This window comes from Falco rusticolus, chromosome 4, assembly GCF_015220075.1.
Source record: "Falco rusticolus isolate bFalRus1 chromosome 4, bFalRus1.pri, whole genome shotgun sequence".
NCBI classification, from domain to species: domain Eukaryota; kingdom Metazoa; phylum Chordata; class Aves; order Falconiformes; family Falconidae; genus Falco; species Falco rusticolus.
The window spans coordinates 91,600,543-91,722,438 of record NC_051190.1 but is presented as its reverse complement, the minus strand read 5'-3'; the positions used below and the strand labels follow the sequence as shown (position 1 = coordinate 91,722,438).

The following is a 121,896-nucleotide window of genomic DNA, read 5'->3' as shown; positions in this document are numbered from 1 at the left end:
GTTGCCAGGGCAAAAAAATCAAGGACCATTTTTCCTTTGGTGCTCTCCGATGAGGTGTTTCGAGGGGTTGTCTCTTGTAGCACTGAAAAGGTGGTTTTCTCATGGTGTCTCACCATCACTCAGACAGGCACGGCTGAAGTCTGCCAGCGTCACTGCTCCTTCTGTCCTTGACTCCTTGCAGTCCGTGCTACCATATTGCTTGAGTGGCTGACAACACAGGCCTGCGATTATTACACTTTCTATGCAGGCATAGTATTTCAGGTCATGACTGATTGCCTATTACTTATTGATACCATTCATTTACTTACTAATAATCCCTGAATTCTAATACTCCCCAAAAATACAGTGCCTGCCTTTCACTCACAAGGTTTTCGCTGATACTTCTACATAATTTGAATGTTGCTATCATGGTGTCTTAGTGATACCTGCTTCTCAGCGAAACATGAAGCCTGGACTAGAGGACCTCTATAGATCCCTTCCAAACAGCATCTTTACAATATACATCTTGCTCTGAATTTTACGTTACCAAATTACAGGTTTTATGCTTTCTAAGATTATTTTTTTACTGTTTCCTACCTGAAATACATTAAAATCTGTCTTTTTGCTTTACCGTTTTTGTAGCCTCATCCTTGGAGTCTTCTGCATGAAGAAGATGTTTTGTTTAGAACATCCCTTAACTTATTTCACTACCAGAAACTTATCTCTGTACCAGCTTAGTTGCAACCCACTTCCATTCCATACCAGCTTAGGTGGAAACCACTTCCTTGTAATCTTAAATCCCTTTTCATCACGCTATTTTTCTCAAGTATATTTTGGGACTCTGCCTTTCTACTTTTCATGCTTCAGCTACTGGGAAAATTTCAGAAGTGTTACCATGAGGACTTTATTTATACTCCTAACTCCTTTTAGGTTACTTCTCGTACATGATCATGTACTGGCAAGGGTTACTATGAATATTCTTGAGAAAATACAGCCACCATCACAACAGACAAAAAGGGAAATAAGGAAGGATTCTTCTGTTTGTTTCTTGGGTTCCCCCCCCCCCACAAACCAAACCAACAACACAGTGTACAGAAATTTGCAGACCATAATCAAATGATAAGCATGACATCACACCAGAAATCAGTGACAAGTTTTAAATTTCATTTGCTAGGATTCATCCCAGCAAAGACAGTCACTGAATTAACAGTAAATTAATTCACTAACATGGTTTGTTTCAATTCAGCATCAAAGCTGGTTACAGCCACAAAAGAACAGGCTGGGGCAAGGCACAAGAGGAGAGAGAAAGCATTCAGTACCTGGAAAAATCTGTTCAAGAAATCCTCGTAATTTAATTTCTTTACCTAGTCTCATTGTGCAACACTAGATTTTCATTCTTCAGATCTGGCAGCACGAGCCTTTCCAGGGTAACACTGCAATGCAGCAGAGCAGAAGCATTTACAAATAACTACTACTATCAACACACTTGTATTTCACAGGGGCTTCACAAGGTGTAATCTCTTTAAATGCTCTTATAATTTTCTTTTAACACAGTTTTGGAAGTACACATTATTAATTAAAATAATTTTCACTGTTTCCTAGAATGATAAATGAGTCATAAGCCTCTTCAGTGGTGAATCCTATGGATGACCACCAAGCTCCACTATTAATTTTGTACTATATGCACGTAGGCAGTTGCAGACTACTACAGCCAATCCAGAATGAAAAGTTCCTTATCTAATTGGTTTTATAGTATTTATTCATAATGCAAACTACTATCTAAGGAGGGCCTGATGCTGTCCTCACTTCAGTCAACGCAAATTTGCCATCAGTTTCAGCAGGAACAAAACCTGTCTCACATTTCCAAAGCTCCAATACAGACTTCAGCAATGAAAGATCCTTGACATGGGTCTGCAGCCTGCGACCGCTGAGCTGCCTGTATCTATAGATATAAAGTGTGGCTGTTAGGCATGGAGGAGTCACACAACCAGGCTACCTGCTCTTCAGCCTGTTAAAGGTGAAGGAGTCCTATCATGAAAAGTAAACAGAGAGAACAGCAGTGAATGCAACACACCCTACAAAAGCAGAACTTTGATTAAGCCCTAAAGCAGCTGCAGAGGATTTTGTATATGCTGACGCCTGACTTGAGCCGATCACCTCTGATCTCTGCCATCTAGCAGAGGCATTACAGCCCACTTTATGCATAGTTTACCAAAATAGATGTGGGTTTTTTAAAATTAAATCAGTACCTAATCCTCTACGCTAATTCTGCTAAAGAAATAAAAACCTCTCCCACCCTACCCCCAAAAAGGGCCTGCCATTTTTTCCTCTTCCTACCACATACAATTTTTCACCTTTTCCTCCTTGGTATTTAGAGACAAGGAAGTGTCCAGCATCATCCCTGATTCACCAGTAACGAAAAGGTATTAGACTTGCTTGTTGTGCTGGCACAAGAGAAACGGCTTCATCAAAGCAGCCCGACGCAGCCCTCGGTGCCAGCAGCGGGGGAACAGAGCATTTCCACCGCCAGGCCCAGGCAGCGAGGGCAGGTGTTGGTTTCGTCACCAAGCAAGGCAAGACAAGCTGTTTGTTACCTGCAAGAGAAGACCTTACCACTGCCAAGGAAGCCAGTGCTTTCTGTGAACGATGACTGTAAAAACTGAGTAACGCTTCTGCCCAGCCAGGCCCTTAGGAACATCTGCCTGTTTGTTGGGGACTATGATCTAACCCCACTTAATATTTTATTTATACTGGCTACATCTCTGGACTGGACTGCAACATTACAGAATACCCATGCACAAAGCCTTCAGCGTGAAGATGATGTTCTTGATTATCTTTAAAAGGCCGTGTCAATCAGAAGAGCTTCCTCAAGACTATAAGAAGGTAAATCTCACTCTTCAAGGCTGCAGTCCTTATTTTAACTGATCCTCTGGGATACCACCATCTTAAAGAACTGCAAGAAGTAGGACCTGGGGAACCACAGGCTCATCAGCCTCATCTCAATCCCAGGAAAGTGATGGAGCAACCAGTGCTGGAGTAAGGGAACTAGACTTGATGGGATTTGATGATCTTGAGAGGTCCGTTCCTACCTCAAAAATTCTCTTGGCACCACTGAAAATTACCATTATTCTGGAAAGTTTGCCTCTGAAGAAAAACATTTTCCTCGGCTTGACACTGGGGAATGAACTCCCCCAAGAACTAAGGATGAACAAAGATCTGGCTACCTTCCACAGGACACACAAAGCATGTACTTTTGATCTTGCCCACCTTACCGCGTACATAGTACAGTCTCTGTGCTTCCAGATACTGACTGAAAGTCACCACAGAATTCAAACCAAGGCACTCGCTCCAAGGCACGTACCTCAGGGGGGTGAGGGGAGGAGGAGAGAAGGGTGAGAGCGCGGCAAAGAATGAATACGGCATTACGTAAACAGAACATAGTCCCCTTAGTGCATCACCAGAAAGGTTTTTGATACTGCAGAGAGAATGAAAATCTGCAGAGCATAGGAGTTATACCAGAAATACATTCTTTGATCAGCTTTACAGACTGCACACAGAAAATGCTTCCCAGCTTTAGTTCTCTTTGACTAAAGATCTCCATTACTTTGCAGAAATTCCAGACGAAGACTCTCAATAGCTGGTCTTGGACACACTAGAAAGCGCTTCAGTGATTCTTGTGCCAACACGGGCAAAAAAAGCTGCTACTGAATGGGTCCTTTAGAGTAAAACCACTGTTGTCACCTGCGCCTTCCAGTGCTGCTACTATATTGTGCGCTAGACATGGTAATATGTGACACAATTACTCAGTTTTAAAAACATTTCCCTTAATTTGTAAAAAAATCCTCAACTGTTTATTGTAGCTCTTGATCCTCACTACCACCAGACAGACAAATCTGCATCCTATGTGAATACTAGTTGGAACAGGTCATCCAGCTGATTTCATGATCTTGCTAAATGCGATTTTACAGCCATCAGACACAGAGATACCATTACCTTGTCAACCTAATTGGACTTTAATCCTACTAGGATCAGACCCACAGCAATGGGACAAACTTTCCAAACAACTCAACCACCCTCTGCGGCTCCTGCCACTTTCTAGCCCTTAATTATTCTACTACAGCTCCACCGCTGGCAGTGCCCCCCCAGGCTGGGGGTAACAACCTCCTGCTCCTGCACCACCACAGCTAGTCCTGAGCACAACCCAGGGGCAGAAGCCACTGGCAGCCTTGTCCATTCAGATTGCAGGCTCCTGGGGGCATGTCACAGCCTAGACACATCAGAGCCCTTAAGACCTGCTCTACTGCAAAAGCTTATTATGATCGCCATTTATTGAAACCTTTTAATTTAAAATTTAAAAGATTAAATTTAGGTTGTTCCCACTATGACTCACTGACTTTTCTGAGAACTTCTCACATCCTATTCTCCTGTGCATTTGATGCCTCAGACACTTCAGATGTCCTGTTTTCTGCATAATTTAATATCTGATTGTAGTTAAAGAAAGCGCACATTGTCTTGAAGAACAGAAAAAACATCAAGGGATTTCTCTAATGCCAAAAGAAAATTAATCTTTCATGGCACAGTGGAGTAAGAAGACAGTCCCGAAAGTGTGTAATTAAAGAGTCATTCTCTAAATGTGATACTTCGCTCCTTACAAGTCTTGTTTAAATTGTTTTCATAGTACAACTGATTTAGAGCTAGTATTTGGCAAAGATCCACTCAAGGGGGAAGCTGTTCTAGAGAGGAAGAGACCCGGACGTTGTGTCAAGCGTTTGTAAACACGGGTAAAAGTTATGCTGCAGGGATTTGAAGTCAGAAGTAAACAACAGAAGAGAAGAGAGGGAGAACAGGCTTCTCTGAAAGATTTTCCTCATTCAGGTAATGGTCCTTATTCAGCATTTTCAGGTAAGACTTTTCCTGCAAGTGTTTTTTCAAACTGCTAGCACATGACACAGGGACTGGTCCAACCAACCTGCAGAGATGACACTGTATTTCCCAAGGTGACGGAGACGTATACTACTTGAATGCTAAATCACAACATTTCACAAATGGGAAATCTAACGTGAGGTTTTCATTTAAGAGGTTATTTGCAATTCCAGTTCCCTTGAATTGCAGTCAGGGACTCTACTTGCCAAGCAGAAAACCCCTGTGATAGTGTACACAACAGCAAAGAGTACAATAGTGCCTGCTTTAAAGCCTCTAGCTGAACAACCATTACCTCCAAGGCAGGAAGCGATTACTTCCCAAGATGAAAACTTGGTAAGCCAGTCTGTGCAGTCTATGCGGAATACTGACAGCCTCTATCAAGCTATCAGCCAAAATTTAGAAAAAGATGTAGCATAGTCTCCTACATTTATATAGGATATAATATAAATAATATAGTATAAAATAAGTTACAAAACATAGCAGACAACTGGATATTTCTTATTCTTTGCTTTACAGTAGTCCTTTGCGAATCTGCAGTCAAGTCCTTGGCAGCAACTGTCCATGAAAACGCTGCTTTCAAATAGGAATATGATGTGGATCTAAAAATGGGAAAAGAGTTCATTTTGTCTTTGCTCAGGCTCTGTAACACAACGTCAGTGTCTGACACCGAACAACTTACTCCTGTTCCAACACATGATACCCGCTGTGTTCCAGGTTTCCCGCAGATGAGCAGCTGTCAGGTGCAGCTACCGGTAGAGGACATACCTTGTATATAGAATGGCTCCGCGAAGGATTAACTGACCCACTGACTCCTGCAATGCTGGGCAGCAGACTCTTGCCCAAGTACCAAACACAGCTGATTCAATACGTCACTGATCTGGTTGAGGAACTGCCTCAAGCCCACTGAGACAGCGCTAACAGCCAGTAAACACAAGACATTTAGCTGTAGCAGATGGTGGCAAAAGCCACTCACGCACCCTTCAACTTCAATCAGACTCAAAGTATCTGCAGATCCTGTCCCAGTCCCTTTCATACGTTGCCTATCAGCCATAAAAAGATCACCCAATAATTAATGTATTGTAAGAGCAACAGGCACCTCTTATTGCCCCAAAAATTGCTGGCTAGAGCTTTTCATCTGGCATGTCCCTCCCAGTCCCCACAGGTCTGCTAGGAACAAATTAACTGCTCCTTTTGGAGAGGCCAACCTTTATCCTGATGCTGTCACTTTTAAGTGAGCTCTCACCAGGACCAAGTAGCCAAGTTCACCAAGCTCACCAAGCTCCACTAGCAACTCACTCTTTCAGGCCCATGAAAATCTTCAGTGTAACCCAACATTGCCACCGAACCTATCACACAACACTGTGTGATCAATAAACAGATGAAAAAAAAGTATCCCAAACCCCACTATAACTAAAATACTTTTCTCTCTTTGATATGCCAGACCAATACGTTCTTACTTGATCCACTACATACCCTTTCAGTTAGCTTTACTGGTCACTGTGTTGAAGAAATCACACAGAACTGGATGAATCAGTGAAAAAAAAAAAAATAATACGATTTCCCTTGTTAAGTTTTCCTTCATTAGAAGCACAAGCACTTTGATAAATGGACTGACACCTTAAATAAGCTCAGGTTAAACTGGGTAAGTGCTGTTCTGTACATTTCTGAAGGGTTATGCAATTGTAAGGCTACTTCTTAGGCAGAACGGCTCTCCAGAAGAAAAGCTCTTGGGATGCTGAATATTTTAGACTCTAAACTCAGATGTTTTCTATGATGTGAAGGTTTCTTAGGAAGAAAAGGGAATCAAAGTCAGGACTGTACATTTCTTGCGCAATCTTAATGAGCAAGTTTGGAATTCATGAACATGAAAAGGGTAGTCCCAGAAGCCCAAATGAAAGAAGCTTTGGATTTGGAGAAGATTTTGATCAGATTTTCATACAATGACTTAAAATTACTTGCATAAATACAAAGAATATGCCAGGGTATAATGCAATATGATCACTTGTGAGGGCAGGCTAGCAAACTGAGTCACTGAATGCTTAAGTGTTTTAGGGAATTTAAGGCCAAGCCGAAGTAAACAATATATCTGCTTAAATTACAGTATAACTCTGAGCCACAGAACACTTCCTAGTGTAACTGTATAGGAGTAATTTGACGTTTTCCTCCTGCAAGCTGACAGCTTACAGCATTACACAGGGCATTCTTAGAGTATAACAAAGAAAGGCTGCTTAGAGCTGCTGAGGAAGAGGGTTTTTTAAAAAGTTTTGAAACTTGTCTACAGGCATGCAATACCTCAAATGTCACGGTGAAACAGGCCTTAAGCTCACTGGCACATTCTGTTTACTAGGAATCAAAGCAGTTTTCCTGACCAGTGTAGTAAAAAAAAATAAGAATAAAAGGATAAATGAACAATGTATCTGAGAATGTGTACTAGCCACTGAAAATGAACTGCTACAGAGCCAGGCAGTAATTCTTACAGGTGAAGCTTGACATATGCAGCCTATGCTCTGCACTACAAAGCTCCTATCCTTCTGTTGTTTTAGGTATGGCATGTCCATAAATAATCTGCACCATTTTTTTATTTTTTCCTCAGCTGTCTGTATTATCACAATAGAACAATTGCTATGTTTTTGAGCGATTTATCCTTTTAATGATAATTTCATCTCTGTGACTACGCAGAGTAAATCCTAGCATTTCTAATACACTTACAATTTTATTCCAGTATTATGTAGATCTACACAGTGGACAACAAAAATCACTCTTCAGATTGCTAGACCAGCTCAGCCAACCACCCAGAGAGTATCAAAAGAGTATAATGAGTTTACATAAACTAGGAATCCAGGTTTCTACAATATAAATTATTTTAAGGTGTACCTACATGGGAATAAGGTACAGAAGAACTTAGACATCTTACACTTTCCAGTTTTACAGACACACTGGAGGATCACTATACCATTGTTTCAGAACTTACTGTGTTAACTAGTTGTTTAAACCTCTCAATATGATGGTGAAACAGTGTATTTTTACTTTCAAACTCCAGTTATTAAAAAGAGGAAAAATATCTTGGGAGTTCTGAGAAGTGACTTTTCTTAGGGAAAAGATGCTTATATTTAATTTAATCAGAGAACATTATAAAGAGATTAAATTAAGGATATTCTGAAATATCACCTCCTTCGGATCAAAACAGAACACTGTTGAAATTTAAAATAAGTATGTTTTTTGTTAACACCCAAATACTTAAACTTAGCTATTAAACTGCTAAGTTCAAAAGAAACTCCTAAAGATCATACTTTTGAAAGGTCAGATGTTCCTCCCCACCTCCTCATTTTAATGGAATCATACCACTATAACCGCACTTATAAGAGTAAACACCTACTGCTAACATTTTTTAAAAAAAAAACTTCTGGATGATTTTAATATGACAAAAGCCCATCTTAAACTACTGCTTTGTGAAGACTGATTAAGAAAATCACCAGTTTGTAACAAACTAGGATTGTGTAACCATACAATCAAGGTAAATTAGCAGTGTGGGGAATTAAGAGTTAATGAGTTTCTTAATTTCATATATAAGTCAGCACACAGTCAGCTTCAAGTCCTGAAGCAGATCCGCTGAAAGCAGTCAGACTCCTATGGGTTTCAAGTTAAACAGTTCACTAATAAACTAGATCAGGACTAACGTCGTTTGGTGAGCTGAATTCACAGCAATTAATCTTTCTTTGCAGTATCTAACCATGAGCCTCATCTGGTTCCAAACTGTAAAGCACATCAACTGACAGCAAGCACAAATCTCTGAAGTAGGGTTTTGTTTTTTTCTTCTGATTTTACTTCTCTTTTCTGTTCCAGAGTTAAGTAGTGAGCTGAGCAAAGGAACGGTGACATATGAAGTGCATAACAAAGACTTGGTAGGGAAAGATTTTCGTATTTTCTTTTTCCCGAAAATGTACAATAAGCTGGATAACTTATAGAAACCAGTTTTACATCACAAACAGAATTATATACAGAAATGATGACTAACAGAAGCTACAGTAGCTCTGCATGGTCCTAACAGATCTGGTGTCACAGACTGGCATGGAGAACTAGGGTACTGCTATTTCTTCATCTCCAGGATTGCACTTCCTGGTCCTCGGTGTTTGGCACTGCATATGTTGCAGAACTGGACAGGAGATATCTAGAAATCAAAAAGAGAACAAGAATCTCTTAGAGAAACATAGCCACGTTAGAATGTGGGAAGATAAATGAAAAGTGTTGATGCCTTTCTCAACGTTACTGCTCAGCGTGAGGCTGTTCCCCGCCAGAACGCAGCACACCCCACCACTCACTCCAACTGCATTACCACCATGCTCCAGCAGAGAAAGGTCAAATTTCCTCCACCACAAAAATGAAAAACATGGAGTCAAAAGTATCACTGATTATCTTCATAGATAAAGATGCCAGTAAGTCACTTGGCTGGCTCCATTCACGGATGTCTTAGTCACAGCTCTGTCTCTGGACAGTGCTTCACAGGTTTCCAACAGCTGAGAGTATGGTCTGAATATTGTCCATTTGATACCAAGAATGTGCTTATTGTTACTCCTGTGTTTAGCTCTATGCGATGCCTTACGCATGTGTTACTTTCGTTTCAGTATGTCACCAGTAACCAGGTATCAGTAACATAACTGATTATCAAAGGCCAAGAAATGCTACAGCAGTGGAGAATGTGGCTCAGATATGTGCACATACCTGTGTATTCATATGTACTATAGAATGTATTGTATAATAATCCTATCACATTTAAACATCCCATGATAAGTTACCTGTCCCAGAAAACTGAGAACACTAGATAAATTATTTTAGGTTAGTTCTTCAAATAATATAATTTGTGGTAAATAGTGTTTGAATAAATATTTACTAGTTGTTGGGCTTTCTTGTGCAAATGATCTAATTCATTAAGATTTTCATAACATATTTAAGTATACATGCTGCACCATATGGTTACACAAGCATTTTTCTTGGTTACTTGCAGATTAAGTGATTCACCAAAGTTATTTTTTCACTAGATGTTCATTTTTAGAGAGTGATGCAGAATCAGAAAATCTGAAATTACATTTTCTTTGTGATTTTGTTACCATTCTGATGACTTCATTTCCAAGTTCAAAACTGGTTCGATTTAGAGGTTAGTTGTTGGGGTTTTTTTCATTGAAAAAAAATAAAATAAAAGGGAAAATAAAAGATTTCCCTGATGAAGAAAAACATGTTCTGAGCATAAAGATGTTTACCAAGGTATTTAAATATTCACTTGAAAATGAGATTATGTTTTTTTCTTCTTCCAGGTCACAATCATTTAATATAGTTCACTTGAGAAAATATCTTTATTTCTGTCTTTAATTAAACATAGTTAAAGTAAGTGCTGCAACGGCAAAGAGTTAATAGAAAATCAAACAGGTTGTATTTCCCTGTGCGTCTCAAAGCTGCACTGCATATTCAGATTGCAGAAAGTGATAAAATAGTTCTCAAACAGCAGCAATTTCTTTCTAAATTGGTTGAACTTTAGTTGCAGTGGCCCTGAACTCCCTTTCCTTAGTCACATACTGCTATGAGGTATCACCACAAGTAGTCACTGTAATCGTAGTACAATTCCTGATAGACCCATGCCCTTCTCCACAGTTACCAAAAGGAAATTATTTGTCCTTGTACCTTTGGCAAAGGTGTTAGAGAGATTAAGCTAGTTCTTACTGTGTTAGATACGGGGAGGCACTCTTTGTGGAACATGTGTCTGCAGTGGAACACTACCACGTTGAAGGACTTGGACGCATCTAGGAAAGAGAAAAGTAAATTAATTGCAACAGGGCAATGAGACATATGATTCAGTGGCTACAGCAGTATATGCCTGCACTCTAATGCACACAGAAACATCAAGTAACACCTCTCAAATTAATTTCCAAATTATTCTGGCTCATTTATAGAGAGTGATGGTTTCAGGAAATGCATCCCAGTGATGGAGTTACCAGACAATTTTATTCTGTGGCTTAAATGGTGTATACCTTCTCACCAGAAATTTTTCATGTCAGTATGTGCTATATGCTAAGTTTGGGGAGGGAGAAGAGTAAACTACCACCAAATAATTCAGCCATTTTGCAGAAAAGTTAGCAAAAAAGTTGTGCTAGTGCAGGGAGAACCACAACATTACGCAGTTCTAGCGCCTACGCTGCACACCAAGATCTTGAAATTTGGGAAGAAGCTGTCTAAGTGCGTGATGTGCCCTTCAATTCCCACATGAATATTTGGCCCAGTTAGAAGCCTACATACAACATCCACATATCCAAAAAACCAATCACCTCGCTCATCAGCATCATCCACCTTTGATTCCTTGGCTCCCATTCCCTCAACAAACACACCTCAAGGCACTAGCACATTCAGCTCTGCCAGGTTTTGTCACCACGTGACTGCTGTCATCTGTACATTAGTGCACATGATCATAGTATGTTGGTTTTGTTTCAGTGAAAATAGTAGAAACCAGATTAAAAACCTGATTCCACTGGGCTACGCACACTCAGCAAACAAAAAAAATTAGGTCCATACATATATTTTGTCTCATGTATTGTTTGGAGATGCCATGACAGATACTCTCCTAGTAAAACTACTTCTTAGGATGCCCAACAACTATATTGGTATTTCTGAACTACAGTTGCCTTCCAGAATATGCATCTTCAAAATAACATCCTGAATTTCTAGTTTCAAAAACTAACTTCAGAAGATATTTTAAAACTACTGTCTCTTATAATTTGTTTCAAATGTGACAGCAGTGACTGAAGCCAAGAGTTTTCCACCACTCAGACAAAAGGTATATATTCCATAAAACTTCATAATCTGCGAGTTCAGTCTAAATCAATCAGCAGTTTGACGAGATTTGGTGGCAACAGCTTAGTTTTGTGGTTCTAATAATCTTTGAAAATATGTATGTTGATGGACTTAAAAGTTGTCTTGCATTCCATGTATTCCAAAACAGAAAATAAAGTAGTCAAAGATGAATAAGAAAGAAAATCTGGGTTTACTGCAACAACAACAAAAAAAAAGTTAAAAATAGACTCCACTCTCACATCAGAATTCATAAGCAAGCTCTGCACGGGAGACTGAAATTTATACAGCAATTACCAAGCGAAACTACTACACATTTACACATCTCTACCAATAAAAGCAAACAGTGGTTCCTCAAAAAACAAAATGAAAAAATACGACTACTTTGCCTTCTAGAAAAGCATCCTACCTGAAGGAAGTATTGGAGACAGGCATGATTCACAAATATTCTCCTCTGGAAAAATGAGACAAAACAAATTTGTAAAGCTTTGTTAACAAACTGCATGATTACATTTTTATAAAGCAGGCATGAACATACTGCTATTACAGAAATGGAGCTTGGTCTTAGAAGTTTTTACTTAAGGTGCCTAAGAGAGTCTATTAACAATTGGCGCGGCATTTCTATTAACAGCATGAGAAATGTTTTGATCTTCTGATTCTGATGATGGCAGAGCTGCACAAGCTAGGCTGTTTAGGATCAGTGCTGTAAAGGCAGAAGGCAAACTGATAAAAAGGGGCATGGGATGGGTGCCTGATTCCTCTGCAGCATTTTGTATCAAAACCTCTGATCCTTTGTCCCTCCGTCAGTTTTCATCTCTTGGTATTAACACTCAGCTAGTGTGAACTACAGTGCTGCTCACGTGCATCATTAGTACCTTGCGAAATATTTTCACCTATTTCTGAAAACTATCTTGTAGCTTTTGCTTTGGTTGCAGATTATTATCATCTCACTATCTGTGCTGGCGCTGAACAGCATTTTTCACCTATTTATAGGCAAAGTGCAGGACACACTACAGCCATTACATTACTGGCTACGCAGAGACTGATCAGTAGAAAAACCTGCATGCTGGGTCTTGTAGTTTTTGAGATAAGAGTAGCTCCTTTGCCAAGGGGAAAGCAGCTAGTATCCTACTACACTGTACAAATAAGGTACAATAATCAGGCTTTTTGGCAGCTTCCAAAGTGGACAGTCACGTTGCTTGGGTCTATAAACCAAGCAAAAGAATTCAAAACCTTGGAAGTCACCATGCTTCCTCTGTACCCACCATCCACTAGAACACCCTTCATCTGAGTTCGATGCATTTTCTTCAGTAAAGAAAGAGAATCAGCAACAAGTATCTTTTTGCAGCCTTCCCGCAGCAAGATCTGTTGGGGCAAAGACGATAAAATACAGCAGTTGAGAATAGATGGGCATATTAACTATCTTGGCAGGTCTCCACTGGGTTTCTGCTGCCAAAGAGAGCACAAGGAATGTTTAAGACATTTTTTTAAGATCTAAGAAGTAAGAAATATACCATTGCTATAGACTACGATCTCTTCCTATGAGCTTGTCTTAAAATACAACGGACAGGGATTTTTACAGTGCCCCCCCCCCAACTGGTTTCTAAGCCATTTCAAAACAGCTTTACTCATGTATTTCCTATCTCCTTTAGGACAGGCATTTGATAATCACAAAACCTTCATAAACACAGCAATTCAAAACTGATTTTGTTCAAACATATTTCCTGCTGAGGTGTCATTATTAAGCAGTATTAGATATTCGTACAACTAACCAAAGGTAGAGAGTTCATTCCTCCTTAGCAAAAGTCTTAGCCCCCTTTCTACTTATTTAATATTTTTCATTAGATTGACATGTCATTGCCTGACAATGTTGTGAAACACAAAAAGGAATTAAGGGTGTCAAAATTATACACAGCCTTATTTCACAATACTTAATGAAGGAAGTATGAACATATGACAATGGAAAATATGAAAATAAGTCCTGTTGAATTTTTCTTTCTCCTCCCTAGCTGACACTTGGAAATTTGTTTTCTGAGACAATTCCTCTGAAAAGTGCTTTCTAAAGAGCCTCAGAGTCAATTTCAAGCTGAATGACCCTAGCAAAAAGGTGGTAAATCCGCTCTCCTGCTTCATTTGCATTACAGGAGACACTGAGCTATAACAGTCCAAGAGACAGCTAATGCAAATACCTAAAAAGCAGTAAAATAATAAATGCTACAGCCAGGTGAACACTGCCCAAACCCCTATCTGCGCACATACACATTGTGAAGTAATAAGGACACACTGCCAAGAATGATAGGCAATTAAGACTGCAAATCTGTCATACATTAACAAAATTAAAATGGAGTAACACTTTAAGCATTTCAAACCGGGCACATCAATGGGTAAATAACATTCACCACTATTAGACGCATTGAGCTATAAAGCATTTCAGAGCACCAGAAACTGAATGCAGCCCTACAAGGCAAACACTTGGAAAATGATTCATTTTTACCTGTGATAATCTCAGGAAGTGAGTATGTCTTTCCCCTTCCAACTTTATTCAAGGGCAAATGTTAAATTTTGTTTTAAATAACAGAAAAATGTCATTAGCTTTGAAAAAAATACTAGAAACTTTCTGCAAGGCGAATTGGATGAGACTATCTTTCAGAATGAGTGCTTGCCTGATTCTCAATCAGCAAGTTATATCTGAAAGTCAGTTAAATATCTTAGAGCAGATGAGGTCTTGGCTATATACTGCAGTCTTTGCAAGCTGCACTCAGCTTCAGCAGATGAAAAAGCCCACATTTAAGTAAAATGAGCAAAGCAACCATGTTAAGTGAGAGGCGGAACAGAGATGCAATGGGAAGAAAGGAGCATAATTTACTATTCTCTACTTAAAATAAAGTGTGCCAACAGGAAAACTTCATTTAAAAAAAAAAAGAAAAATTAAGAAAGAAACAACAGAGATCATTAGGTCACTGGAAAATCCTAGTACTGTTCGATGCCTTAAAAACCAGAAGTAAACAGAAATATCTTGTAAGACACATGCGCCACCTTTCCCCCATTATTTAAACTCCTCTAAGATTTTTCTGTACCACATCCAATTAATGTTAGACCTTATTTTGCTAGAAATGGAATACAGTAAGCAGCTATTGCTATATAAAAGGAAAAGTCACAATGAAGAATGTAAAATGTCAAATCTCAAGGTAATAAATCTCATCACTTCTTCAGAAACAGATCTGAAGAGCTCAAAGATGAGATGGATAATATGTTAGTCTGTAACTCTTAAAGGGAGAGACAGAGAAAGAAAGACTGTTTGAATTAACTTCTTTACATTAAAAGGAGGGAGAAGAATATCCCTGCCAGTGTTCAAGGCCAGGCTGGATGTGGCTTGGAGCAACCTGGTCTACTGGAAGGTGGCCCTGCCTATGGCAGGAGGTGGAACTAGATGGTCTTTAAGGTCCCTTCCAACCCAAACCATTCTGTGATTCTGTGTAACTGTGCACCCTAAGATGAGGCTAAACTAGTTAAAACTGACATCCAAGCATAAATCTGTAATGAAACCACTTTCTAAGGAGAAGAAAAAGGACTCAGAGAGGACAAAACTGAACATTTTATACCCTTTAGAAGCACGTCATTGTAAGCACAAGCAGGACAGCATGGTATACCTGCAGAAAGAAGTTTTAGGTAGATATAATGCTTTTCACCAAATTAACGGAAACTGCGGAAACCAAAACATCTTGCAAAAAAGAATTCCAGTTCATTTTCTGACTATATTAGGGAAGATCTACTGCACAATTAAAATCAGAATCCTATTTGATTCAAAAGTCATGATTCACAAATGCGTAACATGACCTTTAAAGGAAACCACTGCAGTATGCAGTTAATTTGAAAGGGTATACTCAAAGCTCTGCGAATAAAGTCAGGCCTGGATTCAGTTTAGCACTCAAACAAGCCCAAGTTTCTCATGGCAAATCAAACCAAATTCTTCAAAACTCCACCACGACCACAATTACAAGCACATTATTTTGTATTTACAACCCAAAGGCAGAGGTCCCTCTGTGCAAGCTGCCACCTAGTGTCTCCAAAACCCAACAGTTTTCCCATGTGCTGTTTCAAGCAGCATTCATCAGATTATTGTCGGATTTTATTAGCTCATAAACTCATTAACGAATGGCTAGATGGGAACTCTATGGAGGGATGAATCTCTGTTATCCATCAGAGTTACTACAGGGTCAATCAAAGTGCAAATTAGTAAGTTAACATTTCAGTAAAATGGCTAAATCCACAAAACCTAGAGGTACTGCATCTAAACAAATCGCTTTTATATTTTAAAACTACAGGAAAAAAAGTCTTACAATCTTTTGAAGTTTTCTTCTAACAACTGTCACAAAGGGTGAGAAATTAGGCATTTCTTTCTGAACCAATGGAGGTATTTCCATCTCTTCCAACACCAAAAATATTTTCTAAATTTCACTCAGGGATAGACTGAAGCTGAAAGGACAGCTATTTTATAAATTCGGAAGGTTTAACAGGCTTATAATTAACTCAGAAGTGCACAAATAAGGGGATTTTTCTATTGGCCTTCCCTGTGAGACGTGCAATACAATGCTTTAGAAACCTGGAGCACGACTACATGACATATTCTAAAGGAAGGCTCCTGCACTCCTCATTCATAAGCCAAGACCGCTCTGTAATCAGATACCACAGACTTAAACATGTGTGAACCATTTCATATTCCTTTTCAATTTAACTTCCAGGGAACTGAATATTTCCACAGAGCTGAATATAAAAGGCAAATGCAAAGTTTAATGGTACATTTGAGAAAGAAGGTCTTTGTTAAGATCAAACCATTGTACGACTAATGAGTTTCAGTTCAAAGTTGTATAAAAACATCAGTAGTACCAGTTTCACTGTAAAAAAATAATACTTTGAACTCATATTTTGCATAGTGATACTAGTAAATGCTGGATTTGCTACATTTTTCAAATAAGAGCTTTACTGGCCTAATTGTGTTGGCTAAGAGAATTTTAAAAATAACTGGACTGGTAAATTCCTAATGGGAACAGAGGTTCTGTGTGAGTCTCACAGAAGCGATGTCTCTGTGTGAAAACTGAAATAAAGTTACACTGACAACAATTTTTCAATTGTATGAAGATAAATTTGAGTTTTTGTTCTGTGTCTTTGAAAACACTTTTAAATGCAAGAAGATGAAAATTATTAAGCTTTTGTCAGGTATCAATGTGACTTGACTCAATTTAGTTAATTTGCCACAGATTTGAATGGTATTTAGTCATGTTGAAAATGCTGATTGAAGAATGGTGATTTCTCTGCCATTAAATAAAAAAATGTGCTAAGAATGTGTTATTTCTAATAAATAAGCAGGTTTCTCCTTAAGACAACACATCTTTAGGACTTTATAAATTCAAAGGAAGTATTCTGTGGTCTATGTTATCTATGAATTTATGGCACCAAAGAACTAGATATCAGGAGTTAGATATAAAATATAACAAAAGTTTTATACTACACTTTATTTGATAAATACTCCTGTTAAAATTCAGACAACTATAACTTTGTCTTTGTTGCCTATGTCTTCATAACTTGGTTGTCCATGAACGTTACTGTACGTAAACACTAAAATCAGTATTATTTCAGCAGTAAACAAACTTTCAGCACTACCATAAATCAGTGTCACTCGATTATGTATCATGGTTTTAATACATTAACTCAGATGACAACAAAGAGAAAACATTATAATAAGTGATCCTTAGGAGGGAAAACAAACAAACAAACAAACAAAAAGAATCGCTTGGACTTTTAATTCAGATTCAGAAAACCATTTAAATGAGTACTTAAATCTTTTCCTGCTTAGAAGAATACTTAAGAGTGTGCTCAGTTTTAAGTTCGTGGCAGTACTGCATTTCCTGGAGCTGGAAAACAAAAATGGGTATTCTCAAAGAATAATAATGCAGCTTAATAGAGTCCTACTTGTAAAGCCGAGCCATAACAACACAGCAAAAGCAAGTAAGTAGTACTTAATGGAAGCTGTAGCCTAAGAACAGTGTCTCATGTGATCTACATTTTATTTTTACCCAACAGAATACTTAATTCTATCTTGGTGCCATGCTTGGTTGGTTGTTTGGTAGTGAACAGATATTAAACTCCTTCTCAAAGGTGTAAGTTAACCACATTACAGTGGAGGAGAGCTTAGAGTAGCACATAGAACAGTTGCAGTGGTTCATCTAATGTGTGGTATCTTGTTGAAGTGAAGAACTCTGCCTGCAATAAGCTAACATAAATAAAAATTTAAAACTATTCAGGGAAGATCTCAGATGAAAAGAAGTTACAATAAATTTTGGTGCAAGGAAGTAGACATCCCTGTTGGATCCCCTAATGCACACTGTAGGCCACATATTACATGCTTTGGCAGGCACTCAATTTGAATCACTTGGTTTTGCTGGGATGTAAAGAACCGTTTTCAAGAAGATGAAGTCTGTCAATGGCACACTGCTTTTAGCTCCTACCTGTATTTCAAATCACATCTAATGTAGAGTTTACTGTTATGGAAATTTAGAAGCATAGAAAGAAATTTGCATTCACATACTTAGGTAAGCATAAAATAATCTTATCAGGGCTTGAAAAGGAGGCCACAATTAAATAATGTAACAGCACAGCTGTAGTACCTTTTGGGGAGCCAATATAATGAAAAAAACAGTATTGTTTTTGTATTAGGCGGTGACTTGCAAGCCAAGCAACAGGTTCTAACTTCACCTGTGTGCCGCCTCCTTGTGGCTTCTTGGCTCAAGATTTTCTTTTTTGCCTTTGAAAATGGGAACAATAAAACTTATGTGCATACAGACCTCAAAATCCAAAGTGATGAAATCACAGAAAGTCCTAGCCAATGTTGGATTTCTTCACGTGTTCAAAATGTCTGATACTTTAGGTGATACTGATCAGGAAGTTTTTATGAAAACACAAAGAGCTGTGCCGGGCCAGAATAGAGGACATGGATTTCCCACTTTGAACGTACAAACATGATGCAAAGGTGTGACGAGGCATCATACAAACACACCAAAGGCTAGCCTTAAAACAGCTAATGAGGCAACAGTTAATGATTAAGCTAGGGCAGAATTGCCTTCAGCAGCGAGAAGCTGCTTAGACATCTATTTGAAGCCCCAGCCATGTCCTGAGGCACACATTGAAAGCAGAAACAGTCCTGCTATACAATTTGAGCTTGGCAACCTAAAGGCTGCTTAGGTGTGCGTGCAAGAGCAGTGATCACATCTCTAAATTTCAGTGTAGACACACCATCTGTTCACAAGTGGTGCACTTAACATTGCTTGTAACGCTTCAGGACCCCTCTTATTTTAAGCTATAGCTTAACATATCTCCAATGAAAATTAGTCCCCTGTTTTTTTTTTATGGGGGGTATATTGTTTTGCTATTGTACAAGCAAGCCAAGCACAAATTACATTAAGCTTCTGTCATTTCTGTTAGACCTATGAGATCTAAATTTTAGCCCTAGAGCTATCCAAATCTACTTCAAAATGAACTAACTTGAAATCCATGAAGCACATCAATGCTAACAGCAAATAATTTAGATATCACTCTGAAGGTTAAATACATCCTTTTAATCCCAAAGTAATTCTGTTAAAAGGTATTTGAAGACAGAATGATTCTTCCCTCCCCAAAACATGACCAAACGATGTCATCGGCTTTGTCTGAAGCCACACAATCTACTTTTGTATTTTTATATTGTATGTATATTCGTATTTTTATGTATATATATTTTTATATATAAATAATATACATATATGTACTAAGTAATGTATATGTATGAAGCATACACGTAAAGCTGCAACTACGCACACATTACTTTCTCAGTCTGCCTGCAGACACACCAAAAATTACATTTTGGTTTCAAGAGAATGCAAGAAGAGGAGGAGCAGCACTGCAAGCAGCAGGGTACTGACAGAAGCAAGATTAACATGCAACTGTTTAAGTGCAGCATGCTATTTACCTAGTATCATTTTGGAAGGGTATTAGTATCTCATGAAGCCAGTTGAAAACTGGAAGTAATGTTACAGCATGTATTACCTACAAACACGTATCTGTTTATCTGAGGTAACTCCTTGCACATAAAGAGTATCAGCAGAACAAGACACGTGCACGTGAAGTGTTTCTTTGAAATAGTGAAAGTCCTCATCTAAAGCCTGTATGATAATAAAATAATTGAAAAGCCTTGGAAAGCCTTAAACCCTGCCTTTTACAAAGGCCTTCTGACATCACTGAAGGCTCTACCCCAGGGGTCCTCAAACTACAGCCTGTGGGCTGGATACGGCCCCCCAGGGTCCTCAATCCAGGCCCCGGTATTTACAGAAGCCCCCCGCCCCCCCCACCCCCCACCCCGCCAGGGGTTGGTGGGGAAACCAAGCAGCCGCAGATGGCTGCCTGCCACTTCATCTGCGTACCGGCCCCCTGGTTAAAAAGTTTGAGGACCCCTGCACAGATACAGGCTTTATTTGGCCTGGTAAAAGGCTAACTGTGACCTTACTGAAAACCATCAAGCTCATCTGTTAGAGATTCCAAAGACTAATAGCAGACGGGAAACAAATGTTTATGAGGGTAAGAATATTGGAGTTTACACTGCTTGCTGGGCTGTGTTTTCCTGGACTCCTCACAGTCACACCAGAGGCATTCAAACTGCTCTGTATCCTTACATCTCTCCGTAGAAAGGTGCAGAGCAGCATTATAGAGAACTCAAGTTTGGGCCTCCTTTTGCAGCAGGGAGATTTGAAGTCTGCGATGCAACTCCCTCTGTTGTTACTTTCAGGAACGCTGAAGGGTACACTTCTTGTAAGTTCTTACAAACACACCACAGAACCAGTCATATAACAGAACTATCTATATATGTACAATAATGTTGGGATATGAACTTCCATAATCTAATGAGCAGTCTTTTTAAATGAACAGACGTCAAAATATTCTGCACAACAGACAAATTTGATTTTAGAAGCTCATCGTCCTTTAGTTAGTATGAGACTTAAAATACAGCTCTAATACCCAGTGTATGTTTTAGTAAGTGCATGTTGTGTCCTACCCCCTCATATATGAAACAGAATGAAAAGCAACAGTCGTGAGTTTTTCCAATACTGGACAGTTGGGCAGTATAAAATACATCCAGTTCCACTTACCCACCAGGCTTATGACAGCATGGTTCAAATTTAGAAGTGCTAGAAGCCATCAAGAGAACAGACTGTTCATCTTGACAAATCCCTACCCTTTTTGTCATAGTTTTGCACCAACCCAGTGTCAATGACAGATGTTTGGACAAAATGAACAACGGTAGCCGCTTCTCACGCTGTTCAGTGGCAAAGCAGTTTTGCTGTCTCTCTGAAAATGAGCGTCACAGGAAGAACCTATTACCTGCAAGTTGTAGTCCTGAAGAATTTTCACCAGTGAGTCTCTCAAATTAGGAATCTCCATGCCTTCCTTAATGCGGTGGATCAAAAGAATGGGATCAACATGAGTTCCGATATTGTTCAACAAACCAGTAATAAAAGCTGTGAAAACCAAGAGGCAAAGAAATTAAGAACAGAACCCAGCAAAATACCTGACTAAAGGATGCTTCAGTGACAAGCTACAGGCTTTGGATGATTCTATGACAGTTCTCTATACTGAGATATAAAACTAAGCCTCTTTCACATCGCCTCCGTATGTTTCATGCAGCTGCATTTACTTGAATACAGGCCTTTGGGGAAGAGAGGAAGATACAGTCTGGCAATTCAGAGAGTTTCTAGGGTATTCAGAAAAGGGGTAACGGAGTATCCAGCACACACCCACAAGTAAATAATGAATTTCATTTCAATAAAAAGGGCACTTGAGCAAATCAAGCCAAAAAATTAACTACATTATGCGACTACTCCATTCCCAGTACCAGGGTTTAAAAACATATTTTCAAGCACTTGACCTAACTCCAACGTGTGTCTAAATACTGCTGAGAGCAACTCACAAAACACAAGTGACACTTCAAAAAAGAAGTTGTCTGCTTTTTGAAGTGCACCTGGCTAAATGAAACACTAGGATAAACCCCAAGGCTGTGTTTTTTCTTCAGCCCCCAAGACAGGAATATCACTGGAGCTGGTTTGCATATGGGCAGATGGAACGGAGAGAATTCTATATGCTTTGAATCGCTTTTGATCTAAAGATGTCACTAATTGTAGCACCGCTTTTAGTGATGGACTGCACTTAAATATGGGTAACTTGAGAATGCCATTCTTCTAAAGAACTAACAGATTTTGGTTGGTTCTTCCTGGCAGAATTAGCAGCCATGGCATGAAAAGATACGTATTCTGACACTAATTCTACAAGACATTCAATCCTTCAGAACAGAGATCCCAAGGGAGACTTTAAAGCCTTGCTTTAAAGCCCCAGAAAAGTTGCAAAACTATCGGAGTAGACAGTTAAAATACTTCTCTATTTTCTCAGTCGTATGAACTCCTCTGAATCTGCCTCCTGAACAAAACTCATGTTGCTTAAGAGATCGACAGTTTCTGATTCCATCTAAACTTTAAACTGCAGTAGCTATTCATGTAATGGATGAAAGGTAAAATGCACTCATCATTACAGATCTTACCTTTTGCGACAGAAACAAAACAAATTAGTTATTCTACTGAGAGACAGAAAGGTGTAGGTTCTTCATTTTCAGAATTTCAAAGGGAAGCAGCTGCAATAAACATGCTACACAACATCCTCATCAAGCCTGCAGGCTGTGTTTTGAGGCTGTCTAAAAATAAAGCCTCATTCTGTCAAATTAAAAGCACCATTTTTCCCTTGATTTGCCATTAAGGACATAACTTTGCAGAGCTTAGTCAAATATTAAACTCTCTAAGTACTTATTCTGTAGCATGCTCACATGCTGCCTTACTGGAAGTTTTTAGCACAGCAGGACAGCTATGTTGTGCTCCACAAACCAGAAGGCCTCCCTGTCCATCCATAAACACCTTCTCTAATGTGCAGGTGGATAATTCAATGCTTTATTGCAATAGCAATCCATAAAAACACACACATGCAAGGTTTCTGAGTAAATATCCCACTTACGTGGTTTGTCAATAGAATATAAGATGAGGTCTTCCCAAAGTTCTCCATCATCTTGTTCCTTGGCAAATTCAATAGCTTTATCTACGTCTTGCAATTCTTCCATTATCATCTTCAAGGCACTGCGGCTATTACCCATTCTGCCTAGAAGAAAAAAAAAAAGAATTTATAGAACCTAAATGCGTATCAATGCTCAGTGCTTTAAGAAGGTCTTTCAATTTGAATTTTGTAAGCGTGAAGTTGCCTCCAACTAATTCAACCAAGTTCCATTCTAATCTGATCTAATCTGATGTCGGAATCAGATGTAGAATCCCAATGCAATCAGTGTAATCTGAACAAGTGCTTGAAGCACTTTGCCGGACTGGGACCTGAAGCCTTTCTTAAGGATGTGTTGGGTCATATTAGGGGTCCTGAAGTGCAGCAATATCTAATGTAAGGGGCTATGTATGTTTATGAACATGAACTATGACATGAAATACCCCCTTTGTGTGCCTGCATGGCACTCTTTTAATTTGCACTAACTATAGAGCAGCTTACACCCATGGAAAATGAGAAGGGAAGAGGAAGAAGTAGTAAACACACTGAACTATTTTTTAAATAAATCCATGAGTAAATCCTACTCTGCTCTCAAATGGTCCACAAAAACATTCTTACTAAAAAGACTGACTAAAAAGCCCACTTTCCATTCTGTTCATGACTAACACATAACATAAATAAAAATCTTAGTCTTACAATGCTTCCCATTCAGAGCAGATTCCTAGGTCTGCTGGAGGAGTTTATTTACAATTCATTTTATTAAAAAAAAAAAAGAAAAGAAAAAAAAGAATAAAGGCAATATAAGCAAATCTTCCACCTCAGCAAAAGATAGTATTAAGATTCTGAGATGTATTCAGAATAGAACATTTGTTTTACTTCTCGCCTCTCTTCAAACTGACAGTATTACTCTTTGAGATTGTCTCAAAAAAATCTCCCCCCACAAGCTAATCCCCAAAGCCCCCCAGCACCTCCAAACCCCCAGAAAAGCACCAAATCAAAAACACAGTAACACAATGTATGGAGTTAAGACATCATATGAATAATTCAGTGCTTTATTTTCTAAATCATGTTACTTGGTTGTACTGACCACCTATCAACTTTGTCTCTGGGAAAGCGTGTTAAAACTGTATTAGACAACACATCATTCATTTTTGCAGCATCGACTGATTAAAAGCATGATTAAAAGATTGAAAGCATGCTGTCATTTATCACAAGGAGAGTTACTTACTCAGAAGATAGACTGTCTCTTCTACAAAGTTCCTCTGTTGGCAGATCTCAAGAGCCTTGAATTTAAGGGAAAGGAGGAGGGAAAGAATACAGAGAACCATGTAACATGATATTTTATTGATCACACATGCTGCAAGAGGCTTAAAGATATTTTCCCATGAAGTTGTACTACTCATTTTGACAAGAACACAGCTCCCTTAGTATGCACTGCCAGGTCCTCTGGCATTAATTAAAAGGAGAAACTCCAACGCATTTTTTTTCATTTTACTTATTTTTCTCCAAGCTTAAATAAATCCAGGAACAGGACTGGTATTTCAGTCTGGATTATGCCAGTTTCGACCTCTAAATCTACTGGCAACTTCCTTCTTGCCCTTCCAAAATTTTGTTTATCCAGAAGCATTAAGGTTATCTGCTGCCAAGACTTGCTTCCTGTGGGTGGACTTCAGAAGTCCCTAGTGATGGCAGGTCTGCTTGACATCCATTCGTAACACAAGACCAGATCCCCTCAGGGTAACCAGAATGGTTTTAGGACATAGAGTGCCCTCCAAATTTTGTACCAGTGGCCTCCAAGATGACACTACAAAAATAACCTAGCGCAAATATGAAACAATAAGGAGGAAGCATTTCTTGTTATTTTGGTTTAAAGACCTGAGGGCTAAATACCACAAGCAGTTACAGAATCTGTGTGTAGGTGAAGAACACTTAGCACTATTACCAAAACTACCAAACTGATTACCAACAAGTTTTTAGTTCCAGAAAATTGGAAGGGCTGGTATGCCATAAATGATGCCGTGTCTGTTTCCAATTTGAAAGCAGAAAGCAAATTCAAGATTCACGGCACTCCTGTGAAGACAACTCTTCACCCCAATAAAGACTTTCATACATGGAAATAAAAACTATAAATGCGTAAAATACAGCTACATCTAAAGATGTAGGTAGGAATTAATTTTTCCTTCCATTTGCTAATTATTTCAGATGGGTTACTATGAAGATTAGAGATACAGACGATGAATTTTGGGGTAGGAGTAAGTGAATTACCAACCGGATACATCAGGGGAATGAAGCTATGAATAATACTACTACGTTATAAACACAGCTGACAGCCTTTTTTCTCTCCATTTCAAAGTTTAACTACAAAGTACCAGGTATCCAGTAGCTCTGGACGCTGTGTGTTTCTTGACTGTCACGCTCCCTCTAGAGGAAAACAGGGAACATTCGTACTTCTCTCGGTTCATTCTCTAATAAAACATTTGCTGAACTGCACTTGAGTAAAAGTGGCTTACTTTTAAAGAACAAGTATTTCTTCCTGCTGGGTTTATATTTTCTTTAAAGCAACAATAAGCACGATTTTTTTCAAACATCATGGGTTTTTGCAATTTATACACTGCACTGGAATCTGCTGAATAGGAACTGAAAATATTGGTAACTGGGACATTCTTGGTCCCCTTTTTATTTCCTTAGAACAAGGATTTGTATGTGGCAAAAAGTGTTACTATATGGTATGTATGGTAAGAAGGATAACCACAGTTAGTGACGACAGTAAATTCAACGAAGTTTTATATAGTGTCGGTATCTTTCCTCTCTGCCTCAGCTTCTTACTGAAACATATTAACATTTTAATGTAAGGTTATAAGGACACTTTTTTTCCTAACATCCTTCTCTCTCACTTTGGTGATTACTGCATCCCATCTTCCAAAGATCCACGGGTCTCTGACTTATTCTTGCTTACAGCCTGTAAACTTGAGCAAAGCAATGCCAGCAATGTGCTTCTATCATTTACACACAGTACTTTTCTGCACCACCCATCGCTTAAGACAGGTGGCTGGATCTGCAATAACTAAAACTGATTTGCACCAAAGGAAAAAAAATGCAGATAAGATTTTAGACGTAAAACCATGATCATGCAAATAATGCAAAAGGTAAAAACTAAGAGAGAATCACAGAGTTATAAGCAAATAAGCCAACATAGAAAAAAGTATCTGGCTGGCAACCTCTCAGGCTCACTGCCTAAAATAATCACCAAAACAACCTAGTTTCTTGCGACAGCTTCAACAAAGACCAAGCCTCCAACCCTACACACAGTATGTTCCAGCGTTCCCTGCTGTTGCACAGTAAGGTTGACAAAAGCATGCAAAACAAGAGAGGTGCCAGGAACAGTACTAGTTCTGTTTAGAACCACGTAAATTGCAATATTCAATATTACATTTAAAACTATTCCAGTGCACATAGAGAGGCATCCTTTTACAACGTCTGTGTTGCTTGGCCATTAGGAGCAACAAATACAAATAATAAAATATTGACCCAGCTAAAGAGGAAAACAAATTTTTCATTTGATTCCTCTCATTTCAAGCAAGGGGAAAAAAAACAACCAAGGTTGCCCTTAACTTTTTTTTTTTTTTAATTTGGAAAGAAAGAACAAGAAAGGGAAATATAAAGAGCTTAAAAGTGGTGAAAACTTGGTACTTTGTAAAACCCCAAGTCTACTAGCAGAAGTACAAAGATAAACCACTTCTAGCTCTGCGAGTTCAGTGACTTTTATACTGCGTATATTATTTGAAAGCAATTTAGGACCTTACAATACAAAGCTAGAAAAATTCCACTTTATAGCTACTCATTTTTCAAGATCTAACATTGACTGCTCCTAGACTGGGCAAAAAGAGTGTTGATTTCTTACAGGCAAAACCTGCTGTTCAGTCAGGCCAGGCACTGATGAGTAGCTATGTTGTAGGAACACTTCAAGTGTGAACTCAGAAATTCTGCCTTCAAGATCCCCACCAATTCCTGCCCTGTGAGCTGCGAGAGGAAGGTCTCAGCTGTCAGCCCACTCTGCAAACCAGGCGATGGCCATAAACTCAGAGCACCCCAGCTCTGGGCAGTAGAGGGCAGTACCGAGCGCAGTTACGAACTCACACTCCCGGCACAAACGCCGCAGACCTGCGCTGAGGCTCTGCCAGCTTACCTTCTCTAGCGGACAGTGAGTGCTGTCTCTGAGAAATGGTAGTAAGTTTGGACGATCATACTCAGCATAAAGGCTGATCTGTTTCTCGTGATATCGTTGGCCTTTATGGTGGTCTCTTTTGAAAAGCTTGTGCAAATACTAGGAATCAAAAAAGAGAATTAGAACTCAAACCGACTTACACAATAATATTTGTTCCCTACTAATAAAAAGCCCTGCCTAACTTCCTCAGGAATGTGCTAACACATACTAAAAGGCACAGAAATTAAATCCTGATACAAAAGCTGAACTTTGTGTTTTTCTGAAGTACCCTCACATCAGCAATCTCCAAGAACAGCTCTGTAGAACAGGCTGTCCACAACACTCAAATGAATGCCCTTCAACCTTCAAGAAAACTACTGGAGTTTGAATTTTATGTAAAACTTTGGGGAAATACGTCAAATGAAACATGTTGGTTATCTAGATATGCTTGACCATTATAGATAACTATAGATCAAATTTTTACCACATGAAATGTTTTAACTGAAGCACTTCAAAATATAGATACTGTGGCAAAGCTCCTTCCTCCCTAGATGAGCACAGAAAAGTCTGGAGAATAATTATGAGGGCGACTGTTATTCAAAGGGAAGTAGGCTTCACACTTGGAAACCGGTGCATGCCTTCCACAAACTGACAGCCAGTCAGTCATCTCTGCAAACCTTGTGTCTCTGCAAATCTCGTGGGCTGCAGGCTGTGTACTCCATAGAGCTGCTTCCCATAATCAGGTGTCTAACACATAAACCTGCTCTCCACCAGATCGATGCAGTGAGCCCCACCTGTACACAGCAGCAAGTTAAACTTCCCTACATAATACAGTCCGAGGAAGTGGTTACACGTTACGTATTCCACTGACAGCACGTTCAAACTGAAGAGGTGCTTTTGGAATAGCAATGTGGAGCCACAGCCTTACAGTGATACTGTAATTCTGCACAAACAAGAACAATCCTGCAGCATATGGACGTTACAGCTCTAGAAAGACAAGTGGTTCACTGTCTCTGTGGATCAGCACGACGTGCTTCAGTGTTGCACCCACTACCCAACCCCATTTTTGTCTAGGTAAAGAGGAGGGATACAAGCAAGAAGTAACTGACCAGACAAGTGTTCGCAACGCCATAAGGAGTACCTCATGGTATATTAACAAGTAAGCAGTGTGTTATCAAGTTCTTACAGGTACACACTTAAAATTCTTTTACTACCTTAAAAACGCTATGGCCATGTTAAAAAATGGATTAGCAAACCGGCTTTGACGATTTATGACATTTCAGTGTCACGTGCACTTAAACACATCTGTAAGAGATGCATTTTTACATCTTTGAACCAGCAAAGAGTTCAGCTCAACTTGAAACTAACAAGAGTATAGAAATAATTACCACATGCTGTAGCTCAGGCCTGTTTTCCAATTCTTCAACGACTCTGTCAATCTGAAAGAAGACAAATAAAACCCAATAGATTAGCAAATCTGTGATGAACATCCCATTTACAGGAGTGAAAGAAGGACAGGTAATACAAGCAAGCATTGGACTGCCATGCCATGAACTTGCTATACTCACAGAAATTTTATCTTCGTTATCCAAAAGCATGTCTACTGCTTTCTAAAGTAAAGAAAGAGAATCCAGTGAAGAAACAGGTACAACATTTTCTCATACTCTATACAGTATTATGCTTGTTCATGCATGGGTATCTGATAGATTATTGCAGACCTACTTTTTTCAGCAACACAGAGAGAGCAGTTTGCATAACACCAGCATTCCCCGACAGCACAGCATTACAGGAGAACACACCATGTATTCTTCTAGAATACCTCTCCTAAGTTTCCACGCTAATAACAATCAATACTGTACACTTACATTGCAGGTGAAGTATGCCTATTGAATCATGGGTCACAGAAGGCCACTGCCAAATGATGTAGAAATATTATGTGTCCCATTGCAAAAGGAACTGCAGGGTGATGACTGTGTAAGAAACACATTATTCAACTTGCCTTACAACTGGATTCCTCCAAACTACGTGCACACCAATACCGTAACACAAGCAGCCAAGACCATGTAAGCCAAAGGGCCACCAGAATGCTGGTTCAGCTTCCTCTTACAAGAGCAAACTTTGCTTCACATACAAAAAATACAAATCCATAGATTCCTGGTATGATTTACTCTATTTAATAAAAAAGAATTCTACTCCTTTTTTTTTTTTTCTTTTTTTTTTTTCTCCTATGTAGTTTAGAATAGGCATACCAAAGATGATCACTTTGGTACTCCTGGCTCCTATTTTAGCTCCAGTGCTTAAACAATTACTGCACTGAAAAAACAGCAGATCTACTTGGTGTCCTCCCAGGGATCACACCAAAGCATGTTTGCTGAGATTTCTATAGCCAGCTGGGAAGAAAGAAGATAGAATTCAGCACAAAATGCGAGCTTCTTGATTTTGGGAATTTTGGTTCTTCTTGCAAACTTTCAGAAGCAAATTAATTGACTGCAGTGAAAGAACGTTTAATATACACCTCAACAAATTCACTGCCTCCTTTCTTTGGCTTATTAAGAGCATTAGTTCTTTAGAAATGCAGAAGCAATATCATGGTGAAAGTCTACTTGAGAATCACAACAATGATCTTGGACTGTTCTTACTGTGAGTGATACTCAAATGGAAATACAAATGAAAAAGATCATCCTCAGGTCAAGTATTTTGCAGTCCAGGCAAACATAATCTTCCTTACCTCAGAATGTATTCAGACACAGCAAACACGCTCTCTGCCTGAACACTATCCTTAGCTCATCTATTTTTAATCTGTTAAAATATCTCTAGTGCAAAGTGAATATAAAATCATTAAGATCACCATACCTCTGAATCAAAATCCATGAGCAGAACGATTTTGTCTCTGATAGAACTGAAAAGATTGTGCTTGTGGATCAACTGGAAGACGTCTTTGTGCCTCAGAGTTAAGTAAATTTCAAGGGCTCTGCCATAGCGCTGGTCATAAGTATACCTGACAAAATAATGTTACAATACACGTGGATCTTAAATAACCAAGTGTAGAAAAATCACCTACGAGGGAAAATGTAAATGAACTCCAGGATGCAAATCTTGCTAGAATGCTATTTGATCTGATAAATTTTGAAACGGTTGCTGTGATTCATTTTTGTTGAAGGGAAATCAGACACTCGGCAACATTAATTTCTGTTTATATCAGCCACCACATTTGTGTTCTGACCTGTGGTTCTCTGCATTTTCGTTTTCCTGTTTTCAAACCACAGCAGAAGCTACACAAAACACCTACCTTTTCTATTACTGGAAACTAATTGGAACTCTCTTCAGAACTAAAAAACTTTGTCCTCTTAAAACTTTGGGACAGACTGTAACATAGCAATAGACAGTAGCTCTGCTTTCTTCAAAGAAGTAGTATGAAAAGAACTTAACATGGGAATCAGGCTGAGAACACCGAAGAGCTTTATGTCTGTACGAAGCAGCCTAGAACCTGATCAGTTCTGGCACATTTTCCAGCCACGCAGTAAACCTCAATATAATACTTCTGAAATAGCGGGGAAAACAGCACCATCTTATTTTCCTGTGGGTAATTCTGAAATGTGCACTTCACAAAAGAGGCTCCCCCTGACAGCATAAAGAGGACTGCTAGCTATTTGCTTTGGAAAGAGTAGCAGCAAATCCAATCTCGTACTAAACTCTTTGCCTTTCATACTCCGTGTACACTTTATTATAGAGGGAAAAGAATTGCTAAGCTGTGCAATCAGCAGAGGGGAGAGGAGAGAAAGCCAATACTCCCCAGATTACAGCAAAGCAGGTATTTCTGTTAAGAGAGTTAGGCAAACATTTATAAACTACAGTACACTATTTCAAGCTTACTTTTTGTAATAGGAGTTTAAAATTGTACTCACAATTCTGCAAGCGTTCGTAGCAAAGTCCTGTTCTGTGGATCTTTCTTCAGGTGATCCACTACAGCTTGAACTATGATTGTGTTGTTGTAGAGATCTCCAGGCCACTCTTTTATCAGGGTTGCAAACCCCTAAAAGTATAAGAGATTTTAACAGAAACAGAAAGAACTGCCTAAGGAACATTTCAAAACATCAAAGCTTCAGCTAAACCTCTGAGATGATACCTGCTGTGCTTCACCTCTAAGCCAGTTTTACGTGCCCGGAGACGTGCATAGTGAAGAACACAGATTTTCCTTCTCAGGCCAATGTTATTAAGATTTATGAAGCTCAGTCTCTTTTGGGTACTGTAGGCTTTGTGCAGCACCTCAACCACTTATGCTACATTAAACTAAAAATAACAGTATTTATAATAAATAATCAATCTCACAGTATTTGCGTGCTCTGAAGAACTTTCTACCTATTCTCCTAAAACCAAACCCCAAATTCATCTTTTACATCTTTTTATTATTGTGGAACTGTCCATTGATAATCTGTTTGAATACAACACAGAATTTGCTGTTGGAATTCTACATTGCTAAGGGTGTCTGGTTGGCGATACCTATTATACATGGACACATCTCGCCGCAGTACCTCATAGTCACTCTCCAAAAATTCATGCAGGACCATTTCATAGATCAGAGGTTTCAAAACTGGATCCCGCCTGGGCAAGTAACGACTAATCGCCTACAGGAAGAAAAAGAATAAAGTGTCAGAAGGGAATGACACGTAACATCCTGGCACATCGATGACAGAAAAAAGTATTTGTTGTGAAACAAAAAACCCTAAAATTATGTGTAAAACATGGCTCTGGGTAAACGCTGAAAGAGTTGTATATTCGTATTTGGAAGCAGTATCCTGAAGTCAGCTACTGAAGGACTACACAGATTGGAATTGCATTACTTACCTGTAAGAATTCTCATTAGAAAGATAGGTGCCAAGATACTGGTTAGAATGGAAGAATTAGCCATTGCACTTAGGGGTGTCTGCATATGTACTGCTAGTCATTTAGAAAAAAAAAAACCATGAAAGACCCCTCAAAAGAAGAAAGTTTTCAAAACCCATTTTGTCCAGTCTTGGTCTATGTCTTGTAAAAAGGCATAAACATTCATTTGCTGAAAAACGTGTACTTTTGATTAATGACTTACTGTGAGGTCGCTACATTTTATGAAGAGTTCTGTTTTGCTACTATTTTTACACACCCAAATGAAAATTAATTTGAGAATACATCTCTGCACAGAAAGGGTGAAGACGTGTGATCTGTTGCTGTATAGGAGGTGTTAAGGAACCATGTTCTGGAAGGCAGGAGACGAGAACCTGCCAGAACGAATCAGCTCATACCCTGGAATTTCAGCACAGCATCTTATTAGTACTATTATTCCATTCAACTAGAGCCCAAGGTTATTACCGCCTGCCAAAATAAGCCCTACTGCTACCAGCTGTGTGGGGACTTTGGGGTTTATAGCTGAAGGCCCAACAGTGATGAAATTCCTCCAAGCACCCAGAGATGTTGCCTGCTGCCCACTAATGGCACGTGGTGCAGTAGCATTTTGCTACTCAAGTTGCTCGGACAAAGCAGAAATGACATCTTGCTACATTTTTCTGTTTGTTTTTTTGTTTTGTTTTGTTTGTTTTTACAGACAGCAATGACTATTCACAAAAAAATTCTCCTTGAATTTAAATCCAAAAAATTGCCTAAGTTACATATTGCATTAGTCTTCCATCCGTAGGTGAAAAAGGAGGTAAAATAAAAGACAAATAAAAAAAAGCATTGTTAACGACTTTGCAAAAATTTAAAGTTCATTGCTCACAGGAGACCTATTCTCTACCCACACTGTTTGAGCTTGGCCAGTCTTTGAAATGTAGCGTGCTGCCAACATCAGCTCCCACCGTCTGTCACAGAATTTAATGACTAACTCAGGGTATGGTCTTGCCAGCTGCCCTGGGGAATCATATTCCTGACCCCCTCATAAAAAAACCTCCTCCAACCATAAAGAAAGCAAGCTGATCATCAGCTAGAGACTCCAAGGCAGAGGACATTCTCTAATAGCTGTTTTCATTCCCACTTTCCACCTTCCTGCCACCTCCTAAATGAACAGCTTGGTCCGACCGGCTTTGCCGCAGCTCTTGGCTGCGGTTCGGCCGCGCAGCGAGCTGTGGCGCAGTGCAGCTGCCTCGCTGCGTAGGGGCCAGGCTGCCTTGGGAAGGAATCTCTCCTGCCCCAGGTCCCACTGCTCTGAAGGAAAAGCACAAGCCGCTCCTGCAGTTTGGCCCCCATGGTCAGCAAAGGCGGAGAAGCGCCCGAGTTATTTTTAAGCCTAGGCACAAAGGTGAACTCAGACCCATGCTGGAGGTTACAAACTCTTCCAACTGTATTTTTAAGCAGTAGTTAAGAAGCGAGGTCAGACAAAGAAGCTCCATAATCAGCATGCCTTTGCATCAATTCCTGAATTATGTGGTGAAAGAGACTTTAAACAAAAAGGATACTATATACAGAAATATTTTCTTTGTTTCTTCTTAAGACCTGCTTTCAAACTTTTGAACAATAGGTATGAAGACGGAGAACAAGAAATCCTATATAAAAGTTAACATGAGATAGCCTAAAATATCTCACCAGTAAGTGCAAACCACAATTATTAATCCTTCAGCGGATACCTAAGAGATGAAAGAAGCTGTCTGGATAACACTGCTCTATGCTGTGCGCACCACAGTCAAGTGAAGTCTGTCATGTGTCCTCTAGCCAATGTTTTGGTCAAAGTCTTTCTGCGGCTCATCCTGCACTCATGCTGAAAGTCACTGCTGTCACAGCAGGGTCAACAGAATGGAGCACATCCCTGACGCCACAATGGCCATCGCTTGCAGAATCTGGCACCTTCCTTCAGATCCACCCTCCTAAGCTGTCTGAGCTGAGACATTGGATTTTACACTGAAGTGATTTGAGCACAAGCATGTACTCCATCAAGCCACCACTGCTGAAGGAGAGGAGCAGATCATTGCAAGGCTCTAAAATCTTGAAACTGCCATAACAAAGTTTGCTAGAGGACATTCACTGTAGACATGAGAGACAGCAAGATACCACAATGCAGTCTCTGGTAGCCAAACAGGACCTTTTAGTACAGAACACTCAAAAAACCCTCCAAATCCACAAACAAACAAGACACCCCACAGGCTTTGATATTGGGGTATCCTAATTAGTCCCTCTGCAGGAAGGTAAGTTTAAGCCTTTAGTTTTACTGCCACTTCAGTTATCGGCAGATCACCTTAGATTGGAAACACCAGGTTTCAGGCAATCACTTACATGCAACACAAATTCTCTAAGAAAATTCCCTTTCGAAACAGATTTTGTCTCCAGTTCTCAAATAAAGTCTCCTCAACAGGGCCTAAAGCCATTACAGCCCAGTTACACCACCATTTAATACCTGCTGGTCGAAAAACAGGTAAAAACTCCAAATTGCATGCAAGTGACCCCCAGCATTACAAGAACCACTTCATTTAGATCTGGTTTAACTTAGTTCATCCTTTATAAGACTCAGGTATCTTTAGGAACTTGGGAAAAGTTACATATGGTTGAAATCATAAAATAAGAAAGGCATCTTCCAGAACTGCAGCTTGAATCTGAATCATGTAATGGACTGCATCTTATGTTTTTCTAAGTCCACTTCCAAAGGGCTGAAAACAACAAACTGTTTAGAAAGGCAGTAATTTAGCAGAGATGTTTTGCAGTAAACCTGCAAATATTTTTATATTTTACAGTCTGCTGGATGACATAAGTAGAGACAAGAAAAAAACATCCACTCCAGACACTTGCATCTAAAAACCAAAATAAGCCCAAAAGTACTAAGAAGCAGTGTATCAAAATTTCACCTGTACTTGCACTCAGGTCCTTTATAGCATTGAAATAAAGAAGCAGAAACATGAGATTTCATCTTCCAAGGTGGCAAAGAGTGCACCGAACCACTAAGCACTCATACAAAAGGCAAAGCTGTTCTTGCACTGGAATGGCTCTAAAACAAAAGCCAGACATTTCTGAAAACTGTAATGCTGAAACACTTTCGCTCTTTGAACAGAATTAAACAGCTCAAAACCAGCAAGGGACTGCATGCTGTGAGATCTTAATAATATGTCCTTTTTGGCTCATTGAGTTTGAATAGGAAGACATAAAATTCAGAAATAAACGTACACGTGTTACCAAAGGGAGTGTGCATAATGTTTTCTACTGGTTTGGCAGCGACAGTACTATAGCCTTATGTCCCAGGCAATTTATTAACTGAGAATCTCACATTAAATGTGTCCTGTTACGGTAGCTGGCTTGCAACCAGGGAAAACACAAGACAGGGCAGAATGCTCCTCTTTCTTGCCACCCTTTCTAGCACACAGCATAGGTTTTACGTGTTGCTTTGCAATTTAACTGTTCTTTGATGGTTAAACCTGTGGCTTTGTTGCAAGGCATGTGGATTTTCAGGAAAGGCTGGCAGCCATGGAGTCTACTTACCTTCAAGAGTTATGGTACAATTTTTCAGGTCATACTGGAAGGGAGTGAAAAGCAAATGGGAAAGATGTATTTAACTACGAGCACCTTTGCAAGTAAAGGCCTTGGATGTGGGTCTTTTCATTGCAGACTGTCAACAAGGTAAAGATAGGTAGCTGAGTACCTGGATGTGCTATACCTCCTGTTTTGAGGCATGCTAACATATACACATTGATCTGAAAGGCAACTGTGCAACTAGAGATCCGGGGCAGGAATTTCAAGGGCAGTGTTGTATCATGCTACCACACTGGAGACATCAAATGTGTTCCTTTAGCTACTTGGTCAAAACATGCAGGAAATACGGCATGCCAATTACTTGAGTGCAGAGACTGAAATTAACTTACCTTAAGCTGACCTATTTCTTTAAACTTGTAAACTTCAAATTCCCAGAGTTCTGTGTTTTTGCCAAGAATTTTCTGGCATTTTCTGGAAGGAAGATGAAAGAGGAGAAAACAAAAGTAGGTACACAGAATAATACAAATGTATTTGTAAATAGTACAAATGTATCCTTGCATTACTGCAAGGATTCCTTTCTTCTTTCTGCTCCATATCAAGACAGTTTCAAAGGTGACTTATTTGGGCAACCATTGCTTTAAGCAGAGCACGCCACGAACTACTCCTTTCAGATCTTACAATTTTACTGCATCCAAGAGGACTTCACTGCTTAATATGCATTCACCCTTATGGATTACAGCCATATTAGCTTCATGAGTGAAGTTTTTAAATCTCAGCTGAGAAAAATTGAGTACTTAAGATACGCTTAAGCTTACACATACATGAAAACACAAATCTTAGGTAATTTCTGATCCTTACTTCAGATACCCTTATTTGACATTTATGTTAACTGCCATGTAACCACAAATCATTTTCTGATGGTCCTACATGGAACGACATACTAATAAAATTAGATTATCAACATCCAAAACAAACCTCAGTTTTGAAAATCTAGTGTGACTGAAAAATCAAGGCTGACACTCACAAATATGTATGTCTAATTCTAGTCAAAGTTTAGAAAGTTTACAGTAACTTTTGGGTCACTACAGGCAAGAAAATATAGGGCACAGTAATACATTTGTATGTTTTGAAACCTCAGAAACTCCAGAACATGTAAAATCAACAACACAAAATACTTCAGAATGAATAATTTGCTTTTGCTTTGTCCTACACACACACACACACACACATTTTAGCCAGCAAATAAAAATCTTTAATAAGTTACCGAGCAGCCAGGTCATACTCTCCTTTCTCCACTAGGTGATTTATATAGGCTAAGCCAATGTCCTAAAGGGAATAAAAATCATTAGTTATAGAAGTTTGGAAGTCAGCTACTAGACTGCCACAATAACTATCATTCCAGCTGTATGCACTGCTGTTAAGTCAAGCAGCAGGCCCTAAGGGTATACCCTGAGTCCTCCTTTAGATGTAGGGCCCACAGATCAGTCAACACAAAATAAACGCATAGACTGCTCACAAATTCAAATTAAGATGCTCTTTTAAACAGTTCGCATGACCTCACTGACGCTGAGATGACCGTACCACCTCTACATATTAAGGATTGTTCAAAATCCATAGTGCATCCATTTAGTGCTTGCATTAGTCATTTCTAAAAGAAAACCACCAGCCATTATATGAAACACTTTCTTTGTCAACACAAAGTTTGCAGGGGGGAAAAACACTGGCTGGGAACATAAATCCTAGCGCTGCTCTATACAATAAAGGAATTACCGAGAATTTAGCAAGATTATTACATATTATTACAAAATAAAATCCCCTTCTCCAGAGTTCATCACACAGGTCAGCTGTAAAATTTTTCTGTTAGGCATTTAATATTGTAAAATTTTGGCAAAACAGCCATGGCCTCTACTATAATTTCAACACTGGTGTCATGGTCAACACAGCCCAGTGTACCCACTGCGTAACTTAAGAATCACATCACTAAAAGCACATTGTTCCCAGGGGAAAGAAAAATCATGCATGTACACCTGATTTTAAAATTCCATTCCACTGGAATAGTCTGTATTTTCAACTTCACCATTCTCAGGAATGAAGATTTCCAGCAGCCTCTTTCTCCAGTAGGCCAGTTCCCCAGTGATCAGAGCAGACAGTATAACAAAGGGAGCTGTAGATCTGCGGTTGTTTAGGACCTTTGCATTCTGCTCTAGAGGTGCAGGGGGGCAGCCATCATTACTGCCACCTAAAAAAATCCCCAAGACCACCAGACTTGTCAGGTGATGCGAGTGTGCTATCATTGGTCTGATCACTGCTGGCCAGTGAGACCATGAGTTGTTTTAAATCCCTGAACTGATAATCCTTTGCTTAGGGTTTGATGTCAGCATTTTTTCGTTCAACACAGCCTATGGGTTTTGCATTACAGATCAAACACTCTACAACTCTGCTTGTATATACACACACTGAATTTCATCATAGCAGAGCAAATTTCTGCAAACCAAGAGAAATGGGGTTTTTGTGTTTTGGGTTTTTTTTGGTTTTTTACTTCCCTCCTAACATATTGCCAGGACCTCTTTTAAGAATTCTTTATAACTTTTGCAAGGGTCACAGAGCAGCTAAATCATACAAACTCTGTAATAGGTGATGGCATGGCATTAGGTCTTGATTCAACTTCTGGACTACCCAAGAAGAAAAGCATGTTTATGACATACTGACATATAATGTGTGTATTATAGCAGTAAACTGGCTACAAAATAAACACATCTTCTAACGCTCTGCACTTAAACACAAACTTCCATTTAAAGAAGCAGCAGTATTAATGAAACATCAATGCGCTCACGCCAAGGTCAATTTAAACAAAATAAAAAAATGCATGTTAAAACTAGCGATGCTTTTATGACTATTACATTATGCCCCTCTTTTGTCTTAAACATAGATATCCTTCATTGCTTTATGAAGAGACAATAGACATGGGAAATAACTACAAAGGAGATAAGGAGCTTCACTATGTAAAATAACAAGTACTGCCAAGCAACATGAAAGCTAGATGTGAAACTGCAACTGAATTTCAATAGCATTTATAAAGGTCTTCCCATTGCACCTTTAAAACTCCAGCCAAAACCCTCTCACACATACAAGGTGAAACAAAGAGAAATGTGTCACCCCCCACCCAATCTCTAATACAATACTGTGTGTTACTTGAAACAAAAGCAAGTTTAAGATAAAAGTTAAAGCAAACAAAAAGCCCACCAGCATTCAGAGAAGTGGAATTATTTTCTTTTTAATGTGAATAGCATCTTCATAAAATCCAAATCCTTTCGTGTTTCATGTACTAACATTTCTGTTCTGCAGCTGAAACTAAGAAATCGAATGCTAGTTGGAGTATGCCTAACAGCTATGGTCTGGTGCGACACAGAACAGGGAATCTATTTATGGCATCTCACAGCATTCTAAAAGAAATTAGATTATTTTGTTTTGAATAGAAGATTTGAGACTTACCAGAATCTTATGCTTTTTTATGGTTTTCTGACTGATTTCAGCTGCCATCAAAGCTTCCTATATACAAAAAGTAGAAAACACAGATACTAGCCAAATACACAAACTTTCAATACAGAAAGCTCTAGAACTGCATAAATCAACTATTTTTCAGAGCAGGGTGTTTGAAGCACTAGAATTTTTTAATGCCATGGTTGGATGAACAGCTTTGAATTCATACTCAAACAAAAGCAGTCAACCAAAGAGAAAACTACTTTTGTTTCCATCTGGGTTCACTCCACTTTACTATATTAGGATCAAATCGCAAGATTACAGTGAAACAGACAATAGAATTGCATTGGATCTTTTTCAAATGAGAATCCTTCACTACCAAAATCTGTGAAAAAAATCATCAGGAAAAGGGGTGGGGGAAGACCCAAAGTCTTCTCCAGTCAGACTGATTTCTATTTTAAGTGTCATTTGCCCTACTACTACTTCTTTCAAATGTACAGAAACAAAGCTGGCACTTCTATAAACAAAATGAAACCTTGAACATACATCATAACACACAAGCTACTACCTTGAATGGCTTTCATAAAGGCACACACACAGCTGTCACTTGCAAATTACTGGAGTCTTCAGGGACCAAATGCTGTGATTTACATAAACTGCAAAACTGCACTCATCATATGAGTTTGCTATTCAGATGCAAAAGCATCCACAAGGATTTAAACAAATCTGCATGAGAAATACCATGATTGCATTAACAAAAGGACTGTGTGCTGGTAACTTCCCACTTTTTTTTCCCCCCTTACAATGGGCATCTAACAAACAACACATAAATAAGAATTTGCAAGTTACTTTATGCATCATAACAAGTGTTCTAAATCATTAACTTCAGGACATCAGAATCCAGAACACTGGGTGCATGTTCATATTGTCTGCAAGAATTTATTATTATTATTTTAGGTGTTTAGATACACATGTTTAAACACACAAGTATTTATGCAACCAAATACTGAGCTGCTTTTTTCCAATAGAGCTTGTTTTTTAATACTGGCTCTGCTTTTTTGTGGGTAACGCTACTTTCAGCACCAATGCCTACATCCAGTTTGAGCCCATATTATTTTACTTTCAAAGGCTTCAACACCAAAGGTAAGTAATGTGAGGCAAGACACAGTACCCTAACACAACCTTTTCATTCTATAGCAGACGTGATATAAAATGGGGAAAACCTATTATCACCCACCAAATCCATTTCCTTTCCCTCTTTAGTTAGGACAGATCTAAAAAGATATCCATGTAGCTCATTAGTTAGCTGTTCTGCTGCTTTAAAGCTAAAACCCAGCTTTAATAATTTTCAGTGTCAGCTAATACATTTCATATCTGATGCTGAGAGCAGTATTCACAGCATCTAACTCAGCTGCCTCACTTCGGTGCAAATCAGATGAGTTGTTCCAGTAGGAAGACTAACTCTCCAGAAAGACGGAAAGGTGTATAGTCAACTCCCACCTTTTACAAGCATTTAGTCAATGACTGTAGGACTGGATAGTTTCTGTTCCAAATGACCTAGCAAAGTTTATCATCCCACTCAATTTCCAAACCAGGAAAGCCTGAAGGAAAGAATGTTGTAAAAATTACTTCGTATTTCTTCTTTTCAAGAAGCCAGTCAATGTGGTCATCTTGGTCCCGCTCTTTAGCCACAACCACATCTCTTGGGCTGATGATATAAAAAAGTGATTCACCTTCCGAATACTCTGCAAATGCATACACAGTTTTATTATTATTTTTTTTTCCTTAAGTAAAGCCCTGCTTTTTAGTACACCCTTGAGGGGAATTTAAAAACAGGAGACGCAAAGAAGACAGCAAGGCTACTCCTGCCAAACATGCCTGTTTGCGAAGCTGTATTTTCCAATAAATTAAAACTGGTTTAAATGGCAAAATATCTTAAAAAAAAAATCACTACAGCTTATTGCAAATTCTGATTCATCCACTATGTGTAAACTTTATGATGGTTTAGAACACATTATTATACTTTTAGAGGACTATTACACTACATAGCCTGCAATAAACTTATCCTCCCCATCAAGGTCAAGGCCATCAAAAGCATAAATGATAGATGCCATAACCCCTGGGGACACAGCACATCATTACAGCAATGCATTTGCAATGCTATAAGTTAAGGTTATATGTATAATGCATTTGCTTATAGCATAAGCTTTTATTTTTGAGTAAGCTCGAAGTAAAAATGTACTTAAAGGTAAAAATCAAACACAGAAGATGACTGTTCAGAGTAGTTATTATTTCCACAGAACATATGAAAAAACACCATCAATATTTTGTACGTACAGGAAAGAAAACCAATCCCCACTTTTTATCTGTATCTATACACACATACAAACACACTCCTGAACTGCGGAACAATTCACAAAATAATGCTTGTTTTAAAGCCATCAAAAATTTAGATTTGTCAGATTAACTAGAATATTCATTAAGCATGAAAGTACAACTGTGGACTTCAATGTTCTGCTTAAGGACAGGTATAAAGAAATCCCAATTCCACTGATAGATGCAGTAGAGATGTTTTGGAGATCAGGAGGAGATATACTGTATTTCTAGTGGCTTAAGGGCATTGATGTACACAAAGAGGCCTGCCAAGTCTATGATTTGAAGCATGCTGCCAGAGAAGATGCTTAAAAATCAGATTAATGGATTTTAAAAGCCAGAAGGAATGTTTCTGTTTAACACAGGCTATATAATCTTCACCAAGGAATTCTTCATCAGCTTTGCCATGCATCTTTCCTAACTACTACACATATATCAGAAAACTATCTCATCTTATTTAAAAGACTCTGGTATATACTGTCCCAGGGCTTAATCTCCTTGCCTGTTACATAATTAAACCTATCTTCTAGGCCTAACTTGCCAAACTCCAGTTTTTATTCACTATAGCTTACCATTCTGGGGTCTGTTATATGCTGACAGCTTTGTCAGTACTGGGAAGCTAAATGTCAGTGTGGCCCTTTTAAGTTGATCCAGGTGCATCTTGCTGTTGAAATGACATTTACACCATTTTTGTCACTAAAGCAGCTTTTCCAGACACTGTACCACTCATTTCACTATTCCTGAAGCCCTCTGCATCCGAAGAGACATAACAGCTCCTATGGATCACATGCTGAATGCATCTCCATCAAAGATATGACCTTCCACAATACTGGACGTTACATTCTGCCTTCCCCAGTACATCTGACGTAATAGATGGCATTACAAATCATGATGTTTAAATATGCAATTTGTTTTCTTTCATGTAACTGGTTCTTGTGGACTTTCACCTCACACTTCAGTGTCATAAGCAGTTCTTGACAGTTACTCAAAGAGATGCCATAAAAACAAAAAAGGAGGCTGAGTCCTCCCAAATCAATATTTTTTAACCAAGTTATGAAAATAAAACAAAACAGTATTAATAACACCTACCTAAATGATAATCTCTACATTCATTTTCCTGAAATCCTCGTACTGTTAGTGCATCAGAAGAGATCTCTTCACAGGACTCAGGTAGAGGCTGTACAATATCCAGTCTAGGCCTTGCACAACACTCCACTTCCTAGAAAAGCACAAACATCTTCGTTGCATCCTACACAATTTACCTTAGCAATGCCAACTGGTGGTCATCTACAAACAATGCTGAAATTCAACAGCTGCAAATATTCCCAAAGGTCCAGTACTTTGCACTGGGTACTCAGTTGTGAACCACACAAGTTGAGAAGTTGTGCTCCACAAAGTAGCTGTAATTGCAACTGAAACACAAAGTTATTCCTACCCTTGGCTTGTTGAATTTGAACAGATCAGTGCAGAGAAGGAAGTTTAGACAAGACACAGGTCTAACTCTTCCCCTGAGTTTGCTCACTATTTTTCTGCTCTTGGTCACAGCTATCACAGATGATCATAAACCATTGCATCCAACACACAACAGAACAATTTAACATCCAAAGTTGGGCTCAGGCCCTGAAGGACATTGCTCTATGAATCAACAATATTCTGGTACCAAGATGAACCTGGCTTTTTTGTAGCTAGTGTTCAACTTTGCACTTTTAAGCGTCAGCAGCAGTAGGGAAAAAATTAAACTGAGAATAATCTAAACCTCTTGCTGTGCTGATGATCTTAGAGTAACATGAGCATTCAAGTGCAACATAGGTGGTTATGTTAAGACGACATCATGGATTTTCATCTTCTATCCAAGGGAAACTGCTGTCTTCAACTAGCTGTATTTTTAATTAAGTCAGGGTCCAAGACAATTCATTATTTTTTACTTCTGGCTTGTGCATTGTAACAAAATACAGAATGAAAGAGCAAGGAGACATCAAAAGTAGATTTACACAGCTCTAGCCTACACATTCAGCCACAGCACTGCTTAGGTCTTTTGTTAAATTAACTGTTCCAGTGCAAGTCGGGGGTGGTGGTGGTGGAAACAGAAAAATAATAATCAAAGCAAGTCATGAGTTCAACTCTGATCAGATTTGTAACAATTAGGAAGCTTTTGTTTGAAAGCTATAAAATCAAGCATAGGAAGAAGAGTGTTCCTCACAACCCAACAGCATTTGCAGCAAGCAGCACTTCTGCTGCAAGCCTGGGCTCCACGGAGCCAAGGCACTAACAGAGGGGTTTCTCACCACACCAGGGCACAGAGATGGTGTCGGGGAGGACAGTACTTCCGTTCCCTTGCTAGAATTACCCAGAGGACTGAGATGTTATTGAAGTCCATCATTCAGAGTTTGTTTGAAAGGCTAATGAAAAGCAAATACATAAAACCCCCCTTTTTCTTATGTTCTCTTACTATTATATCACCTGAAATTCTCATTTTTCCTTCCTGAAGCAGTTAGAATGACTTTAACCTTTGTCAGTCACCACCTCCTTTACACTAGCTCCTTTCCCATGCTGCTACTTCATTAGCAGTGGCTTCCCAATTTCCTTGCTCCCTAGCATTTCAACCCCCCTTTTCCTCCCCTTTCTTTATCCTGTTTGTTTGCCTCCTTTTCTTTCACTGACTCTCCTGCCCTAGCAGACTACTGAACCGGCTCTCTTGGGAAACACTGCTGTGACATTATTTTTCTCCTTAATTTAAATAAAGAAACAATACTCTGACATCCTGCAGCAGAGCTAAAAGCTAACCCTATTGATTTCAGCAGGCACAAGCATTTGTTTGAACCTACAGCGTTTCATTGCCTAGCAACTTGTGCACCCTTAAGGTTACTATGGTGATGGTTGTCTAACTCGGACGTACTATCAAAGAGATGATCAAGAGCATCTGCCACTCTCACACCACAACTTCAAGGGTTTCCTCCACTGCCTCACCTTTTATTTGTCAATATGAAATACATGTTGGAGACAGACACGGCACTCGCCCGCACGCAGTAAAAACAGCTGACATGAATTCTAATTTCTACACACGTCGGTGTGCATGACTAAAGGTCTCAGAAGAAAGGGAGACGACGACGTCACTGGCTCGCAGTCATGTATCCCACCCCACCAGGGTGACTCCTACTGCTTGAGTTGATCAACTTCATTACTCTGATTTCTTCTAAGATGCAGTGTCAGCAAAGCCCTCTTACAGCTAGAAAAGAGTCTTCATTTCTTCTGGTGCAGAAATAGCAGAAAGAAAGAGAGAAAAGGAGAAAAACAGGGTGGTGGTGGGGAGACAAAGGAGAGAGCAGGACTATCCGGAGACCTTCTCTGCCTTCTGCAGGAAAGAAAGGAACCCAGATAGGATTTCTGAAAAGTACGTACACTAATCTTCTACATCACCTCCACCAACCTTATTTTACAGGTCAAACAAGTTTCAAACACTGTTTGCTACCAGCAAGCTACAATAATCAGATCTGCATGACTGTTTAAGGCCCAACTCTATGAAGAAATCTAACATAGAAACAATTACCGTTTTTTCAGAAATCTCCTTCACATATGAAAGTATAACAAGCTGGTCGCAGAGAGGTGCAAGTCCACTGATATAGAATTCAGTGTCAAACTGGAAAACTGAAATACAAGAAAGACAACAGGCTGTTAAATAAATGAATGTGTATCAACTGCTCCCTAAGAAAAACACGCAACTGATTTTCAGCAGCAACCAACAGTATGCAGTAGCACTTCAGAGAAATGAAGACTGAACACATACAACACACCTACAGACTTCCCAGTTGGATTAGCATGATGAAAAACTGCATTTAACAGACTAAATTCCATTAAAGCTTGCAAGAAGAAATGTTTGTGCTCCAGGACATGCTAGAGATGAAGCATCTGAAATGAACGATTCGCCTGATTTTCAGTAATCACATTGAAAAAAACAAGGAAGCAAAACCAAACCCAAACTCAATAAAATAGGTTTTATTCATTGGTTTGCATATTTGCAGCTGGTTCATGTGGCCGTAATAGAATCACACTTGCTACTTCTATTGGTATGATGTATGAAAACACAAAGATCATTATTTATCATCACTTTAAACATCACAGGAAGATTTACAGATACCCTTATTACAAAGAAACATACAGTTAAATAGTCCCTTTTCTTGTTCATAAAACTGAAAATGTTATTTCATAAAATCGGTCTTCAAATCAAGACAGTTATGTGATGACTATTTTGAGAAACAAAAAGAAAAATAGAGCTGAACTGTATTTACAAAAAGGTTCATTAAAAGCAGACCTCTGCCAGAGAAATACCTTTAGTTTCATTTTGTTGCGTTTTACAGTTCTTGTCATGGGCTCCTGTCTCATGAGGCCAAAAGCAGGAATCATCTGAATACTTACATTAGAAAAAACTTGTACCTATAAGATTTACAAAAAATCCCAGACACATAATCACTTTCTCCCAAAACATGGGTTTAGGAGAATCTAAGCATAAGTAGGGGAAAAAAACCCAAAAAACCCCCAAAAAAACAACCAACCAACCGAAGAGTCATTCCTTGCTTACTGCTTAAAACACTACATTAGTAATATCTACTGTTTACTAAAATAGTTACTAGTCATTTTAGCAAAGCAAACAGAAAATGCAGCATAACGACACTAAAACCAAAGCTAATTTTATTTAGCTAAGGTAATAAGGAAGACAGGAAAAATAATCGTCCTCCTGCTAAAAGAGAAAAAATACTGTCAAGTAAAGTACAGATTTGACACCTGTCTCTCAATGAATAAGCAAACACTGCTTTTCTCTTAATGGCTGCTGACACTTTCACATCACTGGGGGACCAAAGCACAACACAAGGGTAGAGCACTCAATCTATTCTAGGAGAGAATAGGTTCACATTTGTAATCCTGTACATAATTATTTTGTTCCAGCCTATAAGACTGATGAGATTACATTGACCGTGTCTCATGTTGCTCTGAGTGATGATTTTAAACAAACCACATCAGGCATCTACATAATGTATCTTATTCCCAGTTTAAAATTTAGTATTTGACATTTTAAAAGAATATGAAAGGCAGTAGGGAAAACATGGAGAAGGAAAAACAGTCAAACTCATAATGCTGGCTAAAAGAACAAGCAAAGAAACTTGCAGCTTTAAAAAGTGACAAGAGAAGGCTCTTAATGGCAGATGTAACACGGTTTGAATTTGGAGAGGAAAACAGCGTGGTTAATAGTACATTTATAAAGATTGTGGGGTCAGTTTTAAAAAACCATGTGTGTTTCTTTGCTTTTCACTGGAACTTAAGTTTCTTTGCCAGTTAAGATGTATGTAATGTCCACATAATGGTGTAGTTAGGATCAAGCAATAGTTCTGTTCTGAGAGACAAAAACAAACAAACAAATGTCATCATTTCAAGTTTCATTTTTAAATAGATTTTAGTTTCCTTTGTTTCACTTTCAGCTTTCTCTCAGTTCATTCTCCTCAAGAGGTCTTCTTGAAACACAATGCTCTAGCTCTGCTGCTACAGCCTTGAACAAAGAATAGCCGGCATAGACAGCGCTTCCTGACCTGATAAAAACCTTTGATGCAGCTAATCAAAAGTGTCTTACCGAAAAAAATTATAGAAGTTATAGCTGCACAGAACGCTAATAGTTTAATTTGATTTACTCTCGGGACACTTCGTTGTGATCAAGGGGGAAAAAAATCCAACATAGAGGCACTGCAGAAATTCTGGTAATTTGCAAAGGATGCAAAACAATTAAAACAGTATTGAAGTAAATGGGAATGACCGAGGTATGGCCATGTGTCATACATGTTTATGCCTGTCATAAGAGAAGGTGGAAGATATGCTGACAGTGGATCTACTCTATGTTCAGCATCTATGTACAGCTGTCAAACCAATTACCAGGAAGCAAAAAGAAGAAACCTGTAATTTTTTTTTGTTGTTCATTAAACAAAATGTATGAAATACACCACACAACAGAAATAAATAAATAAAAAAAATGCTACATTATTTATCCAAACTCTATAAAGCAATTTTATCCAGAATTTAAAGATACACACACATGTGGCGGACTGAAACTAAAAGTCGTCCTATTTCGTTTAACCTAAAAGTCGTCCTATTTCGTTTAACCAGATCTCAGAAAACATCCCCTGTTTTTCCACTGCAGATTTACAGCGTGAAATTCACTGAGAATTAACATGAAACTTAACATGTGTTAAGAAAGTGTTAACATTCACTTAAGAAAAAGAAGGATTTTTTGTTTGTTTTAATTCCATATGACACAATATACAAAAAAATGTAAAAGCCAACACACAAGGTAATTTTTAGGTGGCCCACTCATATAGCAAGAGCAGCAGAGCCACAAAGCACCGTGAACTGGCTCATCTTACCCAGAACTCTGGTGCACTGTTGGCTGCTAGGGTGATACCTCTATGCATTCCCAAATTACCTTTTAACCATGTACTTCAGGCACATCTGCAAAATTTGCAGTCATTGCTGTAGACTGCAGTACAGCCTACCCTTAAGTGTTTTCAAGATTGCTATCTCCACCACCAATGCTTTTACCGAGCTAGGTTATTTATGCAAAACAAAATAGAAAAAAAACCCTGCATGTTTTGATTAGCTATGCCCCTTTGCATACAGCTGCATTGATACAAAATATAAGATTATTTCTTTTTTCCACAGTATGTGCATCCAGTTCCAGCTAGAGGACCAGAAAAGGTCCCATAAGGATCACTTCAGCTGTCTTCAGATGCATAGAAGCAAATCACAAAGCATAAACATATAAACATGGTGTATTTTTATTGAAATAAAAGAATATTCTTACTTTTAGGTGTACTATCCAACAAAATCCTTGAAGAAAACACAGATCTCTTATTATTTTAACATTCATATTTTTCTCTGAAAATCTTCATATACAAACACCTGCCCCAGCCTTTAAGTATTTCCTTACAGATAGTTTTTACACCCCATAAGACTCTGCAACATTCTTCAAATATTCAAATTTCCAGGGCAGACCTACCTCTGGACCAGAAGCCTGAGCAGAAGGCGCAGGATGTGCCCCTTTAAAGAAATGTCAACTGTGACTCAAAAGGAACTGTAAACTTCTAGGGAGAAGCAGAAAATGAACCCACATGAAGGTCCCTTATTTGGGCATGAATATCCTCAGAACTCCCCGAAAACGTTCTATCCATACTACTGTTTGTGAAATCAATCAACTATTTACCTGATCAAGTATATATTGTGACGGCATCTTAATGGACTTTTTCCTTGAAATCAGTAGGAAGAGCAGTAGGGTTAGACTAAAATCAATGGTGGGTTCTATACATCAATAATTAGCAAAAACTAATGCTTCCAAACTTGGAATTCACACTGTCTACTATTTATTTATAATCAAAACGCTTGGAAAAGTCATATTCAAATTTATTCTTGTCCAAATGTTGAAGGTTCAGAAAAGCTTTAGAGAAAATTTAACAACCATTAGTCAATCATTCTATATATAACTTCAAATGCTACTGGGCAAAGATGAGCATTTTCATTAAAGCAAAGCAGGACAATGAAAATTATACTGTTACTTGAGTATGATCACTGAACAAAAAACACCCCACCTAGGTTTACAACTCTTAAAGCCTCTGCCACTGAAAGCTGTTGCCTTACTACTTGCCACCAGCACAGAATAGAAACGAGCAAGCGTTTTGCTACTAAAATAAACCAATTTCTCTCAATTGTAGCATCACACTAACCGGAAACATCAGGAGAAAATCCCACTACCTCATCACACCAGTACTCCTCCATCTGGTGAGGTCCACTCTTTCTATTAAACTAGAAAAATGTTTTGTCTACTGTAAGCAGTGTTACAATTTGCTGTTTTACTTACAGTCAGGTTGTGTGCAATAGGAGTGCTACTGTGGTGCCAAAATCATTTTACCCCTATTCCATCTCACATAGCAGTAAAAATAATCTTTAGAAATGTGGCAACCGTTTAGCTACAGACACACACAAACTTTAAGGAAATCCCATGGAATCTTGATGACAACTAGAAAGTCAGGAGCTTATGTTTCACAGCTTCAAAGTTAATTTTCTGAAAAACTCTTTTTTCCATTACACATTGAACTGAGGAAACTGTTAACTAGCAGGAAAAACATTTAGGATAGTCTTGACTAATTTTATCAAGAAATCTATAAATGATTGGTTCAGCTTGTGGCAAAACAGAATGAGCAAAAGTCTAGGTGAAATCCGTTACATAAATGTGTTTGGTTTCTTTTTTTTTTTTTTCCCTTTCTTTTTTTCTTTTTTTTTTTTTTTGGCAATTTCCTTCTTGGAGTGTAGCAGACTTGCTCCAATGAAATGTTTGCATAAATCAGCATATAAAGTTGATGACATTTAGTCACAGTTACTTTCCTGCTCACCACATACACTAATTAAGCTTTAAGTTCGTTCTATACAAAGACAAAAAAGCTGGCATGGTAGATCCCACTATCTCACTTCACAAAGCAAAAAATAAATATTCCCATCATTTTTTTTTCAGATAAAAATATGTGATTCAACTTGCCATGCAGTTGTACAGTATTGTCTCACAAAACATACAGATGTGTTATTACAAGCATATCCACCAAATGTGATTTTTAAACCAGAACTCTACTTTGTGGGGAATATGAGGGAATGCAGAGGAGAGACAAGTTCTCAAGAGGCACTGCTGGCTGGTTAGTACCTGGAATTAAGCTGAGATTCCTCAGATAATATGTGGGCTAAAAGATATTGAATAGGAAGTCCCTAATAGACTTCAAGTCTTTTACTGACTTGCACTGTTAATCTCCATTTTCCACTGCCATTAACAACCCGAGTAACTGAGGCAGAGATAAAGTACTACTCCACAGAAGTACATAAAATCCCGAGCAACTTGACAAGACCATCGAAGACTAGATGCCCTGTTCTGCTTCGAAAAGGCATTCTATTAACTGCAAAGTGCTAATTAGTTCTTTAGCAATCAGCCTTCTCATGGGCTCGAGTTGAGGAAGGGTTCCCTGTCCAGCATTACAGCTTTCGTACGCGTGTCAGGAGCAAGCACTGAGGTCAAGCACTCTTTAAGGAGGATCACAACAGCATTTAGTCCATGTTAAGCCTGTAACTCAATTCCAATACTTTCTAATCAATACACAACTTCACAGCGGTAGCTGACAGAGCTAAACTGATAGGATCTGCTCAGCTAACATACATTTAAACCTAAATAGAAACATTTCACCGGAGTTTATCTCCGACACTGAATGAAGACCCAGGGAGGCAACGAACTGAAACATATAACCAGAGACAACGGAGAAGATTACTGAAGGCAAGCACCATTAATATACTGAAAGATGTAAATAAAATGAGCAATGCTATGCAGATCTCAGTGCATGAGACCTGTATAATTCATCTAATTTCTCTTACAGGTAATCTGAGCACAATCTTCTTTAAAGTAAAAACAGCTAGAACAGTTCAGTGGTGTTACTTACCCATATTATGGGCTGTCTGGTTTGGCATCACGGTAGACTGTATGTATTTCCTGCCTCAGAGGAAGTATAGCTATGTGGCAAGACAATCAGAAGACAAGGAGGATCTCACTGCACAGGATCCCACGTACCTAACTTGCTATGCAGGAAACACTCTGTTTCCTTATTCACTGGGCTGCAAAACCACTGAAGAAACATTAACGATCGACTAATGCCCTCACGTTTTCCTATGATACTATTGTGGAACTTTGCGGCCCTCAGACAGGATCTAGAAGAGCATAAATATGAAACTGCTGAGACATGAGAAAACACTGTATTACCCTAGACTTCGTATGTATTACCCTGATGAGCAGAGAAGCAACTATAAAGTCTCCTGCTCCACTTCTGGTTTTCATTCCAGGTGCAAAACTGTAAAACCAGGTGGCGGGGGATAAAAACCCAACAAAACAACAACAAAAATCCCACACCACTAAACATGACAAAAGTTATACTGTCTTACGGGTTTCATTTCTCGTAAGTGTGTTGCCAAGATGTTACGAGGCAAAACGTCTGAAGGATATTCAGCTACCCTGCCTTGTATAAATTCTTTACATTATGAAAGTGTATCAGCTTATGCATCCACTTAGAATATTAATGGTCTTGTAAATACTATACTATATATATATACATAAAAAAACTATACTGGTTGCTGGTCTGCCCAGTAGTAATATCAGACTTTCCAGCTATGCCTTTGAAAAGTAAAGTTGAAATAAAATTGAAATAGATGCTATGGCATGACACACAGCTCTCAAGATCTTTTATGTGACTACATCAAAAGCTATTGTAATTTATATTGAGACTTGAACAAATAATGTCTCTCTCTTTTTCCCTCCCAACCTAATACCCATGTTCAAATGAGTGCTGCTGACAGCATTTGGCAGAGCTTTGACCTGAAACCAGACAGAAAAGTCTCAAGCACATCGTTAACAGGTTAAGTGAGAAAAAATGTCAGTCCTCAAGAACACAGAGAAGATTTTAGGCTAAAAAGTGTAAGATGAAAAAGTTACTTCTGCAAAAATCTCCAACCTTCAGGTCTGCACCTAAACAGTCTAATGAGAGCTTTTCGGGTTTTTTTAAATGAAGTTCCAATAGACATGTAAGACTAGCTCTCTCCACGTAGACACATTACAGTCAAAGTAGAAGTTGCCTCTTCTTGTTCACTTGTCACTATGCAAATAACACCATTTAATTATTTTCTGGAAGCTACTTTCGGGTACAGAAAAGATTATATAAAAGATCCAAGGCTAAAAGTCAAGACTGAACTTCTCCTTGATAAAATTCTCTCAAATATCCTAGAATTCCACAGTTATGTATTCTGTTGGGACTCTGTAATCTTAAACAACAAATAGCTTTCAGGTCTCAGTTAATTGTCAGGCATGCCACCATCTCCCAGTGTCCAGAGTTCCTGCAGAGTTTAACAAGTCTCGTAGCTAATTTTCAGAAGCTATTATAAAACAGTTCTTTCCTAAAATCAGAAAACAGAGTATGCACCTACGCCACGCACCATTCCAATTTGGCATGAGTCAGGATCTTGCTTGAACACTCTTGTCTACAATCTCATGTCATTACAGTCAAGACAAGGTAGCACCAAAGTTTACAAACTGTTGTACACTGCAGTCTTAAGAGGCTCAGAGGGCCTGTTTATCTTCCCCACACCACCTCTTCAGAGGTATTTCCTTTCCCCAGAAGCTTCTTCTGGGGACAGCTGTGACTTTTCATTTTCATCTCCTCTTCCCCTCCAAACTTCCTTTGAATTCCACTTTACACACTATTTAATACACACATTTTGTCAAGACTTTTCCATGTATTAGCAGTAATAGAATTTATTCACATCACCTAAGCCAGATAAATAAGAAAGCAAAGGACAACATAAAATCCAGAAGCAAAAATGGCAACAAAAAGAAATTCAAATCAATTTTCTAGCACTGTACCAAAGAGATGTTAAAAAAAGAAGTTATGAGCAGTGTTGTCAATCAAATAAAGCAGCTTCTATTTTCTCCTTGCTACTACACTGATCATCACTTAACAAAGATGAAAAACCAAGTTCTCTGTAGGAATCTGTGTGAAGGGAAAGTTAAGACATCCACTGTTGATTTTAGATGAGCACCGAATTTAAGACTCTTTAAAAATACAAAAAAAAAAAAAGCTGAACTATGCAGGCAGACATTATGACAACCTCATCAACTGAAAATGAGGGGACATTTACGTTATGACTAAATGTTGCCTCTGAAGTGTAATAGCTTTTTCAGGCTAGAATGTGAAAACAGACCTTTAAAGTTTATATAATTTTGAAAATGAGCACATTTGTACAATCATACCTATTTCCACATAGCGGTTTGGAAGGTCACGCATTTCACTGGCATGCCGTTCTTTTACTGAGCAAATCTAGGGAACAGAGATCTGGATCATTATGATGACCAAACTGTAATTCCTAAAATGATACTAACTTTACCTCAATAAGAAAAGGAGTCTGTGGGAATTTTTGGGCATGCATTTCTGTATTTTGAAAACACAGGCTGTAAAACAGTGACAATGCATTGCTGAAGAAGAAAACCAGACAGGAAAGTTGTAGCTGTACTCCGCAGTCTTATAAATATGCTGGCAGAGGAGAAGGAAGATGGACCACATTAGAAACCTGAAAATATTTATCCACTATGGTTTCTTCATAGTAGCATATATGTGGGTTTGGTTTTGCTATCTTCTCATACTTTGTGCCACATTACCTTACAATTTCAGTAAGAATATGCTATTGCAATTCCTGGTAGCAGGAGTGAAGTATGTACATATACAGGAATGCAAATACCCAAATGCTGTGAAGCACGCACAATACAAGGGGGAAGACAGATGCCAAACTTACGACAAACCTCCTCATTTGTAAAACTCTTAAGTTTAATGCTCAAAAAGCTTTTTACACTTCACCTACCTCACTTTACCCTCCCTTTCCATCTACTCCTACTGAGTACTTTTAATTTCCCACTGTGCAGTGAGGTAGCAGTCTGTTATTAGAAAGCAGCTAACAGGCTTGTAACAACCTCATGTCAGGTGCTGGTCTGAGCACATCACAGTCTGCAGTGCACAAGTTGAAAATGCCAGTTCCCTGCTGAAAGCAGTACAAAACCCCAAAAGCCTGTTCCCCCATCCCTCCCCCCTTGTTCCCCCACCCCCCCCCACCCCCAATAGTTGACCAAAATCATGTGGCTGTTTTAACAGTCACAACCTCCTCAGCCTCCAAAACAACCCTCCAAAAATGCCTCATGGTAAGTTGTTTTCCTCAATGCTAATCAAAAGAAATGAATTCAACAGCCCACTAAAAGCTTTCAAAAGAGGAAATCTCTCCGAGGCACAGAGGAGAGAAGTGTCCCTGAGGATTACATTCACTGCGTGCTCACACACGGAGATCTGTCTGACCGCTGGGTGTCTATCACTCGTCCTCCTCTTCATGAGGGTCAGTCCAATGACATTTCTATGGCAGCAGGAGTTCTGCACACTGCAGTCAAACCAAATTCTATTTTTTTCGATTGTCTTAGCTTTTCAGAAATAATCTCTGTTTGTCTGTGATAACAGCAAGCATTTATTACAAAGACAGGTAATTGCACCTTTACTGAATTTCCCCAGCCAATAATCAGCGTTAAATTATCCTTCCAGCAAAGGCTGCAGGGATACATATCTGGGCGAAGGCTTATGTCATCTCGAGGCACATTGGTAATTCTTTGCTTGGAGATCATGTCAAGTATCTTCACGCCCTGAAAGTTTAAATACAAGAGAACTTTATTCAGTATGACACACTCCTACTCATCATATCCCATACTATTTTGTATGCTAAGGCGGTCACAGCGTTTATGGCATACGTTTCAGGGTAGGGCTGAGTGTGCCAACAGAAAAAGCTGCTGATACAAAGACCCATCTAACCCAGGAGGTGACGGAACAAAGGGACTAGAGTAAATTAGATATATTCAATTCACATGCCAAATGAAAAGATAAAATAAGTGAATGAATGGCAGATTAGCAACTCCAGTCATGAACCAGTTCAGCTTTGTTGGGCTGGTGCTACTACTGGAGAAACAAGAAATTCCAGCTCTTCTACAACAGCTCCTGTAGAGAAGCAGTAATTCCTACCTTGGAAAAAGAAAAGAGGTGAAGTAACAGCTCATCAAGATAAATGAAGCCAATATGTACTTCTCCAGAAATGCATTTCTACTCTTACTTAAAACAGAAAAGCAAGCATATTTAAATGATGCTTGGTTTTGTATGCTGTGATTTTTCACTGCCTCCTCAGGGAATCTCCTAAACTAACAGAACAAAAAGTTTAAAGAAAGGAAGATTAAAGTCATTTGAGAAAGAGGGCAAAAAAAGAGCCATTAATCAGATTTTTCCATGCCATTTAGACAAGGTGAGCTATAACCTTTCCAATAGCAAAATGGAGATTAATTTCATGGTAAGTAATGAGTTGTTCTTAGTGATTTAAAAACAAAAGTCCCCAAAAGAAAACACAGTATTTAGGAGATATTTCTCTTCTGCTCACTGAGCTTAAAGAACAACTCTCATGATCACAGAAAGGGGATGGAAGAGACCTTGAAAGGTCAGTGTCCAGGATGCCATTCCATGTTAGGATTCTTCTAGTGACAACACTGATTTAAAACATTCCCTGGCCTGTTTCTGCTCCCCCCGACTGCGAGTTTCTGTGTCTCCAGCTATACAGATTCAACTGTTCATAAGTCAACGGGTCGAAACACAGGGGTCACGGTCTATACCAAGTTTGCCTTTTTTTCACCCCTTCTTTAAATCACAAGGAGCAGTAACTAAGGGGTGCACCAGGGTTTTTTTTTCAGTGATCTTTGTCACTGAAGAACTGTGAGCATGGAACACATTTCTATCAGCTTCTCTTTGGTTAATAGTCATCAAGGTTTCAGAAAAAACTTGCATATAGCACCCGCAACATACAGAGCCCAGATCTGTGGGTAACACAAACAAGGAGCTTATGCTTTGCATTTTCTAAGCTCATCTGATAAAATTTGCAATCTTGCTTGAACTGCATTTTAATGAAGATGTCTTTTATTAATCTTATCACTTTGTCTTCAAGGATGACTTTCAGATAAAAGTGACCTATATCACACCTTCCATTTTTCTACAAGGCAGTAAACCCTATATGGGATAGACAAGCTTATGTTTAAAATGCCTTTCAAATCAGTAGCCTAGGATTGCATTGTGAACTGGAAGGACTTCCAAAGTCAATTTCCTATCATGAAGGAGCCTAAAACCCATTCAAATGTGAGTTAGACAGACAAATACCTCTAAGGATTTGGTCCTCAGGTGTCTCAGTTTGTAAAACTTACACTCTTGGCTATGGAGGAAGAAGACAGTGCAGAAGTAAACCTGAGCATCTGACAAGTAGAATTAGACCGTGGCTGAATAACCTCAGAATATCCAGTGTTTAACAAGCTCACATACAGTGTGCCAAAATAAAATATTAAAAAAGGCACAAGAAAATAAAAACTAGGTAGCCACACACAGACAGTAAGAAGCAAAACTATAAAAAATTTTCACTGACTCTGAAAGAAAAAAAAATGGAACACAAAACCTTGCTAGAGGATGGAGAAATTTCTAAAAAGGTAAAGGGGGAAGGGAAAGGCCAATAACCAAATACATTAATCTTTTCGAGGGCAAGTGTCATTTCATTTTTCATTGAAAGATAGGCCCTGACCATGGCTTTTTGTCTCTGACAGATGGCTCTCAACATTTTATTATTATTCTGTGTTCTGATGTGGCACATCATCTCTAGGGATAGCTCTCCTCAACTGTCCTACCCTTTCCCAGCAGATTCACCCAGAATATATATTTTAATTGTATGGCTCTGAAAAGAACAAAACCTTCAAAAAAGCTAATGTTATGTCGATCAGGCAGTCATTGAAGTTTCAATCCTAATGCACTTATTACAAGGGAGCAAATAAATATAAGTTGACCTCTAACAATTTCATATCAAACTGTTTTTGAAAGGAATAAAGGAACAATGGCTTTAAAATATTTTAACAAATACTTCCTCTCAGGAAGGAAAAACAATAGCAGGAAAAAAAGCTGGTGTTTCAGAAGTACTTTCACCACTTTTTTAAAATAAGACTTTGGAATTTAGACACGATACACACTTAAAAACATATCCCTCACTGCTGAGCTTTAAAACACAGACCTTGACCCATCAATTAGATATACAGTGATAGGTGAAATGCAATACTCAGCATGAAAGCAATGGTTTCCTTTAAAATATGAATTACACATAGAGCAAAAAGGGCCTATTTTCTCCAAAGTCTAGCCTTTTCTAATGGCCTACCAAAATGGGAAATTACCACTATAATTTTTTATAACCTGCTACATTAGAAGTGCATATGATAATGTCACCTCAGTACTAATTACAAAACCCAGACAGGTTTGGGGTTTTATTTTGGGGTGGTGCAGGGTGGAGATGTTCTGTTATTTATATAAATTAGCATTCCTTCCTCAGTCAGTTTCAATAAACTGCACTGGTCAAAACTCTGCCATACAATAGTATACATTAGTGACCGTGTCCAACAGTAGTATGTAGAGATACTTTTCGTAATTTCTTCAGAAATGGCAATCATATGGAGAACACTGACTAGCCAGCAGGAAACCCCAGAAGAAATGTCTATGAAGAAATGGGAGCTAAACCACTATTCTTTATACTTGTTTCTTCAAATGTACCATTTTAAAATGGAATATTTTGGCAATTATCATCAAAACATTTCAAATATCAATGTAATGCAGCAGTATTTTTGTTCATTGAACAGATGTGACCAACAATACTTACCATATTATTAGCCCAAGCAATTAAATGTCCCCTCCATTTAACATTTCTTATATTTCCTTCCCCTTCATGTAAAACTGAAGGCTTCCATCTATTCATCCAGCCTCTCTCATATAACAGCAACTACAAAGAAATGCAACAAGAAGTATTTCTGTGATGCAGTACTGTATGCAAACACAGGAAGTATTTTTTTGCTTCATTATCGCTTACTCTCCTTCAAAGGCAATGAAAAATACATGCCTATCACAAATCAAAAGCAAATAAAATCAACCATCTTCATATAGTACATATACACTCAAAATCTTTTACACTAGAGAATTCAAGTTACTTTAATAGTATTATTAATAAACAGGTCTTCCCTCAAGTTTCTCCAAAGGAATAGAATTATTTCAATTTTGAAGATAAAGAAATTAAGGCATTTGAGAACCTAAAACTACAGCACTAGTGACAACATTTCAGAAGGCTGGTAAAGAAACCACGTCACCTCACACCCATCTACTAATCTCACGATAGGCTCCTTCTTCCCTCCAAAAAACAGGTATTCAAAGAACACTGTTAAAGACCCCAAGCCTGTGACTTTTTGCTTGGCCCCACTTGGCCTTCCACAGAGCTCTTAGAGATGCTGCGCGTTAGTCCCACATGTGCAAAGTGCTGCTGATTGTAAAACCTGTGTGATTGGGAATCACAGGTTCTGCAAATGAGGAAGGAATTTTAGCATATCTAAATGCATAAGGAGATGTTATGACATGCTTTGCAACAGCAAAGAAAAACTCAACTACATGCAGACAGTTTGCATAACAGTCCAGCTCTTTTACCAGTTCCTGCATGGTTGTGGGAAGTTATTTAATAAGATTATAACATGGAATCACTTTGAGAGATGTGAAGTGCAGCGCTTGGAGGGATACCCAAGTAAGAAGCTGAAGCATCTATTAAGATCATACTCTATGGTACCAGTCCAACCAACTTCTGCATGAGTTCACCCACGTGCATGCACATGCACAACCTGAACCCAAGCTCACATGAGTGCACAACGACCATTAGGAGGTGTAAAATTGCTACCTGCCAGGACTTTTACCATGCTAAAACTTAAAACAAATACCTATGTTACTAATTTTCTATGTAAGATCCAGCTGTACATGCTTTTCTATACAGGGTTTCCCAAACCGCGTATTTGCATAAACATGTCAAATGATAAGACACTAGTTGCTTACAGTAACATCTATTAACAAAATAAGGTATTTTTAACGGGAGTTACACATACTGCCTCTCTTTCCTAAAGCCACAAGATGGCACTAAAAGACAAGTATTTTTTCCAAAAGCTTAAAGTTGTCACTACCTAGGATAGTCTCATCAGAAACTTTTGCGTGCACTGTAGACATCAAACTTCCCACTCAAGCATATCTTGCTCCTTTAATCCCACTCAAAATAACTCTGTGTCCTCCACACAGCTTACATAAAGGCCCATCTTTCAGTTGGTCTAGGGTTTTTTTCTTCCACCAATGAAAAAGCTACTCAAGAAAATTCTTACAGAACATGCTATTTTATAGCAACCAAGGCAAGATAGTGAAAGCAGGGGTAATATTTACACTCATAAGGCAGTGCCATACAGAGACATTTCCATCAGCAGACTGGTAGGTGGATGTGAAACACAGGAGCAGCCCTCACCCCAAACTAATTAGCTCCACTCAGAGGATAAGGATGTCATCAAAAACTACGTGCTGTGCTGATCCAGCCTTAAAAATTACTTTTTTCTTAGTTCACAAAACTCCTAAGGAGAGGCTCAATGGAAAAAGAACTGTCGTCTGGATTCTTCTTTCAATACCATCCAATAAAGACGGCAGTGAAATACATAGTATTTTCATCTGGACTTACCGGACAAGGGTGCAAAAACTGACATGGATGATGTAAAAGGTTAAAACTGGTTGATGTCAATGATATTACCCGAACTTTGAATATTTTCTGCTTGTGAGTGAATCATGACTTAAGCTTATTTGTTACATACAAAAGCCAGAGTGAGCTTGGAATGACACTTGGCAGCTGTTTTGTTACTGTTCATGGTTTGTGATCATCATGCTTTTTCATGACTGTCTACCTGAGTAAGAAACCACAAAGAAAATAAGTGACCTGAGAAAGAACCAGGGAGGAGAAAAGAAAATTTTAAAAAAACCTGCTTCAGTCTATGCTCAACTCTAAGTACATGCTTAATTAAATTCTAAGACGAAGGCAGTAAAGACATCAGTCTGATATTGCCTGTAATAAACACGGAAAGTGAATCTGAATCACTGCAGCACCCTGAATTCCCTCTTTTCTATCAGTAAGCGCAATAGGGCAATTATCTGCACTTTATTGATGTACATAATGTGATTTATTATTTCTTACAGCAATGACACCTGGAAACTGAGTTACTGAACCCAGAACTTAGCTGAGCATTTTGGAACTGCTATCCACTGAATGCATGCCTCTTAAAATAAGCAGCCTAATCTATTTCTTAGTCTTCCTTTCTGTCTTCACATTGAAATGTTTATCGCACCAGAAAGCCATTTAAAACTTCAAGAGAAAACTAGACACATAACAAAAATCCACCATTTCTGGAAGAGTTCCTCCTACTACCTCCCTCTCTTTTTGGTAGAGGAAAAATATTTTATTTCCCATAAATCCCGTATTTTGGCAGTCAGCATTCACAGTACTTATATTTCAACAGCAGCCACAAAAATCACTTTCTTGCATTTTCTGCAATACAGTTTATATTTTCTCCTTTTTGATTTGCTCTGGTAAATCTTTCCAGTTCTTTGTTAGAATGCAGTAGTGCTTAGAACACACTTCCAGCATCTCTTGCATGTACCGCAACATGGTAATATAGCTAAAATAAAACAAACTGACTTTTGGGGTCCCCACCTACACTCCTTCACAGTACAAACTTCTGATAGTACACTAACTATTTCGCAAGTCTTCTTAACTGCTTATGCCTGTCCACTGGATCATTAAGAAAAATGACACACTGAAACACACAAGACAAGAGGATGGTGCAGGAGTCACTTTGGTTTTAAACACAAGTGGATTTAATTTTCTTGGATTTGTGAATACACCTCTGTCTTTCACTACCAGGAGATTAACCTCCTCCAAAAAGCACTCAAACTCTATTTTAGAGTGCAACTGCTAAAGAGAATAGACTAGTGCTTGGATTTAATGGAGCTTCTCATTCAATTACCATTAACACTAATTACATGTAATCCCAGTCTTTAAACTATGTACAGGAATTCTCAATTCTCTGAACAAAGGAGCCAATGATTACAGCTTTGGTAGTATCAATATGGTGAAGTAATTCAATTGAATTTCATCCCACTTACAAAACACTGAAATTAAAAGATGTCTGTTCTCTCACAGCAAAAAGTTTCAGAGGAAATGCACTCTTACTGAAGCACTACGTACAGCATCATTAATTTGTTTCAACACAGCACCTTTACTGTAATGATCTAGAGGAACTTCACATGAGAAGGTGGCTGAGACTTCCATTTGTAAATGAAGAGCCATCCCTCCCTTTCCTTCCCTATTGCAACACTGTTGGATGAGTTTTAATTTCACAAAATAAAAACTAGGAAAAAACTCCCTGTATTTTCCTTGTCCTGATTTTGTTTGCCTAAATGTGAAGGTGTGCCTACCTGTGGCATTTGTTCTGGTTTTTGGCACCTGTGTCACCGACTCTCCCTTCAGCCAAGCAAGATCACAAAACCCTAAAATGCTACTGCCATGGTTACAAGTGATCACTACAGATATTTATTGTTTTCAGCATAAAAACAACATTTACAGCCACAGCCAAGATTAACAGATACCTGAGAGTAACACAGAACAGCATGCCACATGAAGACTTACTGTTTAATCGTGCATCCCAAGGAAAATATATAGCAACAATAAAAAATTATCACTTCTGTTTGGAATAGCGATGGACTGGATGAGCTCAAACGAGGCAGAGAATAATGTAACCCTCAAGTTTTCAACCAAAGATGAGTTTTCAAAATACCATTACAAAATGCTGTTGTGTAAGGAGCTGGGGTGTGGATGGCAGGGAGAGCAAGAGGTGCAGTCAAGGGAAATCGAGCAAGGAGGCAGTGGCAGAGAACAGCAGCATTGGGAGGTAAGTGAAGGCAACGGTGAGATATGGACAGGAGCGGCTACTGTAGCTCATGGAAAAAGAAACTAGAAATTTTGAGATGTTTAATACAAACAAATGCCACAGGACTTGAATTAGGCTATACTTCTAATAACTCAACTGCTAAATTCCTGCTGTTGCCTATTCACAAAGAGCTACAGATTTAACACATTTGGAAAGCAAGCCCTGCAGCCTTGCAGGCAGAGACACAAGCTTTCACACATTTCATATATTTAGATTCTCCTTGCTTGCCACCTCAATTAAAAAAGTTTTCTACACAGCCATTTGCAAAACACACAACTACGTATTACACGCACACAAGACTACAATCCACTCTCTCTTTACACAAACCAAATTTGTTTGTTACAGCACAAGCAGAACATTTGGGTTTTCATAATGAAGAAGAAATACACATCCATGTAATAATAAAAAGAAATGTAAGCCAAATAATCTGCTTATTAAGCAAACAGCACATGACTACATATCAAAGTCTCATCTGCTCAATAATGTGGGATACATCTGCGCATTATACATCGTGGCAAGCAAATTGCCGGCCTGTATTAGCGTGGCTTGCTTGCTGCTGCAGTTTGTTTCCTGCTTATGGTAAATTCTCCAATGCATGGACAGAAATTGCCATAGTATTTACTCTTTCTTCACTTAAACCAGACCTCTGAGTATTTACTGACTGACATTTTATAGCTTACAAAGCAATCTGCCTTTCTTGTCTGGTACTCTTCTACCCAATATAATGCCAAACAGCTGACTATCTGCTTTCTAAAAATGGACTGTGCTGCAAACAGCATGCTGACAATTTAATAATTTGTCAAAATAGTCCAACCAGTTATTATGAAGTACATATCATAGGGTTCAGAGGTAAAGGTCATCTACTTACAAAGCAAAGTGCATCTGCTGACACTAAAAAGCAGACAATTAAAAAAAAAATAATATCTGAGACATTCCCTAGGAGACCTGACTTAAACATACAAATTCCACTACCCATAACAGCAGTTGCAGAACCCTAAGAATGCTATTTCTTTTCCTGCTTGTGCATTGTTTGCCATCACTGTCCCTTCTCTGTACATGACATTGCTCCACCTGGAGTGGAAAGGAATTTTGATAGTCTTGTTTGGCATGTCAGGCAGCAGACACCATGGGTCCAGCCCAGGATTCTAACACTGAAATAGTATTTCAGATATTATGAGGTTTTTATAACGAGGAATTTGCCCCAGGTAACACTAAGTTCTCTCTGCTTTTATAACAGACGAAGAAAAAAGTATAATATTTAAGCATGGGCATTGATATGCTCATATGCTAATTCTGGGAGGATAAATGGGACAAACTTGTTCAGACATGTCTGTGTTTGAAAACCAGTTCTTATAGTGTATCTTCTCCAGCAAAAGAAATACAGACCCCATTAAAAATGTTTTTATATCTATTTCCACTATATATATAAAAATACATATTATATAGATGTAGATACAGAGAGATATAAAGATAAGGCTGCTGACAGTCACAGATTTTGTGACTTTTGAAAATAAAAATTTTCATTTTTATCTTGGTACCCTAGTCCTTAAAAAGTTTCTGATTGGATACTCAAAATCAACACATTACACAAAATGCATGTCCTAGGCAAATGAGGAAGCCCAATCCTTTAAGGTACTGAATATCCTACTCCCACACTGGTTTCAGAATTCCTTTGCTTAATTCTGCTGTTGCCCCTACTACCATGCTGGGTAGAGAACCCCCTAAAAGCATTGATAGCATACATTCAGCAGATGACTCAATCACTTCAGAGGATTCACTTTCCTAGGAATTTTACTACAAAAAGTTCTGTGCTTATTGATGTTAATCAAAACATGAAATAGGGAGTCTCACCAATGCCTCTGCCAAGAAAGAAACCTCAAGTTGTCCTGCTCTCCTAAGCTACCTTCCATAAGATGCAGTACCTGATACCTTGACTTCAGCCTTCTTTGTTAGTTCTGCATCTTTAAACCTCTGGATATAATGGATACTTGGACTTTGCAATAACATTCATTTAGCTGATGTGTTGGGAAAGACCAGCACTCTAACAGTTAAATAAAGAACACCTTGTTTTCAGCTTTACCACCCTCATTTAGTTGGCTTTTACCCTGTTATTTTTTAAGATTAGACCTTTTTTTAAAAGGGTAGAAGGTTATGGCCTTCAATAGCACAGTATTTGTCTTTTCCCTTGCTTTGAAGCTCTACTGTCTGCTCTGGACAGAAATGCCCTGTTATTTACAATATATGGTATTATTATTTCATGGTTACCACCATCTGCCAAGTGATCACAATGATGCTGTAGTTAATTGCAAAGATATGAGGGAGGGGAGCAGGGAAGCACCTCTGTTTAGTACGGTACCTATTGCTTTTCACTGTGATTGTGTCAACAATTTCCACTGCACCTGCCTTTTTTCTAAACACAGATAACATTCATTCATTAAAAAATGGGATGAAAAAAAGCTTTTCCAGGCCAAAACAGAAGGCAATATTACCCCAAGCTTAATGAAAGCTCTTTACTTTCAAAAATTAGTGCTTCAGTAAGCAAACAATTTAAATTGGTTAATTATTTCATAATACAATATAGAGAAAACCTGCTCTTAAAAGGACTCTAGTACATGCCTAGTTAAGCAACTCTATAAACATATGCATGATAGAGTTAAGCTTCCAACAACCTGCAATGATTTAAGGTTACCCCAGGGAGCACTGCTCCTAAGTCAGTTTTAGGTATGGCTGAGCTTCTAAGATATGGCAAATCTCAGCATCACGCGACAGTTCACCGAAGTTCCAAACATCCACTTCTGTTGGGAATGGAGAACCTGTGCTGTGTGTCCCTGAAGCACTTTTTTCCCCTCCCTCTCTACATTTTTTTTTTTTTGAAAGAGACTGTTGCTCACCTTGAACATCTGCAGAATGCTCTGTGGTCTGTCTTTAAACTGAAAAGTGCATTTTCTCTACATTTTATATTTTTATGAAGAATTGTATATTTCTCAAAAATTTAAGGGGGTAATAATTAACAGTTACAGTCCCCCATCTTGTTTATTGAGGATCCTACTGGGCAGATATTTGGCTATAAAATTAATAAATTTAAGCAGGTCTTAAAGTGTTTTTTTGAGATGAGACAAACCAGAGCATTCAAGTAGGGGACAAGTCCTTAATTCCTGTGTGCATGTGTGGTTTGGCTTCTTTATTTTGTTTCACTGTAAACCAAAATAAGAATGAAATTGAAACAGGAAATCAAGAACATCCTTCTTATACTTCGAAACAACAATGTTCATAATGCAACTAGAGGGGTTTGAGGAAGTGACACTTCTTTCCGGGTCATTTTACCTGCTCATATCATCTTAACAAACAATTTTTTTTTAAAAAAAATCAACATTTAAAAAGCTAATATAAATTATATCACCATCTCCCAGAAAAACAAAAAACAAACCCAGACCCCTCAACCATTTGGATGAAGAGTTCACACACTTCACACCATGTTTTTGAATGCAGCTCAGGCAAGGAGCATAGCATGAGGACTTCAAGCAAAGGCTAAAAGCCAGAGACCTCAGGAGCCACAGGAGGTCCTGCCCACCTCCCCAAAGGAACTCCCCCATCCACACAACCTACAGACACAGGGAGAGATGCAAGGTCCACAGGCTGAGGTGGTATGCTTCAGCCTGCTTCTCCTTACTTACAAACCAACTCACCACTGCCTGCTGTCCACATGCACCTCTTTGGCTTTACACTTAAATGAGAGGTGTAAATAAAAAGCAGGGATTATTTTCAAGGCTTTTTTCTTTTCAGAAAAAAAAATATCTTTGATAAATAAGTAGGTGGAATCTAACTTTCTCAGAGCATTTTGTTGTTGCCTTTACACAAGCACACATGCTTCTTTTAGAGGAAAGGAGAAAAGGGGAAGGGTTTCTACCACAAGGTTAAGAGGTTTTATTTGTTGCTTTTATGTATCAATAAAATCAAATTGCAGGTGTCAAGGGACATTTATTTCAATGCTAAATACCTTATGTTAAGATGTCAATTAAAGTTTTCCTGAAGAGGAAAGTTCCTCAGCAAAAAATGAATGCATTAAGAACGAGTATACCATTCCCCAGAGGATAGAATATAAAACAACCTGTCAAGTAATCAAAGATAACCAAAGAGAATGTGTTAACTCCCTGATGTTTTTTTCTGTTCAGCATCAGGTGAATGCAAGCTCTTTTACCACCTGACGGAGCCCCGTTCTATTAATTCCCTGCTTCTCTCTTTCCATACCCCTTTTATCAGCACTAAAAAGCTTCACAAACTGGTGGCTGACAAAGACATACACTGACTATGCATTATTTTAGGACAACACTGACTCCAACCAGCCAGCAAAAACTGTCAAGCATACATGCCACTTAAAAAGCAAAACAAAATACAGCTATGCTTTGAAACATATGGGACTGTTAATGAAAGTTAAGTTGTATTCAGCACTGGAAGTCTGTATTTCTTACATGCTGTTAAGGGATAGCCATGGCATTCGGTTTGATGCATCTATAAGTGTGGATTGTTCATCCTTAATTCATAAGAGAAGGCAACAGGAAAATTCCATGAATTCAAGAAACTGTTCCAAATCAAACTTCTCATATTTTGACTGAAAATATACAATGTGATAAAAGATACTTGTAGGACCTGGAAACAGCTGTAATCCAGAACTGAGAACTGCATCCTACACCAATAAGACACCTAATTGCACATGGAAAATAACTGTTCCAGGTAGAAGACTTTAACTATACGGATACAAGTACTTAAAAATGTGGGAGCTCTACTTTACCGAGAGCCCCCGAATTCCTTTGAAAACCAACCAACACCATCAAGAAGAGCTGATGCAGATGGGTTTGTTTACTTAAAAAACAAAACAAAAAAAACCCCAAACAAACAAACATACATATCACCCACAGATAAAGCAAACAAAAAATCCCAAACACCAAGACCAACGTGCACTGTAAAAGATCAGTATTAAGGTCTAACTTCTGCTCCCATTCCAACAAATTAAAATGGAGAATATCTGGCCTAGGAAATGCAAATAACATTTTGTTCAGACTATGTAGACAGAAGTATTTCTACTCTGAAGCTCAACTTGTTGCAACATGCTTTTAACATAAAAAGTGCACGTCCTCTGCCAAATTAGCCTTAATTAAATAAAAATGTTTTGAAATATAATGCATAAAGAGAAGGAAAAAGCAGAATTCTTTGCTCTAGGTGTTAAAAATCACATAGCCTTCTGAGCTATTTTTAAAAGCTGTTTAAAGACAGCTTAAGTTCATTACACTACTTACTTTTACATTACATTATTTACCTTTTTTCCTCCTGTTACAAACTGCTTGCAGTGGGATCTTAGAAAATGAGGATGAACAGCAACAATCTGGGATTGGGGGAGGGAGAAGGGAAAAAGAAAAAAAAAAAAAAAGAGAGGATTGTGGCATGAATAAGAGTTTACAGAGCACCATATCACTTCCTGGAATAGATAAGCCTTTGTCAAGTATCAAGTATTACAGCTAAGTTCTTTCTCTGAAATAGAGCCTAGTTGTTTTAGACAAACCTTTTTTGTTTTCCCCCTAGAAAAGAAGAAAATTCTCCGTATTATATGGCACGTGACAAGTCACGCAGTTGACACTGAAGGCCATGTTACACCAAACAACTACGTTTTTTTGCACAGCAGGCAGTAGAATTAGGACCATGCAAGCGCAAGGTTACCCTGATTAAGTCTTGTTTGGAGCCTACCTAGAGGGCACACACACCTCAGTCCCATTGTAGGCCAACCTTGTGTAGCAGCATTAATGCACCTTAAACAGCCTCTTTGCCTTATGTGTTACAAGTCAAGCGTGGGAGATCAAGCTGTAAGAGCAGTAAGGCCCTAGAAGGCAAGTGAGTCACATCTGATGTGTGTGAAAACCTAATGACCTCATTCCTTTATTCCGTCCCGAAGTGGAGCTGCAATATGGAAGACCCCAAGCAGCAAAATGTAACCATTTGCTCACACCACCTTTCCTCCTGCAAGAAATGTTTCTTGTTAAAAAAAGCTGGATCTTCCCATATGCCTACTGGAAGTGCTTTTTCAAGAGTCATGCAGCCACACGTCTCTCATGCAGAGTATAACTGAAGTTCTCCCTTCAGACAAGGTACATCAGCATCACCACCCATTGCTTTATCCCTGAGACAGGTTTAACAGATATGAATTGGTTGCAAAATATTGACCTCACAGTTAGCAGAACCCTCAGAATCTGTATCAAAGATCTACAAAGAAAGAAATATGTTGAGACAGGTAACAGCTGAACCAGGACATTTTCTCTTTCACTTTGCCTTTTGTATTTGAAAAACTCAATAATACTTCTTACAAAACCAAGATCAGCTTTCCTCCTGCCTAACCAGATCAAAAGCTTTTATATTGAGATAGGTAACTATTTTCTAGTGACTTGAATAACATTACAAGGAAGTGGTATTCCTCTCTCTCATTTAGATTCAATGTGACCTTTCTGTTATTGAAGATGAGAACAACACAATTACTAAAGATTAAAACAAGCACTTACCTTAATAGGACAGTCAAATGTTTCATGAAACTCTTCTGCTGAATACAATCCAAACACCTGCACCTAACGAAGTAAATAAAAAACCCCCAAAAATTACCTGGTAACCACTTGACAATTAAAGGTGAATGTAAATCACTAACAACTAGAAGACTGATTTGAATGCTAACAGTTGTGTCTTTTTACCTAAAGAAAAAGTAGTCATAAGTAACAATTCAGAGTTAATTGAGACATCCGAGACATCTTGGGCTTCTATTATGGTGTATCTCCAAATATATGCAGCAGTGCAAAAATACTTATTTTAATCTTTCTCCCCCCCCCCTTTTTTTTTTGTTGTTACAGCACAGCAAAACCTGCAAGTTCCTTTTGCTTTAGGCTGATCAAATCTGTTTAACAGATACTGATCTAAGTAAGGTAAGAGCAACATAATAACATTCAGAGGAAGATAAATTAAAAACACTTCCTTTCTGAAAAAGAACTGTAGGATTTTTTTCCCCTCCAAGCAAGACAGGGTTTACATAAGAAAAAAGAGATTTCTGACAATAAAGCAAAACCAGACTGAAAAACACGTCCCATATGTTTCTTGGCATTCTCTCCTCCTCCCAAGTACATTCAGTGCTATTTCATTTTATTCCGTGACCACTGGAAATGCCTTTCTTGGAAGATTCCTCCTTTCTCACCTGTGTTGGCATCTCAGTACATTTAATAGTCAGCACTGAAATTGTAACCATAGGCCATCAGGATATCTATCAGAATTAATCCATCTGAAGAAGGCTCAACATTAAAAAAAAACACAAAACCAAAATTATGTTTCAACTATCAACAGAATTAAAAGACTTAAATGTTTTCTTAATTTTACTCACAGAACAGGTACAGAGGTATCAAGTGTTAAATATTATTACACTTAGAAGCCATGACTAGACTACAGAATAGGGTTTCTCACGCTTGTTTTAAGTGCAACCCTCTTTTGGGCTCATGTCTTTTCATCCAACATGCAACATTGCCTTACTCAATTCTCAGATCAGACACCTGACAGCTCAGCTCCTGCAGAACTTCAGAGTAAAACAGGGATGAAGACTTAACAGCCAGGAATTAATAACTGATTTACTAATTATGATTTCCATAAAAATGATAGCTGGGTTGCTTTATTGTTATGATTTTAAGAGGTTTCCACCCACTGCCAGAAGCTGTTGGAACATTACCACCTAGCAGGGATGGACACTGCTGGTGGGAGTAGGAAGAAAAAAAGAGCATGCCATGGAGCAACTAGTAGAAAATTGTATCTGACAGCAAATCTACTTTAGAAGGTTCTCAGGCAAGTTTAGTCATTCATCCTTATTGTCTGGAAAAGGTAATCCCTTCAGCAACTGCTCTACATGTTCAACAAGTTGCACCTGAAGATCTAAGAGATCTTTTAACCTTTTTTCTTTCTCTCTCCCCATCCCCACTGCGATTCCTTCAGGAGGAAACCAAAAAAGTCACAGTAACAAAAAATAAAAAAAATCACTAGGCAAAGATCTGCAGAACACAGCCAGCAAATACCAGTAATGGGCCACAAAAAGGGATGTTTAATGGCTCTAAAAAGATCAGTTGAGAGGACGAGACCCCCCCAAAAATTCCTGCAGACAATCAACGAGACACAAGAAAAAAATTAGACTTCGGGTGAACTACAAGAGATTCTAAGCCATCAGAGCAAGGAACTAAACCAGCCTCAGAGTGGCTCAAAGTTCAGCAGGTACAGTGAAGTTAAAAACATCTCAAAACCACCTCATCTGCCTTTCAAGCTTGTCTCCTGGATACATCTCCTAAGCAACATTATCAGCTCTGTCCATTACTCATTAGCGAATATACTGCCTCTAACAACACACTTTAAAAATACTGCTCCATGTACTGTGTAGGGCTGAGCTACTGCTCCAAAGGATTTAGAAAATCAATATTTGGAGACAGTGAGATGTATCGCAAAGCTGTGATTATGTAAGCTAACCAAAGGGTTGTATTCCAGTTGGGCCTTGCTGTAAGCCTAGGAAACCTTCAGGCTGATGTCTAGAGGATTTTGTTTTCTGGGTTTTTGTTTTCATCAGTTGACACAGCATAGCCAATGCAACAGACCAAACAAAACAATAAACAGAGGAAAGGGAAAATAAGACAGAGAGAAGAAAGGAGGATGAAAAAGAAAAGATGTGGTTAAAACACAACACTGCAAACTCCATGGAAGCAGAATCCTCAAAAATGACATAATGTCCCTCTCTAACTAATAAAAATTAATATTAGCATCAGTGCCTTCAATATGTTCATAATACTGCATCCCTTAAGATATTTTATCTTTAAAGAGTATGAAAACAAAATGGAGCCAGTTAACTAAAGAGGAAAAAACAACTCAGCATAAAATACATGTTATCATGTTTACTCAAGGGACACCGTGTAACAGTTTATTACTTCTTAATGTCTTTTATTCTTCAGAGAGAAAGTGATTCTTTTGATATTACAAACCTATATTGGATTTATCTATTTCTACTTTCTATGCCCACTCAGCTCATGACATTTTTGTGTAGCTGGAAAAAGGATTTCATTATGAGAGTCCACTATACTTTCTCAGTCCTGTCTGATTTTAAATACCCAGAACCCCCCATTCCAGTGCAACCAGATTTAGCTGCTGCTTTGCTTCCACATGTGGAAGAAGCACCCAACTTTCAGTAATCAAAAGGCAGGAAAACAAACGTGTTTTATCTTCGAGCCACACTTCTTGAAAAATGATCAGTGTAACACTTCATGGATATGAACAACACAAATGTTGTTACAGGCATTAAACATGACACTAAAACATGTTAAGTACATGGATTTTGAATATAAGGTTTTGGGGGTTTTTCATAAGAAAAGTTACAAGCCAATAAGGGTGCAAACTGTATCACTGTTACCTAATGACATGAGAGCTTCAGCAAAATTGGGAGTCACAGCTAGGTTTTTCAAGACAGCATACAAGTAGGCAAAAAACTAAGCTAAAAAAACTCCACAATTCTCAAGTTGCAAACCAGATCCCCTTCTATTTATTCCAACACCAAAATTATCCTCTTATATTCTAATTTTTCAACAGACAGCCATTTTCCCTGGCCAAGTGGCCAGACTAGAGTGGTGGCAGTGGTTTCAGTTTCTCTTCCTTTCCATGCCAGTAATGACCAGCTGCAGCTGAGTCCGTTGGCAAGGAAGGCTTCTGAAGAACCAAACATGCAGTATAGAAAAGCTGCAAGTGGCTCCCAAAGCACCTGTTGGCCACGTACAACATACAGGTACCAGGTTTTGACATTAGGTCTGGATGCCGCCTGACAAGAAAAGAATTTATGAATTGCGTTGTGCTGCTACACCACCCTCCCAGTCAAAGTAGCTAGTCCAAATGTAGTTTGAGATTGGGAAAGGAAAGGAAAAAAGTAATATAAAATACATCAGACAGCAGAACAGATATGAGGAGGGGGTTCTCATCATACAGCCTTTTTTCCAGAACACAAATAGTTTCTACTTCCCTTATATTGGATCCACTTTGATACTGGAAAATGCACTGCCTACCTATTGCAAAAGTCTTTTGCAGTGGTTAAGAGGACATACCTTCATTAACTGGTAGAAAATACCTGCATCAACCCAGCTGGCTCAAAATTGACAGGTCTTTTTAGAATACCTTTTTTTTTTGTTTAAAACTGATTTAAGAAAACTAAGCTGTTTCACTTTTTCCTATTTTCACTTACCTGAGTTAGTGAAAAAATTGCAACCACTTGTACAAGTGGTTAACTTCTTAAAAGACAAACACTCCCGCTGTAGTAAGGAAAGAGCTATAAGGAGTATAAAGTTAACTTTCATTATGACCCAGGAGCTCAAAGTGCTACATTATCTGGCCAGAAATTTATGCCATTTTTTTTACACAGTAGCACATGCAAGTATGTTTTTTCACCCGTTTTAGGGGTGGATTCTTTCACAGAGATGCACCTTTCTGGGTCAAGCAGAAAGTCTAACTTGTAAAACACCCAGATCTTTCAAATCTCCAGATGAGCTTTTCAGTGTAGAATATGGTGAAGTATCAAAGTCCCTGGACTCTATGAATGCAAATATGATTAATTTGTACTTCTGTTACTCTGGCCCTAGCTTGGGAACCATAGCTTAGACCAGGGGTCCTCAAACTTTTTAACCAGGGGGCCAGTGCGCGGATGAAGTGGCAGGCAGTCATCTGCGGCTGCTTGGTTTCCCTCCAACCCCTGGCGGGGGGTGGTGGTGGTGGGGGTGGTGTCTGTAAGTACCGGGGGCCGGACTGAGGACCCTGGGGGGCCGTATCCAGCCCACAGGCCGTAGTTTGAGGACCCCTGGCTTAAACTGTCTTGTATAGCAGGTAATGTCACCTACTGGATCCACAATAGCTATTTCACTAAATGAATACAGTTTCACCATTTAAAGTATTGGGAGTCTTTTTAAATACAGCCACACCAGAGTAGGGATTATGGATATTTGAATGTTTCTGAAATCAAATACGTAGTTTTAATATTAATTTAATATATGAAAAATACGTGTGGCTTGCAGATTTGCTGCAACAGATGTATTTCAAGTCAGTAATCCAGTCACATCTGAGGAGCCCTTACAGCAAGCGGTTGCTTCCCCCCACCATTCAAAACACCCAAACCAACAATGCTAGCTCAACGTTTTTATTACCTTACACAATTACTGACCCTTCCCATATCTTGCTTACACAATTAGGACACTCTTGCTGTGTTTCTCACAGGCTGTAAAATTCTACAACCCACTTTGATAGGGACTAGTATCCCAATTACTGCGTCAAGATACTGACATCAAGATATCTCTGAGAAACAAAAGGCTTGGATACATAAACTGGCTGCCTGCCTGCTGAGGGAAAAAACCCACTTATTTGGAAGGAAAAAAACCAAGCACAAACAGTCTAAAGGGGTTGTTTCCCCAATTTGCCTACTGCAAAATCCAGTCTTATTTTTAATTTATAGAACTTCTACTCAATGGGATACATCCATTAGGATCACCAACACTCCTTCTCTCCCCCCCAGTCTACTCTGTAAGAAATATTCTTCTCGGTAAGCCAGACGGATATTGAGAAATGCTTTAAATGATTTTTAATGTACTGCATTTGTATATAAGCATTATATTAAAAAAGAAGTTTAAATACACCCTGTGCATTAGAATTTTATCATTGCAAACCAACATTAGAAAAGACTGCCATCGACTTAAAAACAAAAAAGACATTCTTATAAGTGGAAAATCAATCACCAAACCCACTAAATGTCACAGCTCAACATTCCAGAGAAGCACTGATAATTGTTAGTTATACACTGCACAAATGATATATGTTCTCAGTCAGGAAAGTAGGTGCCAGTTTTTTAGGAAACTGTACATATATTGATTTTACATTTATTTAATGTGGCTGTTGTAAGACACTTTATTCTTCTGATAAACTATGATTGCTTATCAAAAGATTCTATAATTCAAGAGAAACATTCATAACGTGTGTGAAAATGAAAACCACCAGCCCACAGAAATCATGCCCACAAAATCCAATTTTGTGGATTTATAGCAGAAAGGCATTAAACTACTGTCTTGCAGGAACAGCAGAGTAGTCACTGAAGTATAACTGGCACAGCAGTAATGATTAAGGTGACATGTCCTCCTGCCACAGCTGTTAATCAGCTTAATACCAGTTACATTATTGACATTCTTGTAATTACTTTTCCTACGGCACATTTGTGCAAAATATATTTGACTTTAATTTTGAGTATTCAAAGGTGAGCTCAGTTCTCAAAAATGAATGGTCAAAGCGGTGGGGCTAAATGCAGGAATTAACTCCACAGGTATCACAATTATCTCAAGTGTAATACTGAGGACTACCTACTACCTCATTAAACACATCAACAGGTTTGTTGTACCTTGCCATCTTCTGAGCAAACACCCATGTGTTCTCCACTTTCATCCAGGCTGATCTGATTTATCTTGACTGGGCTCTAGAAAAAGAAAAAAAGACTTTTCAAGTTGACTTCAAAGTTATCTCACCAACCACATGCTTTAACACCCCCCACACTTCCTGAGATTTCTGTGTTAATGGTTGTGTACTGTTTAGTTGCATGAACCACAAAACGCCACAGAATAGGTATTTCTCTGACAGTGCCAAAGGACAGCCTTCTTCCCAGCCTTTTGCCTAACCCAGAAATCTGACATTTTTTGCAGTTCTGTGCCTGAGGGCTCTGGAGCTCCCAAGGAAGTGTCAGGCTCCCAGACCTTCAGCATCTACACCTCCGCACCACAACTGTTTGTTAAAAACCACCTCCACTATCAAAATTTAGCATAAAACACACTGACCACACAGGCATCAAGGCAACTAAAAATTCTTCTGGTTTGGTCTGATGGCTATACTGGTAGTTACGTCTTCCTTCAAATCCCTTCTCTTGCTTTCATTTTTGCCTCTAATAGTGTTCTCAGAAGCAAGTATTAGAAGGTATTGAAGTGCAACATAGGTGTACTCATTCTTAGACAAATACTGAGAAAAGCCTGAAGGCTGCCCCAGTTCAACAAATTTTCCTTTCACTATCCAGATACACTTTTGGTTCTAATCTACAGGGTTATATGGCATCTGTTACTGTTTACTTCAGCTTAAACATCTATCCTTACCCTAAGTACCGAGGACTAACTTAGAACATCATTTGGGTAATGTGATGTACAACCTCTCACACAGAAAACCCCATCCAATTTTATTCAAGTACCAAGAACCTTTTTATGTACCATGAGCCTGATTTCACCCTCTGTTACAAATACCTTACCATTTCAAGCATCACTGAAGGATCTTCATCCAAGGAAGTCTCTCTCATACATTTAAGAACTTTTCTTAGTCTCATAAAATTTTGATTGGATTGAACCACAAAGCAGATCGCTTCTGTAGTTCTGAGCATGTTAAGAGAGAAATCCATCGTATGTTTGTGTGAAAGCAAAGTGTCACTGGAACAGGGCTGGAGTTGTGGGGTCACGTTAGATGTTACACAACTGTGTCTAAAATATCACAGGTCTTTATATAAACTATGGCAGTTGGAATTACATAAAAAGTACATAATAAAAATTCATATAAAAACACTGTCCAGATGATTTACCTACACAAGATAAACTGAGGTCCTGTCACAGCCTTCAGAAAGCTATTCCCCATAATCTTTGACACAAAAAAAAAAAAATCCAACTCAGGGAAAAAAAGTAGTCTTCTCTTCCACCTTGAAAAGAATACACGCCCAAATTTCATTTTCTAGAAGCTTCTTTCTAGTCAAGGGTGAACAACCGAACCTTGCACTGCAACAGTTGCCTGATGAGCTGAGGAAAGGATGCTGTCAGCCCTTTTGTCTTCCCATTTCCTTGCATGCAGGAAACACCACTCTTGGTCCCACTTTGTGTCACCACAAAACGCTACCTGGAAATACCACAATTACTGCCTATCACAAAATGGTCTTTCTGCTGTGCGTTGTTTGCCAAAAACTGCACTGCTGAAGAAGTCAGCTGATTTTCCTTGACTTATGTGCTCCAGAAGTATTTTCGTTTGCCACAGAACAGTTATGCTGCCTTGCTGCATTTCACAATCTGAAGCCAGTGCATCAGTGGCACTGCAGGCAGCTGGTGCACATTCCCCAGCTCCACTCCTCCAGGCACATTGGGAGGTGTCAGGTGAGGAACACAGCTCAAGCCCATCAGCCTGCTGGTATGGTCAACATCCTTGTGAAAGCTCTGATTCTCAGATGCTACACACACAGCTGGCTAATTCCAGAACTGGAGGATGTGGAGTAAGGCAATACACGTCAGTTGTCAGTCTTGCTTTCTAGAAGCTTCATAAATACTGCTAGCATGCACTTTTATTCCTGCCTTACCTTAAAAATACCCTTCTAAAGTTCTGTTTTGCTCATCAAAGTGCAAAAGAAGATTTTCTCTCTGACAAGGGGGGTAAAAAAAAAAAAAAAAAAAAAGAATAACTAATGCCAGCATGTCTCCACCATTCCCTCTACAATGAGAAACAACTCTGGCCCTCTTAAAGGACAAGCACAGAAAATTCAACTGAATTCATTATGTAAGTGGCCTGTTCTTTTGTTCTGGGCTACATGTAAGTTGCCATTGCCACAACTTTCTCACAAAGGTTCTTTTATTACTCTGCAACTGGAAGGGCAAAAAGTCCATCTTGAATAGCCCCATCTTGACACGGGATCATACTCTACAGTGTTCACAACTGGCCATGTTCCTCACATGTCTCCAGTACCTACATCTGCCATCAGGGCTGACATGACAGCAATAGCAGCTCTAACAGCACTCCTGTGTGATGGGCCTTCTTGGAGACACTCTACTGCAGCAAAGCCCAAGACAAAAAGGAACAGAACAGGACACACCAGGAGAGTCAACAGCTCAATCCCACAGTCCACACTGTTCCCATTTTGCTGCCAAATGCCTCTGGTAAAGTTCAACAATGAAGAAATGAAGTGTAGGAAGTAGGCAAGGTAGTTGACGTAAGTTATCTTCATATAAAAGTTGAAAGCAAGGGGCAGGATGGTGGAATTATCTGTGATGCTGTGGTTTGAAAGCCACATGGCATAATTTAGAGATTAATCATTGTAGAGGACTGTATGAAAAATTTATTTGTATAAAGGTTGTGATGATTGTTAAAAAAAAAAGGGGGGGGAATTGTAGAGTAATGAAGCTGGGTTAATTATCATTGATAATATACAGCTGTGGGTTGTCTTCAGGGGCAGTGGGTTGATAGATAAGGCGCAGCTGTGGCTGGTTGTGTTAAGAGGCTGGGCAGCCACGGAAGAGCAGAGAGAAAAGAGAGCATGTCCTGGGTGAGGAGAGATGAGGAGAAGGCAGCAGAGGGACTGGCATGAAGAGTATGCTGGTATGAGATGGTAAAAGACCTTGTTGCAGCTTGATAGTCTGGAGAGTGCCAAGACAAACTATGTGATTGCACTCAGGTAACCAAACAGTGCCTTGCAAGGCAAACCTCTCCTTATATACATGCAGAACGTTGTCAGTGGGGGGAAAGGTGATTCCACAGTATCTGCATTTTTCCCACATTCAAAATTGTGCACAATACTTCAGAATTGTTTGTGGAGTAGAAATTTGATGATACAGTGTTTCATAACACTGTATATAACTGGCAAGGTGCTAGCTTTCTGCATGGCCAACACCTCTGTTTGTCACTTGAACTTTTCCTTTCTCCAATTATTTTTTTCCTGTTGCCTGCAATATGCATGCATGGCAATCAGAGAAGACAAATTCAACTCACTCACACAAACCTCCAGCCAAGTTCCAACAGGAGGCACTATTCTAGATGATATTCACAAGGCAAAGCAAACTAAATTTTTTTCAGCACTCAAGCTGAATTGGCACTATTGGCTGCTAGCCTGTTCACTGACTTTACCAGTCAGAGCTTTCTATGGGGCTTAGAAACAGTCAAGGCTGAATATTAAATGCATTTTAAAATAAAGTTCCAGCAAGAATAGCTAATGCCAGGATCTTTTTATTCAGAGCTGAGTAACAGTCAAGCCTACCATTTCCAGAACTATGTTTAAATTTGTATCTAAAGCTATCCAGGAAATCAGCAATAAAAGACCACAGGTAAAATTGGTACATGTTACCAAAACCAAAGTGTTTCTTCTAGAAATCAATTCCAATTCATCTTTTCATATCAATTATTTTTATAAATTTGTCCCAGTCTGCAAAGTTACTTACCATTTCAATTTGTTTTGCATTTATACCCTGCCAATACCCCATGGATAATTTTGATATTTCAGAAAAAGAGTAGCACAGATAATTTCGTGGGTTACCCTTCCTGACCATGCTTTTATTTTCTATTTTTACTAAATGTTACCAACTCAGCCATGGAGTTACAACTGTCTTTCCCTTGTGTTTTTTTTAAACTTTATTCCAGCTAACCCAATGAAGAGTTTAATTTGCCTGGCAAAAGAAAATAGGTTTTGGGTTTTATAGTACAGAGAACAAATGCCCTTCCTGCAACATCCACCTTTACAGGTTGACAAAAGATGAAGAATCACTCAAGGTTAGAGAGAACCCTAGTCACTAACTCATCACAATCTGGTGGACTGATCATTTGATACAGTCAGAACCAGGATATGCTGTGGGGTTTGGACAGTTGACTCTTTTAAAGGTACTTTAAAATGGGTGGGAAAAAAACCTGTCCAGATTTACAGGCATCATATCTAAAAAAAACCCTGAAAGTAAGACTACAACAGCTATCTGCTGTCAAAGTATCAATCTAAAAATTAGGAACATATAATCCATATAAATATTATTCCATTAAGATATGATCTAATCTTAAATCCCATGCCATAAACCCACAGGCAGCTGCATACAAAAGGTTGAAGAAATTGCTAATTAATCACTTCATTAGCACTAATTTGGGTAATCTTTTTTTTTAAGCTTATCAGGACCCCCAGCTTTAGGCCAAACAAGTACAAACACATAAGTTCTCTGTAGTCACAATGATACTTCCAGTACCATACAGATAACACACAGTATTTCTAAAGCAACATAATACAAATCTGGCAATACGGAGGATCCTATTAGGAATGGAAATACACCGATATTTAACCTGGGAACAGCTTCACAATTTCATATAGTGTGAAAGTTCTAGCAAAGAAGGAAGAAACGCCTTCAGATGAATTTCCATTAGCTGCAGTTTTCTTTCTGATGGAGACATGTTTGGAATTCTGGACAACATAAGTAAGTTTGACTGTTCAAAATCAATAATGTCAAGCTGACACTATAGAACAAAAAAATGTTACCTTAATGGAAGAAAGAAAAGTTTAGGGAGAGGGAAAAAGAGCTAGCAGGCACCTCACACAAGATCGGAATGGAGGCTTTTGCAAAATCCTAAATTTAAAGGAAAGGAAAATCAAGTATCTACCAACAAATGTGCCTTGTGATAATCAATTACCTAATGTAAAATGCTTGAAATAAATGCACTTCGTATGGATTATGTCAGCTCTTCAATTAGGAGTAAATTCACCGCTGCTCAAAAAGCTTCTTTTAATTGTGTTCCTTGTGGCAACTCCTTCTCCCTTGACACTCATCATCAACCCACCTTACACTATCAGTCCCCCAATGGTGAACCTAAGAAATCAATCTGCTAATGTATAATTTGTAAAGCTCCTCTGACTAACAAATGGATAATTGATTCTTTCACAAATGCTGCATCCCAATGGATATGAAGTGCATGAACAAGAAACATAAGGCTGGATTTCACTCCAATTCTGTGAGAAATGCAGTATTTACAAGTTAGGAATCTAAACGTTTTAATAGTTGCCTGTGACTTCATGCCTTTTAGCCATGGTTAGCAGGCAAGCAACACACACATTAGGAGTGTGAAAAGCAAAGCAGTGTTCAATCATACTTACAGCAAGGCTCATTTTACTTCAAGAGGTTACCATTGCTAATGCAACCCCTTTAGGCAGCGTTTTCATCCATTCTTTACAATGAATTTTCTCAAACTTTTCCTAAATTAACCCAAACATTTTTTTCAATCTATCTACACTCACACATAAACACACAAGGAAGAGAAACACTCACAGGTTTTTTATGGTACATTAATATCAATCTGGATCTACATAACCACAATTAACTGCTCTTCATACTAAGGCAAACTATATATACAGAGTTTAAACAGTAATTAAAAAAAACCCTGTCTCCTACAAGTGCCTATTTTTCATTTATTCATATGTTTCTATCTGCATGACATTCACATAAACAAGCATGTAAAACTCCAATGTACAGCAACATGACCTATCAACCCACTACTTAAAATGTTAGCCCACCAGAGTAAGGACTACCATTTTTATGTTTGTATTGTTTCCACCATGGTAGAGGTATCCAAGTGCAAAGTATGATTTGTAAACAGAAACTACCTTAGGTATTGTCATTTCTAAGGTAAGATCCTCTCTATATAAAAGCCTTGCTCTAAGTAGGATGAGGAACTTGCTTTGAATAGAGCCCTAGCTCTTCAGAGTAGACATTCTATATGCATTGACACCAATGAATTATGAGAGACCGGGGGGGGGGGGGGGGGGGGGGGGCGGGGAACTACCACAAACCAACGAACAAAACACAACTAGGCAAGTACTGAATATTCTTTTTTCTCCAAGGGTGCCTTTCCAATCCAAAATGATACCCTCAGCCCATCTAGAAGAAAGCCCGATTTACCTAACTTGTCAAAAAAGAAGTTCTACTTTTCGGTGCCTTTTCATTTTGGGAAGCGATAGGATCTGACAGGAAATAAAACAGATAGTGAGAGAATCTTCAACTACTAAAAATAAAAGTGTGCAACAACTAATATTACAAGTTGTACTACGGAGCTACTTTAAAAGAAGAAATTGAACCCATGCACTTTTCTTGCCCCAGATCCTGCAGTGCTGCCCTGACTTAACACATATTTTGCATATTTGTAGTTTTATTGATACAATAGACAGAAAAGCAATTAAGAAGAGGAAATTCTGATGCTGTATCATGGTTTACCTATAACAAGGTAAAAAGTACACACATACATATTTACACACAACTGAGAAACCTAACATAGAAACACAAAGGTTTAAATTGAAAAGGCAGTTTTAAAAGTTACAGAATAAGCTGTTCGCCTCTGCCTGCAACACAATAATACACCCCAGATTTACACCACCTACATTTTCATTTGATGAAAATTTACTAATATCCACACCAAAGAGGTTTTGTTCAACAATACTGTCAGCCAGATTCTGATAAGTAAGTGAGGATTCCTGCTCCAGTGCTTTTCCTATAACACTCTTGAATCTGTCATTCTCCAAATGAAAAATGGGAGATTATATTGGTTAGAGGAAAAGGGAGGGGAGTAAAGCTGAAGAGAATGACAAGGTCTGGGACACAGAACAATAACAACATTAACTTTTATTTTGTCTGCAGGAAAGCAGACTTTGCCTACAAAAAAGAAAGGTCTCAAAAGCTTGTCTAAAACTAAGGCAACCCAAGGACAAGGCATCTCTTATATATATAGGCTGAGAAAGTGAGAAAGACCAAAAAGCCTACAGTGATTTCAATATTTTCCACATCAGTGAATTCCTTAATCTTGCTTGTCAACTACAGGGACTAAGAAAAAAAAGAAAAAAAAAATCAAAGGAAAAAAAAACTAACAAGGGATCTCCCTAAATCTGTAGTAGTTGCTAGATAATTGGAATACTTGTCTAGGAATGATGGAACTATTACTGAAAAAAAATCCATATTGAAAGCCTACACTGCTTCCTAGCAGAGTTTAACCATTACCTAATTCCTGATGGATCCAAAGTAAAATCTCTTTTCTATTAAAACACTGGTGTGTAAGGAGATATCCTCCTGGGAGCTCAGTGTCCAAGTACACAAACTACTCCTGTTTCTTCCTCTTCCCAGGTCCCCTTCACCATCCACTGTGTAACTGTACGGCTCCCGAAATGGTACGTCCTAAGCCTGCTTCTACTTCTTTGTTGCTGTGTGTGTATCAAAGCCATCTGAGAATATGAAGCAATATTCCCCATCACACAGCCATGTGGAGAGATGAAGTAGGTGGAGGAGGGCTGAGGGAGGGCTGCAGGCAATGACTACATACACCTTCCTCAGAAGGCCCAACACAGCATGGGAGAAGACTATCCAAGGCAATCTGGAGGTTCACCTCGCTGATTTCTCTAACCACTTTCTTTTCAGAACAGTTCCGCAAGCACAATGAACTCTGAGAATTCGTCATTGAGTATTGATGATACAGGCTACTGAATTATGAATTGGACTCTGCAGAACAATTTAAAAAACAAATCTAAACCTCTGAGGATGAAACTTACTGGGGTGCTTTTGCAGCTTGTTTCTAACAGAATACCGTCATTAATGTATTTAACAGGATTTTGTAGAATTCCACCTCCTGAAGCAGAAAGTCAGATTTTTTTCTCCATTTCTTGATAAGCCACATTTCAGGGATGTGACTGATGAGAAAGGCCAACCAGGTCATACACTGCAAGTTCTTGCCTGGACAGGTTTTCTTTTCAGATTATTTTATTGGTGCTTTGACCAAACAGATTTTAATGAAGCAAAGAAGCTCTTGACTGTTCTTCTCAGGGGTCATATACTGTTGTGTCAACATAATTTCCAGGAAGGTTTTCACAACAGCCATGATGCTCATACCCCTCCCTGACCTAACACGGGTCAGAGGACATCACCACATGGAGCTTAGCAACCCTGCTTCTCCATACATTCCATTACTTAGCCATTAGTTTTTCTACAGCTACAGAGTCTTCATCCTTCTATCAGCTCCTGCAATGAAAACCTTCACCAAGTACTTTTTCCAGTTACTTTAGCCTGTCAACCACTCCATGACAAATAGTAAACCCAACCCAGGATCTTGTCAATGACTTCAGCTGCTACCTCACTGATGGAATCAGACAGAAGCAGAAATATTATAAGGGAATGAATTCCCTTTCCTGGCTGAAAACAACAAAACTAGTCATATTCCTGGCACAGTTCAGTATTACACAGGGTGATCAATGCTGAAGTTCAGCCAATAACTAGAGCTAAAGTGCCATTTTCCGTGTAAACATTCAGTTATTAACACTGGTATAGATTGGCTTAAGTCAGAGCTATATGTAATAATAAATACACTTCTTCTCACTGAAAGCACTGTATTTTCTTTGGACACCAATGCTGGAACTTAGTTTATTTGCAATTATCTCTGTCTCTCAAACCCACCAGAGATACTCAATGGTCAATGTTGGGTGTCTGATTCTTGACAGGATCCTAAAAATGTGTGCAAATCTGGAAGATGGGGGAACAGGGAGAATACTCATACAAGTAGAAACTAAGGATCATAAAGTGCACTGTAACTTACTGTAAGCAGCATAACTGTATGCCATACTCTCAATGTGATAGTAAGATAGGGAAAACTAAATGTGAAGATGAATTTATCTGTGCAACTTCCTCAATGCATTCACACGCAAAGAGGCTCTGTTTCAATACTAGGGAAGTTTAGACATAATTGCTTATAATAAACTTTAAATAAAGTAGATCAAAAAAGAAAACAGATTAATTCATTCCTCCATATTTACACTGCTCATATTTCACAGCTCCTATCTTCAAAACCACCAAGACCTGGAGCAACTACAGACTTCAACAAGCAGCCACTTTAGGGTTACAGTGGTAAACCTTCCAACACCAAAATACTGACTTCTGAAATTTATTTCTTTGTGTCACAGGGCACTGAGTGGAACTAGCTTCCTCAGCAGCACCACAGTGGAGATGGCCAGCTTAAAAGTAGCTACTTTTGTCAACAGCCACTCTGAGGGTATTAGCACCCAAGACTGATCAAATCTGGACTGCCCATGTTTAGCATTCCATCAGGACTGCAATAAACAACAGCTGTACACAGTCATGTCTTTTAAAACAAGCAAGACATCCTTCAGAAAGGAATCTTTATTAGATTTACAAAGTTCATTATCAATAATATCTTATCTCCATGGGGAAACACACTTAGTTTTGCCTTCATGTTTTGTTCATCATATTATGGTCCCTGTTATGTCATTCTGTGTTTTTAATAGTGCTGCATTTTTATTGTTAACAGAAACAAAGGGCTGTAGCTCTACCATTAACGTCAACTTGTATAAAAAACATTGTCCTCCAAAACTCAGTTGCTTTGGACTTTCTAACTAGGAAAACATTTTCTAATGCAAATAATATTTTATTAATGCCAGAATTCTGAATAATTCTGACAGGTAAACTGCTATTATTTTGTACATGTGCACATAAGTGCCTACCTTCTGTACAAAGGAAAATGCCATGCAGATAGAACATCCCATTTGAAAGGAAAACAGCTCTAGGAATCAGCAGTATACCAGCTTCTTAGGAATCAAACCTTTCAAAATCCTCCCTATGCTTTTAAAGGTTGTTAGGGTTTAGAAAACACACAACTGTGCTATCAGTCTTTTATGAAAAGACTTCATCAGTGCTACCTGAAACTAGCTGTTTCATTGCTGCTAATAAAAGCTCTAGAGCAACTTGGCCCAGTGGTCCAGCCATATATCAGTAAAAAGCATCGTGGTGAGTCTGAGACAGATGTGGCACAATATGCTCCTGAGATGACTGGAAAAAGGAAGTGGTGAATCACTGAACATGTGTCAGTCAACAATAGCTGGTCAAACCAAAAAGCTCCCAGCAAGGCACGCATACCCCTGATAGTGAGAAACTGTGGTTCTTCAAATACCAAGCAGCAGAAGACAGAACAACCTATCAGTATCTAGTCTGTCTTCTTAGGGACTAAGCATCTGGAAGGCACAGAGAAGTATGTTCCTTATTTAACAGTTGCTTGAAATTTGTCAAAAGTCTTTTGAGGCTTTCCTTTAAGAGTCAATTACACTTTATAAGAGTAATCTTTTGCTTAAATCAGAAATGAAAAAAATATTAATTGTGCATGGTTGTTTAATATATCTTTGAAATTAGAAACTACGTTTCTGTGGTTTTCTTCAAAGCAAATATTTGTTGCCTAATATTGCTGTCAAATTATGGTGCATAGGGCAATTTTTTTGATAAAAGATTAGTTGCAAACACAAATTACATTTGTACATATGGTGTACAATGTTGGAATACAATGGTGGAATATTTGGATTAAAAAAATAAAAAAATAACCTTTTTATGATTTTGATGTTTCTGCATAATGTCACAAATAATTACATTCAAAAAAGTTTGAAAATACCACATGTAAATTCACTTAACAGAATTACAGTAAGGTCCTCTACTTAATCTTTCACAAAAGTAGACTCAGCGTCTACAAGTCCTACAACGTCTGGTGAAAAAAAATAAGACACACTAGAAACTTTGCCCTTTCATTGACCAGCAATGCTGTATTAAATACTATAGGAGTAATATCCTTCATGTTTAGCATTCTTCCATAATTAAATGTTTTTCCCACTAGAATTTTCCAGATTTTAATTTTTTTTGAGAAAACATGCAGAATATGACAGGACACTACCCAGTCAAGAGAAACTGAACTATTTGCTACATCTACATGACTGTGATAAAACAGTATTTAGTCACAGCCCTTCACCTCATATTAAGAGGTAAAATTAACAAACTGTTACTGAAATCAGTGACATTAAAAGAGGGCTGCTGAAGTACCTTAAATGTAATACCTTTAAATTCTTGCCATGAAACGCAACTGACATACAGCAGGATACACACTCCATAGAAAAGCAATTGACACTAGAGAACTAAAAGGAAACTTCTTCCTTTTCCTGGTTTCAGCTGGCATAGAGTTAATTTTCTTCTTAGTAGCTGGTACAGTGCTGTGTTTTGGATTTAGTATGACAATCATGTTGATAGCAACAATTAAAATATCAGAATGTTAAGTGGTGCTTGCTCTAAGTCAAGGACTCACTGGCAGTTTCCCATGGTCTGCCAGTGAGTGGGTGCACAAGAAGCTGGGAGGGAGCACAGCCAGGACAGCTGACCCAACTAGCCAAAGGTATATTCCATACCACAGAACATCACGCTTAGTATATAAACAGGGGGGAGTTGACCAGGGGCTGCCAGTCACTGCTCAGGGACTGGCTGCACATCAGTCAGCAGGCAGTGATCAACTGTATTGTCCATCACTTGGTTTTCTTGGGTTTTATTCCTCTCTCTCTTTTTTCTTTTAATTATTATTATATTTTACTTTATTGCAACTATCAAACTGTTGCTATCTCAACCCACAAGTTTTATCTTTTTTCTGATCCTCATCCTCATCCTACCAGGGGTTGGGAGGAAGCGAGTAAGCAGGTGCGTGGTACTTAGCTGCCTGCTGGGGTTAAACCACAACAGCCCTATGCTTCTATGTCACCCGCCCCCACCACCACCAGAGGAAAACCAATATGCACTTGCAGAGTAATGAAGCTGTAAGGAAGATCATTTAGCCTAAGAATGGGGCTGATAGCCTTCTCAAAAGAAGGTATGCAGGCAACATACCAGCTAGGGAAAAGTTCCAAAGAGAAGGCAGAAACAATCGCAGGCCCAAAACCAGCTGATAAAGTACACAGGCTTTATACTTTCAGCGGAATAACTTTAATCTACAGCATACATGCTACTGTTTGTGACTGCACAAGCACGCATGTGACATGTATGAGCTAACTGCATTCAAGAAATAAATGGCTGGACCGTACAAGACCTTCTGTAGCTGAAACCATACTTCCAACTAAACATTTTACAGTATTCTGCACTAAGCTACAGAGTTATTGAAGCTACAAGCCTGAAAGAATAATTGAATGAAATGGTCATACTTTCCTCAGTTTTGAGCTTATAAAAATTAATTATACACAATACAACCCTTTAAAACTCACATATTTTATCCATACTCTGAGCAACATTTCTAGTAATAAAAAATGCCTTCCACATCCATCTAATCTTTTTGTTTCCGTAACAATTTAAGCAACGCTACCTTCAGAGGAAATTTAAATACAGTGGATACAAAGATGATGTGCAAAACATCTGTGAGAGTGTTTTTTTGTTTTCAGTCATGTCAGAAAAGAAACTTTTCTAGACCTATGGATTAAAGGCCCTGACACTGTAATTTTTGCTGGTATAGGCAAGCTACCTCACTTTTTTTCCATCCTGTGACAAGAGACACCCAGGTGCACCAGGATTCCTGCCAAGGAAGGATCCTAATCTTCCACAGCTCCACAGTTCCAGTTACAAACACTCCAGGTCACAAACAACCTAACAAGCACAGCACCAGAACAAACATCATAAGACATACTTTCCAAGCCTTTATAACATCCAAAAAGCCAGACTCAAAAGGCCAAGTTACTCCCACAACTACTGTAAAAACCTCTGGATTTCCAAATCATCTGCAGTTAAAATGAAAAGAGAGAAGCAAAAGAAGGGCTATTAAATGGGGGGTAGACCTCCAAGTCTTAAGAGCAATATCCTGATGGATATAATTTTTTTCCTATTTTTTCCATTGGGCAGAGCCAGGGGTTAACATAAAGAATTTAAGCAGTAGGACCACACCACCCATTTGGGCGGAAGGCCCCATAGAGAGGAAGGAAACCTGTCCCCTGCACAGACATGCGCTGCTATCTAAACCTTAATGTTTACTATGGGTTTTGGAACCTACATTTATAGCAGCCTGCTTGGTTCTGTACAAAACACAGGATTTCAGCTTCAAATTTAACAGGTGCAGTGACACCCTGCAAATACTAACACACAGCTACCAAGATCTTTACTCTAAATTCTGTTGCTTCACTTCATTTCCCGACCAAGTCTTCTTTCATAGTCTGACAGTGACAACTAAAATGATGTAGTTAAAGTAATAAACAGGGAATTTTAAGTAGCCTGTCAAAATAAGTGACATTTATATCATCTTAGTCTTAAACTCTCATGTAAAGTTCCATTCAAAGTAACTTCTTCATCATACAATCAAATGCTAAAAGTTACCTTTCCCATTGAAAGATGCTGCATTATCTCTCACAGCAGTTAGTGGGTTATGCATTGATTTCAGAAACAGCATTTAGTGCTTAACAACAGCTGTTTCTTCATTAGAAATGTGCTTTTCTTGTTGGCAATTAAATTCTTTCAAAAGCATGTCAAGTCAACAGAGACTTCTGACATTTCATTTGCAAGCTGCTGACTTACTAGCAAAACCAACAGGCCACTGACTGACCTTCAAGCATGCAACACACTTGCTCTAGAGGCTGGTGTGTGCTATAACTTTAATACACCCAAGGGCAACAATACCATCACAGAAGGAACTCCCCTTTAATTTCTCAAGGCAGCAGAGATGACCTAGTGAATTTGGATTTCTGGCATGCCAATTCAAAAGACATAAGAAATATTTAGTGCTAGACAATGAGAGACAATTAGAAAAAAAATGGTGAGGCCAGGAAAGAAATACATGGTAAAAAGAACTGCTGCAAGAAGGGGTCTCCACTTAAAATTTCATTCTTTCTGAACTTCTAGCAGTCTTGAATAGCTCACAAATGTTGCATGCTAAAAGGACTTCTATTTCTTTGCACTAACAGAAGCTTTAAAACACTATTTACATTGTTGTCTAGGCTCATGCATCACCTCCGAAACACCTCCAATGCATTAAACATTTAAATTACCCCTACTTGTAAAATAGGCAACGTTTCCCCTTCCCACAGAGTATCACTGGCACCAGCCAAGACTTCTTACCATTTGTGCTTTAAGCTTGATGTTTATCAGAAGACCAGAATGGGGGCAGGTTTTCTTGCCCTTTGAAAGGTTTTTGATTTGTTACTTAACTTAACATGTTTGTACAGCTTTCTTCATATCTACAAGTCCTTAATCCACAAGATGTCAGTTGAGGCAATAATTATATTAATAAATTGTAGACAGTCTAAGAAGAAAAGAAAGATGGAGAGGCATTTGGAATTAACACGCTGTGAATCAGTCCTGCATCATCCTTTGTCAGTGGCATTAGCAGGCTTTTTTTTCCCCTTCTTGTTGCCTTTTAGTAATAATTTTCAGTGCATTTGACACATTTCATCTCACTCAAAGCACTGAACCCTAATACAAGAGAACACCAGTTTGTCAAACATACGTTATTTGAGGATGCATATCAGTTAATCTTAGACGGCTGACATTGTCAAAGACAGCCACACTGGCAAGATCTAAAAACACACTAGGCAAGGAGGAAAAAGGAATCATGCGAGAGCACAAGCATGTCTGTTGAGATACCAGCACCACCCAAGGCCAAAGCCCCTAAATTGCTGTGCCTCAATTCTCCCCAAACCAGAAGTCTCCCACACCAGTCTCAAAGCACACCATTTCCACTGCTATTGACAAGAGGAGCTGCAAACCTAAAAAGACTAGTTGTCCACCTGGCATAAGATATTTTAAGAGCAGGACAAGAGCAAGACTCTCTTCTGAAAAGCCTTTCTAGTCATCTACATCAGTTTCAAAGAAGCCTCTGTGAATATTTATGAGTCAAAGTAGAGTACACGATTAAGTCTTTGCAGCAGTACAGCCAGTATTTGCAATTCAGGATATCCACATTATTCTTCTGCTATGGACATTACAGAGTGAGGTCCTAAAAGGTTTTTTTTAAACAACAACCAACCAAACAAACATCTTACAATAGGAAAACCTTTAAGGGTGCCAGACTTTACATTTCTTACAGCCTTTTAAATTATTAACATTATTTAAAATTAAACAATTTTAAATGCTAAAAGCATTCAGTCTTCAACAGGAGGGCCATCGCCCAAAAATTAGCCATTTTCAAGACTACGTAACATACCTGTGAGTTTTCTCCCTCAAAGTTCACAGGAGCTGGAGACATGAAAGTAATCATGCTGCAAATCCTCTGAGATCAATCTCTATTTCTGCTTTACAATTTGGCTCAAATCCACATGTAAACCAATATGGAAAACAAATTATTTATTGTAAAACCAAAATTCTTCTTTTCTTCAATTTCCAAGCCCATTTATATTATTGAACATGATTATCTGAGATTAGGAAATAAAAATGGAAATCAAGAGGACTACAGTAGCAGTAGATGCTCTAACGCAGCTCCCCCAGGAGGACAGACAGTAAACAGGTGCTGGTAGGAAAAAACAGAAGGAAGACCTCTGCAAACATTTTGATAGCTCTATCAAACATTTTGATAAGACTACTCTGCAGTCCAAGATCCTGAAAAGTTCAGGTTAGAAGGAAAATATTGTGACATACAGCTGCCAGTTCAGAATTAACTGTCCACAGATTCAACAGTTGACAACATTCATTCAGAAAACTTCGCTGTTTAAGCAGCCAAGGATGTCACAGACCTGCTGTCTTTCTCACATAGGCAGCCCATTCTGTTCTACAACACTTAGCGGTTCCTTGCAAAACTTTCCCTTAAAAGACGAGCAGTCCTAGATCAAAATAATTTTTCTCCAAACTATCAAAAGAAAAAAAGAAGCACCCTTTCCACCTGATCCATGACATAATTTATCTGTTGCACTGGAACACGTACGTTATAAAAACAGAAACATTAAGACTAGAATCCAAGAAATATTTATTTTTCCTATTCTCAATCTCAAAAAGCTGTTTGTACTCAAACAATATTTCAAAAAGAAATCATTGCCATCTCTATTAAAATGACACAGCACAAAAATCTTCATCCTGAAGCAGGCTAAGTTTGCAAAAGGAATAACCAAGTATGCACTGTAGAGTGGAAAGTGGTTTAAATAGCCCAACCTTAATGGCATCATAAGAAACTGCCCTCACAGCAGGCACTGGTAGGACTTTTAATTAAGGAAAATAAAAAAAAAGAATAGCAGATTTGGGTGGGTTGATATAAAGAGGATTCAGGGATTCTGCTTTATAGCCTTTAGTAGACAACAGGTCCCCTTGTTCCTTCCTCTACACCTAAGCAGTGCCTTAACTCTTTATAGAAAGAGGAGAATTTTACCTTTTGAAACCAGTGTGGGAGAACAGGGTGTTGGTGATGCACTTAGGAAAAAAAAATAAAATAGGCTGTTCTACAAATGGACTCTTCCAAGCATCTGACACAGAGTGGAACGAATACGAGTCTAAGACATTTAATGCCTGACTCAATAGAAAATCTCCTATTCAGTTAAATGAGTCTTTGAGTCAATCTTTTACTGCAGAGATGGAAGAGAATAATTCAGGTACACTTTAATCTGGCCTGCCCCAAATAGATTACCTTGGAGAGAAAGAAACTTTAGCAAGGAGCATACATGTAAAGTAATCAGAATTCTAAGGGAGACACCAAAAGCTTTTCCTCTTTTGAAATGCAGTCAGCATCTCCTGTGCAGGGCTGATGAACATACAAAGTTAAAAGAAACAGAAGAACATAACTAACTTGACTTCCATTAACACCTAGTAAGATCATTGTCAATCTGACCAATGCTACATATAAAATCTCCTCCAAAGGCTGTGCCTAGAATTCTAGGTTTTGGCTGTGCCTTCTGCCTACCTCACCCCTTGCACAATCGCATAATTAGATTTTCCAAAAAACAAACAAAACCTTTCACCCCTCCCATGCAGCTAGCTGTGTCAGCTTCAGAACATATGTTCTCTTTGCAAACATGCAAACATCTTGTGATGGATACTCTGACAAGTGCTGACGCTCCTATCAAAAACCAGTGCTTGGCTACTAGATTTTGTGACAACGCCAAGAGAAAAAAATATTGTTAATTCTCTTCCTTCCACCTCCTGTGGAAGACAGGGAACTTGAAAATTAGGTATTAAATAACACACACACACAAAAATATCAACAAATATCCACAATTAAAAGGAACATCTAATACTCTAGAACAGAGCTTTATATTTAGCGTTTCATTCATCCTCTAATATCAGGAACCACAATAAGGAAAAAGTCTGCTGCTTCTCCTTCAATCAATACAATCCCTTAAGAGTCCAAGCTTCAAAACATTCACATAAAATATTAGCGTTATATATTTGCAGTAGATAAACTGAACCAGCAAGGCAATCAATCAATTTTCAATTACTTGTGGCAACTAGATAAAATGATAGTGCACACACTAACAACTGACAATAGTCACCTAATGAGCAGGCTCATGCCTCATGGAAGTCACAAGCCTCTGGGTTACATAATTAATTATAGCCATCTACAATCATAAATATGTATTTCCTCTTCTGTCTTCACAAAGAAAGTTTATTATATGTAAACTAAGATGTGTTCCTCACAAAACCATTCAGTGTAACTTCTTTTTGCAAGGACCATACACTACCCTTTATGTTATGGGGAGGGAGTTCATGAAATGCATTAGTGAAATTTCAGGTGTAACAAAAGCATTAAGTGATTTACTACTTAGTACCTGGCAGCATATTTACATCCCAATAGATATGTTCTGAATAACGCCATACTTACAACATCAAACTTCTGTGTGATGTTCCCCTGGACATCAAGTAAATAAACTTTGCCATAATGTGTTCCCAGTGCCAAAAACTGTAAAAGAAAAGAGACTGAGACTGATTACATAAATACAAAGACACTGCACACAAAGCTACAGCAATACTAAATGAACTCCAGGATGTTTAGCAGATTAATGATTAGCAGCACCAGGGAAAAAAAAAAACAACCTACCACCTTCTTCAGACAAAGGTTCTTTTAACTGCACCTGAAGAACAGAGCAGGGCTTTAAGCCCGTATTACTGTGATAGTGCAAGTTACCTGTCAGAATGAGTCATGAGGACCCTCATCCACTGACAACTAATGGTGTGTCTGCAGTCCGTACACACTGCTTGATGGACTGTGGCAGCAAATTAAAAATGCAGTGTGAATGCAATGACCAGTACAGACCTAAAATAACTCCTAGATCCCTTCTGCAGCTTTGTTTCAATCATAATGGTTTCCTTTGGGCTTTATTTTTAATTCTCCTTCATCATTAACATAAAAACAAAATATTCAAACACAGGAAAAGGCCACCGGTAAGTCACTCGCTGGTACAATACTGCTCAATTATGGAAGGTCTCTGACAGTGCATGTAAGAACACAGATAACCACTGGAGTTGCTTTCCTTCACATATTAACTCCTACATTGAACACTTTCAAGACAAACACACTTTTCCTTGGAAATCTCAGAAGTTTCATTCCAAAAAATAATAGCAAGATAAAGAAAACACCACACAAATACATTGCTATCACAAACTTCTTTTGATCAAACAAGAAGGGAATTCATTCAGCGAGATCTGCTGTTAATTGAACCATGTGAACTACACCTAAACAGAAAAGGAAGAACTTCAGTACTACTTGATTTATGACAGAGGTTTCTTTTATTCCCCCCTCCTTTCAGCATTACTCAAATAGTCTAGGCTCCTCAATTCTCTGTATTTCACTGCATGTGAGCATGCTTCATTGCAACCTATAATGAAATGCTCAAATTTACAGGCACTGCTAAGCGTGTCAGTCAGGCAGCACAATCTTTAAAAAATAACCTTACAGAAAGTCAAGGTTTAAAAGGATTTATCAAAATGGAATTGCTTAAAATGAAATTTCAGTTCAGGCACTTAAAATATGAAGCTACATTAAAAGGAGTCAAGAAAGGGAAAGAAGGGGTTCATTAGAAATTCATCCCCTGCAATGCCTTTCACTCCTGCAAGGTTGCCTTTTTTCAGGAAGAAAAAAGTCCCCCGGGTAAAAAAATCAATACTGGTTAATAAAACATCAGGTGTGCAGACATAACTAGGTATGACTATTCCACTGCACAGGCCTGCTTGAATGCACCAGGTGCCATGACGATTAGTCATCCAGTGCAGACAGCAAGCGTGGTGAAAATATGATGCTTTAGCAGTGAAAAGAAAAAAAATAATTCTGGGGGGAAATTAGTCTGAATAGAAAAGCCAGATTTTCAGGATTCACAGCAAAGTTAAACTGGTTTAATCACAGGCATATTTAACATCGTACTGTATGATTTTGCTAATGATGACTCCTTAGCAGGTTTTTCCTGCTCTTGCAGGGGAAGAAAAAAACCCCAAAAAACACCAAAACACAGAACAAAACAGAAACCACCCCCACAAAACCTATAACCCTGCTTCATTTTTAAGCTTACTGTTCTAAGAGACCTATTCCTAAAAGACTTCAGTACCTGGCTTCTAACAATATTGATCCTTCTCATAAATAGTCTATCTAGTTTGCTGGAAAACTAAAAGCACTGGGATACTTAAACAGCTTTCCTGTATTGTCACTCTTTGTGACACTATAGTTAAAGCTGGATCTGTGCAGATCCTTACAGAAAAATCCTGGTCAATGCAGCTTTCAAAATTTACCTGAGGCTCAGGAAAAAAAGGTAACAAAAACAACCACAGACCAGGAGGAAATGCTTCCCAATTTTCCAAATATCTGTGTAATTCTAAGTTGTCAAAAACATTTTAAAAAGACTTATTGTTTTCATTCGCACAGTTAAAATACAAGCTTCATCTGAAGAGCCTCTTGAGCCATAGCAACAGTCCTTTGAGTAAAAGAAACACAGCACAAGTCAATCTAAAAATATAGCCAAATAATAGAGATAGATCCCTCAACAATAACTGCTAAGGAGCTATTACTGGCTGCGAAAAATTATACATTCAGGAAATAGCTATTATGTTTTAAATACAAACAGTTACTTGATAAATCATTAACTCATACTTTCACACTCTTCAACACTCCTCAGTATTTTAAAATGTTCTTCAGTATTTATAAAAGAGAAGAAAACTCCGGGAAAAATAAAAGCAATTGTTTAAATCACTGAAGAAATATATGATGTTTCTTCCTGGTAAGAACAAAGGAATGAATCTTTGTAAAATTCCTTTACTTTGCATTGCCCATCACTTTCTCCGTTTCATTCTCTTGTATGCCTCAAACCTTACTGGTATTAGAGCACACGCATTCACTCTCCTTGTTTTTAACATACTGAATCAGGAAAGGGGAACAGAGAAGTGTTAGTACGACATTCCCCCCAGAAATAAACAAACAAACAAACGAAGAGGAAGACTGTAATTACTTTCTTCTACACTGTTTTACCAAACTCTGATGTCTTCCACAGCTGAATATATGCTAAGCTGGACCCTGGCATGATCAAGCCTATCTTCAGTGATTCAGGCTAAAATAAGCAGTATATGCCAACTTCCTTTCTGAATGAAAAAGTTAGGACTGTATCCCAATTCTAGTTCATATTACTGTCCATATTTAAAATTGAGAGAGCGTCTTCCCAGTAGCTTATGTAAACATCCCATCCAGCAAATCACTGCACCTTGAATTCTCACCTCATTTTCTCACTGAGAAAATGTGGCTTGTTCAACACAGGTTTACCATTAATTTTATTTATATTAGTGTTGGCTTGCACTGCACCTCTACATTTGGCAGAACATCTACACAGAAATATATTGATGAATTATAAGCATAGATAAATGCATAAAACCAAGCAGAAGTTCTACCTCTGCCACAAAGTCACATAATACCTTTTCATGCACTGTCATACAGCTGGCTGCATCCTTCTGGAGAATTTCAGTCACTCCATTAGAAAGCCGTTCATATTTCAGCTTAGGTTCTTCTTCACTCTCATCTTCCTAAATTTTTAAGTGTGTAAGGAAAGGGGAGCAAGAGAAAAAACAAACACACATTTAGAAGTTTATTTTAAATAAAAACAAATTAAAAGATACCCCAAATCTATCACACAGCAACAGGCGAAGATGGATCACTGCTATCTTTTAACAACAGCCATTACAATCAAAAGCCAAACTTCCACATTTTTATCACTGGAGGGGGCTTGAGTTGTGCTTTTTTGTTACTGGTTTCTCTTTTTACTCCAAAGTTCTGGGTGCAAACAAAGACTGCATAGCAGCATATCAATTCAGCTGTAAAGAGGCACTTCGTCAACAACTAAAAGCAGGAAAAAATGTACATGTGTACTTTGTTTCATAAAGTTAGTCATTCACAATTTAGCAGAAAAATATAAAAGGGATGGATATGGAAAAATGGACGATGATAAAGTAACATGTGCCACTGTAGCCACAATTAACTCTAAGCTGAAGCATGCAGGTTACAAGAAACTTCAAAACCTTTACAAGATGCTGCATCTCTGTAGGAAGGATACAGGCAAAACACTGTGAACAAAAATAAAAAGAATCCACTAGGAATAAGTTAATCAGATAAAATGCACCAATGGGTTTATGTTAAAAAAAACCAACATAAACAAAAAAGTATAAACATGTAGTTGCAAAACTGTCTGAGAACAGGATCCAGACACAGCATATCCCTATGGATCACCTATATCATCTGCATGATAGGAACTTTTTGCGGTAAATACTGAAGCTTTCCTCTGTTTTTCTTTTCCATCAATTTTGGTATTATCACCCAATCACTACTTAGATGCAAAGAAAGATGACGTATCAAGTGGCAGAGAGCGAAGAGAAAGGAGACTGAGTTAACGTACACAAGTAGAAAATTCACTGATCAAAGAACACCCAACACATTTATCTCTTAGGAAAAGAAAATCCAAGGTGCGAACCAGCTCTCTGGTCATAGGCATCTGTCTGTAACAGATGGTCTACTGAAGCACAATGCCAGAGAGAGATTTCCTAAGCTTCAGTAAGCCTCAGTTAATACTATACATGCATAGACATACACAAACCCATGAATATCCTTTGGTCCTCACTGGGAAACAGCATACCTGCAATAACAGTCTCCTACACTCACTATCAGTTCTAATGAACACATCAACGTTGAGTGCATTTCCCACATAAAACATGTCTTTAATTTCTAAGCAACCAGAATATACCAGTGCAATGCTCTAGTAAAGGAGCACCTTTACTTCCTACCAACCACTGCTTTCCAAACCCTAGAATGGAAAATAAAAATGCACAGTGTCAGTCTACGGCAGAAGTGTATTTGTGCAACATTCTCTTGTAGCTAATGATGTGAAAAATTAATTTGGAAGAGACATGTTAACTTGTTAATAAAACATGTTTAGTTTAAATTGCCTTTACAGTACTAAAGCCAGTCCTTCCCAAGTTAAATATTACAGCCATTTACCATGTGTGCTACCATCACACATGGTAGTATGTACACACCCTCATATAACACATAAAAGCCATACAGACCTATGGAAACACTCAGTATTTAGCCCCGTGCTTACATAAATATGCTGCAAAGAGAGGCCCTTTTAAAATGTTATTTGAGAGTTTTATGACAGAATACAAATGAGATTAATATAGGGATGTCAGCAGTCCATGACGCAGCAGTCTGAAGCGAGGTGTCAAAATGTCCACCAAGAAACAATCTTATTCAGTAAATCTAACACTGAACAAAGTTGTTACTGGACAGAATGACAACGTCAAATTACAGAGCTGTATATAAATCAGCCAAATTCAATGTGCCTACAGATCCTTAATAAATGTCTACAGGGTAGAGGGATAAGGTGAAGTCAAAGAAAAAAAGCATACATGTGATGGAAGGAGGGTGTAAGGAAGCACACATCCATTTTACAGCAATTAATACATTGCTGCATTTCACACACTGCTTAAAAAGATTACACTGGAGATGCATGGGTAATCATTGAATAAATTCAAAGTAGTAAAAACTGGACTCCAGTCACCTAGTTTTTATAAGATCCCACATGTTGCTGAAGTCTGCACATCCAATGTGCAACCAATGTGAAAAGTTAATTCTAGTCTCTTGAGTTGTTTGCATAAAAGCATTCATCCATGGACCATTAGATAAAGTTACTGTAAATAAGTTTTGCCTGTCTTATTTATGAGTGAAAACTAAGTAATTTTTCCTGCACATGCATATACAAAAAATATATACTTTCAAAAGTCAGTGCACCGAAGCATTCTGCCAAGCTTCAAAAAAAGTATACAAAATGAAAACTTCGAATATTAGGTACGATGATGTACCCATTTCACGCTTTTTGTGACAGGTATCTTTTATGTTAAGTAAAAGTCAAGCTAAAAGGTGAATTGAAATGGGGTGGGGGCACTTGGCTGTAAACAAAATGAAAAAGGTGATTTGCAAAAATGCAAGATTTCTCTACTGCTTCTGACTCTGCCTGTTATATTAAATGCATTTGATTAGCTCTTATTCAGAGTATCAGAGTTTAATCATTTTAAAGGTATTTTTCTATCAGGAAAAGCTTTTATGTAGTCTGAACTTTAAAGTAAACACAAGCCGGTGTTAATAAAAACCAGATCAATAATTTTTGTTAAATTTTAATAATCCTGAAAACCTACAAATAAAACCATCAGCAGCCTGAGTTGAGATGACAGTTAGCTACGTTTCTATGACAACCTAGAGGAACAGTACAAGTCCTGACTTGCAGCAAAGCTAAGATATAAACAGAGTGACATTTACCCCATACAAGAAAATTCACAGCTTTCCTTTTTCAAGGGGGGTGGGGCGCGCAGACACCATCAACTGTTCAAGTTACATGGATTTTTCTAACTGTATGGCACTTCAAATTAAAAAGAAGTCTTTTAACACCCTCCTAATGGATTCTAAACATTTGAAAATAAATTTTATAATACTGCTTCTTGAACCACTGCTTAACACTTCTTCCATATTTTCTGCCTCAAAAAACCCGAAACACAACCAGACCAACAACGCTGGATCTTGAAATTCTTGACAAATGTATTATGAGATGAGAAATAGATATTGCACAAAATGTGTAAAACTCTCCACACATGGCAGCCTTAAATTCTTAAAGGGACTGAGACCCACAGAACTGACAGGAGGAACCTTTGTGGTGTTACAAAATACATAATGACCACTTTTCAACCACAGAAATGCCAATTTGAAACTCATATTCCATTTAATTTTCTACTTGCATTATACTGCTGAACCTAGCACTCAAACTGCTAAATGTAAAGAACAGGTATCTATAAGCACTTGCCACTGAAAATAGATTTCCAATTGAATGAAATACTCTAATTAACCAGTAAGACTAATAAAATATTTTCCTACTAAGAGCTCTTCCATTTGTCATTGCTGAACTCTGAAACTGAAAATAAATTCCTCTTCCCACAGCTAATACCTAGTAGTTCCAAAACTCACTACCAACTCTTCTCCTGGAGCAGATTTACACAATTGAGAGCTGTAAACATGCAATAAGCTCTCAAAAGGCCAGCAGCACTGTGAGGGACACTCTACCTTTTGGAATGAAGGTTCACAACCTCCTTCCGATATTCAGCCCCGTCTTTCTCAGCTTTGCCTACAGGAGCAACTGTGGTGGAATTGAGAGTAAAGAAGAAAAAAAATCTGAAATCCGTCCTCATGAAGAAAATTTCCAGAAGGAACCTGTGGGCAGTTCCTGGAGTTATTCCATTAGCCCACGTTTGTTCCTGCAGCAGAGGATCTGCCCACAGGACAGTCTGTCACATGAACTACATGCTCTACTGATTGCAGATACCCTGATTATACTACGGGCACTGACAGCGAAGTGTCATACCTCCTGCATGACTTGCCCTCAAAGTTTTTCAAAGCCTTTATGGAAATAAATGGTGCATACACTATAAGGCAAGTACTCTTCCTCTTTGCTGCACGTATTCTGTCTAGTCTCAGCTAGAATTCCAGTTACTATATAACAAAGCCATTCCAGCTTTGTTCACACCTGCAAGTTTTGACCCCACAAAGCATTTAAACTCAAATATAAAGATACATGAGGTCCACCACTCAAGCAATTTCAAAGGAGCTACGCTCACACCCTACCACAACAAGGCACCGGTATCACAGGCCTTCCTAAAAGGCCATGTCTTGGGGAAAAAAAAAGACAAAACAAACAAAGAATCCACAGCTCATTTTCATTTTTTCCATGCTTTCTTACAAATTCATGAAAAGAAACAAAAAAAAAAAAAAAAACCCAACCAAACCACTCTGTTGCCACAGTGCAAACCCAACATTATGCTAAAAAGTGAAAAGAGGCTACTTGTCAAGAAAAGTTAGTCTCACAAATTGCTATTTAACACAGGCTAGATCTTTGGAAACCCACATAAGAACCTACTAAGAAATCAGTATTTTTATTTATTTAAACAGCCATCACTATCATACAGAAGAAAAAAAATAAACCAGTTAGAGCTCCAGAATTATTAGTTTACAAACTATAAGAAAATCCCCAGCAGAACCCAAGAAACCAACACCATTTATTTTTGAGTTAAAAGAAAGGTTCACAGAACATCCTCAGTTATGTAAAAATGAATAAACACATCTTCAGTGCTCTGCTCAGTGCAGCTTCAGTTATTACAAAAATTAAACAACAAATATAAAAAAAGAACAAATCAAAACCTTGAAAAGATCTCAAGCCCCAGAATGCAGTCACTGGGTGAATTACTTAATTCTCTTTTTACATGTACAGAAGCACAAAGCGCAGCAAAATGCCCAGCAGAACTCAGCTGCCAAAAGCCGATATTACCTTTTCGATCTTGATGTCTTGACTTAGTCCTAAGCATAACCATGTCCAATTTAATTTTTTATGGAAATGATGTCTTAATCAGGAGATTAGATTTGTTGTCTCAGTTTTGGTTTTGAAGGCCTGTAGGACTGTAGGCTGGAAAGGATCTTTCCTCTACAAGTCCCCCAACTGACACGGGAGCAATGACTACCTATCCAAGTAGCTGGTACCCTGCTGAGAAGTAGAAGTGGATGACTTCTTACAACGCTGCTACGAAAGGTGCATCATCAGCGGTGATTTAGCACCACTGCTCGACCCCTAGTCCCTCTGCAAACCCTTCACACCACCAACATTGCTTGGGAGACGGTGCAAACCTCAATTTGGACAAGGGGACCCAACAAACACCTGAAACTTTAGGGTAACTGTTGCAAGATTTCCACATAGCAAGTACTACCCAACAAAGGATACAGCTGAGTTTTTTTAATTGACTTTCACCTCGTTACCACACCTGGAAGTTGTACCACATGGGTTGTAATGCCTTCTTTGGCCTGGTAAAAAAATTACCATTATGTTTTAGTCTCTGTCCTCTCTGGTTCAGATCCCAGACTTTTGTTAGGACCTGACTATCTCCCTTCATTCCAGGTCAAGAGATACTGAAGCACTGATCTATAAATGAAGCTGACTTTAGGTTTGCTAAACCCCACTCCCCAAATATCTCAGAGAAAATACTCATCCGAGTCCCTCAGACAAGTAGGTTCACTATTCCCTTAATCTGTCATTTCTAGTTCTCTCTACCCAGATTGTATTTAGGCTGAATGTGGCCCACATAATCCAGTAATCCAAATAACCAGACAAGTCTCCCTATTCCCACTACCATGTCAGGCATATCTACATGTATCATTTCTCACTGCCTGCTTTACCATATTTCACACAAAGGTATTTACTTTTTCTAATAGCTGTATGCTAAAACACTGAGATTTCACATATTTTTTTGTACCTGAAGGCAGTAATTAGGCCTGACAAACTGTATAGTTTCTCCACCCTGGAAATAATGCTTCAGTTTAGACCCTTGCTCAGTTAGGACAACCAGCAATTTCTTCAGCCTGGTCTGGAGCGCAAGGCAAGATGCAGGGACAACAATTCTTTACTGCAGCTCTGCAGGGATTCGTTTTGGGATGCCTATGGGAAAGGGAAAGTGACTCTGCTCGCTGCAACATTACATCAGACAGAGGTTGAGGGGGTGACCCGCCTTCAAAGTGCCAGTCAATCCCACCTAAAACCCAGCTCTCCAAAACCAAGAGGTGAAGGGTGCTGGCTCTCAGCTTAATCTCTACTTTTAAGGCTGCAGAGTCCTGAACCCTCACGAGCAAGGGAAAATACAACCTAGCCCTACCCTAGCCTCCCCTCTTCCAAATCTGCTCTGCTTTGTCCCCTGGGAACACTCAGATGGACCTCTGCTGACTCCCTAACTTGCCTCAAACATTCCACCACCCACTCCCAGCCTGGACTCCCATCACAATTTCAACAACTTCCAGTGTGCCTGCCAGGACACCTACTTTCCTACTTTTCAAGGCCACACTGTCCTCAGAAGCTCACTTTCAGTCAGGCAACCCTCATGGCAGGGCACCTTATACAGAGTTTTTAATAACTGCTTACAGTCTGACATGAAACAGCTGTTCACAAGACACCAGAACTCAGCATGGACACCTCAGCAAATACACTAAATTTGGATCTAAGACAAAGCAGAGTGCAGCCACCATCCCAGGAGCACACCCACACCAACCCACAGACACTGAAGGGGGACAGAGATCAAGACTGAGCAAAAGGATTTGGAAATGCAATTACCATCCTGTATTTCCGTGTCTTCTTTCCATGCCTTAACAGCATAGGTGTTCTTCTAATACATGGAAGGAAAAAGCAGTTTCATTTTACTAATTCAGGGTTCACAAATGGAAAAGAACAAACTGCCCATTTGCAATACACAGAAACATGGCTAGTGAATTAAAAAATTTAGCAAAAAGTCTGCTATATGTGAAAACACCACATGGGAGCAGCACATGAAATAACACATGTGAAAACAATTAATATTCTTAAAGCAATTTTAGAAAATATTAAAAGCCAAGTTGTAACAAATTGCTAAAGTCTACTGATAAATTAAAAAAAAAAAAAAAAAAAGTAACACCATAAAGTCGCAACGCAGTTTGGAGATCCCTTCAACTTCCATCCCAGATAATGTTTTCAAGTCCCTGTATTATTTGGTAGTAATACTGAATAGTTTTTTTGGTTTGCTTTTTGAGAACACAAAACCAAAGAAAACTCCTAATCTGTCTGCTTAATGGTTTATCATGTTCATAAATTTAAGTATAACAACACCTCTGTTATACCTGTGATGAGGTAAATGGGTCTTCTCCCCCTCTTGCTACATTCCCAGTTAATAAACACAAAACACTGAGTCTTCGTAAATCCTATTCTTGCCTTATGATTGCAGGCATCAGATTTTCACTTGTACTTTAAACACAAAAATTAAAAGCTCTGAACTCCATATATTAAATTGGAAATGGTGTATCATCTATTTGATATAAGAAGGAATCCAAGAATATTTTTGGACATTTGTCCACTTCCACATTTCCCTCTACCCCAAAACCAAACATGCATTTTGTTTCCTCACAGCAACTATGAATAACCTGACCTGTAATTAACTGCACTGAAGTGTGCATGCCAGCAGTCTTACTGTGCATCAGCCTCTTCCTACCGTTTGGAAAGCTCACCTTCTTTAAAGATGATCAGTTCGGTCAGAAATGGTGGGAGGAATGAGGTTTGCCTTTGGAAAGTTTTAGAAGTCAAATTTGTCAAAAGATGCAAATTACTGAGGTGGGCAAATAGGACACATCACTGTCTTTGTAAAAGGTGTAGTTATTTACTCAAATTTCTTTTGTTGTATCATCTGACTTTAGTGTTTCCCGCTGATGCTGCCATTCTTGAAGGACAATGCCTACAGGACAACCTACTGGTTGGTGGCCATTCAGACATGAGTCAGAAAAACCCCTAGCCCATCTCAAGTTTCTTCTCACAACTGGAACCTAAACACTGGGTTTGAAAAATAATTTAAAGAAACATTATTTCTAATAAAAATAGCTGGAAATTCACAACACAAATATTTTCCAAAATTTTATGTTTCCACTGTTGCAAACACAGTAGTGGATTGTTACTTTGTATAATCAAGAAACACATGAAGTACAATTTAAAAGCCCATTCAGTCCTTAAAAAGATGACACCTCTAAGTCATGTATAAAAGATCTTCAAGCAGATCTGGCCATATTTGATTTTTTAAAAGATTCCTGTGTTCTAAAACGATGCAAACACCACACCTTCCCTGCTGCCCATTTCTAGACCTTAACCTGCCTTCTTTTAAAAGGAAAAACAAATCCTAAAGCAAACCAGAAGAAAGCACTTCGCTCTCTGCTGTTATGGCAGATATATCCACTTGCCATGAAGAAATAAGTGATGCAGAACAAACAAGGAGAATTATAGTAAAAGAATACATAACTATTACAAAGTGCAGCTTCGTTATTACTGTTTCTCCATCGCTAGGATACAGTTTCCAGACTGGTGTTCCTGTCTCAACCACAAACCTATGTTCTTTTCACAATTATGATCCTGACTCAATTTCTTTCAATGCAATCAAATCTCTAACATTAAAGGGATGCCAAGAAAAACCCAGACTACAGCCTTTAACCTTCAAAAGCTCAGTTCGCTTGATAGTGTACAAATTGGAACACAATTTTATCGCAAATTGTTTTATTTACTGTGCTGAATTTAAATATTGAGCATTTTACAAGATCCTTTGGCAACTAAAACTTTTTGAGAGAACATAAACCTCTTTTCCCCCATTACTTGAATAGGAAAAACTTTGTTCCTACAAGAAAAGCAGATAGTTGGTTTAAGAATGAGAATAGCAAAGAGCATTTCATCTTGGTCACTGGTTCAAAAGCAGGTACAACAATAGTGAATAAAAGCTAGAAACATCCATGATCCTGTTCATTAGCCTATTTGGCCGAAATTTGGAAAACAAAACACAAAAAAGGACCACAAACAAAACCAAACCAAAAAACACCCCAAACAGTCTCCTACACATAGAGAGTAAGTCACATTATAAAATTAATGATTTCAAGTGACAACTTGAGTAATAACGTCAATAAAGATGCAAATTACTGAGGTGGGCATGGAGAACACATCCTTGTGTTTGTAGAAGACCTGATTATTCACTCAAGATTTGCAGAACACTTTCAGGAGAGTGCAAAAGAGCATAGGCTGCTGTATTTTGAACCCTACATAAATACAGGTTTTGTGAGCACTAATACAGTTTGGAATATTTGTTACAATTGTTTGGAATACATGTTACAACCATTTGGAATACATACTAAAAACCTATTCAATTTTCCAATTTTCCTGTAAGAAAATTAGGTTCTGTTCTGCAACTACTGCTACACAAGACAACAAAAGGCATGAAGACTGACATTTTTAAACCACAAAAACACATTTGTGACTTACACTGCTAACATATTTTCTCCTAATTCTATGGTGAAAATACAGTTATGTTAGTGCAGTGAAGGAAGTGAAGTGAATAACCTCCCACCCAGTTCCTTTATGATTCCTCATAAGGCAAGTCACCAATACTTGCCCAGTATCTGGCTGTAAAATTGGTAAACATGGATCAGGATGGTAAAATTTCACACAGCAGTTTTCTGTTACCCCCATGCATTTTTTTCAAGGATTTATTTAATACCTTGACCTCTTTGGGAAATGCAGATATACACCAGAAGCAAGGAATTAAGATGATATGGCTGCCTGTGAGTGTGTATCAAAACGGGCTGCACTCACAGTATGAAATGACACACAGATGAAAGGCAAAGCAGAGAGCATTTTATTTCTTTGCAAAACTGTTGTGGCATACAGAATGGTACACTGTATTTGCAGAATGCCAATTGAAGATTCACTCCTATAGGTTTGAAGGAGTTGTGAAGCAGAAGTAACACACAGATGACATACTGCACATGAGCAATCATCATAAATGCCATGTTAAAAAAAAAAAAAAAAGATGTAAAAAGTTCATATAGTACAATTTGGTTTCATTTCAACTCCCAACAATTTGTTTTATTTTACTGGTAGTTTTGTGCATGGCAAAGACCACCTGTAAACTTTCAAATCCACTTTAGTGTTCAAAAGCACAGGATCAGTCCATCCACAGCAAGTGCACCATACAGAGGCAGCACAGGATAGACTGTTTTATGTCCCTGGCCAAAACCAATTCCAAAACTGAAATCCAAACACAGTTCAAATCTCAATGAAACTATGAATTTCCACTTGTATTTTCCTTTTGCTGAGTAAGGAACTTGGGCAAACATTTGTTTCCCCAGTGAACACTATTCAAGCAGCCCAGCTGCCACCTTGTGATGTACTACATACGAAAACCCTACAGTGCAGTTTTGACAACAGCAGTTTTTAAAGTTCACCCACTCACCACAGTGGAAGAACTAGATGGTAAATAGCTGAATTTCCCCACTACTTTCCTTTTTCCAGCCCAGACTGTTAGTAAATGTATTCATCTGAGTGGAATATTTTGGAAAAGACACATCTGCATACTCTTGTTAACACATTAGCTTTGCAATTGCATTTAATTTATGTAGCGCACACAGCAGCATTTTTACTTTTTATGTATTCCACAACACACACATAGAACAGGCACTTCTGGTTAATATTAATAGCTCATTAAATGAAGTATCTAATTTTCACTCAAAACTAGAAGATATTAAAAGAATATAGCAATAATCCATTTTTCCTGCAAGTCAGTCCTTTAACGATGTATATTATAATGTTAGTTACTAGTCACTGCAAACTTGTTTTTCAAATTAATGTATGAAAAGATTCCATTTAAACTTCAATAAATAATTTACTATGCTCATCTTACTGACTCAAATTGATAAATTATTTGCACGATACATTTTCTCATCAATAAGGAGGATAACTTTCTATTTGGAATTTATATATCTTTTCCTTCTATTCTCCCCATTTAAAAGGCCAATTTCACTTAAAGTCATGCAGGAGGAAGTAATCTCTCTGCAGGTTGCTCAGGTATGTGAAACAGAATATCGGGTTTGAGCATTTTTCTCCCATTTCATACCTTTAAAACAAATGGAAGAATGGCAACCTGGTGCAGAGATAATAAGGGAAAGAGGCATGATAAAAAGAAGTACTTCACCAAAGGTCAGACAGGAGACAAAAATGGCGAGTTGGACAGAGACAGTAGCCAAATCTACTTTTCAACCATCCATTTTCTGTTGCAATAGTGATGTCCCTTCAAAACCTACTAGCTGCAGAAGAGCTCACCTCTTCCAGCCCAGTGCTCCGCACTCCATGTTAAGAGAACATTTTGATGGAAACAGAGTATGACAAGGAGCCTTTTTTACCAGATGCTTTATTTACTTCAAACGATTTAATTGCTTTGACCTAATCCAGACCCAACCTGCAAGACTAAGATCTGGAGTGCACTGAAAAGGAAAAGAAAATATCAAGGCTTTTCCATTGACTCTTTCTAAGGCTTACAGGTTTCCTGTGTTCCTGGTCTGATCTGTTTTCAAAACCTTAAGGAACTATGTTTTTTGATTACACAAATATTACATACATAAAATAATATTACATAAATACATATTACATATTTATTCACATTATGAAATGTAAATTTCAGTGGTAAAAGTGCATCAGTGATGGATATTTCTAAACCACCATAAACTATTTGAGCACTGGGTTGACCAAGAATTTCTACAATACCTTCCTCTCTACAAACTCTCATAGAATTTATCAATATAGTATTTAAATAGCTAAAAGAATAAACCGAATAAACTAAACATACAAACATATACCTTTCACAGGGTATCAGTGATCAAAACAGGACAAAAAACCCCTTAAGACTGGGACATACAAAAACGGAAGTTCTAGAATGGAAACATGCAACACTGATGACTAACACACACAAGTACTTAGTAGAAAAACTGCAATGCACATATTAATGCATTTTTTTTAAAAAAAATTAATAACACTTTGCAGAAAATTAACATCTGCACCCACCTGCCTTTTTTTGTTTTGTTTCCTTTAACAGGCCAACAATACAAACCAAAAAATTTACCCTGTAGTGCAGCACCTACCAAAAAAACATATTCAGTGAAACTCCTTACATAAATACAGAATCATTTCATGGGACATAACATTCATTTCATGATTCCAGTGACACTTGTTCTTGAAAAGGTGCTCCCTGTAAAGAAGATACGTACAGGGCAACCCACTCACAGCCTTAGCAGTAAACCAGAAGGGAACAGAAAACTAACAAGTAACTAACCAAATTCCAGGCTGATCACTTAGTTTTGATTCCCTCATCAAGTAGGAAGGTTCTGGCTTTTGATACATCATGACTTCAATTTTATCAGTACCTCACACCCACAAATAGGGTTTGAAACCTTCTTTTTACCTCTCAGAGGCAAGGAACTATTGCTGCATTTTGTAACAGGGGGCAGGGAAGGGAGGCACACAGCCAAGATAGAGGCAGAGCATAATTAAGTTTTTTCTGAAGTTTGAACATAATTAACCTGAACATGAAGACTAAGGTTCAGACAGAAGCTGTAGGTCCTGGGACCCCAAAGAATGGTTCCAAACATTTTTCTGCTACATGGAAGTTACCTGAAATACGTGTTACTAATTTATGCAGACCTGCAATTAATTTTCCAGGGTGCAAAATATGTTTTTATTGCTACAAATTAAACCTTAACGGGCATGTTTTGTGCAGAACATACACCGTGGAAACAAAAATAACATTTACCTGACCTCACAAGATCTCAGTTTAACATAATGGCAGAGTCGCTATTAATACTGTGCAACTACAACACACTGTAAATGAACACTCTCTATACCAATACAGTGCAAAACAACATGGAAATTCAGGGAGACTCAAACTGGCACTTTAATAAGCCTTCTTTTAAATTCAGAGATACAAACCCAGTTCCTTTCTTCACAGAATACAAGTGATTCACTGGTACATTTCACGATACATGCTGTTATGTGCACTACTGTACTGTAATATTCCTTGTTTTAATTTAAAACAAGCGATCTTTAATTTAAAGGTTTAAATCACGCCACAAAACAGTCCATTATGTAATAAAACAGGATTCTCATTAAAAACAAAACTTTCAGAGACAAAATTACAAGCTGAACAGCAGCATCAACTTAAATGCAAGAAAAAAAACACTGTGCATCTCACCGCCATGTTGCACTGCTATTGAAGAAAGCTTAACTATTTACTTATACATTTATTAGCATCATCTTTTGCTAACTAGCTGGCAACATATAATTATCTGCCTGACAGAAAACAGCTCAACTGAGAAAAGTCAGATTTTACAAACAGACACATTGCAAGGAAGAAAAGTAATCTGAAAACAAATTCAGATTCAGGCTGTACGTAATTTATGCAGATTTTTTTCCCTCCACAGTTTACAAACAGACAAAAGTCAGATGACTTTGTTGTCTGTTTTTAAGATCTCATCAAATGTGACAGTCCAAACATGTAGCTCCAGATGTTGTAAAATAAAATCAAATAAGCCAATGAAATCACATTGTACTAGGACATTTTAGCCAAACAAATCTGCTAGGGTCAGCTCCAAATGTAACATATTTGATAATTAGACAAGGTTGGGGTAAGTAAAACAAATATACTTCACAAGCACAACTGAATAACCAAAACCAACCAACCAAAACCAGATGACACAAGAAATTGTGCTTCAAGACTGCAGTAGAATTACTTAGCAAACCAAGTAGGTTTTCCTCTTAGGAATTCAGACTGTCTTAGATATAGCACTTCCTCCTTATATCATGGTATAATATATAGCAATCTGTCTATAGGAAAAGAAAAAGCTTATAATACCTTATATCATATGTAAAGATACAAAACAAAAGCATATGTTGGACTGTAGTTACCAGGAAGATCCATTACATTTCTGTAAGTGCTGACACAAGTAACTACCACTATCTCCATGATGAAAGGTCTGCTTAACATCTTAACTTATGCACCATCTCTGCTAATTAACACCTTTGAATTTTACACATTATGATTTAAACAGCAGAAAAGCATTAAACATTTTAGCAGCCTTAGGAACTGAATTTCCTGGGAAGCAAGAGTTGGAACCAAACTTACAAAGAAGGGCTCTTAGCTGACATACATTCAAGACAGTTTTTGCAGATTCCCACATTTGAGCCCTATTATAAAGCTCTACCACCAAGTCTGTGCAAATAAGCATCCTGGCATTTGTTAAAAGCGCCTGTCATTCAAAACAAACCAAGCAGGTAGCAAGTTAGAATTAGCATCTTATTTACTAGAAGCTTCTAAAGGAATACTAAAAGAGCTGCTGCATAAAACAGAATCACTGTATGTTTGATTCTTCACTAATAGTAATGGTGCAGCAGTGTAAAAAAAAAACCCAGAAAAAAATCTTCTGTATTTTGTTTACACATCCAATTCAGACAGGGACATCATTTACTCAAAACTAGGATTTTAAAAATTACATTCCTCCATAATAGAGTTCTGTAGTATAACTTGGATACACGTCATGTGCCCTCTGAAACCAACAGTAAGAACTTTCAATGTTATGGGCTGTATTAAATCCAAGAACAACTGTATATACAAAAATCTTTACCAGCGTGATGATGTCTACAACGTCCACACCATAAAACGTGTATTTTTTAATGGGTAAAACTGGATACAGCCTGCAAGGATTAGTGCCTCAGATTCTAGTACTGCCACCATAAAATCCATCCCTGATTATTCAAATTATGGGCCGCCTTAAAGAAAAAATACAATTTCATAATCAAAAGAGCTAAGAATTAAGCTACCAGTTTAATCTATCTCCGACTAGACTTCAAATAATATAAGCAAGCACTGACAACATTTATATTTTGTGATTCTACCACTATTTTTGGTTCCTATCTGAACGATCATTAGAAATAGCCTAATGAGTAGTATAAACACTAAGACTGTAAATATTGTTCACTGCTTCCTTTAAGTCCTTTCTAAACATGGTTTCAAAGTTTCATTTCATCAGCTACCTGCATAGTGTCAAGATACTACAGACTGGACTTGCTATTCAAAGACAACTCATGAAAAACTTTTTTCATGGGCACTAGAATGATGACTGGATTGCTCTTGAGATCCAACATCTCCATTTTCACTTCCCTATCCATGTGAAATTAACATTAAAAGTAGGCACCAATTTTAACAAAGGTCTCATTGAAATGTTATGACTTTCAATTTTGTGAAAGCTGCATGATGCCTATTTTTACTTAAGGTAAAACAAATAAAACCCCAAAAACCTGGCAATGCAGCCATGATTAATTCTGCTGTAAATATTTATTTACTACCAGCTGAAATGTTGAAAGGCCATTAAAAAGTCCACTAAAACAAGTTCTCATGAAACACCTCAGCAGGTAAGTATCTGTGTTCACTATCCTGTGAATGTCAACCCTTGAGAGAATCACTATTCTACAAAATACTGTGTCATTGCCCAGTCATTGTCTATGCGCACTTCACATCACAAAGCAACATCCAGAATGAAACCATTCCACACTGGGCCAAGAAAGTCTGGTCCAGGTGGCTGTTCCACACAGCAGCATTAAAGGGCCAAGGAAATCCCTGCTGCTCACCGGGAATGCCCTACAGTGCCACTGCAGCCAGACACTCATGAAAAGCAAAGGGAAAAAATTACCCCACAGGAAACAAAGCCACCATCCTCTGCAAAATTTTTCTGAATCCAGCACTGGAGTGTCTGCAGTACCCACTGCCCTAAAAATTAGGATTTCTGCCTGCTTTGTGCTTAAAACCCAGATCCCAATTATGAAGATTTATTCCTATGTAAAGAATGGAAAAATCTTCCTAACAGCAAGTCCATTACAGTTTTGGAAGTCTAGGAGCCACTTTCACTTTGATACATAATGGGTGAAAACATTCTATGAATGTAATATCCTGCTCTGTGTCATCTGTCCTTACTGGTGGCCACAACTAAAGCTGCTTATCCACCCTTATTTCCTCCTGCCTGTAGCCATCCTAGACCACAATGAAGTCAAGTATATCTTTGCAGATTTCTCATCTTTCCTTCAGTGATGGCAGGTTTGGAGTTAGTACACTGATGTTTGGGGACAAATTCTTGAACCCTTCTGCAACTTTCTTCTTCTCACCCCCAGCCCACTTTTTCAGCACCTGTAGCAGTGTAGGCAGATGTCTCCAGAATATGACACTATTTTTGATAAAATGTCATCTCAAGAACAGTGACTCTACAGAACACTATTAAATCTAGACCATGAAGCTATTAAAATAAAGACAGTGATTACCTAAATGTAGTATTACTGCATATATAATTATACTGACAATTACATTTTCATTTGATCAAAACATTAGTGCATGCACTTGAATTTGTCTCTCAACATAAATCATTTTACTATAATGGGGTGACAGTGGTTTTTTTTAAATATAAAGAAGCTTCTAACAGCAAACAGCTCCTTTTTAATAATTTAAAGCCAGATTAACATTCCTTGCTACACAGCACTGGCGAAACTCCTAAAAACAACCAATGAGGTTGTATTTACCCCTCCACACTGACAGACACATATTCAGGTGTGAAGCATTTTAAGGGGACTCACCTCAGATTCATCTGTTGATTCCTCATTAGACCTGGTTTCCTGAAAATGACACAAAGAAACAAAGGGGAAATTAACTGAATACATAAATAACCGAGCAGTATTTTCCTTTTCAAAGTATTTTTAAAATATTTATTAAGAAACAGAAGACAAAGCAAAAGCAACTCAAAGTTCAGAGTTTCCACCCTTTCCACTCATACCCAATTTCTGCTTGCACTTGCCATCTAGTGCCACACTGACACTCACTGGCACCAGCTGACTGTGATACTACTGTCAGCTACCCTAGAAGAGAGTGATTGGATTATCTGAGAATCTGTCCCTGTGAAAGCTTCCCTTCTTCCAGATGTGGTAGCAAGTTTTGCAAAGCAATTCTGCCCTTGTATCCACTTGAAAGGCAGAATAGCGTTCTCAAGTTATCCACAAACTAGCTTTAGTAGACAACTATTCAGCTTTTAATAGGCTTATTTTACATGTAAATAATTTCAAACCATTTTCCATCAAAATCCAGCATTTAGTGACTTTCTCCTTCCCATCCCATGTCAAGGCAAGCCATATGGCTTTCCCCTGCCTTTGAAGCAACTATACCTTTAAAACGTCTCTCTCTGGCAAGACAATGATTCTTACTGTCCTACCAAAAAAAATTTTTTAAGTCAACTGCTAATCTCTCACCTGTCCACTGAGAAAATCTGCTGATGCAATGCCTCCTCAAAGAGGTCAGCAAAATGAAGATTTACTTAACGTATTTATCGTTATCAACAGCAATAAAAGATTACAACTAATATGCTGACAGTGAATGTAAGCATCTACAACAAAATATGATATAAACAAAGAATGAGCAAGAGAGAAGGCAGCATTTCAAATCTTACAAGGTAGTATTTGGACAGTAAGATAAATAGGTACAGAAGTTCACCAGAGAAGTGAAAAAAAAAAGGGGGGGGGGGGGGCAGGGAGCTGCAGTTATGAACAGTTAAAAAGAGAAATGGAAAGGGAGGGAAATGTAATGCGCTGACAACCAGTGTCATTTTTAGTTTGTCACTGTTTTCTATTTTCCGTGTTTATAAAATGTACTGATTATGACCTCTAGGCAAAAAGCAAACACCTCCTTTGCATTAGTAGAGGTTTACCTTTAGTGACCATAGTGACCCTCACAACAGATGGGGGACAAGAGCAGCATTGCTACTTGCTACTTGAAACTCAGTGCAAAGTGTCACCACGATTACTGCCATCTGTTTCCATTTTACTCACTACAGCCAGGCCCACCTCTAAAACACACATCACATAGAAAGGTTATCCATGTAGTCTATACTCATGACATGAGTTGGGAAATTGCAAACAGAAAAAACATGGGAGTCAAGGGAACATGAACAGGGAGTAAAATCCTGGCATCCTTACAAGCTGAGATTTGACTTTGCAAGTAAAACCATTTGTTGGTCAGTTTCAGTGTCTTTACTGACAAGATGCAGTTACCTTTCAGGAAATAACAAGCTTGTTACAATCTTTGTGTATGCAAACAACAACCAAATGAGGACAGAACTAAAATACTGTGGTGCAACACTGCCAGCCTATTGAACAAGCTAGAGCAACACACGAAGTCCAATGTAAAATATCAGATTCCTAATAAAAAAAAGGCTTTCTCTCCTGAATACCAAGAGTTGCCTACTCAACTCCTTAATAAATCAAAACTATTAGCACTACCATTTTGATATTTTAATGCAATTCACACAGTTTATAATAAAGAATTTGTTTAAAACAATAATAAAAAAAACCCTGTTCTAAACAAAATAAGCTATTACAGTGACATTTTTGCTGGTACACATGAGACTTTTCTAATGCAGCTACACACTTATATTCTACCACCCCCTCCCCGGTTCTAATTGCTTTGGCTATTCAGCAGAACACAAATGCAGGCAAAGCCAGTGATGATAATTTTCAGGATGAGCTCACGATCTAACACCATGCAGTGTCATACACGTGTAGGGGGAGTAACAGCCCACTTGCCGTTACAGCAGCTGATCCTCACATCCAACTGAGTCCCTTAATACTTAACTGAGTTGCAAGTTGTTACATACAAGGGCACCCTTGGAAAACCATTAGTCTACAAAATCGGGGCACACTAGAAGTTGATTCAAACAATGAATCCATGTGAAAGAAAAAAGTCTCAATCTGCTTCAATTTAGGACATGTACCTGGGTACCACTACTATATTCATAAGCCACTGCAACTGCAGCAACTAAATTTCATCAAAAGCATAGAGATTCAGGCAAAAGCTTCACAGCCTTTACGGTTTACTGCAGAAAAGCACATGCAAAAAATCAGGGGGAGTCTTGGCTTCAGAAAAACATGCAGAAACTGTATTTGTTCCCTGATAGTAACGCCGCAGAATGTGCTTATAATTGACACTTACCTACTAACTCACTTTGCTAGTAACTTAGTACAGAAAGCTTTTTGCCCAAGTTCTCCCACTCTCTCAGGCTAACTGGAAGAGTAAACTGCAGTTATGACTGTCCTGGGGTTTTGTTATGTTCCTCTCCCCTCCCTCCAAATGCATGAACCAAGAGGATTATCCCTCACTTCTACTTTTTAGTAGCTTTTTAACTGTGAAAAGGAAATCCCTCAACAGGAATCTGTGGATGAACAGAATCACAAATCATGTAGGAATAGCTGCCAATGGTAGGTCTCAGACTCAGGGGAAAATCAGCCAGCTGTCAAATGCAGTTGATCAAGTAGCCTAAGAACAGAGAAAGGGAATGTGGGTGAGGAAACCACAGAAATGTGAAGTAATCTCTCAACATTATAATCTCTCACTTAGTAGATCCAACATAACTTCTCAATAAATTCTTAAGCTGGCTTTCTAATACGATGGCTATAGGGTCTTCCCTTCTCTTCCTTCACAAACATCCAGATGCTATCCACTATGTTTAGTCCCCTAACTTAAAGATACTGGGAGGGGAAAACCACAAAACTTGGGTTTCAAAGCAACCTACACGCACAGTCCCTCTTGGTAGTGGCGTGCATGCTCCCCACAGGAAGTAACAGAAACAAATAAGGTAACTTTCCTACCATAGTCCAAAGAAAGCAAAACACTAGCTGTTTTAACCTCTAGTATTCTTAGAGCAGGCAAAAAGACTTGTCGGACTCAGCTTCATCCTTAGAACCCTTCTGAATGCTGCCATGGTTAAAAACTCAGACAAAGGGTCAAAGCCTCCCCCAGAGAAGCCAGCCCCCCACAACAAACCCCTGACAGCAGGGGAGGTGGGAACCAGGTGCCAACCTCCAAGTCAGGCCAATTCCCTTGGGATAATTCTAAGACTCTTCCACCTGTAGGCATTCGAGGCAGACAAACACCACACAGCTCTGTATCAACGCCCTGGCTCAGCAAAGAAACACTGAGAAAGTATCTGAAAGGACTGGGAACTTCACTCGTTCCTTTTATTCCCCGCCCCCCAGCCCCCACCTCGGGGAGGAGCAGCCTGGCCAGGCCAAGCTTTAGGAGGCCACCCACTGTAAAGCCCCACCGGTCACAAGCACCGAGCTCCTCACAATTTGTCTTAGCAGAAAACGCTGAACACGTCTCTTGTGCCACCCGATAAATGGTAGCTTCTCAGCCATTTCTGCGAACCCTTCAGCTTTTTAATCCCGGCTCTACACGGCGCCGGCTGCTTTCCTAAGTCTCCCTCTCGCCCAGCCCAGGTCCCTGCGCCGGGTGTTATGCATAAAGCGGAGTCCCCGGGGCCTGCGCCGCCTCCCCTGCCCATCTACCAGGATCTTCACACAAAACCCAACAGGCAGCCTCGGGCAGCGCGGCGGGGAGAGGCGGCCCGGCACCGCCGCCTCCATCTTCTCTCCTCCACCCCGGCGCAGCGAGGCTCTGCCGGCCACGCCGCCGGCCCTCACACCGCCGCCGGGCTGGCTGCCGCCCTCTGCCCCTCACACCCGCGCTGGCCCTTCGGGCCGCCGCTCCCCAGGGCCGCCCCGGCCCCGCGCCCCCGCCGGCGGCAGTGCCCCCACAGCGCTACCTTCTCCTCAGCTTCCGCCATGGCGCGGCCGGGCGCGGTCACGTGAGGGGCCGGAAGCCGAGGCGGCAGCGACACCCTGGGAAATGTAGTTTCGGGGCGGGGGTGTGGGTGTCCCGTCCTGTCCACCCCCCCTCCCGTCTTTTACTTTTTTTTTTTTTTTTTTCTTTTTTTTTTAATTTTCCTTTTTCTTTGTTGTTGTGGTGGGTTATTTGGGGCCAGGCGCTTGCTCAGCCGTGGCTATGCCAGCGCTGCCTTACAACCTACGCCAAGGACTGAGGCAAGGCCGGGCCCTGCAGGGGTGCCACAGCCACTCGGGTTTTCCTCTCGCCCTGCTTAGCTGTGAGCGACATGCTGTTTTTAAGCTGAATTCCTTCAGTTTGCTCAGGGAGGCCTTTGTATGCCCAGCTGTGATGAGACTGAAGGTGGCCACCATGGTGAATGCTGAGGTGGCCTCTGGTTAGCGGGGTTTGGCAGCCGCTGAAGCCCAGAGCCACCAGCCGTGTACCCATGCCCGCTGCCATGTTGCATGCTGGGCTGCCGGTTCTCTTGGATGGCATGTTTACTGGCACCCATTTGAGCAGCACTTGGTCTCCATCACATCAGATCTCCATGCTAACCAAGCTCTGGTTTCCATTGGATCCTCTGGTGAGGTACATAAAAGCCTCTGTCCTCTCTGTGCTTTATAGTTAATTTGTCAATATTGAAATTGGCCACACGTTTAGTGTGAGGAGAAAAATTTTAGAAAGCCTACGTATCTTTCTACGGTTCTAGGAACTGCTCCATTTTGTCTTTTAAAACCTTAAAACAAGACTTGAATGCTTTTGTTTGCACCCAAATTACTTTATTTATATGTCAAAAACACAACCAAAGCTAAAAAGTGATATGTGGGACTTCTTATTGCTTGGGTTTTGCCACTGGAGCAATTCCAAATCTCTAGTGGAGCTACAGTGTTAATGCACCCAGTCGCTACCCTTGGGATCACAACCAAGATTTTAAAAATGAGTAGGTCAACTTTGGCAATAAAAGAGAAATTTAGCATATTATACTGGAAGATCATAAGGCCATACAATTAAAGTTAATTGCAGAGAGTGTTACCTTGGATATGAAAATTATGTGTGTTGTTGCCATACCTTTAGAAACTAATTGCCAGGATTTTGACTGAGACGAGGGAGAACCGTCCTTTAAAATCATACTGAGAGGTTGATGCTGGGGTGAGAGCGAGATATCAAAGTTAACAGTGTCAGTACAAGAACATCTGAATATAACTGTCATGAATACATTTAATTTTCAAATGACATAATAATAAACCCTCCTTTTTTGGTCTGTTACCAGATGTCTATGGACTATCAGGGTACCATGGCGAAGGAGTGTGTAAATGTCATCCTGTCCATATAAGCCAAGGGATAGCTACAGAGAAGATGTTTGGCTGTCATTGTACAAAATATTGTGGAGACCTCACCTGGATGTAACGGTAAATGTCAAATCACCTTTGTTGCAAAGAAAATGAATTCAAACTGCAAGGGGGAAAAGGACTGCTTAAAAGGATCACTGAAATTTAGAGTCTGTTCTATGGGAGAACATTCTATTTCAGTTCTATGGACTGAAAAAAAGAAGGGCTTGGGTGCTTACGTCCAGTCATAAAAAAAAGCTGAAGAGGAAGAGCTACTAAAGTGAAAGGTATGAGGTCAAATAGTTACCAGCTATTTTCAGTGCATTTAGGCTGGAAATGAGAGGTAGATTCACATGTGTCAGACGCGTGGTCCTCAGAAGAGTCTTGCTGGCAAGAAATTTAACTGATTTCAAGATGAGACTTAATAAACCTATATAAGAGACTGTAAGAGATGTTTGCTGACAGCTGTGTTGCTTACCCAGAGAATTAATTCCAGTCCCATTCTGACCTTCTTGAATCTTAGTCCTGTTGAAATCAATGATAAAAAATATCATTGCTGTCAGTGCAGGCAGGATTTGTCCTGTAGTATATAATGCACAAGCCATTTTATCCATTACTTGAAGACCATGTCTATCTAGTGAAAGGAAACTTTGCCTGATATAATTTTTTTCCCCACTTTTAGCAGGGGAAAAAACTGCATAGGGGGTTTGGGTTTCAGTTTTTTTTGGGGGGGTTGGTTTTTTTCTCTCAACAGAGACATTTTGCGGCATTTTAAAAACTGAAATGAACATTAATAACTGGCTTTATAAATGCCAAAAAACCTCAGACTGTTAGGGAAAGGATAGCAGATCTTGTAAACTTTGCTATTACAACAGCTAACAGTGCACATTTGTTACAAACAGAGCAGTCAAGGAGCAGCTGTTCTTGTTTTCATTTCACATAGAATAAGTGGTAATAAACAATCTGATTTACTTACAGTGTGCTACTTATTTCTGGCAGAAATGTGCATAACTAATTTTTTTTCTTGTTTAGTCTTAAGGTGTGAATTCAATCTGCCATGGTTATAGGTTTTTATTGTGTCAGGAAAGTGTAATATGTTGGCATCTGATTCTGCCACCTCTCCCACATCCACCCTTCAAAAGAGCTGAAAGCCATCAAGAAGCAATGACGTCAGGGAGGTTTAACATCTTTCAGCAACTCCCACAAAGCACTCGGCATCCTACAGACTTTGGCCTCAGAACATCCCAGTCAACCTTGGGAGATAAAAAGCTTAAGCTAGTTCAGCATAGTGGAAAATACAGCACTTTATGGAAGTAAATGTTCTGTCCTAACCCTAAAAACTACTCTCTCTCGCTGTCTGCCAGCACATATAATTTTGGATTAAGTCAGTTGTACAAGAGGGACAGGTTTGGGATCACTTGTGAGGTTTTGAATGCCTTTAAGTATAGGTAGAGCATTTGGCTCAGATCCATATCAAGTGATGTGCTGGCTCTACCTTATTGTTTAGTTGTAACTTAGTTTACCAAAAATAGCACTCTGCATAAGTCTTTTTAAAGATTTTAGCCATACTATGATGCTTTTATTGTTCATAGTGCCTACTTTAATGCAGTGCTTCCAGGTGACTGGAATTCTACAAGACATTTCTAACAGGATGATGGCACCCCCATCCAGCTTTCTAAAATTCAAGTCTGTCGAGAGTTTCTGATTTATCTTTTGCTACAGAAATCAGAATTATCATTGAAACATGGACCTTGACCAACATTCAGATTCCAAATACTGCTAGAATTTTTATCTCTTGCTTTAACACACTTTCTCCTTGACTATTTTGAAACATAACAAGCAGCAAGTATCCATGCCATTTGATAGAGATTATTGTATTTCAGTCTCCCAAGAGCTCTCAGTTGCTTTCAAGTAGGACTGATTCATCCAACAAAATATTCAGCTGGGTTATCTCTTGCCACTCTTGCTACCACTTATTTGGTAAAAAAAATAAAAATAAATCGTGTTTTCTGTAAGTTAATAGCATTTAAAAACACTATGCTGATAAAACATAGCTAATATTGTCAGAACAATAGAAGTTCAAAGGCTTTCCTCTTTCTGTTTGTTTGCTTGTAGAAATAAACTTGCATAGGCTTTTCTTCTTTTTTTTGCCTTGCTTTCAAAGAATTATTTCTGTAAAGACACTTTCAATTTGTACCATAGCTTCCATAAATATAATCTTGACTATGTTCAGGAAGTTCATGCTTTAAAGAAGATCCTATTTCACCTGCTGCTAGCATTATATTGTTTTGCAGTCGTTTATTTTTTCTTCTTAATCCACCTCTAAAGTTTATTTATCACATTTCTTCCTTAAATAAATATCAAAACAATGAATATTAAAAACATTTCAGTTATAAATTTTTAAAAAATTAAGTAACACTTTAATGACTTGAAGCTAGAAAAAACATGCTCATAAAGCTAAGCTTAAAAACAAATCTTCATAGGATAATCATTGACAAAGATAAGTAAATATCTTTTTGTTAAACATAGTAGTACCATATAAGCATCATAGTAACTGCCTTCTTCAGTTGTTGCTAAAATTACCCCTGTGTAATTTGTGATATCACCAAAGAGACAGTGTAAGAGATGTATGTATATATTACCACTGTGTCCCACCACTGCAGCATATTTAGATTGAATTTAAATGATCAGCTATTTTTATAAAAGTGAGTGATAATAGTATCAGAATTATTATTATTACAAATTCTTCAAAATACTCAGTCTGTATTCCCTGACATGTAAAGACTTTTCCAAATTATAGTGAATTATTTTCAGATCCTTCAAGAATAATATTTCCCTTAGTCTTCTCTTTCTTCCTCTGACCCTCACTCCCTGTCTGTGTTTCTTCTCCCTTTCTTCATCTTCACTCTCAGGCAGTCTTTATTGGAAGATATGTTCTTGTGCTGGGTAGAGCACACAGAGAAGATGAAAAAATGTGAAGAACAGTAAACAACATAAAGCCAGTATAATTATCCATTTATTAAAGATAAACAAGGGCTATATATAAAGGGAGAGGTAGTAAGGGACCCTCTTAAAAACCTTATAGTTAAAAATATAAAGGGCCTAGTAGAGAAGGAGCAAGTCTGAAATTGAAAAATTATTATACTACTGGAAAATTCTATAGATCTCTAGATTATGAAGCCAAATGGGAATAGCACTGTGATTTAATCTGAACTCCTCCCTAACATGGGCCATGAGATTTACCTGAATTAAATCCTCTTTGCACCATTTTTTAAAAAAGAAAACATACCTTGACATAACATTTCCAATTATACAGAACTCCCTGCACTTCTGGTAAGTCATTTCAAGGGCAGTTATACTCACTGCTAGAAAAATAAATTATAAAAGATGTGTCTTACTGGGTCAGAACAGTGGTCCATCTAGCCCAGTGCTTGGTCTTCAACAGTGACGATAAGAGATGCTTTTTAGGAAGAGCATGTAACTCTGAGCTCTGCTCCCCTTGTCTTACCCCAGCATCTACTGGCATGGAATTAGGGATTTTAGAAGGCGCATCCTGGACTGCTCCTTCTACTATCTGTTAAAGAACCTGCTGTTGATGAATTTGTCTCTTTTGGACCTGCTGATACTGCCTGCCTTTACAGTCTCTTGAGGCAATGAAGCCCAGAAGTTCTCTGCCTGCTGCTTTCTTTTTTCCCTGTTTTAAACTGCTCTGCTATGGCTCTCCTAACAATTTTTAAAAACGCCCCTTATTTCTAATATTACAGGACTTGGTATGTAATGGGATTTCCTTATCCCTATGGCAAATTTAAATTTGTCTTACTTCAGCTTTAAGCCACTCCGTTATGTCCAGCATAGCATCATCTGTCAGCAACTTTTGAAAGTTCTGTATTAAAAGATTTCCATTACCCATGTGAGTACACGTAGCCTAACATGAAATCACTTCTTGGTTATTTGTTAAGTTAAATAGAAAGATGTGATTATTTCACAAAAAGTTACCATCTTTCTTAATTTGTGCCTAGTGGGACATGACTCTATTAATATTAAACTAAAGCTAGATGCTCACCCCTCTAGCATTGGTTTTATTTTTATGAATAACTCTACCATTTCCAGCTGTAATTTCATTTTTAGGTTTGCTTCTTCTTTTTAGTAGAATTAAAACACTCCTTGTCTTCAATTCTTCTAACACTGAGTTCTTTTTTTCCTGTTGCCTGTAATATGTATTTTTATGATTTCTAGGTTCTTTCTTACAGTTACCACCACTGATTTTTTTTTCCTCTTTGAAACTTAATGTAAAAATGGAAGTCTATAGAGATAAACCTATAATGGATGCTTTCATGTCTTCTTCAAGGATATTTTGTGTTTCATTATCTTTTTGTGGATTCCTCACTATTCTTTTAGGAGTTACCACTTCCCATATTTATGTTCCTCCTGGCTGGTTATTCATTAGTTTCATCTTTTTAAAGAAGCATTAATGTT

At 38.5% G+C, this 121,896-nt stretch overlaps 1 protein-coding gene across 3 annotated transcripts; it reads right to left on the bottom strand.

Annotated features, from left to right (window-relative positions):
- Window positions 1-8,295: 8,295 nt before the first annotated feature.
- Window positions 8,296-116,075, bottom strand: VPS41 (VPS41 subunit of HOPS complex). 3 transcript variants are annotated; one of them, XM_037383295.1, is made up of 29 exons: window positions 116,031-116,075; window positions 112,018-112,056; window positions 95,363-95,470; window positions 92,295-92,372; window positions 74,323-74,397; window positions 68,402-68,464; window positions 67,171-67,236; window positions 57,689-57,808; window positions 54,468-54,614; window positions 53,190-53,256; window positions 44,877-44,974; window positions 42,419-42,548; window positions 40,586-40,701; window positions 38,969-39,025; window positions 36,741-36,802; window positions 35,866-35,947; window positions 31,588-31,680; window positions 30,961-31,088; window positions 29,909-30,053; window positions 28,624-28,665; window positions 28,444-28,494; window positions 27,038-27,175; window positions 24,080-24,134; window positions 22,819-22,959; window positions 21,145-21,281; window positions 13,002-13,101; window positions 12,146-12,190; window positions 10,615-10,694; window positions 8,296-9,070 (listed from the first exon to the last, which is right to left on the bottom strand). In XM_037383295.1, the coding sequence occupies exons 1-29, from the start codon at window positions 116,049-116,051 to the stop codon at window positions 8,990-8,992; spliced, it is 2,565 nt and encodes an 854-aa protein (XP_037239192.1). In that variant the 5' UTR covers window positions 116,052-116,075; the 3' UTR covers window positions 8,296-8,989. The 3 variants fall into 3 exon arrangements, with proteins under 3 accessions (XP_037239192.1, XP_037239193.1, XP_037239194.1); XM_037383296.1 differs by lacking the exon at window positions 116,031-116,075 and adding an exon at window positions 114,419-114,559; XM_037383297.1 differs by lacking the exons at window positions 74,323-74,397; window positions 92,295-92,372; window positions 95,363-95,470; window positions 112,018-112,056; window positions 116,031-116,075 and having other exon boundaries at window positions 57,689-57,810; window positions 67,172-67,236; window positions 68,402-68,416.
- Window positions 116,076-121,896: the final 5,821 nt, after the last annotated feature.

Bases quoted from the DNA above. Each gene is read 5' to 3' on its own strand.
- VPS41 (XM_037383295.1), bottom strand. From the start codon at position 116,051: ATGGCGGAAGCTGAGGAGAAG. The intron at 28,666-29,908 runs GTATGGTGATCT...TCTTTACTTTAG, and splicing joins TCATGGATTTTGATTCAGAG to AAAGCAGTAGACATGCTTTT. The intron at 28,495-28,623 runs GTGAGTATAGCA...GTCTTCTTTCAG, and splicing joins ATAACGAAGATAAAATTTCT to ATTGACAGAGTCGTTGAAGA.